The 144,179-nt window shown below is 49.9% G+C and overlaps 3 protein-coding genes across 3 annotated transcripts in view; 1 reads left to right on the top strand and 2 right to left on the bottom strand.

Annotated features, from left to right (window-relative positions):
- Nucleotides 1–3,525, bottom strand: part of LOC139248143 (tyrosinase-like) — a 4,849-nt gene extending 1,324 nt beyond the window's left edge. The window contains exon 1 of the mRNA XM_070871890.1: nucleotides 2,740–3,525. Within this exon, the coding sequence (XP_070727991.1) occupies nucleotides 2,740–3,525 (786 nt within the window). The remainder of the gene's footprint in view (nucleotides 1–2,739) is intronic.
- On the top strand, nucleotides 3,524–37,673 carry LOC139248142 (uncharacterized). Its single transcript, XM_070871889.1, has 6 exons — nucleotides 3,524–3,810; nucleotides 9,278–9,339; nucleotides 11,431–11,545; nucleotides 13,741–13,814; nucleotides 27,620–27,649; nucleotides 36,245–37,673. The coding sequence occupies exons 1-6, from the start codon at nucleotides 3,524–3,526 to the stop codon at nucleotides 36,277–36,279; spliced, it is 603 nt and encodes a 200-aa protein (XP_070727990.1). The 3' UTR covers nucleotides 36,280–37,673.
- Nucleotides 37,674–80,218: 42,545 nt separating this feature from the next.
- LOC139248239 (interferon-inducible GTPase 5-like) lies at nucleotides 80,219–131,387 on the bottom strand. Its single transcript, XM_070871987.1, has 2 exons — nucleotides 131,199–131,387; nucleotides 80,219–81,633 (listed from the first exon to the last, which is right to left on the bottom strand). The coding sequence occupies exon 2, from the start codon at nucleotides 81,624–81,626 to the stop codon at nucleotides 80,457–80,459; it is 1,170 nt and encodes a 389-aa protein (XP_070728088.1). The 5' UTR covers nucleotides 81,627–81,633; nucleotides 131,199–131,387; the 3' UTR covers nucleotides 80,219–80,456.
- Between the last annotated feature and the right edge of the window lie 12,792 nt (nucleotides 131,388–144,179).

Below are 144,179 nucleotides of genomic sequence, written 5' to 3'. Positions count from 1 at the left end.
CTTCGAGCATGAAATTCTCATCCTTGTTTTCAGATCTCTCCATGGCCCTTGCCTCCCTCCCTATCTCTGTAACCTCCTCCAGCCCTTACACTCCTCCCTATCTCTGTAACCTCCTCCAGCCCCTACACCCCTCCCTATCTCTGCAACCTCCTCCAGCCCTGCAACCCTCCCTATCTCTAACCTCCTCCAGCCCTTACACTCCTCCCTATCTCTGTAACCTCCTCCAGCCCTCCCTATCTCTAACCTCCTCCAGTCCTACACTCCTCCCTATCCCTGTAACCTCCTCCAGCCCTGCAACCCTCCCTATCTCTAACCTCCTCCAGCCCTTACACTCCTCCCTATCTCTGTATTCTCCTCCAGCCCCTACACCCCTCCCTATCTCTGTAACCTCCTCCAGGCCCTACACCCCTCCCTATCTCTGCAACCTCCTCCAGTCCCTACACCCCTCCCTATCTCTGTAAACTCCTCCAGCCCCTACACCCCTCCCTATCTCTGTAACCTCCTCCAGCCCCTGCAACCCTCCCTATCTCTGTAAACTCCTCCAGCCCCTACAACCGTGAGATCTCTGCGCTCCTCCAATTCTGAACTCTTGCACATCTCCCCGATTTCCATCGCTCCACCATCGGCGCCGGTGCCTTCAACTGGCTGGGCCCTAAGCTCTGGAACTCCCTCCCGAAACCTCCCCGCCTCCCTCTCCTTCTTTAAGACGTTCCTTAAAACCTCCCTCTTTGACCAAGCTCTTGGTCACCTGTCCCTAATATCTCCTTACGTGACTGGGTGTGGAATTTTTGTCTGAGTTATGCTCCTGTGAAGCACCTTGGGACTGAATAAGAATGTAAATTGTGATTGTTACTTGTCGATGTAGGAGTGATGAGAGAGGAAGAGAGGGTCTTTGGCTGAATACGTCACGCTTGACATTGTTCCACCGCAGTAATAGTGAACCATATTGTGCATACTTGGATAGAGTGTGTTGGGGTCAGTCGGCTTCAGATATCCTGAGAGTGGGAGGAAAGAGAGGAGAGGGTAAAGGGAATCCAAAATCTGTCAACTGCACAAACGCCAGCACCAGACAGGAACAGGAGGAAGCCATTCAGCCCCTCGAGCCTGTTACACAGGAACAGGAGGAGGCCGTTCAGCCCCTCGAGCTTGTTACACAAGAACAGGAGGAGGCCATTCAGCCCCTCGAGCTGTTACATTTGGAACAGGAGGAGGCCATTCAGCCCCTCGAGCCTGTTACACAGGAATAGGAGGAGGCCATTCAGCCCCTCGAACCTGCTACAGTGGAGAGTCAGTACTGAGGGAGCGTGCACTGTCGGAGGGGTAGTACTGAGGGAGGGCCGCACTGTCGGAGGGGCAGTACTGAGTGAGTGCCACACTGTCGGAGGGACAGTACTGAGGGAGGGCCGCACTGTCGGAGCTGCCGTCTTTCAGATGAGACACTAAACCTCTCAGGTGGATGTAAAAGATCCCAGGGCCAGTATTGAGAGAGGAGCAGGGGAGTTCTCCCCGGTGTCCTGGATTCAATATTTATCCCTCAACCAACTGTTTGCAGATTGACCGGGGCTTTGTCTCATTGATGGGACCTTGCTGTATGCAAAATAGGTAAGCATGGGATCTTGCTGTGCACGGAATGGGCAATGGTGGGATCTTGTTGTGTGTGTAAGGCCAATGGTGGGATCTTGCTGTGTGTGTAAGGCCAATGGTGGGATCTTGCTGTGTGGGTAAGGCCAATGGTGGGATCTTGCTGTGTGTGTAAGGCCAATGGTGGGATCTTGCTGTGTGGAGCGAGGCTGCCTACCTTCGAGAGCGTTGCGGAAGGATCCCAGGGCGCTCTGGTTGTACGGAGGAGAGTTGTAGGTGGGCAGGCGGAGGCAGGACCGGACATCCTCGAGGCTAGGCAGACCCCCCAGGTTGGGATCCCAGCCTGGGAGACGGCGGATTAAGCGGGCGGGCAAACCATGCTGAAATCCAGCTCATGGGCACCCTCGCCTGAACAGAACGTCTGAGTGAGACAGAGAGTGAGTGAGTGAGTGAGCGCGAGACCGGGGGGGAGCGCGAGGGGGGGGGGCAGTGAGCGCGAGATGGAGTGAGACACAGAGTGGGAAGCAAGGCAGGGTTGGCATAATTTAGGGTACGGGGGGAGTGGGGGGAGAGACGATGGGATATTAAAGGGTTCGGGGAGTGGGGGGGAGAGACGATGGATATTAAAGGGTACGGGGGGAGTGGGGGAGAGACGATGGGATATTAAAGGGTACGGGGAGTGGGGGAGAGACGATGGGATATTAAAGGGTACCGGGAGTGGGGGAGAGACGATGGGATATTAAAGGGTTCAGGGGGGAGTGGGGGGAGAGACGATGGGATATTAAAGGGTACGGGGAGCGGGGGAGAGACGATGGGATATTAAAGGGTACGGGGGGAGTGGGGGAGAGACGATGGGATATTAAAGGGTACGGGGGGAGTGGGGGAGAGACGATGGGATATTAAAGGGTACGGGGGTCGTGGGGGGGGGGGGGAGACGAGGGGATATTAAAGGGTACAGGGGGAGTGGGGGAGAGACGATGGGATATTAAAGGGTACGGGGGGAGTGGGGGGGGGGAGACGAGGGGATATTAAAGGTTACGGGGGGAGTGGGGGAGAGACGATGGGATATTAAAGGGTACGGGGGGAGTGGGGGAGAGACGATGGAGTATTAAAGGGTACGAGGGGAGCGGGGAAAGCAGACACATAAACGGATCTTACCGGCCAGCTGAAGAAGCGGGAGGACGGGTTCAGGAACCCTCGCGCGTTGCTGGAGCCGAAGATGTTGTCGGTGCAGACGTCGCAGGCCGCCTGTCCCGCCCAGGTCCAGTAGGGGACGGAGAAGTCGGGGTCGCCGGTCAGGTTGCGCATCTCGCGCTCGAAGGCCAGGAGGTAGAGCCGGTACCACAGAGGGAAAGCGGGGCCGCCGTGTGCATAGGCCCCGGGGGCCCCGTCTCCCCGCCGCTTGGCGCAGAGGTAGTGCGCCCAGGTGAAGACGTGGTAGAGGCTGGCGTGGCGGAAGCGGTGGGGCGCGCCAGGCCGTGGGCTGGCACTGGTGTAGATGAGATAGCGGGGGCTGCGTGCCCTCTTGGCCAGCACCAGCCGGTCCAGGAACAGCCCCAGCTCGGTCGGCAGAAGCTGCCGCAGGTCCCGACGCTCCACCAGGTGGCGGTGCTGGCAGCGGGGGCCACGGAGCCCGTGGGCACACTCGCCGCAGTCGAAGCCCCCGTAGCCCGGGGCGCAGGCGCACAGCCGGCCGAAGAAGTAGGCGGGCCAGCCCAGGCGGAAGTCGAGGGGCGGCGGGGAGGGGGAGGAGGGGTCACGCAGCCCCCTCGCGGACCCCAATCGGCGGCAGGCCCCGCGGCCCGAGGCCTTCCCACAGGGCGAGCTGTCGCCCCACCACAGCGGGCAGCAGTTGCGGCTGGCCAGGTGGTGCTCGGTGGCACACGGGCGGGGGATCTGCCCGTGGGCGCTCATCACCAGGGCCAAGGCCAGGAACAGCCGCATGGCGAGGGCAGCGGCTCGGGATTGGTGGGGTAACAGCTTCCCGCTGGGGTTTGTCACCAGCCCCTCCACCGCGGGGCCTTGTGATGCTCGAACCCACGGGGCACACGACCGGTGTTCGATGGTGGTCGCCGCTCCTCACGCCTCCGGCTCGCTCCCCCTCTCCGTCCCGCTCGCTCGCCGCCGGCTCCCACTCCCACTCCCACAAGTTCCCCGGCTCCCAGAATCCGCTCGGACCCGTCCGCGGCTGCTTAACACGGGTCAGGCTGTGGAGCAACAGGACGCAAGGTTAGAGGTGGAGCGGGGCCAAGGGAGGGTGTGAAGGGGGATCGGGGCCGAGGGAGGGTGTGGGAGGGGAGCGCGGGGCCGAGGGAGGGTGTGGGGCGAGGGGGGGGAGGAGAATGGGGCCGAGGGAGGGTGTGTGGGGGGGGAGAGCAGGGATAGAGGGAGGGTGTGGGGGGAGAGCGGGGATAGTGGGGGGAGAGCGGGGATAGAGGGAGAGTGTGGGGGGAGAGCGGGGCCGAGGGAGGATGTGGGGGGAGAACGGTATAGAGGGAGGGTGTGGGGGGAGAACGGGGATAGAGGGAGGGTGTGGGGAGAGAGCGGGGATAGAGGGAGGGTGTGGGGAGAGAGCGGGGATAGAGGGAGGGTGTGGGGAGAGAGCGGGGATAGAGGGAGGGTGTGGGGAGAGAGCGGGGATAGAGGGAGGGTGTGGGGGGAGAGCGGGGATAGAGGGAGGGTGTGGGGGGAGAGCGGGGATAGAGGGAGGGTGTGGGGGGAGAGCGGGGATAGAGGGAGGGTGTGGGGGGAGAGCGGGGATAGAGGGAGGGTGTGGGGGGAGAGCGGGGATAGAGGGAGGGTGTGGGGGGAGAACGGGGATAGAGGGAGGGTGTGGGGGGAGAGCGGGGATAGAGGGAGGGTGTGGGGGGAGAGCGGGGATAGAGGGAGGGTGTGGGGGGAGAGCGGGGATAGAGGGAGGGTGTGGGGGGAGAGCGGGTATAGAGGGAGGGTGTGGGGGGAGAGCGGGGATAGAGGGAGGATGTGGGGGGAGAACGGGGATGGAGGGAGGGTGTGGGGGGAGAGCGGGCCGAGGGAGGATGTGGGGGGGAGAGCGGGGATAGAGGGAGGGTGTGGGGGGAGAGCGGGGCCGAGGGAGGGTGTGGGGGAGGGGGGGGTGAGCGGGACCGAGGGAGGGTGTGTGGGGGAAGAGCGGGGATAGAGGGAGGGTGTGGGGGGAGAGCGGGCCGAAGGAGGATGTGGGGGGGAGAACGGGACCGAGGGAGGGTGTGGGGGGGGGGGGGGTGAGCGGGACCGAGGGAGGGTGTGTGGTGGGGGGGGTGAGCGGGACCGAGGGAGGGTGTCGGGGGGGGGGGTGAGCGGGACCGAGGGAGGGTGTGGGGGGACGGTGAGCGGGACCGAGGGAGGGTGTGGGGGGGGGGGTGAGCGGGACCGAGGGAGGGTGTGGGGGGCGGTGAGCGGGACCGAGGGAGGGTGTGTGGGGGGGGGGGGGAGAGAGGGGATAGAGGGAGGGAGTGGGGTGGAGAGCGGGGATAGAGGGAGGGAGTGGGGTGGAGAGCGGGGATAGAGGGAGGGAGTGGGGTGGAGAGCGGGGATAGAGGGAGGGAGTGGGGAGAGAGCGGGGCCGAGGGAGGATGTGGGAGGGGGGAGAACGGGACCGAGGGAGGATGTGGGGGGGAGAGCGGGGATAGAGGGAGGGAGTGGGGTGGAGAGCGGGGATAGAGTGAGGGTGTGGGGGGAGAGCGGGGCCGAGGGAGGATGTGGGGGGGGTGGTGGGGAGAACGGGACCGAGGGAGGGTGTGGGGGGGAGAGCGGGGATAGGGGGAGGGTGTGGGGGGGGGGGGGGTGAGCGGGACCAAGGGAGGGTGTGGGGGGGCGGTGAGCGGGACCGAGGGAGGGTGTGGGGGGGGGGGAGAGCGGGGATAGAGGGAGGGAGTGGGGGGAGAGCGGGGATAGAGGGAGGGAATGGGGGGAGAGCGGGGATAGAGTGAGGGAGTGGGGGGAGAGCGGGGATAGAGGGAGGGAGTGGGGGGAGAGCGGGGATAGAGTGAGGGAGTGGGGGGAGAGCGGGGATAGAGGGAGGGAGTGGGGGGAGAGCGGGGATAGAGGGAGGGAGTGGGGTGGAGAGCGGGGATAGAGTGAGGGTGTGGGGGGAGAGCGGGGATAGAGGGAGGGAGTGGGGTGGAGAGCGGGGATAGAGTGAGGGTGTGGGGGGAGAGCGGGGCCGAGGGAGGATGTGGGGGGGGTGGTGGGGAGAACGGGACCGAGGGAGGGTGTGTGGGGGGGGCGAACGGGACCGAGGGAGGGTGTGGGGGGGAGAGCGGGGATAGAGGGAGGGAGTGGGGTGGAGAGCGGGGATAGAGGGAGGGTGTGGGAGGAGAGCGGGGCCGAGGGAGGATGTAGGGGATGGAGAGCGGAGATGGAGGGACTTACACTACACACACCCACACTCTCACGCGCTCTCGCATACACACACACAAACACACACAAACAAACACACAATCGCACCCTTAAAAACAGAAACAGGCGCGTTCTCACACACACACACTTTCATACACACCTAGAGAGACACTCACACACACAGACAGACAGACAAACACATCCAGCAAAGCAGACACACACACACACACACACACACACACACACAGATAGTAACACACACATACATAGGCAGTACTGAGGGAGCGCTGCACTGTCGGAGGGGCAGTACTGAGGGAGCGCTGCACTGTCGGAGGGGCAGTACTGAGGGAGCGCTGCACTGTCGGAGGGGCAGTACTGAGGGAGCGCTGCACTGTCGGAGGGGCAGTACTGAGGGAGCGCTGCACTGTCGGAGGGGCAGTACTGAGGGAGCGCTGCACTGTCGGAGGGGCAGTACTGAGGGAGCGCTGCACTGTCGGAGGGGCAGTACTGAGGGAGTGCCGCACTGTTAGAGGGGCAGTTATGTGGGAGTGCCGCACTGTCGGAGATCAATACTGAGGGTCTGGAGACAGGGAATGGGTTCCTACCTTATCTCTGCAGTCGCTCCTTGCCTGACTCCCCCTCCAGCCTATAGATGTGTCACGTCAATCCTGGTTAGGGAGGCCCTATACTCTCTCTCCACTCCATAAAACCTCCTGCGATGGCGACCTCCCGATCTCCTGGTACACCTGGGCTAGTCCCTGTATCATCGTCCGCCCCCCGCAACCATCCAAGGATGGTCTCTGGACTCCCACCGGCCAATCAGAGGCCTCAAAGGGCTGATGAATATTCAACAACCCAAGGGCTGAGCCAAGCAATGGGCTGGATTGGCTGCCCGACCCGTTGGACCAATCGGAGGAGGGCACCTGACACGACCTCAGGGCTTTGTGGGCGGCTGCGGGCTCATTCTGGGCTGCCCAGGTGTGCGGCGATGCTGCGATCGCCAGGGGTGATGAGTGATGGGGAAATCGGCTGAGCCGCTCTCAATGGCTGAGTCTCGAGCCAAACCCCAGGTTCTCCTTCATTGGATGCTTCCTATTGCAACCGGCTGGCTCAGCCAATGGGCCGCAGTCCAGACTTCGGTCAGCTGGTCGTCTCCACACGGGAACGGGCGGGGCAAGGTCATCTCGGTCCTGCCAAGCGGGCATCACATCATCGGCCAAGGGAACAATGGGCCAGAGAGAGAGACACACACACACACACACACACACAACACACACACGGGGAGAGAGAGAGAGAGAGAGAGAGACACTCACGGAGAGAGCAAGAGAGAGACACACACACGCGCGGAGGGAGAAATGGAGAGAGAGAGAGAGAGAGAGAGAGATACACACGCACAGAGAGAGAGAGAGAGAGAGAGAGAGAGAGACACAGGGGGAGAGAGAGAGAGAGAGAGAGAGTGGGAGAGACACACACACAGGGAGAGAGAGAGAGAGACACACACGGAGAGAGCAAGAGAGAGACACACACACGCGCGGAGGGAGAAATGGAAAGAGAAAGAGAGAGAGAGATACACACGCGCGGAGAGCGAGAGAGAGAGAGAGACTCACACACGGAGAGGGAGAGACAGAAAAAAAGAGAGACACAGACAGGGAGAGAGAAAGAGAGACACAGGGAAAGGGAGAGAGAAGGAGAGGGAGAGAAGGTAAAGGAGATAGAGTTACAGAGAGAGGGGTGGGAAAGACACGGGGGGAGAGAAAGAAAGGGAGTGTGGGAGAGGGACACAGAGAGAGAGACATAGAGGGAGAGTGAGGGAGGGACAGAGCGAGGGAGAGACAGAGTGAGTTAGAGAGAGAGAGTGTGCAGGAGAGGGAGGGAGTGAGAGAGAGAGAGACAGACAGAGCGGGAGAGAGAGGCAGTGAGAAGGACACAGAGAGAAAGAGGGAGAGAGAGGGAGAGAAAGACAGACAGAGAGACACACAGGGAGAAGGAGCGAGACTTGCACAGGGAAGGAGGGAGCGAGAGAGACAGAGAGAGAGTGTGACACATGGTGACAGAGACAGAGGGAGACACGGAGAAAGGAACATAAGAAATAGGAGCAGGAGTCGGCCATAAGGCTCCTCGAGCCTACTCCTCCACTTAATAAGATCATGGCTGATCCAATCATGGACTCAGGTCCACTTCCCTGCCCACTCCCAATAACCCCTTATTCTCTAATCGGTTAAGAAACTGAATAAATTTAAGACAGAGATAGACAATGATCCAGCTTCCACAGCTCTCTGAGGCACCAAATTCCACAGATTTACAACCCTCAGAAGAAATTCCTCCTCATCCTAGTTTTAAATGGGCGGCCCCTTATTCTAATATTATGCCCCCTCCGACAGTGCAGCGCTCCCTCAGTACTGCCCCTCCGACAGTGCAGCGCCCCCTCAGCACTGCACCTCCGACAGTGCAGCACTCCCTCAGTACTGCCCCTCCGACAGTGCAGCGCTCCCTCAGTACTGCCCCTCCCACAGTGCAGCACTCCCTCAGTACTGCCCCTCCCACAGTGCAGTGCTCCCTCAGTACTGCCCCTCCCACAGTGCAGCGCTCCCTCAGTACTGCCCCTCCCACAGTGCAGCGCTCCCTCAGTACTGCCCCTCCCACAGTGCAGCGGGGCCCCCTCAGTACTGCCCCTCCCACAGTGCAGCGGGGCACCCTCAGTACTGCCCCTCCCATAGTGCAGCGCTCCCTCAGTACTGCCCCTCCCACAGTGCAGCACTCCCTCAGTACTGCCCCTCCGACAGTGCAGCACTCCATTAGTATTGCCCCTCTGAGAGACAGAGAGAGAAATAGAGACAGAGAAAAATAGAAACAGAGCGAGAGAGATAAAGAGAGAGAGAGACGGAGAGAGGGAGACACTGACAGAGAGACGGACGGCCGGAAATAAAGTGCAGACAAATACACAGTCTTTGATGGGACTGGGTAGGGCAAACTTTACTCTGTATCTAACCCCGTGCTGCACCTGCCCTGGGAGTGTTTGATGGGACTGGGTAGGGGAGACTTTACTCTGTATCTAACCCCATGCTGTACCTGCCCTGGGAGTGTTTGATGGGACTGGGTAGGGGAGACTTTACTCTGTATCTAACCCCGTGCTGTATCTGCCCTGGGAGTGTTTGATGGGACAGGGTAGAGACCTTTGGGTGACCCCGGGAATTTCAGCAGGGCACGGATCACGAGGAGGGGGCAGGAAACCACGAGCCCAGAGAACTGAGAAAGGAGGATGTGAGGAAATGAGGCCTCAAACCACAGCTAACTGAGGAAGTGAGTGGCTTTCTTCACTGTCTCCTTGGCTTTGTAGGTCGATGGCTGCTAAGCAGGGATTGAGGGGGGTGTTGGCTCTCATACTGTGCCTGTGCTGTGGTAAGTCAGGGCGAGGGGGCGAGGGGTGTGGGTCCTGAGGGAATGGCTGGGTGGGGTAAGTCAGGGCGAGAGGGGAGGGGGTGTGGGTCCTGAGGGAATGGCTGGGTGGGGTAAGTCAGGGCGAGGGGGGGAGGGGTGTGGGTCCTGAGGGAATGGCTGGGTGGGGTAAGTCAGGGCGAGGGGGGAGGGGTGTGGGCCCTGAGGGAATGGCTGGGTGGGGTAAGTCAGGGCGAGGGGGGGGAGGGGGTGTGGACCCTGAGGGAATGGCTGGGTGGGGTAAGTCGGGGCGAGGGGGGGGAGGGGGTGTGGACCCTGAGGGAATGGCTGGGTGGGGTAAGTCGGGGCGAGGGGGGAGGGGTGTGGGTCCTGAGGGAATGGCTCGGTGGGGTGAGGGGTGGAGGGGTGTAGGTCCTGAGGGAATGGCTGGGTGGGGGATGGAGAGGGCGAGGGGGGAGGGTCTGTGGATCCTGAGGGAATGGCTGGGTGGGGTAAGTCAGGATGAGGGGGTGTGGGTCCTGAGGGAATGGCTGGATGGGGTAAGTCAGGGCTGGGGGGGGAGGGGGTGTGGACCCTGAGGGAATGGCTGGGTGGGGTGAGGGGGGGAGGGGTGTGGGTCCTGAGGGAATGGCTGGGTGGGGGATGGAGAGGGCGAGGGGGGAGGGTCTGTGGATCCTGAGGGAATGGCTGGGTGGGGTAAGTCAGGGGGAGGGGTGTGTGCCCTGAGGGAATGTCTGACTGGGGGATGGAGAGGGCGAGGTGGAGGGTCTGTGGATCCTGAGGGAATGGCTGGCTGGGAGAAGGAGGGAGTCTGGGAGAGAGTTGAGCCTTACGTATGTATGAGTGGGAGACCGTTCGGCCCTTCATGACCATGCTAGCCCACTGTTAGCACAGTCCCAACCCAGTGTTGACTCTCTCTCAAACTAATCCCACTGCCCTGCTCTCTCCCCATAGCCCTGTGTCAATCTCAAACTAATCCCACTGCCCTGCTCTCTCCCCATAGCCCTGTGTCAATCACAAACTAATCCAGTGCCCCGCTCTCTCCCCATTGACCTGTGTCAATCTCAAACTAATCCCACTGCCCTGCCCTCTCCCCATAGCCCTGTGTCAATCCCAAATTAATCCCACTGTCCCGCTCTCCCAAGAGATTACATGCCTGCAAGGCGCTGGGAGTCAGTCTGCATGACCAAGACCACCTATTTCCACCTCCGTAACATCGCCCGTCTCCGCCCCTGCCTCAACACATCCTGTGCTGAAACCCCTCACCCTTGTCCCCCCAAGACTCGACTGTCCCAACGCTCTCCCAGCTTCCACCCTCCGTAACCGTCAGCTCATCGTAATCTCCTGCTTGCTGCCCCCGTGTCCTAACTCGCACCGAGTCCCGTTCACTCCTCACCCCCTGTGCTCACTGACCTTCATTGGCTCCCGGTCCGGCATTGCCTCGATTTTAAAATTCTCATTTTGGTTCAAATCCCTCCAGCCCTACACCTCTCCCTATCTCTGTAACCTCCTCCAGCCCTACACCTCTCCCTATCTCTGTAACCTCCTCCAGCCCTTCACCTCTCCCTATCTCTGTAACCTCCTCCAGCCCTACAACCCTCCCTATCTCTGTAATCTCCTCCAGCCCTATACCCCTCCCTATCTCTAACCACCTCCAACCCCTACACCCCTTCCTATCTCTGTAATCTCCTCCAGCCCCCCCCCCGCCCCGAGATCTCTGCGCTCCTCCAATGCTGCCCCCTTATGTAGCTCCCGACTTCCATCGCTCCAACATTGGCGGCTGTGACTTCAGCTGCCTGGGCCCTAAGCTCTGGAATTCCCTCCCTTAACCTCTCTGGCTCTCCCTCCTCCTTTCAGAAGCACTTTAAAACCTCCCTCATTGACTAAGCTTTTAGTCACCTGCCCGAATATCTCCTCGAGTCTCGGTGTCAAACCCTGACTGATTTATGCTGCTGTGAAGGACCTCGGGATGTTTTACTTCGTTAAAGGCGCTATATAAATGCACGTGATTGTTGCGAGATTATCGAAACCGATTAATTGACGGGACTCCCATACTTGTTGGTTTCTCCTCCCCCCTTGTTCTCCTTCGCGAAGCCATGGGGCCTTCAAGAAGCTTCAATATTGAGATTGAAAAACCAACTATCTTCAACAGGAGCCGAGAATCGCACTTCGGGCAAACAGTGGCTCAGTTTGAAAGCAGCGAGAAGTGGTGAGTGCGACTGACATACGATTTGGGAGAAGGGACGGAGAGACACCAATCAGTGTACAGATATCTCCCTGAGGGAGGGGACTGAGAGACACCAGTCAGTGTACAGATATCTCCCTGAGGGAGAGGGACTGAGAGACACCAGTCAGTGTACAGATATCTCCCTGAGGGAGAGGGGACTGAGAGACACCAGTCAGTGTACAGATATCTCGCTGAGGGAGAGGGACTGAGCGACACCAGTCAGTGTACAGATATCTCCCTGAGGGAGAGGGACTGAGAGACACCAGTCAGTGTACAGATATCTCCCTGAGGGAGGAGGGATGGAGAATTCAGTCAGTACGTTAACCTTTAATGGGTAGTTTGAGCTGTTGCAGCTGACTGCTCGAATGTCCGGTGTTTCAGGATGTGAGCATTGTTCCATTGCCTGCGACTAATTCCTGCAGAAAGGTAAATCACACGGAGCTGTAACATTGAGAGAAAGGAGGAAGGATTGCGAGTATGACCCACAGGTCAAGGACAGGGCTGGTCAGCCAATGTTTGGAGGGTGGGTCAGGAGTTCAAGGGGCTGTCATTTCTAGAATGTGTGAAGGATCGTGGGAGGGGGGTCAACGTAGGGGGAGGGGTGTTGGGCCAAGGGTGGAGAATGGGGTGAGGGGTAGAATTGGGCAAGGGAGCAAATGGGGTGAGTTGTGAGAAGGGTCCAGGGGAAGATGGGGCTTTCTCTCTGTCTCTCTCTCTCTGTCTCTCTGCACCCCACACTCTCTCCCCCAGCGATGCTCTAATCCACTCTCACACTCTCTCTCTCTCTCTCTCTCTCCCTCCCCTCCCCTCCCTCCCTCTCTCTCACCCCCAGCGATGCTCTAATATTCTCCCTCTCCCTCGCTCCCTCTCCCTCTCCCCCAGCGAAGCTCTAATCCTCCCTTTCTCTCTCTCTCTCTCTCCCAGCGATACTTTAACCCTCTCCCTCTCTCCCAGCGATGCCCTAACCCTCTCCCTCTCTCCCTCTCCCCCAGCGATGCTCTAACCCTCTCTCCCTCTCCCCCAGCGATGCTCTAACCCTCTCCCTCACCCCCAGCGATGCTCTAACCCTCTCCCTCTCCCCCAGCGATGCTCTAACCCTCTCCCTCTCCCCCAGCGAAGCTCTGACCCTCTCTCCCTCTCCCCCAGCGATGCTCTAACCCTCTCTCCCAGCGATGCTCTAACCCTCTCTCCCAGCGATGCTCTAACCCTCTCTCCCTCGCCCCCAGCGATGCTCTGACCCTCGCCCCCAGCGATGCTCTAACCCTCTCTCCCTCGCCCCCAGCGATGCTCTAACCCTCTCTCCCTCGCCCCCAGCGATGCTCTAACCCTCTCTCCCTCGTCCCCAGCGATGCTCTAACACTCTCGCCCTCGCCCCCAGCGATGCTCTAACCCTCTCTCCCTCTCCCCCAGCGATGCTCTAACCCTCTCCCTCTCCCCCAGCGATGCTCTAACCCTCTCCCTCTCCCCCAGCAATGCTCTAACCCTCTCTCCCTCTCCCCCAGCGATGCTCTAACCCTCTCCCTCTCCCCCAGCGATGCTCTAACCCTCTCCCTCTCCCCCAGCGATGCTCTAACCCTCTCTCTCTCCCTCAGCGATGCTCTAACCCGCTCCCTCTCCCCCAGCGATGCTCTAACCCTCTCTCCCTCTCCCCCAGCGAAGCTCTAACCCTCTCTCCCTCTCTCCCAGCGATGCTCTAACCCTCTCTCCCAGCGATGCTCTAACCCTCTCTCCCAGCGATGCTCTAACCCTCTCTCCCTCGCCCCCAGCGATGCTCTGACCCTCGCCCCCAGCGATGCTCTAACCCTCTCTCCCTCGCCCCCAGCGATGCTCTAACCCTCTCTCCCTCGCCCCCAGCGATGCTCTAACCCTCTCTCCCTCGCCCCCAGCGATGCTCTAACCCTCTCTCCCTCGCCCCCAGCGATGCTCTAACACTCTCGCCCTCGTCCCCAGCGATGCTCTAACACTCTCGCCCTCGCCCCCAGCGATGCTCTAACCCTCTCTCCCTCGCCCCCAGCAATGCTCTAACCCTCTGCCCTCCGACAGTGCAGCACTCCCTCAGTACTACCCCTCCGACAGTGCCTCCAGCCCCCAGTATGGAATGGTCGGCGACATGGAGATGATCGGATTTGGCGCGAACCTCCGTCAGTCTCTAATCTGCCTTCCATGTTTCTCCCCAGCACCTCCCGAAGCAGGAGGCATCTCTCTGGGACTGTCCCTGGTGTCACGGCGAAAGGGCAGTCCGCAGATTCTGGTGAGTCTGTGAGTCAATTGAGCCGGGCTCCGTGGGACTAGGCCTGGGGCGCACAATACTGCAAGGCCTGGGCTTTTCCTGCTGTGTGTGGAAGGGGGGGAGCTCTGCACCCACACTGTGTGTGTGTGTGTGTGTGTGTGTGTGTGTGGGTACCACACCGAGTGTGTGTGTGTGTGTGAGGGGGTGGGGGCTCGGCACCCACACCGGGTGTGAGAGTGTGTGGGGGGAAGGGGCTCGGTACCCACACCGGGTGTGAGAGTGTGTGGGGGGGAGGGGCTCAGTACCCACACCGGGTGTGAGAGTGTGTGGGGGGGAGGGGCTCAGTACCCACACCGGGTGTGTGGGGGGGGAGGGGCTCGGTACCCACACCGGGTGTGTGGGGGGGAGGGGCTCGGTACCCACACCGGGTGTGAGAGTGTGTGGGGGGGAGGGGCTCAGTACCCACACCGGGTGTGAGAGTGTGTGGGGGGGAGGGGCTCAGTACCCACACCGGGTGTGAGAGTGTGTGGGGGGGAGGGGCTCTGTACCCAAACCGGGTGTGAGAGTGTGTGGGGGAGAGGGGCTCGGTACCCACACCGGGTGTGAGTGTGTGGGGGGGAGGGGCTCGGTACCCACACCGGGTGTGAGAGTGTGTGGGGGGGGAGGGGCTCGGTACCCACACCGGGTGTGAGTGTGTGGGGGGGAGGGGCTCGGTACCCACACCGGGTGTGAGAGTGTGTGGAGGGGAGGGGCTCAGTACCCACACCGGGTGTGAGAGTGTGTGGAGGGGAGGGGCTCGGTACCCACACCGGGTGTGAGAGTGTGGGGGGGAGGGGCTCGGTACACACACCGGGTGTGAGAGTGTGTGGAGGGGAGGGGCTCGGTACCCACACCGGGTGTGAGTGTGTGTGGGGGGGAGGGGCTCGGTACACACACCGGGTGTGAGAGTGTGTGGGGGGAGGGCCTCAGTACCCACACCGGGTGTGAGAGTGTGTGGGGGGGAGGGGCTCGGTACCCACACCGGGTGTGAGAGTGTGTGGGGGGGAGGGGCTCTGTACCCACACCGGGTGTGAGAGTGTGTGGGGGGAGGGGCTCGGTACCCACACCGGGTGTGAGAGTGTGTGGGGGGGAGGGGCTCGGTACCCACACCGGGTGTGAGAGTGTGTGGGGGGAGGGGCTCGGTACCCACACCGGGTGTGAGAGTGTGTGGGGGTGGGGGGAAGGGGCTCGGTACCCACACCGGGTGTGAGAGTGTGTGGGGGTGGGGGGAAGGGGCTCGGTACCCACACCGGGTGTGAGAGTGTGTGGGGGTGGGGGCTCGGTACCCACACCGGGTGTGAGAGTGTGTGGGGGGTGGGGGCTCGGTACCCACACCGGGTGTGAGAGTGTGTGGGGGGGAGGGGCTCGGTACCCACACCGGGTGTGAGAGTGTGTGGGGGTGGGGGGAAGGGGCTCGGTACCCACACCGGGTGTGAGAGTGTGTGGGGGTGGGGGGAAGGGGCTCGGTACCCACACCGGGTGTGAGAGTGTGTGGGGGTGGGGGCTCGGTACCCACACCGGGTGTGAGAGTGTGTGGGGGGGAGGGGCTCGGTACCCACACCGGGTGTGAGAGTGTGTGGTGGGGAGGGGCTCGGTACCCATAGCGGGTGTGAGATCGGCAAACTCAACCCTAACAAGTTTTTTTTTAATCGTTCCTGGGATGTGGATGTCGTTGGCAAGGCCGGCATTTATTGCCCATTACTAATCACCCTTGAGAAGGTGATGGTGAGCTGCCTTCATGAACCGCTGCAGTCCGTGTGGTGAAGGTGCTCCCACAGTGCTGTCAGGGAGGGAATTCCAGGATTTTGACCCAGCGACGATGAAGGAACGGCCGATATATTTCCAAATCTGGATGGTGTGGAACGTGGAGGTGGTGGTGTTCCCATGCACCTGCTGCCTTTGTCCTTCTAGGTGATAGAGGTCGTGGGTTTGGGAGGTGCTGCCGAAGAAGCCTTGGCGAGTTGATGCAGTACATCTTGTAGATGGTACACACTGCAGCCACGGTGCGCCGGTGGTGGAGGGAGTGAATGTTTAAGGTGGCGGATGGGGTGCCGATCCAGCGGGCTGCTTTGTCCTGGAATATGTCGAGCTTCTTGAGTGTTGTTGGAGCTGCACTCATCCAAGTAAAAAAGTGGAGAGTGTTCCATCACAACCATGACTTGTGCCTTGTAGATGGTGGAAAGGCTTTGGGGAGTCAGGAGGTGAGACACCCACCGCAGAATACCCAGTCTCTGACCTGCTCTTGTTGCCACAGTATTTATGTGGCTGGTCCAGTTAAGTTTCTGGTCAATGGTGACCCCTCAGGATGTTGATGGTGAGGGATTCGGTGATGGTAATGCCGTTGAATGTCAAGAGGAGGTGGTTAGACTCTCAGTTGTTGGAGATAATCACTGCGGTGCTCCCTCAGGACTGACAACCTTGGAGTGTGGGCTTGGATTATGGGGCTCGAGTCTCTGGGGTGTGTGTGGGGCTCGAACCCACCACCTTCTGAGCCAGACTAACCACAGCCTTCTGGCTAAGGATATCTTCAGGCCATCTCCGGAGGCTGAATCCTCTTCAATTTGTGTCTTCCTGCTCTCTTAGGCTTGTGGTCCAACCCTCTCCCATGCCTGTGGGACCAACATGTGCCAGAACGGAGTCTGTTACCTCTTCAACAGCCAGCTCGAGCACGTGAACAGATTCCCTCCACAGACACAAGGTCACTACTCCACTTCATTAATACTGAGAGGTTGTTTCCCCTTACTAGGGAGTCCAGAACCAGGGGACACAGTCTCAGGAAAAGGGGTCGGCCATTTAGGACTGAGAGGAGCAGGAATTTCTTCACTCAGAGGGATGTGAATCTTTGGAATTCTCTGCCCCAGAGGACTGTGGATGCTGAATCGTTGAGTATATTCAAGGCGAGATAGATGGATTTTTGGACTCTGGGGCAATCAAGGGATCTGGCGATCGGGCGGGGAAATGGAGTTGAGGTCGAAGTTCAGCCATGATCTTATTGAATGGCGGAGTGGGCTCGAGGAGCAGTATGGACTATGTTCTGATGTTCTTAATCTGAATGTGAGCGGGCAATTTCTTGTCAAGGTTAGATACAGAGTAAAGCTCCCTCTACACTGTCCCATCAAACACTCCCAGGGCAGGTACAGCACAGGTTAGATACAGAGTAAAGCTCCCTCGACACTGTCCTATCAAACACTCCCAGGGCAGGTACAGCACGGGTTAGATACAGAGTAAAGCTCCCTCTACACTGTCCCATCAAACACTCCCAGGGCAGGTACAGCACGGGTTAGATACAGAGTAAAAAGCAATTCGGTGTTGCAGATAGGGTTGTGTCTTGCATCCGCCCCACCACCAGGATAGGGACAATTATCGAGCCTCACTCTCTCTCTCTCTCTCTCTCTTCCCCCCCCCCCCTCCCCCCCCGGGTTAGGGACAATTATCAAGCCTCTCTCTCTCTCTCTCTCTCTATCTCTATCTCTATCTCCCCTCCCCAGCCCCCCTGGGTTAGGGACAATTAACGAGCGTCTCTCTCTCTCTCTCACCCCCCTGGGTTAGGACAATTATCCTGCATCTCTCTCTCTCTCTCTATCTCCCCTCCCCAGCCCCCCTGGGTTAGGGACAATTATCGAGCGTCTCTCTCTCTCCCACCGGGTTAAGGACAATTATCGAGCGTCTCTCTCTCTTTCCCCCCCGGGTTAGGACAATTATCGAGCGTCTCTCTCTCTCTATCTATCTCCCCTCCCCAGCCCCCCTGGGTTGGGGACAATTATCGAGCGTCTTTCTCTCTCCCCCCGGGTTAGGACAATTATCGAGCCTCTCTCTCTCTCTCTCTCTCTCCCCCCCCATATCCTCCTTGTCTCGATCCCTTTCTCCCCCTCCCTCACTCTCACTCCGCACACCTCTCTCTCTCTCCCTCCCTCTTCCCACCTCCTTCCCCTCCCCCATTACCCCCTCTCTCCAAGCCACTCTCTTCCCTCCCTGCCCTCCCCCTCCCACTCCACACTTTCCCTCGCTTCTGCAGCTCTATCACCCACCCCTCCTCCCCTACCTCTCCTTAATTCCTTGGGTGTGATATTAAAGGGTACTGGGAGTGAGGGGGAGAGTGGGATCAGACTGGGTGGGGTATTAAAGGGTATGGGGAGTGAGAGGGAGAGTGGGATTAGACTGGGTGGGGTATTAAAGGGTATGGGGAGTGAGGGGGAGAGTGGGATTAGACTGGGTGGGGTATTAAAGGGTATGGGGAGTGAGGGGGAGAGTGGGATTAGACTGGGTGGGATATTAAAGGGTTATGGGGAGTGAAGGGGAGAGTGGGATTAGACTGGGTGGGATATTAAAGGGTATGGGGAGTGAGGGGGAGAGTGGGATTAGACTGGGTGGGGTATTAAAGGGTATGGGGAGTGTGGGGTGAGTGGGATTAGACTGGTTGGGATATTAAAGGGTATGGGGAGTGAGGGGGAGAGTGGGATTAGACTGGGTGGGATATTAAAGGGTATGGGGAGTGAAGGGGAGAGTGGGATTAGACTGGTTGGGATATTAAAGGGTATGGGGAGTGAGGGGGAGAGTGGGATTAGACTGGGTGGGGTATTAAAGGGTATGGGGAGTGTGGGGTGAGTGGGATTTGACTGGGTGGGGTATTAAAGGCAAGTGCGCATACGGTAACCTATTTCACAAGCTGTGTACAGGGAAAGATTTGGAAATTCTCATTGCCTGCATGAACTGACTATTCACTTCCCCCTCGCGCACGTTGCTGAGGAAGTTAGACGAGAATTATAGTCTCACTCCCAATTTCACAACGGATTACTAACAGAGAAGGCAGACTTGCAACTCTATAGCGCCTTTCACCCCCTCAGGAGGTCCCGCAGCCAATGAAGGAGTTTTTGAAGTGTAGTCACTGTTGTAATGTAGGAAACGTGGGAAATTTGCGCACAGCAAGCTCCCACAGACAGCAAACCAGATCATCTGATGTTGATTGGGGACAAATATTGTCCCCAGGATACCAAGGAGAATGCCCCTGTCCATGGGATTTTATGTCCACTTGTGAGGGCAAACAGGGCCTCAGTTTAACGACTCGTCCGAAAGACGGCACCATCCACAGTGCAATACTCCCTCAGTACTGCCCCTCCGACAGAGCAGCACTCCCTCAGTACTGCTCGTCCGACTGTGCAGCTCTCCCTCAGTACTGCCCCTCCGACGGAGCAGCACTCCCTCAGTACTGCCCCTCCGACAGTACAGCTCTCCCTCAGTACTGCCCGTCCGACTGTGCAGCACTCCCTCAGTACTGCCCCTCCGACAGTGCAGCACTCCCTCAGTATTGAGAGGTTTAGGGAGGGAATTCCAGGGCTTGGGGCCCAGCCAGCTGAAGGCACGGCCGCCAATGGTGGAGCGATGGAAATCTGAGGGGATGCGCAAGAGGCCAGAATTGGAGGAGCGCAGAGAATCAGTGGGTTTTAGCGGCTGGAGAAGGTTACAGAGAAAGGGGAGAGAGGCGTTGCTAGCAGCATGGAGGGATTCACAAAACAAGAGAAGTAGTGCTTGGAAAGAAACTGCAAATGGAGGAGGTTACAGAGATAGGGAGGGTTGTAGGGCTGGAAGAGGTTTCAGAGATAGAGAGGGGTGTAGGAGCTGGAGGAGGTTACAGAGATAAGGAGAGATGTAGTAGCTGGAGGAGGTTACAGAGATAGGGAGGGATGTAGGGGCTGGAGGTTGTTACAGAGATAGGGAGTGATGTAGGAGCTGGAGGAGGTTACAGAGATAGGGAGGGATGTAGGAACTGGAGGAGGTTACAGAGATAGGGAGGGATGTAGGAGTGGAGGAAGTTACAGAGATAGGGAGGGGTGTAGAGGCTGAAGGAGGTTACAGAGTTAGGGAGGGATGTAGGAGCTGGAGGAGGTTACAGAGATAGGGAGGGGTTTAGGGGCTGGAGGAGGTTACAGAGATAGGGAGGGATGTGGGAGCTGGAGGAGGTTACAGAGATAGGGAGGGGTGTAGGGGCTGGAGGAGGTTACAGAGATGGGGAGGGGTGTTGGAGGTTACAGAGATAGGGAGGTGGTGATGAGGGTGATGGAGGAATTTAAGAATCTGTAACTGGAGGCGTTGGATGAGTGGGAGTTCGTGTGGGTCAGTGAGCAACAGGCGGGTGATTGGGACTCGGGGAGTTTGGACACGGTGGGAGCAGACGGTGGGGTGGGACCACAACTGTTTACAATATACATAGATGACCTGGAGGAGGGGACAGAGTGTATTGTTACAAAATTTGCAGATGACACAAAGATTAGTGGGAAAGCGGGTTGTGTAGAGGACACAGAGAGGCTGCAAAGAGATTTAGATAGGTTAAGCGAATGGGCTAAGGTTTGGCAGATGGCATACAATGTCGGAAAGTGTTAGGTCATCCACCTTGGGAAAAAAAAACAGTAAAAGGGTATATTATTTGAATGGGGAGAAATTACAACATGCTGCGGTGCAGAGGGACCTGGGGGTCCTTGTGCATGAATCCCAAAAAGTTAGTTTGCAGGTGCAGCAGGTAATCAGGAAGGCGAATGGAATGTTGGCCTTCATTGCGAGAGGGATGGAGTACAAAAGCAGGGAGGTCCTGCTGCAACTGTACAGGGTATTGGTGAGGCCGCACCTGGAGTACTGCATGCAGTTTTGGTCACCTTACTTAAGGAAGGATATACTAGCTTTGGAGGGTATCCAGAGACGATTCACTAGGCTGATTCCGGAGATGAGGGGGTTACCTTATGATGATAGATTGAGTAGACTGGGTCTTTACTCGTTGGAGTTCAGAAGGAAGAGGGGTGATCTTATAGAAACATTTAAAATAATGAAAGGGATAGACAAGATAGAGGCAGAGAGGTTGTTTCCACTGGTCGGGGAGACTAGAACTAGGGGTCACAGCCTCAAAATACGGGGAGCCAATTTAAAACCGAGTTGAGAAGGAATTTCATCTCCCAGAAGGTTGTGAATCTGTGGAATTCTCTGCCCAAGGAAGCAGTTGAGACTAGCTCATTGAATGTATTCAAATCACAGATAGATAAATTTTTAACCAATAAGGGAATTAAGGGTTATTGGGAGCGGACGGGTAAGTGGAGCTGAGTCCACAGCCAGATCAGCCATGATCTTTTTGAGTGGCGGAGCAGGCTCGAGGGGCTAGATGGCCTACTCCTGTTCCTAATTCTTATGTTCTTATGTTCACCAACGTGCCCCTTTTCTACAGAATCCAGCCCCTGGAGGGACGGGGTAGATACCATCTTCCTGCTGTCACTGCCTGCCTCCGGCCCCCCACCCTAACAGACTGTCTGCACCACTTTCTGTATTCAGTGAGGACCACAAGCCTGCCTGTCCAAAAGACCTATTTTACAATTTTATCTTCTGATTTTTTATATTATTAATTCACAGGATGTGGGCATCACTGACAAGGCCGACATTTATTGCCCATCCCTAATTGACCTTGAGAAGGTGGTGGTGAGCCGCCTTCTTGAACCGCTGCAGTCCGTGTGGTGAAGGTTCTCCCACAGTGCTGTCAGGGAGGGAGTTCCAGGATTTTGACCCAACGACGATGAAGGAACGGCCGATATATTTCCACGTCAGGATGGTGTGTGATTGGAGGGGAACGTGGAGGTGGTGATGTTCCCATGCGCCTGCTGCCCTGGGCCTTCTAGGTGGTAGAGGTGGAGGGTTTGGCTGCCTGAGAAGCCTTGGCGAGTTGCTGCAGTGCATCTTGTAGATGGTACACACTGCAGCCACGGTGCCGGTGGTGGAGGGGGTGAATGTTTAAGGTGGCGGATGGGGGGCCAATCAAGTGGACTGCTTTGTCCTGGATTGTGTTTAGAAAGTATGGTCACCCTAATTTAATCTGGGGATTTGTGGACACTCAGCAGTTGAGGGCCTGTGCATTGTCCACACAGACAGGCAGTGAGCTGTTGGCTCCTGTTCAGGGACAATTCATCACTGGCAGATTCTCGCACCTTGTTCAAGGATAGCAGACAGGACGGCAACTGGTGACGGGCCAGTTCCATTTCAGAGGCAAATATTTAACAGACCAACAAACTGCTTAAAGTTAGAGATATTTAACCAGCTGGGGAGAAGGATAAAGCAGGGTGAGAGAGACACGAAGACATAGCATGATCGAAAGATGGAGAAGGTGGGGGAGGAAGTAGGGGACATAAATGATGAGAGAGTGGAATAGAGCGAGATAGAGCAAGTGATAGAAATCGGGTCATGGACAGTGGGAGGGAGTGAGAGAGGAGGGGTAGTGAGAGAGGAGGGGTAGTGAGAGAGGAGGGGGAGTGAGAGAGGAGGGGGAGTGAGAAAGGGGGCCCAGAGAAGCAGCTGTACAAAGCCCGAGTTAGACCACACCTGGAGTACTGATAGGGGAGATAGAGAGAAACTATTGCCGCTGGTTGGGGAGTTCAGCACTAAGGGGCATAGTCTGAAAATTAGAACCAGGCTTTTCAGGAGTGAAGTTACGAAACACTTCTACTCCCAAAGGATTACTCAGGGTATACGGCACAGGAACTGGTCATTCGGCCCAACCAGTCCGTACCGACGTTTATGCTCCACTCGAGCCGCCTCCCATCTTTCTTCATCGAAATCTATCAGCATAACCCTCTATTCCCTTCTCCCTCATATACTTGTCTATCCTCCCCTTAAATACTATTCACTTCAACGACTCCCTGTGGCAGCGAGTTTCACATTCTCACCGCTCTCTGGGTAAAGAAGTTTCACCTGAATTCCCGATTGGATTTCTTGGTGCCTATCTTATATTGATGGCCTCTAGTATTGCTCTTCCCCACAAGTAGAAACATTCTCTCTGTATCCACTCGATCAAAACCTTTCATAATTTTAAAGACCTCTATTAAGTCACCCCTCAGCCTTCTTTTTTTAGAGGCAAGAGACCCAGCCTGTTCATCCTTTGTTGATATGGGTGGTAGAAGTTTGAAACAAACGGTCATTGATGCTGGGTGAATGTTAATTTTAAATCTGAGATTGGTAGATTTTTGTTATCAAAGGTATTAAGGGATTATGGGGCAAAGACGGGTATATGGAGTTAGGTCACAGATCAGCTATGATCTCATTCATAGAATCATAGAAACAGAAATTTACAGCACGGGAGGAGGCCATTTCAGCCCATCGTGTCCGCGCGAGCCGACAAAGAGCTACCCAGCCTAATCCCACTTTAAGAACATAATAAATCAGAGCAGGAGTCGGCCATTTGGCCCCTCGAGCCTGCTCCGCCATTTAATAAGATCATGGCTGATCAGATCATGGACTCAGCTCCACTTCCCTGCCCGTTCCCCATAACCCTTTATTCCCCTATCGCTCAAAAATCTGTCGATCTCTGCCTTAAATATATTTCCAGCTCTTGGTCCGTAGCCTTGTAGGTTATGGCACTTCAAATGCATATCCAGATACTTTTTAAATATGGTGAGGGTTTCTGCCTTTCAGGCAGTGAGTTCCAGACCCACACCACCCTCTGGGTGAAGAAATTTCCCCTCAAATCCCCTCTAAACCTCCTACCAATCACTTTAAATCTATGCCCCCTGGTTATTGACCCCCTCTGCTAAGGGAAACGGGTCCTTCCTATCCACTCTATCTAGGCCCCTCATAATTTTATACACCTCTATAAGGTCTCCTCTCAGCCTCCTCTTTTCCAAAGAAAACAACCCCAGCCTATCCAATTTTTCTTCATAGCTAAAATTCTCCAGTCCAGGCAACATCCTCGTAACTCTCCTCTTTACCCTCTCTAGTGCAATCACGTCTTTTCTGTAATGCAGTGACAGAACTACACACAGCTCTCCAGCTGTGGCCTAACCAGTGTTTTATACAGTTCGAGCATAACCTTCCTGCTCTTGTATTCTCTGCCTCGGCTAATAAAGGTAGGTATTCCGTATGACTTGTTAACCACATTATCTACCTGGTTTGCTAACTTCAGGAATCTGCGGACATGTACTCGCAGGTCCCTTTGTTCCTCTACATTTCTCAGTATCCTACCATTTAATGTGTATTCCTTGTTATCCCTCCCCAAATGCATTATCTCACACTTCTCTGGATTAAATTCCATTTGCCACTGCTCTGCCCAACTAACCAGTTGATCAATGTCTTCCTGCAGTCCGCAGCTTTCTTCTTCATTATCAACCACATGGCCTGTTACCACGGGTAAATAACTGACAAACTGAGCCAGGAGAAATGTAACTTAACTTAACTGTGCTTTTATACAACCCAAAATGGTGTCCCCAAACCAGCATGAACCAGCATGAGCACAAAACTGAGAATAGCTCCCGCAATGTCCTAATGCTTATCCTGTGAACTTTAACAATATAAATAGAGTATGAACACAACATATATCGCCTTTTTAAAACCAGTCTATGTTCAGACAAAGTCCTTGAGATAGCCAGGTCATGTTCTGATATGCTGAGACCGGCTTGGAGCTTGCGTTGTTTGCTCTAGGTTTTGGTTGGTAAACTGAACGGTGCCTCTGTTCCATCCTGCTGGTCTCTTCACACTCGGTTTGGCTGGGGGTTTGAGAATGTCCAGTAGCCAGCGAAGATTCCGTCCAATCATGAGCTCAGAGGGTGTCTTCCCCGTTAGCGAGTGCTTTGTCGAACGGCATGTGCGGAGAATGGTTTGAACCACTTCGCCGAATGTTTGGCCTGCTGTGAGGTTGGCTTTTGAACCCTCTTTGATGATGCGGTTAAATCGCTCAACACCTCCGTTGCTTTGAGGATTGTACCGAGCAGTAAGGCGATGCTCGATAGCATGAAGAGTGAGGAAATCTGCAAACTGGTCGGACACAAACTGTGGTCCATTGTCAGTGATTATGACCTCTGGGAGGTCCCACTTTGTGAACATACGCTGGAGAATAGTGACGATCGTTGATGAGGTCACTGAGCGATTTCTGGCCATTTGGAATGCAGGTCATGAACTACAACAAGGAACCGCTGGTTCTGTGGAGCTGCGTCAATTGGATCGAAGATATCCCACTGAAGTTGTTGCCATGGTCTTTGTGGCCATGGAATGGGCTTCGTTGGCTCTGGTCGGATGTTTGTGGCCTTTTCGCTCAGACTGCACGCTTCGCAGTGTGAGACAAACTCCTCGATGCGAGTGTCAATCCCAGGCCACCATACTGAATCGCGACATCTCTGCTTCATGCAGACAATGCCAGTGGTGATCATCGTGTGCCAATGAGAGAACACGCTGTTGAAGTGACGTGCGATTACTGCTCTATCACCACGAGCTAGGCAGCCGTCGTTCCAAATGGAAAATTCATCACAAACTCTGTGGAATGTTTTCAGCTCTTCCGGAATTTGCTTAGGCCACTCAGTCTAGAGGAAGTGGTACATGTGCTGGAGCTTAGCATCACTCTGTGATTCGGTTTTGAGTTCAACACAGGAGACAAGGTTTCTGATGGACTGAGTGATGATCGACGTGACATATGTGTCGTCATCTATGAACAAGTTAGTACCAGAGTCCGAAACAGGTGTGGAGTGGCTGAGCATGTCAGCTACATGCTTGCGACTGCCAGCGATGTACTGAACATCAAAGTTATACTGATGAAGGTGATCTGACCATCGGCTGATTCGTAGTGGTCTGTGCCCAGATCCAGTTATAGCGAGTAGCATAGTTAGCGCTTGGTGATCTGTACAGAGGGTAAATTTCATGCCATAGAGCTAGATGTGCCAGTGTTCACATGCGTAGATGCAAGCGAGTGCTTCGCGTTCCCCTGTAGAGTATTTACGTTCTGCAGATGAGAGCCTACGAGAGGCGAAGGTAACTGGGCGTTCCAGGCCGTCAATCCATTGTGAGAGCACAGCACCCTTGGCGGTGCCTGATGCATCTGTGGTGACGTACATAGTGGCATTCGGATCAAAGTGCGCGAGGATAGAAGGGGATGTGATTTTCTCCTTGAGCATGGTGAATGCCTGAGCCTGGGAATCTGTCCGTTCCCAAGGGACGTCCTTGTGCAACAACTTGTGAAGTGGTTCGGCAATGTGCGCGCAGTGCGGGATGAACGTCATATAGAAGTTGCAAGTGCTGAGGAATGATGAAAGTTCTTTGATGTTGGTAGCCTCCTGCATTCGCTGGATCGTGTCAATGTCATCTTCTGCTGCGACTCTGTAACCCAGAAAGTTTATTTCTCCAGCAGCGAATGTACACTTATCAGCATTAAGTGTAATTTTATGTGTAGCAAGACTAGCCATAACTGCTTGAAGTCGCTGGTCATGTTCTTCCATTGTCAGATGAGGGAATTTTTTTCCGCAGGGAGTTGTTGTGATCTGGAACGCACTGCCTGACAGGGCGGTGGAAGCAGTTTCAATAGTGACTTTCTAAAGGGGATTCGGACAAATACTTGACAAGGAAAATTCTGCAGGGCTCTGGGGAAAGAACAGGGGGGAGTGGGGCGAATTGGGTCGTTCTTTCAAAGATCCGGCACATATACGATGGGCCGAATGGCCTCCCTCTCTGCTGTATGATTCTTACATCAGTTGCAGCAAAGAATTCCTTCAAACCTTCACCAGCTCAATCATAACTCAGATTGGTGGTCCATTTATTAATATAAAACTGCATGGGAGACACATTAACAGCTTGATTCCAATTACTGTTGGTATTTGTTTGCGGACTGCCCCTTTAGAATGGCCAAGGTGGAGCCAATCCACACCTGCCCCGTGAGTGTGTGTGTGTGTGTGATTATTAAGTGCAGAATACTCTCCGGGTCTATATAAAGAGCTCCTGCACTCTAGCCCTCTCATGATTCTGAGGGGCAGTGGAGGATGATGAAGGCACTGCTCTTGTTGCTTGGTGTCCTGCTGTTGGTGCAGCCCACCACTGCCGAAGAGCGACATGGACTACTGAATGCAGAAGAAGGTCAGTACATCTCTCAGTAGCCCATCTGTAGCAGCATTGATAGGAACAGGAGGAGCCCATTCAGCTCCTCGAGCCTGTTCCGCCTTTCAATTAGATCATGGCTGATCTGTATCTTAACTCCATCTACCCGCCTTGGTTCCTTAATCATTAATAGAAAAAAGAAGACTGAGGGTGTAACTTAATTAAGGTCTTTAAAATTATGAAAGGTTTTGATAGATTGGATACAGAGAAAATGTTTCCGCTTGTGAGGAAGAGCATAACTAGAGGCCATCAATATAAGATAGTCACCAAGAAAACCAATAGGTAATACTAAATATAATCTAGAGCTCAAGTAATTCCTTTATATCTAGAATTAAATTATTAACAAATAAATCAATGAATAAAAGTAGAAGTAGCAGTGCAGAGTGTGGTGTCTGTAGAGTGAGAGTTTGTAGACAGTGAGACTGTCCCCGATTACCACATCTGCAATAAATGTCTCCAACTTGAGACACTCCGGCTCAGAGTCCGTGAGCTGGCGGTGAGTTAGAAAGATTCCGACACGTAAGGGAGTGGGGAGGGATTTCTGGATGCTTTTAACGGCTTCGGTTTAATGCCTCATCGGGAAAGACAGCATCCACAGCCCTCTGGGGTCGAGAACGCCAAAGATTCACAATCCATTGAGTGAAGACGTTCCTCCTCATCTCTGTCCTAAATGGCCGAGCGTTTATCCTGAGACTATGACCCCTAGTTCTCGACTCCCAGCCAGGGGAAACAGCCTCCCAACACCAAAGCTGAATTATCGAGAATTTACAGCGCTGTTACTTCTATACAACACTCTGTAAAACCCCCCCGTGACTGCAACACTGACAGACTCGGTTTGGTATGTTTACTGCTGTTCTCCCTCTTCCCCCGCAGACCTGTGGATTAATGAACTCTTCCTTTCTGGATTTCAGACTTCGACCAGATGTGCAAGAACATTCGAGGTTCGTGCCAACGTTCTCGTTGTCAGTTGGAGGAGAGCGAAATAAAAGGGCTGTGTTGCTTCAAACCAAGGCGATTCAAAATGAATGAACTGCCATCGATCCCCCTGCCGGACCCGACCGAGGTTCCCGATAGAAGCTAACTTTAATTCAGGCCCCGTTTGAGGTTCCTGATAGAAGCTAACTTTAATTCAGGCCCCATTTTCCAATAGTCTATCGACTCCGGTTCAGTTCCTATGGACTGGAGGGTAGCTAATGTAACCCCACTTTTTAAAAAAGGAGGGAGAGAAAACAGGGAAATATAGACTGGTTAGCCTGACATCGGTAGTGGGGAAAATGTTGGAATCAATTATTAAAGATGAATTAACAGCGCATTTGGAAAGCAGTGACAGGATCGGTCCAAGTCAGCATGGATTTATGAAAGGGAAATCATGCTTGACAAATCTTCCAGAATTTTTTGAGGATGTAACTAGTAGAGTGAACAAGGGAGAACCAGTGGATGTGGTGTATTTGGATTTTTAAAAGGCATTTGACAAGTTCCCACACAAGAGATTGGTGTGCAACATTAAAGCACATTGTATTGGGGGTAATGTATTGACATGGATAGAGAGCTGGTTGGCAGACAGGAAGCAGAGAATTGGGATAAACGGGTCATTTTCAGAATGGCAGGCAGTGACTAGTGGGGTGCCGCAGGGCTCAGTGCTGGGACCCCAGCTATTTACAATATACATCAATGATTTAGATGAAGGAATTCAGTGTAATATCTCAAAGTTTGCAGATGACACTAAGCTGGGTGACGGTGTGAGCTGTGAGGAGGATGCTAAGAGGCTGCAGAGTGACTTGGACAGGTTAGGTGAGTGGGCAAATGCATGGCAGATGCAGTATAATGTGGATAAATGTGAGGTTATCCACTTTGGTGACAAAAACAGGAAGGCAGAATATTATCTGAATGGCGAGAGATTAGGAAAAGGGGAGGTGCAGCAAGACCTGGGTGTCATGGTACATCAGTCATTGAAAGTTGGCATGCAGGTATAGCAGGCGGTGAAGAAGGCAAATGGCATGTTGGCCTTCATAGCAAGGGGATTTGAGTATAGGAGCAGGGATGTCTTACTGCAGTTGTACAGTGCCTTGATGAGGCCTCACCTGGAATATTGTGTCCAGTTTTGGTCTCCAAATCTGAGGAAGGACGTTCTTGCTATTGAGGGAGTGCAATGAGGGTTCACCAGACTGATTCGCCGGATAGCAGGACTGACATATGATGAGAGACTGGATCGACTGGGCCTGTATTCACTGGAGTTTAGAAGGATGAGAGGCAATGTCATAGAAACATATAAAATTCTGATGGGACTGGATAGGTTTGATGCAGGAAGAATGTTCCCGATGTTGGGAAAGTCCAGAACCAGGGGTTACAGTCTAAGAATAAGGGGTAAGCCATTTAGGACCAAGATGAGGAGAAACTTCGAGCTGTTAACCTGTGGAATGCTCTACTACAGAGAGTTGTTGATACCAGTTTGTTAGATATATTCAAGAGGGAGTTAGATGTGGCCCTTACGGCTAAAGGGATCAAGGGGTATAGAGAGAAAGCAAGAAAGGGGTACTGAGGTGAATGATCAGCCATGATCTTATTGAATGGTGATGCAGGATCGAAGGGCCAAATGGCCTACTCCTGCACCTATTTTCTATGTTTCTATGAAGTGTAGTCACAGTTGGAATGTAGGAAATATAGAGCCGGAGAGTGGGATTCGACTGGGTGGAACATTAAAGTGTACGGGGAGTGAGGGGGAGAATGGGATTAGACTGGGTGGGATATTAAAGGGTATGGGGAGTGAGGGGGAGCGTGGGATTAGACTGGGTGGGATATTAAAGGGTATGGGGAGTGAGGGGGAGAGTGGGATTAGACTGTGTGGGATATTAAACGGTGTGAGGGGGTGAGTGGGATTAGACTGGGTGGGATATTAAAGGGTACGGGAAGTGAGGGGGAGAGTGGGATTAGACTGGGTGGGATATTAAAGGGTACGGGGATTGAGGGGGAGAGTGGGATTAGACTGGGTGGGATATTAAAGGGTACGGGGAGTGAGGGGGAGAGTGGGATTAGACTGGGTGGGATATTAAAGGGTACGGGGAGTGAGGGGGAGAGTGGGATTAGACTGGGTGGGATATTAATGGGTACGGGAAGTGAGGGTGAGAGTGGGATTAGACTTGGTGGGATATTAAAGGGTACGGGGAGAGTGGGATTAGACTTGGTGGGATATTAAAGGGTACGGGGAGTGAGGGGGAGAGTGGGATTAGACTGGGTGGGATATTAAAGGGTACGGGGAGTGAGGGGGAGAGTGGGATTAGACTGGGTGGGATATTAAAGGGTATGGGGTTGTGGATATCTGAACGGAATATATGGAATTAAGGATAGTAAAGTAAACGGGATATATGAAAATGTATAAGCCATGGAAGAATAGCTGGGAGAATGTCAGATTGCAAATAGTGCAACATCAGCATAGCTAACAGTCTGTCTCAAGGTTTCAAGTCACTAATCCTGCCAATAATATATAATTGTAACATGAAATACATCTGCAGAATTGCAAGGTCTCAGTAAATAGTCACACCATTAGATTGAAACATTTGGAGGCAATACTTGAGCTTTCAAGAAGAACATCTCATATAGATTGACTAATGAGTGTCTGAGTTAGACTGTCAATCCATTTGTATTTTGTTATCTGATTTCAAAACTGTATAACGGTTAACGCTTTACGATGTAACTTCACCTATCCGTAGGGAGTGTGTACGCTCTATCCAGAGAGTATATCTTCTGTCTGATAGGTCTTACTGGCCGGTAATAAAGACTGCTTTGTTCAAAGCACAAGAGGTATTCGACTCAGTAATTTTACTGAACCAGATTGAGGTAAAAGAATCCGGGAATTAACATTTGGTGTCAGAAGTGGGATCTCAACGGACGACTGCCGAAAACTTGCGAATTAAGAGCCAGACTAGCCTTGGACGAGACGAGGGGAAAATGGCCACTGGAGTGAGTATGATTTCAATACTGCTCCAGTTTCCCCCGGTTTCAAAAGTCTGAGGAAAGTTTAGCCACTCGCTGGTTCTCAGGTAGTGTCTGAACGAGATCCAGGACAATCTGGTGAATACCTTTCAAACTTAGAATAGGGATAGAGATAGGGAAATTGTGCGATGACACAAACCAAGCGGCGACTTGGAAAGATAGTTAGAGCTAGATAGGGATAGATGATCAATCATGGATCCAAAAAAATTAATAGGAAAGAAAAGAGACTCTTGTGAATGTCTGTTTAAATGAGAAATGCTTCTGTGACTTTTACTGTAAAAAAAAAAGCCGGGGAGTTGTGGTTTGTTTTATCTCAAACAGAATGAAAGTTTGTTTTAACCCTTCGTAGTGTTGTCCTGTATGTGGGAAGTTTAAGAGTGTGAACCTTATTGAATTACGTATATTCGGATGATAAGTTGCGGAGCCAGGAAATGCCCAAAGGATAGATTTGTTAAAAAAAGAAAAAATTACATGGTCCCGGTGGTTAAAAAAAAAAAGAAAAAAACTTGTTGAAAGCAAACATTCAGAGAAGGCACAGCAAAACAACTGAGATGGATTCAAAAGGATTTTAAAAAAAAATTATATTAAATAACACGACCTTGAGGCTGGAACAATTGAGATAACGAAAAGCAGTCCACAGCCTACGTGCCAGACTTCTCTCTAGTTATAAAAAAAGTAACGTACTAAATAGGTGCTGAAAGAAAAAAATGTTCTGAGATTTTAAATTATGAAAAATATAAAATCACTCTTGTCCAATTGGCAGAAAAACTCCATTAAATTAGGGCTTTCATTGACTGATTGAATTTAAACTGCGCAGTAACGCGAAAGGATAGGGAAATTTGGAGACTGAAAGAAATTAATTGAGGCTCATAAGAAATCAAAATTAGAAAATTAGGCTCACAGGGAATAAAATGGGGATTTAAATAGAAGATAGGTGTTCAACTCAGGTACGACGTCGACCTTGTATATCACTTGGCCCGTCTAGGCTCTGATTGAATTTAAAAAAAAAAACCCCCGCAGCAACTCGGAAGGTAGGGCCAAAGCGAACACGTAAACGCGCAGTGAAGCGAACGCGCAGTGACGTCAACGCGCAGTGACGTAGACGCGCAGTGACGTAAACGCGCAGTGACGCCGACGCGTAGTGACGCAGAGGCGCAGCAACGCGAATCGCGAAAGTCAGTGCTAATGGCAGTAAGTCTGTAAGTCTTAAAGTGTTTAGAGTTTTAAGTAAAGTTAAAGTATCTTAACTCGCGCGGCGACGCGAGCCACGGGTCGACGCGGATCGCGCGGCGACGTGAACTGCGAGGCGACGTGGTAGTTTAGTATTGAGATCGTGTGGCGACGCGGACCGTGCGGCGATGCGGGTAAGTGTTAGAAGTCTTTGTCTATTTTGTAAATCGCGCGGCGACGCGAACCGCGCGGCGACACGGGTACGTGTTAGAAGTCCTTGTTTACCTTTTAAAGTTAAAGTATCTTAACTCGCGCGGCGACGCGAGCCACGGGTCAACGCGGATCGCACGGCGACGTGAACTGCGAGGCGACGTGGTAGTTTAGTATTGAGATCGTGCGGCGACGCGGACCGTGCGGCGATGCGGGTAAGTGTTAGCATTAGTAAAGTTTGGTTATTTGGAGTTAGTTAAAGTCCGTGTTAGTTCTGTAAAGTCTGTGTCTATTTTTAAGTTTGTTTAAATTGCATGACGACACGAACACGTAGCGACACAGTAATACGAGGGGCAGTGTGAAAATGGGTAATCAGTTAGATAAACCACGGATGCGGATAATCCGCTACAAAAGCTATGTGAGGAATTCCCTGAAAGAGCTGAAGACTTTAGAAAATTATCAGGAGCCCTGAACAAATTATTAGGGGATGACCAGTGGCCTCTAAGTGACACTAGAAGCGTAGAGGGAAAAACAAAAGCACAGGGATTAATTTGGAGAAGGGGACGAGGAAAAGGGGATAAAAAAATTTAATTGCAACCTGGCGACATTATTGTCAGAAATTAAAAGATGCATCACTTCTATCGAGTTGGCAAACAAATGCTATTAAATTAGGACTTGCATTGACAGAGGGAACGCATGTTAAAACTGTAGACGTCTTTAAAAAAAAAAAGAAGAATGAATGTGCGCACGAGAAACTTGCTAAGAGATCCTCTGGGACCTCTGAGAAAGGTATTGATCAACTACAAGTTAAAATGGATGGCTTTGTGTTAACCGAGGCTGATGATGAAATTGATGAGTGGCCACTGACTCAGCGCCCAACGGCGCCTCCCGCACCCCCTGGCCTCTTGCTCCAGTCCTCTTCCCAACACCCTCCACCTAACACTCCGGTAAAAAGAGTTAGGAACAACCACATATCACCAAAGCAACAAACCCAAACTGACTCCTCATCCTCTGATAGCGAATCGGATCCCCAGTTTACAAGCAATATAGCCGAAAGGACCAGATCTCACACTCGAAAGGGCAGAACTATATCTCGACATCACAAACAGTCCCGTAAATCTTCTAGTCAACCTACCAGTCCAAGTTGTGAAAGACATAGCAAACACCCCCGCCGATCGAGACGCAGAACTGTCAAGCAGTCAGACAGCTCTGAAACATCCTCCGGCCTAGAAATGATTTCCAAGATCCCAAAGTCCCGACACCAATTCCCTGTCAGACCAATGCCAAACCCTGATGCACAACAAGCTGCAGACCACCTCTCTATAGATGTCTGTGATCTTCAAACAACTATTTGATTGCTCACGCTATCCGGACAGATGGAAAGGGCAGTTAGATATTATTGGCAGAAAAAGAAAGGGGAGGGGGGAGGTGCGCCCCCAACCCGGGTCAAGACTAAATACGTGACTAGAAAGGAAGAGCCATCTCGGGAGGAAGGATCAATAGAACCGTAGTGTGGCATACAGGATTGGATGGATAAGCAAGGATACGGTTATACTAAACAACCAAACGGCCCGAGCCCTGCTAATAAACCTCCCTATTGTCCCCGGCATGGTATGGGAAGAGGCCGGGACTGGGTAAGAGGAATTGACTGTTTTAATTGTGGGCAGGAAGGACATTGGAATAAAAATTGCCCCTACCGTCAGCATGGAAAAGGAAGAGGAGGGGGGCAAGGGGGGAGAGGAGGATCTTACACTAACTTCTCCCAGAACAACCCCTTTGGTCAATTGTCCCCCGATTGACTACGCAGCTTGATTGTGCAGGGATCCTCCCCGGACGACGAACCCATTCTGAATGAGTGGCAACCCTTTTTGATAGATACGGGAGCCTTCATGTCTTCTGTACAATCAAAGCTTAAACTCCCTGCTTCTACTGAAACACAGGAACTTTCAGGATTCCTGGGACAAATCTCGACATTCCCAGTGTCAGAACCGGTTAAAATGGGTTACCAGGAAGAATCGGTGGAACATCGAGTTGTTATCACAACCAATCTGGACTGTAACTTGATGGCTAGAGACCTCCTTTGCAAATTCCAGTTGCATTTGGAGTGTGGAGATAATGGGATTATTGTAAAACAGGAAACCCTTAAGCGGCAGTATTATACCACTAGAACCCCTCAGTGGTGGTCTCTGGACCTGCCGCAGGCACCCTATCACGTGACCCTAGCATACGATCCCAGTGGAAAGAATCAGGACCTGCAGAACTTTTATCAGGATCACGAAGGGGAAGTGAAGGGAATTCTATTAAGGGCTAGAGTGACTGGACTGGAAAGAGAGGCAGATTTTGTGGAAGTGGATAAGAATCTGTGGAAACAGCCCCTAACAATGGCACCGCATATTGCTCGTGAAGTATTAGCCCCTCACCATGCTAAAGATTTGGGAGTTATGGTACGTAAGGCCATAGATGAGGCTGACCCTACCATCCGGGATGTGCAAATCGTAAAACATGGCCGAACAGTCCAATTTCATGGGGACCCCGAGAAGGTCTTAACGACTCTACAGCATCATACTGGCTCGGACATACCTGACTATGTGGATCCTCATGTGTGGGCAGAGGACCCCTCCCAAGTGGGTTATACTCCCATTAATTGAGATCCCAGTGCAGGGCAATGTGGACTGGCCCTCAATCCGACAGAACCCACTGAAATCACAGGCAATCCTAAACTGACTTTTCGGCACTGTACTGCAAATAATCCAGCCTGTTTTCTTACTGAGCCACCCCAAGATGAGGAAGAACCCAGTCATGATTGCTTATCTTTAATTTAAGAGGCCACATCAGTCAGGGAAGATTTAGTTGATGGAAGATCCAGACTGTATTCTTACTGAGCCACCCCAAGATGAGGAAGAACCCAGTCATGATTGTTTATGTATGTTGACGGAAGTACTTCTATTAATCCAGAAGATACACGAATCTCAGGATACGCCATAGTAAACCAGGAGAATCAAGTCTTGGAATTCTGCTCAACAATTCGCCCTCACCCAAGCCTGTATCTTGGCCAAAGATCTCAAAGTCAATATCTATACCGACTCTAGGTATGCCTTTGGGGTGGCGCATGATTTCGGACAATTATGGAAAAATAGGGGATTCCTAACCTCACAGGGGAATGAGATATCTCAGAAACAGCTAGTATCTGATTTGTTGCAAGCCCTCATGTTCCCCAAACGCATTGCCATTGTACCAAGAGGCCAAACAGGCCTCTCGTGACCAACAGATGGTAGTGCCCAAAATTATGAGTCAGATTAAAAATCCTGCGAAGGATAAGTTAGCCTCGGAAAAACCAATGCCAACCATCCAAGATGTTATAAAAGCACAGGGGGACGCTCCTGAAAAAGATAAACTGTTGTGGAAATATTATGCATGTACTTATGACAATGTTTCTAAACTCTGGACCAGTCCCGCGGAACAGACTTGCATGTCTGACGAGTTGGCCTCATGGGTTATAGAATGTCTGCATATTGCTACTCTTTGTGGAGCAAGGACCACGAGTGACACACTTTTGGCTACTTGGTGGCACCCTAAACTCCAGGCGCTCACCCAGAACATCAGTAGTCGTTGCCTGGTTGGCCAGCAACATAATCCAGGGAAGGGAGTCCCCTGTGATTGGGGGAAAACGCCCCTACCCGAAGGTCCCTTTGAGACATTTCAGTTGGACTACATTGAGTTGCAAAAAGTTCAGTGTTACAGATATGTGTTAGTAATAGTAGATGTGTTTAGCAGATGGATTGAAGCCTACCCTAACCTGGACAATAAGACTCAGACTGTTGTTAAGGTGTTAATGAGGGAAATTGTTCCTAGATATGAGATCTCAGCTAGACTGATGACCACCTATGTTCTTTCTCTGACTCAGGCTCTGCGACTAGTTCACAACCAGGTTCAAGATGCTCACCTCGACCTCCCAGTTTTACCCGAATTGTCCCTCGTGGCACCAGGGAAGTATGGATTCGGAAGGGATTAGAGCCACAATAGGAGGGGCCTTTTTAGGTGTCACTCACTACCCCCACTGCAGCCAAGGTTGAGGGGAAAAGTGCCTGGGTTCACCTGCACCACTGCAAGCTCATCACCATTTAAACAAATTTTGCTGGTTAGTCTAATTCCTGTTTCTGTTCCAGATCTCCTCCTCCCTATAGCTGAACAAGGCAGATGAAGGAGGATCAGTTTGAACTCTTACCTGTCAGACAGCCAAATACACTGACGGAGACCTGAAGGGAAACGTGAAAACAGAACTCTTTTTATCAGCTAAATAATTGGACTATTTATAAGATGAGACTGTGTCTGTATGCTACTGTCTGCATAATAGTGTTGATATATGACAGTTTTGGTGCACGGGAAGGAAGACAAAGGCGAGAGCTCCATGTAAACACCTTTTTGTTTATGTCTTACGTTTATGCGGAAAAAGGGCACTTCACTAGATGCTGGGTGTGTTCACATATCCCTATACATTCCAAAGGGGGAATTCCTTTGCGCACCGTTCCCCTGACCCTAACTGAGACTGTTAGATGGATTCAAAGAAACGATATTGGAACAGGTAGCTAACCGCACTGCTGAGGCTCTGGAGGGCATCACAGCTGAAATGGTAGTGATAAGGACCGTAGCATTACAAAACCGAATGGCCCTCGATTACCTGTTAGCTGAGAAAGGGGGAACGTGTGCCCTGATAGGATCTGAATGTTGCACTTACATTCCTGATAGTTCAGAAAACATAACCCACCTTGCCGATCACATAAGGAGGGAGGTGAAAAAGTTATCCACACCAGCAAAAGAACTTAGCAGGTTTGATTGGTTTCTGGGTGGATCTTGGAGATCCTATCTAATACATGGGGCAATTGTTCTCATCGTAATTACCTGCTGTTTGATTGTTGGTTGCCTTAACCTCTGCTGTAAAGCAATGACAAGGTTAGCAGACCCTCTTGTGGTCAAGGGTTCCCGGGTTATGATCCAACAAACTAGAGAACTACTCAACAATGCAATACTCATAGCATGATCCTAAATGTTATCATAGAATGATAAAAGGGGGGATGTGGATATCTGAACGGAATATATGGAATTAAGGATAGTAAAGTAAACGGGATATATGAAAATGTATAAGCCATGGAAGAATAGCTGGGAGAATGTCAGATTGCAAATAGTGCAACATCAGCATAGCTAACAATCTGTCTCAAGGTTTCAAGTCACTAATCCTGCCAATAATATATAATTGTAACATGAAATACATCTGCAGAATTGCAAGGTCTCAGTAAATAGTCACACCATTAGATTGAAACATTTGGAGGCAATACTTGAGCTTTCAAGAAGAACATCTCATATAGATTGACTAATGAGTGTCTGAGTTAGACTGTCAATCCATTTGTATTTTGTTATCTGATTTCAAAACTGTATAACTGTTAACGCTTTACGATGTAACTTCACCTATCCGTAGGGAGTGTGTACGCTCTATCCAGAGAGTATATCTTCTGTCTGATAGGTCTTACTGGCCGGTAATAAAGACTGCTTTGTTCAAAGCACAAGAGGTATTCGACTCAGTAATTTTACTGAACCAGATTGAGGTAAAAGAATCCGGGAATTAACAGGGTGTGAGGGGGTGAGTGGGATTAGACTGGGTGGGATATTAAAGGGTACGGGGATTGAGGGGGAGAGTGGGATTAGACTGGGTGGGATATTAAAGGGTACGAGGAGTGAGGGGGAGAGTGGGATTAGACTGGGTGGGATATTAAAGGGTACGGGGAGAGTGGGATTAGACTGGGTGGGATATTAATGGGTACGGGAAGTGAGGGTGAGAGTGGGATTAGACTCGGTGGGATATTAAAGGGTACGGGGAGAGTGGGATTAGACTGGGTGGGATATTAAAGGGTACGGGGAATGAGGGGGAGAGTGGGATTAGACTGGGTGGGATATTAAAGGGTACGGGGAGTGAGGGGGAGAGTGGGATTAGACTGGGTGGGATATTAAAGGGTACGAGGAGTGAGGGGGAGAGTGGGATTAGACTGGGTGGGATATTAAAGGGTACGGGGAGTGAGGGGGAGAGTGGGATTAGACTGGGTGGGATATTAAAGGGTACAGGAAGTGACGGGGAGAGTGGGATTAGACTGGGTGGGATATTAAAGGGTACAGGGAGTGAGGGGGGAGAGTGGGATTAGACTGGGTGGTGTAAAGTGTCCGTACTCTGGGTGTTGGATGATGAATGATTGACCTGATTGTATACATGAACATTCTGTGTGCCAGGATCAGACGCTGAGTGCTGGGTTTGTCCACCCAGTGTCTTGCCTCCTGAGTGAACTGCCAATGGTGACTGACCTGGACAGAGGATATTTTGCCAGGGCAGGAGCCAGTCCTTGTCTCGGTGAGTATAGATTGCAGCTAACTCTCTGTGACTAAACACACAGCCTATCGAGACGGTGAAAACGCTGGCCCTGGTTCTTGTGCTCCTGCTGCTGGCGCAGGACCTGTGGTCCGTGGCTGAGTAAATTCCTCCCAGATCTCGGCCTCCCTTCGGGAGGAGGTTCTGTTCAAACCAAACAATGTTATTGTCTGTCTGGTTGTAAGAGAGGCTGAGGAACTGAATGTAAACCACTTCCACCTTCCAGTTCCCCCCCCATTGTTTTGTGGGTACCTGAGTGGGCCGTGTGCATGCTGGGTGTTGCCATCGAATGGCGGACTAATGCGGCACAGAAGGAGGCCTCTCGGCCCATCCAGACTGCCGGCTCTTTCGAAGAGCAATCCAGTTGGTCCAACTCCTCCCCGCTCTTTCCCCATATCCCTGCAATTGTTTCTCCTTCAAATATTTATCCCATTCCCTTTTGAAGGTTACTGTTGAATCTGCTTCCACCGCCCTTTCAGGCCGTGCCTTCCAGATCCTAACCACTCGCTGCGTAAGAAAGCTTTTGCTCATGTCGCTGCTGGTTCTTTGGCCAATCGCCTTCTATCTGAGTCCTCTGGTTATCAACTCTTTAGCCACTGGAAACAGTTTCTCCTTATTTACTCGATCAAAACCCTTCTACCACATCTCCCCTTAACCTTCTCTGCTCTAAGGAGAACAATCCCAGCTTCTCTCATCCCTGCACGGAACTGAAGTCCCCCGTCCCCAGTACCATCCTCATAACTCTTTCCTGCACCCTCTCCAAGACCTTCATATCCTTTCTAAAGTGTGGTGCCCAGAATTGGACACAATACTCCAGTTGGGGCCACACCAGAGTTTTATACAGGTTCATCATAACTCCCTTGCTTTTGTACGCGATACATCTGTTTTTTAAGATCCGGGGCTGTGGGTAGGGGGCGGGGCTGAGTGTGGAGGTAGGGCTGAGTGTAGGGTGGGGCTGATTGAAGGGGGTGGGGCTGGGTGTAGGGGCCGAGGCTGATTGAAGGAGTGTGTCATGTATCCTACACGGCTACTGTTGGTACTATCTCAAGGTGTACCACCAGAGGGCACAGCAGTGGGAGACACGTAGGTTACCTGTACAGGTGTGCCTGGCCTAGTATAAAAGGCAGGCCACCATGTGTGATCCTCACTCTGGAGTTAACTAATAAAGGACGAAGGTCACTACAGTTCAAGTACAACACACTGCCTCGTGGAGTCATTGTTCGAGCATCTAAGGACAGAACAACTGGCGACGAGATTACGAACTTTCACGCGGAAATGGCTACCCTTGGTACATTGCAGCAGTTCGCCAATGGTGATGATTGGGACGCATTTGTGGAGAGGCTCGAACATTTCTTCACAGCAAACGACCTGGCAGGAGACAACCCGGCCGCACTGACTGATAAGCGCCGCGCTATCCTGCTAACCAGTTGTGGGCCCAACGTCTATGGCCTCATCAGAGATTTGCTGGCACCAGCTAAGACAATGAACAAGTCGTACAAGGCGCTCATAACCCTGATCCAGGAGCAACTCAAGCCCAAGGAGAGCATCCTCACAGCCAGACACCAATTCTCTACCCACCGACGGCCCGAAGACCAGGAAGTCACGAAGTACGCCGCAGACCTCAGGAGGCTGACGGCACTGTGCGAGTTTGGCAGCCATCTCAATGAAGTGCTTTGGGACATTTTTGTCATTGGAATTGGCCATGAGGGCCTTCTTCACAAGTCGGCGGATACCACAGTCACACTACAGAAGGCCATCTCTGTGAACCAGTCATTTATGACCTCGACCTGCGGCTCCAGGCAGGTGTCTCACCCTCAGGACTCAAACCGGCAGGTACTGTGCACAGTGGCGCCATTCAAGAGCTGGACTGTAGAGCGTGAATCCTCTCAGGGAAGAGAGAACAGGCCCCCGAGTCCCTTAACTCAGAGTCCGCCCAGGGGGGCTAATCGAGTAGCACCATGCTGACGTTGCAGATGGAATCACAGGGCTCACCAGTGCCGTTTTAAGGATTATGTTAGCAAAAGCTGCAGCACAAAGGGCCACCTCCAGCAAATGTGTAAGAGAAATAGGACTCACTGTGTCGATGAGGAGTCCACAGATGGCCATGAATCCAGTGTGGATTATGAATTGTTAGACAGAGAGGCAGCCCAGTCCCACGGGAAGGTACACAGCATGTTTACCTGCAGCACCGAGTGCTCCCCGCTGAAGATGGAAGTCAAGACAGAGGGAAGTCCAGTCTTCATGGAAGTGGACATGGGGGTGAGCCAGTCAGTGATGAATCAAGGAGCCTTTGAGAGGCTATGGGACATCCGGCTGAACGACCCGTTGACCCCGATTCAGGCAAAGCTGCACACCTACACCAATGAAATCATCCCAGTCATTGCTAGTGTGAATGTGAAGGTACTCCATGATGGCACAATGGACAAGTTACCTCTGTGGATTGTTGCAGGTGATGGACCAACACTGCTCGGCAGAAGTTGGATGGAGAAGGTCCATTGGAAGTGGGAAAACTTCACACCTCCAGCGATCGAAGCCCTCTGCGCTCAGAGGCAAAGTAAGCCCTCACCTGAGGGTGGACCCAGCGCCGGAGAACAGACCAGCACGGCACCCGAGACACAGGCCACTCAGCACAACTGTGTGGAGATGATCCAGCTGAGATGACCCAAACGCACCTTCCAGGCTCCAGTGGCAGGACTCCGGAGGGAGACAATCGAATCCAGAAGCGACTTCCTAACTGCGGAGGCAGAACCCGAGGAGAAGAGGATTACCGCAGTCGACATCATGGATGGAAGAAAATATGACGCCCAAACCACAAGGTGAGGGGCTGAAGACAAAGATGGCCGCGGCCAAACCACAAGGTGCAGCACTGATGGAGCGACAAGTGGCACCAATCGGAGAAGCGGATTGGGGTAAAGCAAGCAAGGCTCTCTTAAAGGAGGCCTGCAACCCACTACAATTAAAGGGACAGTTCCATACATCTAAGCAATGTAACAGTAATTGTAAGTTAGAGACTAAAGGTGTAACGGTTCATGTAAAGTGTGTAACTGACCAGGTAAAATGTGTAACCAATAATCGGAATTGTATACATGCAACCATCAAGGAAAAGTTACGGTATTATGTACAATGTGTGATTGATGATTTGAACTGTGTATATATAACCAGCGAGGAAAAGTCGCGCGATTCTGATTGGATCCCTAGAATATTCATCATAAGTAAGGAACCAGAGTCATGCACCATGAAGTATGGCCACAAGCAGCCAACACACATGAGCTGCGAAGCAGTGACCTCAGCAGGGCAACAGCAACGGTAGTGATACCATGCCCTGGGTCGGCTCCACTTCTCAGGCAACCAATGGCACCAATTGCCACGAACCTAAAGGAGCAGACTGCACCAAGGCCATACCCCTAGATGTAGGGTCACCTGCTACTGTTCCCCCAGAGGAAACAAGCACCAGTCAGGATTACGAACCAAGCGACGCTCAGGCCAGCGAGTCAGCAGTTCCCTGTGCATTGCTAGACGACAGCTCCTCAGGGAGCAGCTGGGACTTAGGGCATAAAGAAAGGACGGGGGTTGGTCACAGACACCTGTCAACCTGCCTGACACTAGGGGCCACGGCAACAGCCCCGAGAGCAGGCTAAGCGAGCCAACCGGGTTCCCACTGCCAGCAGCGGGACTGAGCCACCACCAGACAGCAGGGACACCACCCAGCAGCTTCGGAACTAGCTTGTCCTCACGCACTGGTCACTGCATCGATAAGGCATCTAACGCACTTGTCGCACAATGGAACTCCACAAAAGAAAATGCAAAACCCACTTACCTCAACTTGAATGTACATGAATGTCAGGAGCCCCCACCACACCAATGTGGGAGGGGGTGAATGGAGTGGTCAGGAACATACACACGCAAGCAGCAACCACCAGCACGCTACTGCACCAACTACCCACCCAAGGTTGAGCTGACCCGCCAGAGGTCAACCAGACAAAACCCACATAGAGCTAAGCCCAAAGCACAGTCAATGCAGAGGAGATTTACACTGAAGGTTCAGGGGGGAGTGATGTCATGTATCATACACGGCTACTGTTGGTACTATCTCAAGGTGTGCCACCAGAGGGCACAGCAGTGGGAAACTCATAGGTTACCTGTACAGGTGTGCCTGGCCTAGTATAAAAGGCAGGCCACCAGGTGTGATCCTCACTCTGGAGTTAACGAATAAAGGACTAAGGTCACTACAGTTCAAGTACAACACACTGCCTCGTGGAATCATTGTTCGAGCATCTTAGGACACAACAGAGTGGGGCTGACTGTGGAGGTGGGGCTGTGTCGGGGCAGAGCTGAGTGCAGTGGGCGGGGCTAAGTGTGGAGGCGTGGCTGTGCAGTGGGTGGGGCTGTGTAGGGGCGGAGTTGAGTGTGGAGACGGGGCTGAGTGTGGACGGAGCTGAGTGTAGTGGGCGGGGCTGAGTGTGGAGGTGGGGCTGTGTAGGGGCGGAGCTGAGTGTAGTGGGTGGGGCTGTGTAGGGGCGGAGCTGAGTGGAGGTGGGTCTATGTAGGGGCGGAGCTGAGTGTAGTGGGCTGCTGAGTGTGGAGACGGGGCAGGGTATAGGGGCGGAGCTGAGTGTGGAGACAGGGTTGAGTTTCTGGACAGGGCTGAGTGTGGAGGTAGGGCTGAGTGTGGAGGCGGGGCAGAGTTTAGGGACAGGGCTGAGTTTGAAGGCAGGGCTGTGTAGGGGCGGTGCTGAGTGTTGTGGTGGGCTCTTATTCCAGCCCCTTTCTCAATGCGACATCAAGCACGTTCAGGCCAGCTCCTCTCATTTCCCCCTCACCGTGATCCCCACATCTTCTCCCAGGGTCAATCCCCCACGTCCCGCCCTCCCCATGGAACACCCCATCCCGGGACACCCGCACACAGACAATCATAATATCATAGAAATTTACAGCACGGAAGGAGGCCATTCAGCCCATCGTGCGTGCCGGCTGACAAAGAGCTATCCAGCCAAATCCCACTTTCCAGCTCTTGTCCGTAGCCTGTCGGTTACAGCACTTCAAGTGGACATCCAAGTACTTTATATGTGGTGAGGGTTTCTGCAGTGAGTTCCAGACCCTCACCACCTTCTGGGTGAGGAGATTTACCCTCACATCCCCTCTAAACCTTCAACGAGTACTTTATATCTATGTCCCCTGGTTATTGACCCCTCTGCTAAGGGAAATAGGTCTTTCCTATCCACTCTTATTTCGGCCCCTCATAATTTTATACACCTCAATAAGTTCTCTCCTCAGCTTCCTCTGTTCCAAGGAAAACAAACCCAGCCTATCCAATCTTTTCTCGTAATTAAAATTCTCTAGTCCAGGCAACATTATTGTAAAACTTCTCTGTACCCTCTCTAGTGTAATCACATATTTCCTGTAATAAGGTGACCAGAACTGCACGCAGTACTCTCGCTGCCAGAGAGGATTGGAAAATGCTGGTCAAAGAATGTGCATTCCCTTGTATTCTTAGCCCTCTCCCTCTGGTGTTCCCCCAAGGATCTATCCTCGCCCCCTCCTCCTATTTCTCACCGACATGCTGCCCCTTGGCGACATCATCCGACAACACCGCCATTGCCCAATTGACTCTTGACGTTGGGTTTCAGACGCTGACACGGCACAGTGCGAGAAAGCTTTGGTGAGATGTGTTGCTTGTCCCGAAGATGTATCGTGCTGTGAGGTCTGTGGTATGGATGACTTTGTCGACAAAGTTCTCTGTGACGTGGGCTCCGCCTGTTGCCTCCCGAAATGGCCGTAGATCCCTGGACTGAGCTCTGGCCCAAGCTCTTCAAGGCCCCGCGGAAAGAAGCCTTCATCCGTGAAGAGAAGGTTCAATGGCGGGTGGCGGGGCAGGGTGGGCATATCCCGCTGAAATTCTATCGCCGCTGTTTGAATAATGGGCCGATCTCCGAAATAAAACTCATTGCATTTGTTCCCTTGTTTCTCTGTCTGTATGTGTGGAGTGTCTCGGGATGGGGTTTTCCTTGGTGGGGGGAGGGGGACGTGGGGAGTTGTGTGTGTGGCGGGATTGACCCTCACAAAGAAAGACAAAAAAAGACTTGGATTTATACAGGGCCATTCACGACCAGCGGACGTCTCAAAGCGCTTTACAACAAATGAAATACCTTCGAAGGGTAGTCACTGTGGGATACACGGCAGCCAATTTGCACATAGCAAGCTCCCACAAACAGCGATCTGATAATGACCAGCTCATCTGTTTTTTTGTTATGTTGATTGAGGGATAAATTTTGGCCCCTGGACACTGGAGGTAACTCCCCTGCTCTTCTTTGAAATAGTGCCATGGGATCTTTTATGTCCACCTTAGAGCGTGAACAGGGCCTCAGTTAAATGTCTCATCCGAAAGACGGCACCTCCGACAGTGCAGCACTCCCTCAGTACTGCCCCTCCAACAGTGCAGCACTCCCTCAGTATTGCCCCTCCAACAGTGCAGCACTCCCTCAGTACTGTCCTTCCAACAGTGCAACGCTCCCTCAGTACCGCCCCTCCAACAGTGCGGCATTCCCTCAGTACTGCCCTTCTGACAATGCAGCATTCCCTCAGTACTGCCCCTCCGACAGTGCGGCGCTCCCTCGGTAGTGCCCCTCCAACAGGGCAATTCTCCCTCAGTACTGCCCCTCCAACAGTGCAGCACTCCCTCAGTATTGCTCCTCCAACAGTGTGGCGCTCCCTCAGCACTGCCCCTCCAGGAGTGCAGCGCTCCCTCAGTACTGCCCCTCCGACAGTGCAGCGCTCCCTCAGTACTGCCCCTCCGACAGTGCGGCGCTCCCTCGGTACTGCCCCTCCAACAGTACAGCTCTCCCTCAGTACTGCCCCTCTGACAATACAGCGTTCCTTCAGTACTGCCCCTCCAACAGTGCAGCCCTCCCTCAGTACTGCCCCGCCGACAGTGCAGCACTCTCTCAGTACTGGCCCACCGACAGTGCAGCGTTCCCTCAGTACTGCCCCTCCGACAGTGCGGTGCTCCCTCGGTACTGCCCCTCCAACAGTGCAGCACTCACTCAGTACTGTCCCTCCGGTAATGCAGCGTTCCCTCAGTACTGCTCCTCCGACAGTGCAGCCCTCCCTCAGTACTGCCCAACCGACAGTGCAATGTTCCCTCAGTACTACCCCTCTGACTATGCGGCACTCCCTTAGTACTACCACTCTGACAGTGCTGCACTCCCTCAGTACTGGCCCTCCGACAATGCGGCGCTTCTTCAGTACTGCCCCTCCGACAGTACGCCGCTCCCTCAGTATTGTCCCTCCAACAGTGCGGTGCTCCCTCAGTATTGCCCCTCCAACAGTGCGGTGCTCCCTCTGTACTGCCCCTCCAACAGTGCGGTGCTCCCCAGCACTGCTCCTCCGACAGTGCGGCACTCCCCCAACACTGCAGTGGGAGTGTCAGCCGAGGTTTCTTTGTGCTCAAGTCCCTGGAGTGGGATTTGAACCCACAACTTTCTGACTCAGGGCAAGAGTGCTGCCCACTGAGCCACAGCTGACAGTATGGGGATCAAGGGGAGGAGGGAAATGGGATGAGCAGATCGCTCGGGGAAATGTCTGAATGTGTGTGTTGGCGCATTCAGATAGGGGCTGGAATAATACGCTGGTGTTACTTGACCAGCCATGATGTTACTGAATGGACGAGCAGGCTCGAGAGGCCGAGTGACCCAGTTCGACAACCAGCCCCTACCACTCTCTCGTCATACTCTTTAATATCCCACACAGTCTAATCTCACAGACACACATATATCACAGACATATATCACTCATACAGGCAGAGACATACCCCAAACACACACACAGCCCATACACAGACATATATCACACACACAGGTAAAGACAGCCCCCAAACACACACACACAGCCTGTTGTGAATCTGTAAAGCATGCACTCGCATGTTCTGCCACCAGGGAGCGTATCCCCTGAAGTACCAAGGGATCCCAGCATCACTTGGGAGCACTGTATATAAGCTGGCCCCTAAGGCCTGTTCCTCAATCTGGAGTGTCTTATTAAAGACTAAGGTCACTGTTACTTTAACCTCCCTGTGTGCAGGCTCATCTGTGTTGGGAACACAACAACTGGCCACGAGTATACGAATCCAACGCAAAGATGCAGCAAACTGTGGGCATCCTGGAGAAGTTCTCGGAGGGTGAGGACTGGGAAGCCTATGTCGAACGGCGACACCAGTACTGTGTAGCCAATGAGCTGGACGGAGAAGGAAGCGCTGCAAAAAGGAGAGCGGTCCTCCTCACGGTCTGCGGAGCACCGACCTGCAGCCTCATGAAGAATCTTGTGGCTCCGGTGAAACCCACAGATAAGTCATATGAGGAGCTGTGTGCACTGGTTCAGGAGCATCTTAACCCGAGGGAGAGCATGCTGATGGCGAGGTATCGGTTCTACACGTGCCAGCGATCTGAAGGTCAGGAAGTGGCGAGCTACGTCGCCGAGCTAAGACGACTTGCAGGACAATGTGCGTTTGATAGCTAGAGCAAATAATCAGAGACTTTTTTGTACTGGGCATTGGCCACGAGACCATCCTACGAAAACTTTTGACTGTAGAGACACCGACCCTCAGTAAGGCCATTGTGATAGCACAGTCGTTTATGTCCACCAGTGATAACACCAAACAAATCTCTCAGCACACAAGTGCTAGCAATGTTCATAAATTAACTGGAACTGTGTTTGCAAGCAGAAATGTACAGGGCAGAAACCATGAGTCTGCAGCTGCCAGCAGGCCTCAGGTGACCCAGATGACTCAGAGTCCGCAACAAAGGATGAATGCAAGGCAAGTCACACCTTGTTGGCGTTGTGGAGGCTTCCATTCAGCCTATTCATGCCGCTTCAAAGGGTATGTTTGCAAGAGCTGTGGAACAACAGGGCACCTCCAACGAGCTTGCAGACGAGCTGCAAGCTCTGCAAAACCTGCTAACCATCACATGGCAGAGGAAGATCAGTCCATGGTGGATCAAAGCAATTTCGAGCCTCAGAGAGAGGAGGCAGATGCTGAAGTACATGGGGTGCACACATTTTCGATGAAATGTCCACCTATAATGCTAAACGTAAAATTGAATGGCTTACCCGTAGCCATGGAACTGGACACTGGCGCTAGCCAATCCATCATGAGTAAAAAGATGTTTGAGAGATAGTATTGCAACAAGGCACTCAGACCAGCCCTGAGCCCCATCCACACGAAACTGAGAACGTACACCAAAGAGTTTATCAATGTCCTGGGCAGCACCATTGTCAAGGTTGCCTACAAGGGCACGATGCATGAACTGCCACTCTGGATTGTCCTGGGCGATGGCCCCACACTGCTTGGAAGGAGCTGGCTGGGCAAAATCCGCTGGAACTGGGATGACATCCGAGCACTATCACATGTCGATGAGGCCTCATATACCCAGGTTCTGAACAAATTTCTTTCCCTTTTTGAGGCAGGCATTGGAAACTTTTCCGGGGTGAAGGTGCAGATCCACTTGGTCCCAGAGGCATGACCCATTCACCACAAGGCGCAAGCTGGACAGGCTGCAACGCAAGGGCATCATCTCCCCAGTGAAATTCAGCGAATGGGTCACCCGATTGTTCCAGTACTCAAAAGTGATGGCACGGTCAGGATTTGCGGCGATTATAAAGTAACTATTAATTGTTTCTCGCTACAGGACCAATACCCGCTACCTAAGGCGGACGACCTATTTGCGACACTAGCAGGAGGCAAGACGTTCACCAAGCTCGACCTGACTTCGGCCTGCATGATGCAGGAGCTGGAGGAGTCTTCGAAGGGCCTCACCTGCATCAACACGCACAAGGGACTGTTCATCTACAACAGATGCCCATTTGGAATTCGGTCGGCTGCAGCGATCTTCCAGCAAAACATGGAGAGCCTACTCAAGTCGGTACCACGCACAGTGGTTTTTCAGGATGACATATTGGTCAGGGGTCGGGACACCATCGAGCACCTACAAAACCTGGAGGAGGTCCTCCAGCGACTGGATCACGTAGGGCTGCGGCTGAAGAGGTCGAAATGCGCCTTCATGGCAAAGGAAGTGCAGTTTTTGGGGAGAAAAATCGCAGCGGACGGCATTCGGCCCACAGAGGCCAAGACAGAGGCTATCAGGAACGCGCCCAGGCCACAGAACATCACGGCGTTGCGGTCATTCCTGGGACTCCTCAATTATTTTGATAACTTCCTACCGAGGTTAAGCACCCTCTTAGAGCCCCTACATGTATTATTGCGTAAAGGTGAGAACTGGGTATGGGGAAAAAAATGAGTAATTGCTTTTGAGAAAGCCAGAAACATTTTATGCTCCATAAACAAGCTGCTTCTATTGTATAACCCATGTAAAAGACTTGTGCTCGCATGTGATGCGTCATCGTACGGAGTCGGGTGTGTATTACAACAAGCTAACGTTGCGGGGAAGTTGCAAACTGTAGCCTATGCTTCCAGGAGCTTGTCTAAGGCCGAGAGGGCCTACAGCATGATTGAGAAAGAGGCATTGGCGTGTGTGTTCGGCGTAAAGAAAATGCATCAGTACCTGTTTGGCCTCAAATTTGAGCTGGAAACCGATCACAAGCCCCTCATATCCCCGTTCGCTGAAAACAAGGGGATAAATACCAATGCCTCAGCCCGCATACAAAGGTGGGCACTCGTGCTGTCAGCGTATAACTATACCATTCACCACAGGCCAGGCACCGAGAACGGTGCGGATGCTCTCAGTCGGCTACCATTGCCCACCACGGGGGTGGAAATGGCGCAGCTGTAAACTTGTTGATGGTGGCGCAGCCCGCAGACTTGTTGATGGTCATGGAAGAGTTTGAAAATGATAAATCACCTGTCACGGCCCGCCAGATTAGGACTTGGACCAGCCAAGATCCTCTGCTGTCCCTAGTAAAAAACTGTGTACTGCATGGGAGCTGGGCCAGCATCCCCATTGAAATGCAAGAGCTAATCAAGCCATTCCAATGGCGAAAGGATGAGCTGTCCATTCAGGCAGACTGCCTGTTGTGGGGTAACCGTGTAGTGCTACCCAAAAAGGGCAGGGAGATGTTCATCTCAGATCTCCACAGCACACACCCGGGTATAGTAATGATGAAAGCGATAGCCAGATCCCACGTGTGATGGCCCGGTATCGACTCTGACTTAGAGTCCTGTGTACGGCAATGCTCAGTTGAGCAATGCACCCAGAAGGCACCACTAAGGTTTGTGGTCCTGGCCCTCCAGACCATGGTCAAGGATCCATATCAACCATGAGGGCCCGTTTCTCGGTAAAATGTTCCTGGTGGTGGTGGATGCTTTTTCAAAATGGATTGAATGTGAAATAATGTTGGGACGCACCGCCACCGCCACCATTGAAAGCCTGAGGACCATGTCTGTTCCCATGGCCTGCCTGACATACTGGTCAGTGACAATGGGCCATGTTTCACCAGTGCCGAGTTTAAAGAATTCATGACCCGCAATGGGATCAAACATGTCACCTCGGCCCCGTTTAAACCAGACTCCAATGGGCAGGCAGAGCGGGCAGTACAAACAATCAAACAGAGCCTTAAACAAGTCACAGAAGGCTCACTCCAAACCCGCTTGTCCTGAGTACTGCTCAGCTACCGCACGAGACCCCACTCACTCACAGGGGTGCCCCCGGCTGAGCTACTCATGAAAAGGACACTTAAAACCAGACTCTCGCTGGTTCACCCCAACCTGCATGATCAGCTGGAGAGCAGGCGGCAGCAACAAAATGTAAACGATGGTCGCACCACTGTGTCACGGGAAATTGATCTGAATGACCCTGTGTATGTGCTAAACTACGGACATGGTCCCAAGTGGATCGCGGGCACGGTGATAGCTAAAGAAGGAAATAGGGTGTTTGTAGTCAAACTAGACAATGGACAAATTTGCAGAAAGTACCTGAACCAAACGAGGTTGCGGTTCACAGACTGCCCTGAACAACCCACAGCAGACACCACCTTTTTCGAGCCAACAACACACACCCAACACGACACCACGCCAGACCAGGAAATCGAACCCATCATGCCCAACAGCCCAGCAAGGCCAGGCTCACCTAGCAGCCCTGCCGGGCCAACAACACGCCAGCCCAGCGAGGGCACAGCCAACACACCAGAACAGACATTTGTACTCAGGCGGTCCACCAAGGAAAGAAAGGCTCCCGACCGACTCACCTTGTAAATAGTTTTCACTTTGACTGTCGCGGGGGAGTGATGTTGTGTATCTGTAAAGCATGCACTCCCATATTCCGCCACCAGGGAGCTCATCCCCTGAAGTCCCAAGGGATCCCAGCATCCCTTGGGGGCACTGTATATAGGCCTGTTTCTCACTCTGGAGTGTCTTATTAAAGACTGAGGTCACTGTTACTTTAACCTCCCTGTGTGCAGTCTCATCTGTGTTCGGAACACAATACTGTCCATCATCAAATGGGTCCTGAGCAGTGATTTACAGAGGATGGAAGCATACTTCCCTTGATGGCGACTCTGGCCAAACCCGCAAAAGGCAGCCACCTCAACATTACCAATCTTTGAAAGTCTCCTTTTGCGGCGCAGAGGTAAACCATGCCAAAAAAATCCCTCCTATTTAGGAGTCACACTTGATCGTACCCTGTCATATATACAACATCTCCAGAACCTTTGGAAGAAACTAAAGAGTAAGGTCAACTTGATCCAGAAAGTCGCCGGATCCACATGGAGAGCAGATGCTCAAACCCTCCATATGTCAGCACCTCTACACCAGCAAAGACATGTCGATCCAGACCGACTTGAACAACCTACCACCAGCCCGTCTCACATCTAGAGGCCATTTTGGATCGTCACTGAAGCCCTTCAGTGATCTCCCCACAGCCTTGCTGACTGATGGTGAAATGCCCTCATGCTCCCCAAGCACATTGCCATTGTTAAATGTACCGCCCACACCACCGGAAAATCCCCGGTTGATATAGGGAACCACTGTGCTGACAAAGAGGCTAAACAAGCCTCTCGTGACCAACAGATGGGAGTGCCCAAAATGATGAGTCAGACTAAAAATCCTGTGAAGGATAAGTTAGCCTCGGAAAAACCAATGCCAACCATCCAAGATGTTATTAAAGCACAGGAGGACGCTCCTGAAAATGAAAAACTGTTGTGGAAAAATTATGGATGTACTTATGACAATGTTTCTAAACTCTGGACCACTCCCGCGGAACAGGCTTGCATGTCTGACGAGTTGGCTCTATGGGTTATTGAATGTATGCATTTTGCTACTCATTGTGGAGCAAAGACCACGAGTGACACACTTTTGGCTACTTGGTGGCACCCTAGACTCCAGGCGCTCGCCCAGAACATCAGTAGTCGTTGCCTGGTTTGCCAGCAACATAATCCAGGGAAGGGAGTCCCCTGTGATTGGGATAAAATGCCCCTACCCGAAGGTCCCTTTGAGACATTTCAGTTGGACTACATTGAGTTGCAAAAAAGTTCAGTGTTACAAATATGTGTTAGTAATAGTAGATGTGTTTAGCAGATGGATTGAAGCCTACCCTACCCTGGACAATAAGGCTCAAACTGTTGTTAAGGTGTTAATGAGGGAAATTGTTCCTAGATATGGTATCTCAGCTCGACTGATGACCACCTGTTCTTTCTCTGACTCAGGCTCTGCGACTAGCTCACAACCAGGTTCGAGAGGCTCACCTCGACCTCCCAGTTTTACCCGAATTGTCCCTCGTGGTACCTGGGAAGTATGTTCTGATTAAGAGGTGGATTCGGAAGTGGTTGGAGCCACGATGGGAGGGGCCTTTTCAGGTGTTACTCGCTACCCCCACTGCAGCCAAGGTTGAGGGGAGGGGTGCCTGGGTTCACCTGCACCACTGCAAGCTCACCACCCTCTAACGAACCTATTTTACTGGTTATTCTAATTCCTGTTTCTGTTCCAGACTTCCTCTTCTCCATAGCTGAACAAGGCCGTTGACATACGTGGACCAGTTTGAACTTTTACCCATAGTGATAGACAGCCAGCTACACCGACAGTGACCTGAGAAGAGAGACGGGAGAACCGAACTCTTTTAATCAGCAAAATAATTGGACTATTTATCTGAATCCTGAGCCATAAGATGAAACTGTGTCTGTATGCCACAATCTGTATAATATGACAGTTTCGGCGCATGGGAGGGGAGACAGAGATGAGAGTTCCATGTAAACACCTTTTTGTACATGTCTTATGTTTATGCGCAAAATGGGAACTTTTCTAGATGTTCGGTGTGTTCACATATCCCTATACATTCCAAAGGGGGAATTCCTTTGCACCCCGTTCCACTAACCCTAACTGAGACTGTCAGATGGATCCAGAGCCAAACTATCACGAGAGGAGGGGAGCCAATACAATTAGTCAGACGTTCCAGGGATGGTACCAACCAACCTACAACCGTGGAAAGGAACCCCCATTCTTAGCCCTGACCAATACCTCGGGGATTGGGTGGCCAACCGGGGACATATGTCTAACCCAAAATGACACCAGTAACAAGGGACATATCATAGGGTACAGCAAATGGCCAAACAGTCTCAACATCACCACAGGTGCACGAGTCACCATCCTCTCTCACCTTCCAAATAAAACAGGTGGAGGTTTGTGGGCCCAGTCCTGGGACCCGGAAGATGGACAGGGTCCTGTTATCTGGGATATGTGGTGCCATTTGTGCGGCAAGTACGTACCCTGGCGGAAGCACATGCCTCCAGCCGATACAAGCGAGCCATCACCCCCGCCGACAAGTTCTTTGGGGTCATGATGTTCCCAATCAGGATAGGACGTCTCATGGATGAAGTACAGAACCTAGAGACGATATTGGAACAGATAGCTAACAATACTGCTGAAGCTCTGGAGGGCATCACAGCTGAAATGGTAGCAATAAGGACCGTAGCATTACAAAACCGAATGGCCCTCGATTACCTGTTAGCTGAGAAAAGGGGAACGTGTGCCCTGATAGAATCTGAATGTTGCACTTACATTCCTGATAGTTCAGAAAACATAACCAATCTCGCTGATCACATAAGAAGGGAGGTGAAGAAGTTATCCACACCAGCAGAAGGATCTCCTAACTTGAGGAAGGACATTCTTGCTATTGAGGGAGTGCAGCGAAGATTCACCAGACTGATTCCCGGGATCGTGGGACTGACCTATCAAGAAAGACTGGATCAACTGGGCTTGTATTCACTGGAGTTCAGAAGAGTGAGAGGGGACCTCATAGAAACGTTTAAAATTCTGACGGGTTTGGACAGGTTGGATGCAGGAAGAATGTTCCCAATGTTGGGGAAGTCCAGAACCAGGGGTCACAATCTAAGGATAAGGGGTAAGCCATTTAGGACCGAGATAAGGAGAAACTTCTTCACCCAGAGGGTGGTGAACCTGTGGAATTCTCTACCACAGGAAGTAGTTGAGGCCAATTCACTAAATATATTCAAAAGGGAGTTAGATGAAGTCCTTACTACTCGGGGGATCAAGGGGTATGGCGTGAAAGCAGGAAGTGGGTACTGAAGTTTCATGTTCAGCCATGAACTCATTGAATGGCGGTGAAGGCTAGAAGGGCTGAATGGCCTGCTCCTGCACCTATTTTCTATGTTTCTATGATCTAGCTGGGTTGATGGGCTATCAGATGGATCTTGGAGATCCTATCTAATGCATGGGGCAATTATTCTCATCGTAGTAATAATTACCTGTTGTTTAATTGTTGGTTGCCTTAACCTTTGTTGTAAAGTAATGATGGCAAGGTTAGCAAACCCTCTTGTGGTCAAGGGCTCCCGAGTTATGATCCAACAAACCAAAGAACTACTCGACACTAACAACAATATGATTCAGGAAATAGAGTGTGAACGGATGAATGCAATATTCCTAGAATGATCCTAAGTGTTATCATGGAATGATAAAAGGGAGGAATGTGAATGTTTAAAAATGTATAAAGTCGAGAAGTTGAGAACGTGGGAATTATATATGGACAGTATAAGCTAACAAAGAATTCATGGAGGAATAGCCATGACATCTCAGACTCGAGACTGCAAAATGTTACAACACTAACACATATTGAAACAAAACCCACAGCTTGCAGAAAAACCTCAAGGTCTTATTAAATCATGTTATTAACCTGAAACATTAACAGAAGGTCTTTGTTTAAAATCAGACCATACTTAGGTCGGCTTATGAGTGGACAAAGGGAAAGAGGGATCAAAAGGGATAGGCTGAACTAGGATGTCACTCTAGCCCTATCTTGTTATCTTTCGCCGAAAATGTATAACCGTCGTCCCTTTACAATGTAACGTCACTTTGTCCGTAGGAAGTGGGTGCGTTCTATCAGAGTTGCATTCTTTCTGTCTGATAAGGTCCCCGATCGGGATTTGCTTTTTAAATAAAAGCTTGCTTTGTTTAAAGCACAAACAGTATTTGTTTCAGTAATTTTGCTGAACCAGATTGAGGTAAAAGAATCCAGAAATCAACAGAGTGTAAACAGTGGGGCCCCAGCACTGATCCCTGCAGCACCCCACTAGTTAGTGGCTGCCAACCCGAGAATGAACCATTTATCCTGACTCTCTAGTTAGCCAATCCTCTAACCATGCTAATATATTATCCCCAACCCAGTGAACTTTTATCTTGTGCAGTAACCTTTTATGTGGCACCTTATCAGATGACTTCTGGAAGTCCAAATACACCACATCCACTGGTTCCCCTTTACCACCCTGTTCGTTACATCCTCAAAGAATGCCAGCAAATTTGTCAAACATGAATTCCTCTTCATATATCCTGTCTGACTGAATTATGCGTTTTCAAATGTCCTGCTATTGCTTCTTTAATAATGGACTCCAACATTTTCCCAACCACAGATGTTGGGCTAACTGGTCTATAGTTTCCTGCTTTTTGTCTGCCTCCTTTTTTTAAATAGGGGCATTACATTTGCAGTTTTCCAATCTGCTGGGACCGCCCCAGAATCCAGGGAATTTTGTCAAATAACAACCAATGCATTCCACTATCCATGTCGCTACTCTTAAGACTCAGTACCTGTCAGTTTCTGGTAGATAAGTGTGGTGGTGCTCAATATGTACCTGTCAGTATCTGGTTTGTGAGTGTGGATTAAAGTTGTCCGTTGTCCGTTGTCCCATGTCCCGTGTCCTGTGTCCGAGTCCGAGTCCGACCCCGGGATACTCACCCTCAGCCTCCAGCCACGCTCCCTTCGCTCACTTTCCGCCATTTTGATCTTTCCTTCACCAACCGTCAACATCCGGGAATCCGGGACATGCGCAGAGCGCGCTCAGCGTGTTAAACGTGATCCCTCGCGACTAATGGGTGCAAGCAGCTGATGGACAGCTCGCCGCACCAATCGCGGCCCGACACAGCTGGACAAGCGCCCCACCCACTCCTACAGTCGGAGGCGGGGCCGCTCCCAGTCACGTGACTCATGATTTGAATCCGCGCCGAACTTTATCGGTCTGACCGCAAGTGACGTCCATAACCCAGCAACGCAAGCTGTGTGACATAGAAACATAGAAACATAGAAAATAGGTGCAGGAGTAGGCCATTCGGCCCTTCTAGCCTGCACCGCCATTCAATGAGTTCATGGCTGAACATTCAACTTCAGTACCCCCTTCCTGCTTTCTCGCCATACCCCTTGATCCCCCGAGTAGTAAGGACCTCATCTAGCTCCTTTTTGAATATATTTAGTGAATTGGCCTCAACAACTTTCTGTGGTAGAGAATTCCACAGGTTCACCACTCTCTGGGTGAAGAAGTTTCTCCTCATCGCGGTCCTAAATGGCTTACCCCTTATCCTTAGACTGTGACCCCTGGTTCTGGACTTCCCCAACATTGGGAACATTCTTCCTGCATCTAACCTGTCTAAACCCGTCAGAATTTTAAATGTTTCGATGAGGTCCCCTCTCATTCTTCTGAACTCCAGTGAATACAAGCCCAGTTGATCCAGTCTTTCTTGATAGGTCAGTCCCGCCATCCCGGGAATCAGTCTGGTGAACCTTCGCTGCACTCCCTCAATAGCAAGAATGTCCTTCCTCAGGTTAGGAGACCAAAACTGTACACAATACTCTAGGTGTGGCCTCACCAATGCCCTGTACAACTGTAGCAACACCTCCCTGCCCCTGTACTCAAATCCCCTCGCTATGAAGGCCAACATGCCATTTGCTTTCTTAACCGCCTGCTGCACCTGCATGCCAACCTTCAATGACTGATGTACCACGACACCCAGGTCTCTTTGCACCTCCCCTTTTCCTAATCTGTCACCATTCAGTTAATAGTCTGTCTCTCTGTTTTTACCACCAAAGTGGATAACCTCACATTTATCCACATTATACTTCATCTGCCATGCATTTCCCCACTCACCTAACCTATCCAAGTCGCTCTGCAGCCTCACAGCATCCTCCTCGCAGCTCACACTGCCACCCAACTTAGTGTCATCCGCAAATTTGGAGATACTACATTTAATCCCCTCATCTAAATCATTAATGTACAGTGTAAACAGCTGGGGCCCCAGCACAGAACCTTACGGTACCCCACTAGTCACTGCCTGCCATTCTGAAAAGTACCCATTTACTCCTACTCTTTGCTTCCTGTCTGACAACCAGTTCTCAATCCATGTCAGCACACTACCCCCAATCCCATGTGCTCTAACTTTGCACATCAATCTCTTGTGTGGGACCTTGTCGAACGCCTTCTGAAAGTCCAAATATACCACATCAACTGGTTCTCCCTTGTCCACTCTACTGGAAACATCCTCAAAAAATTCCAGAAGATTTGTCAAGCATGATTTCCCTTTCACAAATCCATGCTGACTTGGACCTATCAGGTCACCTCTTTCCAAATGCACTGCTATGACATCCTTAATAATTGATTCCATCATTTTACCCACTACCGATGTTAGGCTGACCGGTCTATAATTCCCTGTTTTCTCTCTCCCTCCTTTTTTAAAAAGTGGGGCTACATTGGCTACCCTCCACTCTATAGGAACTGATCCAGAGTCAATGGATTGTTGGAAAATGACTGTCAATGCATCCACTATTTCCAAGGCCACCTCCTTAAGTACTCTGGGATGCAGTCCATCAGGCCCTGGGGATTTATCGGCCTTCAATCCCATCAATTTCCCCAACACAATTTCCCGGCTAATAAGGATTTCCCTCAGTTCCTCCTCCTTACTAGACCCCCCGACCCCTTTTATAACCGGAAGGTTGTTTGTGTCCTCCTTCGTGAATACCGAACCAAAGTACTTGTTCAATTGGTCCGCCATTTCTTTGTTCCCCGTTATGACTTCCCCTGATTCCGACTGCAGGGGACCTACGTTTGTCTTTACTAATCTTTTTCTCTTTACATATCTATAGAAAGTTTTGCAATCCGTCTTAATGTTCCCTGCAAGCTTCTTCTCATACTCCATTTTCCCTGCCCTAATCAAACCTTTTGTCCTCCTCTGCTGAGTTCTAAATTTCTCCCAGTCCCCAGGTTCGCTGCTATTTCTGGCCAATTTGTATGCCACTTCCTTGGCTTTAATACTATCCCTGCTTTCCCTAGATAGCCACGGTTGAGCCACCTTCCCTTTTTTATTTTTATGCCAGACAGGAATGTACAATTGTTGTAGTTCATCCATGCGGTCTCTAAATGTCTGCCATTGCCCATCCACAGTCAACCCCTTAAGTATCATTCGCCAATCCATCCCAGCCAATTCACACCTCATACCTTCAAAGTTAGCCTTCTTTAAGTTCTGGACCATGGTCTCTGAATTAACTGTTTCATTCTCCATCCTAATGCAGAATTCCACCATATTATGGTCACTCTTCCCCAAGGGGCCTCGCACAACGAGATTGCTAATTAATCCTCTCTCATTACATAACAGCCAGTCTAAGATGGCCTCCCCCCTAGTTGGTTCCTCGACATATTGGTCTAAAAAACCATCCCTTATGCACTCCAGGAAATCCTCCTCCACCGTATTGCTTCCAGTTTGGTTAGCCCAATCTATGTGCATATTAAAGTCTACCATTATAACTGCTGCACCTTTATTGCATGCACCCCTAATTTCCTGTTTGATGCCCTCCCGAACATCACTACTACTGTTTGGAGGTCTGTACACAACTCCCACTAACGTTTTTTGCCCTTTGGTGTTCTGTAGCTCTACCCATATAGATTCCACATCATCCAAGCTAATGTCCTTCCTAACTATTGCCTTAATCTCCTCCTTAACCAGCAATGCTACCCCACCTCCTTTTCCTTTTATTCTAGCCTTCCTGAATGTTGAATATCCCTGGATGTTGAGTTCCCAGCCCTGATCATCCTGGAGCCACGTCTCCGTAATCCCAATCACATCATATTTGTTAACATCTATTTGCACAGTTAATTCATCCACCTTATTGCGGATACTCCTTGCATTAAGACACAAAGCCTTCAGGCTTGTATTTTTAACACCCTCTGTCCTTTTAGAATTTTGCTGTACAATGGTCCTTTTTGTTCTTTGCCTTGGGTTTCTCTGCCCTCCACTTTTCCTCATCTCCTTTCTGTCTTATGCTTTTGCCTCCTTTTTGTTTCCCTCTATCTCCCTGCATTGGTTCCCATCCCCCTGCCATATTAGTTTAACTCCTCCCCAACAGCACTAGCAAACACTCCCCCGAGGACATTGGTTCCGATTCTGCCCAGGTGCAGACCGTCCGGTTTGTACTGGTCCCACCTCCCCCAGAACCAGTTCCAATGCCCCAGGAATTTGAATCCCTCCCTGCTGCACCATTGCTCAAGCCACGTATTCATCTGAGCTATCCTGCGATTCCTACTCTGACTAGCACGTGGCACTGGTAGCAATCCCGAGATTACTACTTTTGAGGTCCTACTTTTTAATTTAGCTCCTAGCTCCTTAAATTCATTTCGTAGGACCTCATCCCTTTTTTTACCTATGTCGTTGGTACCAACGTGCACCACGACAACTGGCTGTTCTCCCTCCCTTTTTAGAATGTCCTGCACCCGCTCCGAGACATCCTTGACCCTTGCACCAGGGAGGCAACATACCATCCTGGAGTCTCGGTTGCGGCCGCAGAAACGCCTATCTATTCCCCTTACAATTGAATCCGCTATCACTATCGCTCCCCCACTCTTTTTCCTGCCCTCCTGTGCAACAGAGCCAGCCACGGTGCCATGAACTTGGCTGCTGCTGCCCTCTCCTGATGAGTCATCCCCCTCAACAGTACTCAAAGCAGTGTATCTGTTTTGCAGTGGGATGACCACAGGGGACCCCTGCACTACCTTCCTTGCACTACTCTTCCTGCTGGTCTTCCATTCCCTATCTGGCTGTGGACCCTTCTCCTGTGGTAAGACCAACTCACTACACGTGCTACTCACATCATTCTCAGCATCGTGGATGCTCCAGAGTGAATCCACCCTCAGCTCCAACTCCGCAACGCGGACCGTCAGGAGCCGGAGGTGGATACACTTCCCGCACATGTAGTCGTCAGGGACACTGGTGTTGTCCCCGAGTTCCCACATGGTACAGGAGGAGCATATCACATGACCGAGCTCTCCTGCCATAACTTAACCCTTAGATACACTTAAATTGGCGACAACAATGTTAAAAGTTACTGACTAATAAAGAAAAAGAAAAACTACTCACCAATCAGCAGCCAATCACTTACCACGTTGGCTGTGACGTCACCTTTTGATTTCTTTCTACTTCTTTTTTGCCTTCTCTCTCAGCTGGAGCTGCACAGATACATCTCTCTCCCCGGACTGCTGAGCCTTTTATAGGCCGCTGCCTCTCTCGACTCTCCCCGGACTGCTGAGCCTTTTATAGGCCGCTGCCTCTCTCGACTCTCCCCGGACTGCTGAGCCTTTTATAGGCCGCTGCCTCTCTCGACTCCCGCCTCTCTCGACGCTCCCCGGAATGCTGAGCCTTTTATAGGCCGCTGCCTCTCTCGACTCCCGCCTCTCTCGACGCTCCCCGGACTACTGAGCCTTTTATAGGCCGCTGCCTCTCTCGACGCTCCCCGGACTGCTGAGCCTTTTATAGGCCGCTGCCTCTCTCGACTCCCGCCTCTCTCGACTCTCCCCGGACTGCTGAGCCTTTTATAGGCCGCTGCCTCTCTCGACGCTCCCCGGACTGCTGAGACTTTTATAGGCCACTGCCTCTCTCGACTCCCACCTCTCTCTTGGCAACCAGTCTGTGTGACGTCACGTAAGCTGGCACCAGGGGCGGGGATGGCCGTGAGCCCACAGGATGGCGGTTGGTGCGTTTACCTGTGTGTGTGATATATGTCTGTGTACGGGCTGTGTGTGTGTTTGGGGGATGTCTCTACCTGTGCGTGTAATAGTAAGGAGGGACATTAGCTTGGATGATGTGGAATCTGTAAGGATACAGCTGCGGAACACCAAAGGGCAGAAAGCGCTAGTGGGTGTTGTGTACAGACCACCCAACAGTAGTAGTGAGGTTGGGGACAGCATCAAACAGGAAATTAGGGATGCGTGCAATAAAGGTACAACAGTTATCATGGGTGACTTTAATCTACATATATATTGGGCTAACCAAAAGGCTTTTGACAAGATCCCACACAAGAGATTAATGGAGGACGATTTCCTGGAGTGTATAAGGGATGGTTTTCTTGACCAATATGTCGACAAATGAACTGGAGAGCTGGCCATCCTAGATTGGGTGTTGTGTAATGAGAGAGGATTAATTAGCAATCTTTTCGTGTGAGGCCCCTTGGGGAAGAGTGACCATAATATGGTAAATTCTTCATTAAGATGGAGAGTGACACAATTAATTCAGAGACTATGGTCCTGAACTTAAAGAAAGGTAACTTCAATGGTATGAGATGTGAAATGGCTAGGATAGACTGGCGAATGATACTTAAAGGGTTGACGATGGATAGGCAATGGCAGACATTTAAAGATCACATGGATGAACTTCAACAATTGTACATCCCTGTCTGGCGAAAAATAAAACGGGGAAGATGCTCAACCGTGGCTAACAAGGGAAATTAGGGATAGTGTTAAATCCAAGGAAGAGGCATATAAATTGGCCAGAAAAAGTAGCAAACCCGAGGACTGGAGAGAATTCAACAGAGGAGGACAAAGGGTTTAATTAGGAGGGGGAAAATAGAGTATGAGAGGAAGCTTGCTGGCAACATAAAAACTGACTGAAAAAACGTCTATCGATATGTGAAGAGAAAAAGATTACTGGAGACAAATGTAGGTCCCTTGCAGTCAGAATCAAGTGAATTTATAATGGGGATCAAAGAAATGGCAGACCAATTGAACAAATACTTTGGTTCTGTCTTCACAAAGGAACACAGAAATAACCTTCCGGAAATACTAGTGGACTGAGGGTCTAGTGAGAAGGAGGAACTGAAGGAAATCCTTATTAGTCAGGAAATTGTGTTAGGGAAATTGATAGGATTGAAGACCGATAAATCCCTAGGGCCTGACAGTCTGCATCCCAAAGTACTTAAGGAAGTGGCCCTAGAAATAGTGGATGCATTGGTAGTCATTTTCCAACATTCTATAGACTCTGGATCAGTTCCTATGGATTGGCGGGTAGCTAATGTAACCCCACTTTTTAAACAAGGAGGGAGAGAGAAAACAGGGAATTATAGACCGGTTAGCCTGACATCGGTAGTGGGGAAAATGTTGGAATCATTTATTAAATATGTAATAGCAGCACATTTGGAAAGCAGTGACAGGATCAGTCCAAGTCAGCATTGATTTATGAAAGGGAAATCATGCTTGACAAATCTTCTAGAATTTTTTGAGGATGTAACTAGTAGAGTGGACAAGGGAGAACCAATGGATGTGGTGTATTTGGACTTTCAAAAGGCTTTTGACAAGGTACCACACAAGAGATTAGTGTGCAAAATTAAAGCACATGGTATTGGGGGTAAGGTATTGACGTGGATAGAAAACTGGTTGGCAGACAGGAAGCAAAGAGTAGGAATAAACGGGTCCTTTTCAGAATGGCAGGCAGTGACTAGTGGGGTACCGCAAGGTTCAGTGCTGGGACACCATCTATTTACAATATACATTAATGGTTTAGATGAAGGCATCGAATGTAATATCTCCAAGTTTGCAGATGACACTAAGCTGGGTAGCAGTGTGAGCTGTGAGGAGGATGCTAAGAGGCTGCAGGGTGACTTGAACAGGTTAGGTGAGTGGGCAAATGCATGGCAGATGCAGTATAATGTAGATAAATGTGAAATTCTCCACTTTGGTGGCAAAAACAGAAAGGCAGAATATTATCTGAATGGTGACAGATTAGGAAAAGGGGAGGTACAACGAGACCTGGGTGTCACGGTACATCAGTCATTGAAAGTTGGCATGCAGGTACAGCAGGCGGTGAAGAAGGCAAATGGCATGTTGGCCTTCATAGCGAGAAGTTTGAGTATAGGAGCAGGGAGGTCTTACTGCAGTTGTACAGGGCCTTGGTGAGGCCATACATTGAACATTGTGTACAGTTTTGGACTCTTAATCTGAGGAAGGACATTCTTGCTATTGAGGGAGTGCAGACTGATTCCCGGGATGGCGGGACTGACATATGAAGAAAGACTGGATTGAATAGGCTTATATTCACTGGAATTTAGAAGAATGAGAGGGGATCTCATAGAAACATATAAAATTCTGACGGGACTGGACAGGTTAGATGCAGGAAGAATGTTCACGATGTTGGGGAAGTCCAGAACCAGGGGTCACAGTCTAAGGATAAGGAGTAAGCCATTTAGGACCGAGACGAGGAGAAACTTCTTCACCCAGAGAGTGGTGAACCTGTGGAATTCTCACCCACAGAAAGTTGTTGAGGCCAATTCACTAAATATATTCAAAAAGGAATTAGATGTAGTCCTTACTACTAGGGGGATCAAGGGGTATGGCGAGAAAGCAGGAATGGGTTACTGAAGTTGCATGTTCAGCCATGAACTCATTGAATGGCGGTGCAGGCTCCAAGGGCCGAATGGCCTACTCCTGCACCTATTTTCTCTGTTTCTATGTTTCTATGTCTCTGATATATATATATATATATATATATGTTTGAGGGGATGGCCTATGTGATATATGTCTGTGATATATGTATATGTGTTAGAGGTTGTTGTCTCTGCCTGTGTGTGCGTGTGTGAAGCAGCTCCTCCAGGAGTCACAGTGCGAATTTCGTCCCCGACGGGGCACAACAGACATGATCTTTGCAGCGCAAAAGCTGCAGGAAAAATGCAGGGAACAGCGTCAACCCTGAGACATGGCCTTCTTCGACCTTACAATTGCGTTGACACTGTCAACCATAAGGGTCTATGCAGCGTCCTCCTCCATTTCGGATGCCCCCAAAAGTTCGTCACCATCCTCCACCTGCTCCAGGACGATATGCAGGCCATGATCCTTACCAATGGATCCATCACAGACCCAATCCCCGTCTGGACCGGGGTCAAACAGGGCTGCACCATCGCCCCAACCCTCTTCTCCATCTTCCTCGCTGCCATGTTCCACGTCACTGTCAACCGGCTCCCCGCTGAAGTGGAACTAAACTACAGAACCAGTGGGAAGCTGTTTAACCTACGCCGTCTCCGGGCCAGGTCCAAGACCTCCCCAACCTCAGTCATTGAGCCACAGTACACGGACGATGCCGGCGTCTGTGCACATACAGAGGCTGAACTCAAGGACATAGTCAACATATTTACTGAGGCTTATGAAAGCATGGACCTTATGTTAAACATAAGACAAAGGTCCTCTACCAGCCTGTCCTCACCACACAGCACTGCCCCCCAGTCATCAAGATCCACGGCGCGGCCCTGGGCAACGTGGACCATTTCCCAAACCTCGAGAGCCTCTTATCAACAAGAGCAGACATTGACGACGAGATCCAACACTGCCTCCAGTGCACCAGTGCAGCTTTCGGCTGTCTGAGGAAAAGAGTGTTTGAAGACCGGGCCCTCAAATCCACCACCAAGCTCATGGTCTACAGGGCTGTAGTAATACCCGCCCTCCTGTATGGCTCAGAGACATGGACCATGTATAGTAGACACCTCAAATCGCTGGAGAAATACCACCAACAATGTCTCTGCAAGATCCTACAAATCCACTGGGAGGACAGACTCACCAACATTAGCATCCTTGACTAGGCCACCATCCCCAGCATTGAAGTACTGACCACGCTTGATCAGCTCCGCTGGGCAGGCCACATTGTTCGCATGCCAGACACGAGAGTCCCAAAGCAAGCGTTCTACTCAGAACTCGTCCACGGCAAACGAGCCAAAGGTGGGCAGCGGAAACGTTACAAGGACACCCTCGAAGCCTCCCTGATAAAGTGCAACATCCCCACTGACAATCAGGAGTCCCTGGCCAAAGACTGCCCTAACTGGAGGAAGTGCATCCGGGAGGACGCTGAGCACCTCGAGTCTCATCGCCGAGAGTGCTGAGATCAAGCGCAGGCAGCGGAAAGAGTGGAGGCAAACCTGTCCCACCCACCCTTTCCCTCAACGACTATCTGTCCCACCTGTGGCTGGGACTGTGGTTCTCGGACTGTTCAGCTGCCTAAGGACTCATTTTAAGAATGGAACCAAGTCTTCCTCGATTCCGAGGGACTGCCTGTGATGATGGTCTTGAGGCCACACGGACAGTCAAACATCTCCCAAATCATAGCAGCACGAGGAGAGACCCCCAAACAACAGCCCAATGCATCTCGGAATGGTAACTTCACTTTTCAGTTTTCTGCTGCCATTTCAAGATGATTCGTACAGAGAAAAGAAGAATTTACGTTTATAATGTGTCTTTCACGCCAATTTACACACAGCAAGGTCCCGCAAACAGCACTGAGATAAATGACCAGAGAATCTGTTTCAGGTGTTGCTTGAGGGATAAATATTGTCCCCAGGGCACCCATCTCCTAGTGTCAGCTAGTGGCTCAGTGGCAACACCCACGCCTCTGTGTCAGAAGTTTGTGGGTTCAAGTCCCACTCCAGTGAATTAAATGCAATAATCTAGACTGACACTACAATGCAGTACGGAGGGAACGCTGCACTGTCAGAGGGGCAGTACTGAGGGAGTGTTTCACTGTTGGAGGGGCAGTACTGAGGGAGTGTTTCACTGTTGGAGGGGCAGTACTGAGGGAGCGCCGCAATATCGGAGGAGCAATACTGAGGGAGTGTCACACTGTCGGATGGGCATTACTGAGGGAGCTCTGCTCTGTCAGAGAGGCAGTACTGAGGGAACGCTGCACTGTCAGAGGGGCAATACTGAGGGAGCACCACACTATCAGAGGGGCAGTACTGAAGTAGCGCCGCACAGTGGGAGCAGCACTACTGAGGGAGTGCCGCACTCTCCGAGGGGCAATACTGAGGGAGCGCCACACTGTCAGAGGAGCAGTACTGAGGGAGCACTGCACTGTCGGAGGGGCAGTACTGAGGGAGCGCTGCACTGTCGGAGGTGCAGTACTGAGGGAGCGCCGCACTGTCGGAGGGGCAGTACTGAGGGAGCGCCGCACTGTCGGAGGGGCAGTACTGAGGGAGTGCTGCACTGTCAGAGGGTCAGTACTGAGGGAGCGCCACATTGTCAGAGGGGCAGTACTGAGGGAGCGCTGCAGGGTCGGACGGACAGTACTGAGGGAGTGTTGCACTGTCGGAGGGGCAGTACTGAGGGAGCGCTGCACTGTCGGAGGGGCAGTACTGAGGGAGTGGAGGGCAATATCTGCTGCGGGACGGAAAGGGGTCGCCGCGCAGCGCTACTGTGGCAGAGACTCTGCTGAGTCCTGCGCAATTTTGCAGGAGCCGGTAGCCCCCCCCCCCCACCCCGGCTGAAGGCATTTTGCATCCAATTAGTGCACCCCGGAGGCGCTAATAGCCGTCGCAAAAAGGGGAATTTGAGTCCTCAGCCCTTTGATGGAATCTGTTTGTGTCGCAGTGGAAGCTCTAGAATCTGTGCCGTGTCAGTCACTGAGCATGTGGCTGCGAATGTAGGATTGAGTGATGGAGTCTCCACTGACTGGGCAGCTTCCAGTTCCTGGGTGTGTGAAATGAGAAAGGGAGAAGGGTTGGGTTGGGTGAGGGGACAAGAGACAGTAAGAAGTGCTGCTTACAACCTCTGCAGCCTCTCACTCAGAAGAGATTGAGGGAATAGGGTGAAGTGAGATGAGAGAAGGAGGATTAGGTCTGCTGATCCCTGCAGCCCCATCACTGGGCACAGTATCAGCGGGACCCCTTCCCATGAAGGCCAGCACTGTCTCTTCCAAGAGGCGTAAACCATGCAGGTGTGCTTGTCCTCCTCCACATCTTTCCTGCTGCCTGTTGTTATTTGCCATGTTCTGCAAGAAAGATTGTGTCAGTGAGTGTCGTGCAATATGTTGGTGTGGTGTGGCTTCATTGTTGAATAGCTACCAGTGTGTGCGAACTGTGAATTGTGGGAGCAAGGCTTGCAGCAGTGCTAATTGTGTGAGGGTGAGGTAAAGCATATGAATGTTGGTGTTGAGCACGGATTGATGGAGATTATTGGGAGGAGGGTGATGGGGGTGTAGTGGATGGAGTGGTGGATGAGGCTAGTGGTGTAGTTGGTCGGATTTATCATTTGATGATGAACTCACTCACCTTGACTACTCATGTGAGATCATTGAATTTCTTCTTGCACTGCATCCAGATTCCAGGAGCAACATTCCTGGCATTGACCTCCCCACTGCTTCTTCCCACTGCCTCCTGATCATGTGTCTGGAGGGCCTCCTGCCCATCCCTCCTGTGGAAAGTATTTTTATCTAAGCTGATACCATACGGTATTTGTGTGCCTTTTGATTAAAATGGAGTCCTGGCCCTTCCAGAACTTTCTGCATTTTAGCAGTCAGCTTGCATAAACAGCTAAACCTGCTGTTAGATGGCTGATGGCCATCAGACAGCTAGGAGACAAGTCATGCTGAGACAAGTAACCCCCCATGGTGCTCTCCTATTGTCTACACTACAGGAGTTCCATGTCACCCCACCCTTATCTTCTAGCCATTATCTCTTTCCTTTACCTCATCCATTTGATGCAAATAGATAAACTGACCAGGAAATTGAAACAATCCTGACACAATACAAGACAGGTGATAGCCCATTACCTATGACTCATGGAGTAATGGCCGTTTGGCTTTCTGATAACCCTGACAAAAGGAAATATCGGGACACCATGTCAGGATCAGGATATAGTAATTAACTCTTTATCTGTATTCACTGACTGTGAGACAGAGCAATACACAGGGAGAGGCCAGAACTTTGGTTTTACTGTATAAATATCTTGTTAAACTGAACCATTTTGGAGGTGTTCATTTAGCCCTTGACTGAGTGAAACCTACCCCTTGCGATCAAGTAAATTAAAAAGGAAACTTCTACCGGAGCTGTAAGTGTCGGAGTCATTCTTTTCGGAGGTCGAGATTTCAACAGTTATTGGAGGTTCCACCGAGATGCATACTCTCTGTTCTGTGAGTAAAACGGATACAGGCATAGTGCCTCTCCAGTGAAAGGCTTCGGTGGCCAAACAAGGTGAGCCTTTGCTCACAAGAGGTTTCTTCACTGTTGAATCGCAGATTTAATCTGTTGTCCACAGCTGAGGTACTGCATCTACAAGACTCGGCATTTAAAAGTTAAAGGTATTTTTTTTATAACCATTTCTTTCTCAGCTCGCCAGCAGAAGAGAACAGGTTCTGAAAAAAAACCTCGAGACAGCCCGGGGAAGGTTTCAGTAGGTAAGGGAGCGCTAGTCGATCGAAAAGGGTTCCAGGTTCTTATGTGATAAGATTTTTATTGTTTTTAATTCGGAAGGGGTTCTTATGTGATAAGACTATTAAAAAAAAAGAAAAAAGAAAGCGCTAATCGATCGAAGGTTCTTATGTGATAAGATTTTTATTGTTTTTAATTCGGAAGGGGTTCTTATGTGATAAGACTATAAAAAAAAAGAGCGCAATCGATCAAAGAGTTTGGGTACGGAACCTTAAGTTTTAGCAGCTGTTATTAGGATAAGTTAAGGACTCGGTCTGTAGTGGCGTACAACGCAGACTGAGAATTTGTTTAGAGGTTATGATTTGTGTACTCACGGGAATATTGTTTGTTGTCCTTGTATTACTGTTGGGTGCAATACCTTTATGAGTCATTGCCATTAGAGAAACGGGAAGAGTCACTAGGGAAAGTTGTGATTTGAAAAAAAAACACAAGGATTGATTAAGAAAGAAACAGTAACTGATTGATCAACTACGATTGGTTCGTGCCAACATATCTCACACACCCAGACTGAGCCCGAATTAAGAGCCTTTTCAGGCCACGTAACGGCCAGGAGAAGTGGGCGTAGAGAACTCGGTTGGCCGAAAGGATTGTGAGATCAGAAACTGTGGAAAATCTTAAATCATCCAGAATAGGTGCCGGAGCAAATTAAAACACCACAAAAGGCACACCAGCCTATGTCATGCTCCAGAATTGTGGTCAGTCTTCAATTGACCACCTAAGAGAATGGGTAAAATGGACTAAGGGTGAAAACAGGCCATTTCCACCTGATAGTTCATTCAATTTAGAGAGAATAACCTGTCTAGAAGAATGCCTTATAGACAGAGACCCAGGTAGAAGAGGGGAAAAAAAAGTGAATTGGTCCAAAATTATGGAAACTACACAAAGAAAGGAGGAGGATGTTGAGGATTATGTCGAAAGAGTGCGAGAGATCATGAACCAATGTTCAGGCATGAAAATGGAGGAGGTAGAAGCTCCTATGATCAGCGCCGTGGTAAATGGGCTACGGCCCGAACTCAGAGATCCCTTTAAACTAGTTTGTCTCGGATGGCGACAGGAATCGCTATCCAAGGTTGTATCTATGTTAAAGGACATACAAGAGCGAAATAGAGAATCTAGAAGCAAGGTCACCATGTTTGTAGGACAAGCAGCTCCAATAACACCCACCCCGGTGACACCGTCCTACGCCCCCCCCCCAGGGTAGAGGAAGAGGGCGAGCCAGAGGAGGATATTACAGGGGAAGAGGGAGAGGAGGTGCAGGGCAGGAACAATATGATACCTGTCACAATTGTGGTCAGATTGGACACTGGGCTAGAACTTGCCGGGCAAAACAGCAACAACCAAATCATGATTGGACTCAACAGGCAGGTAATAGAGCACACCCTCCCCCTTCAGAACCCAACCCGTATGCGACCCAAGTCCAGGTACATGCTAGACCTCAGACTAATTTCTCTGTGCAAGATCCATTTGGATCACAGAATCAAAAGCAATTCGGCCAACCACCAAATTGCCCGTATAATGATCAATGACGCCCAATCCCTGACCCGAGTGCTGCGAACAACCAGCTACCCGTCGTTTCGTTAAATGCCATAGGAGAACCTGAAGTAAAAATACGAATACAAGGAAAGGATATCCCATTCCTAGTGGATACTGGTGCCACCTATTCGGTCCTTTCAAGGGAGGATACGAGGGGAATTCCCACTTCCACTAATCAAACCTCAGTGATTGGACTATCTGGACACGCACAGCAAATGTTTTTCTCCAACCCTATCAATGTACAATTAGAGGATTACGAAGATAATCATTCATTCCTACTGTCTAAGGAGGTTCCAGTGAACCTGTGTGGACGTGACCTGTTATGTAAAATGAATTTGGACCCCACACTAAGCAAAACCCTATCCTATTTGGTTGGTTCATATTTGGTGTGTAACAAGGTTAATCACAGACTACCTCAAATCTCAAACCTTGGGCAAGTGGTACGAAACATTACACTGCACAGCATATTGTGACAAAACGGGATCAGACGCTACAGCACAAATCTTTTATCAACCATTCCTGCACCAGAAACATCAATTGATGATCGAAAAAATCTTTATCGGACCCGAAGGGATAGCGGCAGGGGTTGAATTATCCTCCCACAGTCAGAGCTTGTTTAGGGTTAAAGGGAGCGTTCCACACTGCACCCTTGCGGTTGCAGGCACACATAAACCCCAGGATTTAGGACGAATGGTTAAAAGAATGCAAGGATCCTCAGTACAAGAGGAATGGCACACACGTAATGGAACTTTGGGGCAACATGAAAGGGGGGGGGAGGCTATTCTGTCAAGTTGAATGGAAAATATACTTCGATGCTGTTTTAGAAGAAAGGATGCTCTCAGCCACTAGCTTCCCAGTACGACAAAGCACAGCAGAGCTTCTTGCTAAAGTTCCAGAACAACTATGGTCTACACACGCTAATGAAGTAGGAAGGATGCTCACCGCACAACCCTATAAGGTAGCGATCAATTCAACCGCCCCGCTCCCCAAGAAGCCTCAATACTCCTTGTCCCCAGCCGCAGAACAAGGTATTGAGCCAGTCATTAAGTCCCTGCTGGCCCAGGGAGTAATCGTTCCAACTAGAAGTCCATGTAACACACCGATCTTTCCGGTGCAGAAGCCCAATAGTGACAAATGGAGATTTGTCCAAGACCTACGAGCCGTGAATCATTCGGTATTCCCAACTTATCCAGTGGTACCCAACCCGGCAATTATACTTGCCAGTATTCCGGCATCCTCAACGTATTACACAGTAGTTGATCTGTGTTCAACATTTTTCTCAATACCCATTCACCCAGAGTCTCAATTCCTGTTTGCCTTCACGTATAAAGGACGCCAATATACGTGGACAAGACTCCCGCAGGGATTTACCGAGAGCCCTACCATATTCTCACAATGCCTAAAGAGGGATCTGGAAGATGTAATTTTACCAGCAGGTTCTACACTTGTGCAGTATGTTGATGACTTATTGCTCGCCTCACCCTCCAAATTGGCCTGCGAAACGGACTCCCTTGTGTTATTAAAAGCTCTGGCCTCGAAAGGACACAAGGTGTCAAAGACAAAGTTACAATTTGTCTCAGAAAAGGTTCGGTATCTAGGGCACGAATTGGTCAGAGATACGAGACAATTGACACAAGACCGAGTAAAAGCAATCTGCTCTGCCCCACTACCAGTAACCAAGAGAGAAATGAAACACCTCCTCGGCATGAAAGGATACTGCCGGCAATGGGTTACGAGTTATTCCGAGATTGTTAGACCACTGTTAGACATGTCCATGCCCGCACTACCAGAGAAGTTGATTTGGAATGAGGTATCCCGGAATGCTTTTCAGAACCTTAAACAGTCCCTCACTTCAGCACCCGCCTTGGGATTACCAGATTACACTAAGCTATTCAACTTATTTGTGCATCACAAGTTGGGTTTTGCACAATCTGTTTTGACTCAGTTACATGGGGACAGGCAGCGACCGGTAGCGTATTTCAGTACCTAACTAGACCCAGTGGCACGCGGACTACCAGGATGTCTTCCTTCGTTGGCAGCAGCTTATTATGCTATGCAACAGGCTCAGACAATCAAAAATGCAGAACAAGTGGAAAATCTCCTGCGAGCCATTCAATGCCCTTTGAAACTTGCCATTATCAAATGCCAAGCACATACAGGCCAGTCGAATGAGGTGGCACTTGGGAATGCCAGAGCTGATAATGCAGCTAAGTCAGCAGCTCTGTCGAAAGGGGGGATGCAGGTGTCATTGTTCCCACTAAGGAAAAATAATTGCTCAGACCCGCCACCCACTATTAATGACGTGCTGGCCTTTCAGACACAGGCCAGTACAGAGGAGGTGGTGACCTGGACAAAGGATCAATGTTATAAAATCCAGAAGGAATATGGGTTCACCATGACGGCCGCGTGGTGGCCCCTAGATCCTTACTTCCATGGATTGCCCGATGTGTACATACATTCATACATGCAGGCAAAGGGGGATTGGCAGATTATATTTTGGCAACTTGGTATGCACCAGGTATTTCGGCAATTGCAAAACAAATCTGTGAAAATTGTGTTACCTGTCAGACAATGAATCCGGGTAAGACGGAAAAAGTAGAATCTGCCTCCCACCCAAATCCAGTCGGACCTTTTGTACATTTACAAATGGATTTTATTGAATTACCTATGTGTATGGGATTCAAGTATGTATTAGTTATTGTAGATGTGTTCTCTAGATGGATTGAAGCCTTTCCATGTAAAAAGGCCGATGCCACTACTGTTGCTAAATGTTTGTTAAAAGAAATTGTACCGCGCTTCGGAATCCCTGCTAAGCTTTCCAGTGATAACGGGTCACATTTCACGGGAACTGTTATAAGAGAAATGTGTAAAGCTTTACAGATTAATCAACATTTTCATTGCAGTTATCATCCACAATCAGCTGGACTTGTTGAAAGATATAATGGAATGCTTAAAAATAAGCTGGCAAAACTATGCAATGACACTGGACTGAAATGGACAGAACTGCTGCCCTTAGCTTTGATGGTAATGCGATCTGCAACCAACAGAACAACAGGCCTGTCACCGCATGAGATAGTTATGGGACGTCCCCAACGACTACCTTTTACAGCACCATTTACTGCAAAACAGATGGACATCCACAAAATGGAGGAAAATATGTTGAATTATTGTATTGCACTAACCAAATGTATTTCCAGCTTTCATTCACAGGTAAAGGAAGCCCAAGTCAAGCCAGCGGAAGGGAAGTGTCATAACCTGGAGCCAGGGGAATTCGTTTACATCAAGATTTTTAAAAGAAAAACCAGTCTACAGCCAAGATTCGAAGGACCATACCAGGTCTTGCTGGCGACCAATACTGCAATCAAGGTAAAGGAAAGACCAACATGGATCCACGCATCCCATTGCAAACGGGCACCCGACCAGGAAGAAGGGACGAAGGAATCAGAGGAACAGAAAAAGGAAGACTGAATAAGGAACTGTATGGACTATGGGGACTGACAGGGTTTGACAGGGTTTTACTTCACATTATTGATTACACCAGGGGTACAGACCCACTACCGAAGGGAATTGCACGTAAACGTATTTATGGCACTGAGTCATAGGTATGCTCAAGAAAGAAACTTGTCGAGTTGTTGGATATGTTCCCATGTACCTGTCCACTCCAGGGGGGTATTCCCCTGAGATCTGTCCCCTTTAACGAATCAGAAATGGTAGAATGGTTGACAGTGCAAAACAGGACAAAACTAACTAAGGGGCCAGAAACGAAGGAGCAAACAGAATGGAGGTCGGCAGGGTATAAACTCACAGCGTTCCAGGGATGGTACCAGCCCAATTATGATAATAACCATCAGCCTCCCTTCCTAAGCATTACTCCCAGAATAAGAAATCTTGAAGGTATAATATGCCTAGTGAGTAATGAAACTAAAGAAAATGGAAATGGAGAGACTGTACAAGATCAGAATGGATTGAGTTGTCCTTGTGAAGGACAAAATGGGGGAATGTGGAAAGTATTTTTATCTAAGCTGATACCATACGGTATTTGTGTGCCTTTTGATTAAAATGGAGTCCTGGCCCTTCCAGAACTTTCTGCATTTTAGCAGTCAGCTTGCATAAACAGCTAAACCTGCTGTTAGATGGCTGATGGCCATCAGACAGCTAGGAGACAAGTCATGCTGAGACAATAACCCCCCATGGTGCTCTCCTATTGTCTACACTACAGGAGTTCCATGTCACCCCACCCTTATCTTCTAGCCATTATCTCTTTCCTTTACCTCATCCATTTGATGCAAACAGATAAACTGACCAGGAAATTGAAACAATCCTGACACAATACAAGACAGGTGATAGCCCATTACCTATGACTCATGGAGTAATGGTCGTTTGGCTTTCTGATAACCCTGACAAAAGGAAATATCGGGACACCATGTCAGGATCAGGATATAGTAATTAACTCTTTATCTGTATTCACTGACTGTGAGACAGAGCAATACACAGGGAGAGGCCAGAACTTTGGTTTTACTGTATAAATATCTTGTTAAACTGAACCATTTCGGAGGTGTTCACTTAGCCCTTGACTGAGTGAAACCTACCCCTTGCGAGCAAGTAAATTAAAAAGGAAACTTCTACCGGAGCTGTAAGTGTCGGAGTCATTCTTTTCGGAGGTCGAGATTTCGATACTCCCCCTCTGTGGATAGAGTCAACTCTCCTCCATTCCTCCATTCCACCTCCTCCAGCAAGGCCTGCAGTGTGGTGTCAGGAACCCTTGGTACACGCTCTCTCGCATGGTCAGCCATTCTTCACTCTTTCACAGCACAGATTCACTTCTGAAATGCCTCCCACCACTTCCTGCAGCCACAATGCACCTCCCCTTTAACAGGTGCAGGCTACCTTTGAGTAGCGCCAGGCACTTGCAATATCGGGGCCCCTGCTGATGAGCGCAGCCAATAAACAGTGCGGAGAGCGCTTGCTGCCCACTGCAATCATTTCAAACTGCAGGCAGCACCAATTTACCAGCAATAAAGGAAACGGGTGTAGATTAATCATCCAAGGCGATCCCACACCCGTTTTCGGGGGTTATCCATCTCCTTGAGTACCATGTTCAGTATGCCAATATGTAAGCTTTATCCTTACTCGACCACTCGGTATCGATTAAATGAATAGTTCTGTCACTCGACTCGATGGAGAAAGTTTTATTGACCTACTTAAATATAAATGTTGCTACCAATTAAACGCAGTGTATTAACCATAAATGTTACTACCAAATACAAGCCATGCATTAAACATATTATTTTAATTTGTTCCTGGGATATGGACCTCGCTGGCAAGGCCAGCATTTATTGGCCATCCCTAATCACCGTTGAGAAGGTGGTGGTGAGCCGCCTTCTTGAACCGCTGCAGTCCGTATGGTGAAGGTGCTCCCACATTGCTGTCAGGAAGGGAGTTCCAGGATTCTGACCCACAGAAAATGAGGGAACTGCCGATATATTTCCAAGTCAGGATGGTGTGTGACTCAGAGGGGAACGTGGAGGTGATGGTGTTCCCATGCGCCTGCTGCCTTTGTCCTTCTAGGTGGTAGAGGTCCCGGATTTGAGAGATGCTGTCGAAGAAGCCTTGGCGAGTTGCTGCAGTGCATCTTGTAGATGGTGCACACTGCAGCCACGGTGCACTGGTGGTGGAGGGAGTGCATGTTTAAGGTGGTGGATGGGGGGGCCAATCAAGTGGGCTGCTTTGTCCTGGATGATTTTCAGCTTCTTGAGTGTTGTTGGAGCTGCACTCATCCAGGCAAGTGGAGAGTGTTCTATCACACTCCTGACATGTGTCTTGTAGATGATGGAAAGGCTTTGGAGAGTCAGGAGGTGAGACATTCACCACAGAATATCCAGCCTCTGACCTGCTCTTGTAGCCACCGTATTTATGTGACTGGTCCAGTTACGTTTCTGGTCAATAATCCCACCTTGCAGCCCTCGACAGTATGATTCTATGCTCGATAGATGTTTGTCCTAATGTCTTATATCGGACATTGTATATACTGGGTGTACAGTTATGATGATCCGACCCACCAGGGCAAGGGATGTATCCAGTCCCAAGGCCTTCACATGATGTTGAACTTGTAGAGCAGACCTTGAGGCAGAGAACATAAACCTCCCTTTCCCCCTGTAGGTTGCTGATGTGCTGGTCGTTTTAAGTCACGTCCCATGGACCTTTGCTGTGCAACTTAATCCATTTCCCAAAGCATGCTGGTTAAAGGTACTGGTTTTCTCACTCACAACTTCCCGTGTTTCAACATAAAGGGCTGAGGAGTAAAGCTTCGATACATTCAGCAACAGTCAAAGACAAGGAATGTCACGTTAGATAGTCTAAATTAGAGCTAAGGACTAACCTTCAGCTTGGAGTCGTATTGATGCCAGTTATCTGCACTTCTCTTCCCCCTCCCCAATCATGGGCACTTTTATCTTAAATATCCAGAGAATGCAGACATTGAACCCCTTCTCCCCACACACAGTCTGATCATTCACAGCTCAGCACTCTTGTGGGGCCCAGATAGTGAGTAATCTATCCTGGGTAAAACCATTTCTCTCTCCCTCTGTGTCTCATTCCCTCTCTCCCTCAGTGTCTCATTCCCTCTCTCCCTCAGTGTCTCATTTGCTCTCTCCCTCCGTGTCCAAGTCCCTCTCTCCCTCTGCGTCTCATTCCCTCTCTCCCTCAGTGCCCCATAACCTCTCTCCCACTGTGCCCCAGTCTCTCGCTCGTTGAGTCTCATTCTCCCTGCTTCTCATTCTTTCCCTCAGCTGGCTCCGCTCTGATACACCAAAATGATTGTAGAATTTTAATTACAGAGATATTGAAACCTGTTAATCTTAACAACATGATGTGTATGTGCATATGTCAGTGTGTGCGTGCATTTGTTTCTCTGAGTGTCTGTGCATAAGTGCGTGATTATCAAAGTAAATGAGTATGAGTATGTATGAGAGGGTGAATATTTCTGGGAGTGTGAGTATCAGTGTGTGAGTGAGGTGTGTGTATGAGTGTGTGAGCGTGTGTGTCTATGTGTAGAATTTAGTGTGAGGTGTGTGAGTATGGATTGTGTGAGTTTTTGAGTATGATTGTGTGTTTGTGTGAGTGACTGAGTGAGAGTATAAGTATTAGATTTTTGAGTATGGAGGTATGTGAGTGTGAGTTTGTCTATGTATGATTGTGACAGTGAGTGAATGTGTGTGTTTTGTGAGTGAGTTTGTGTGTGAGAATGTATTATTGAATGAGTGTGTGTGAGAGTGTATGTGTGAGTTTGTGAGTCTGTGAGTGAGTGTGTGCATGTGTGCATGTGAGAGTGTGTGAGTGTGTGAAACATAGAAAATAGGTGCCGGAGTACGCCATTCAGCCCTTTGAGCCTGCACCACCATTCAATATCATGGCTGATCATTCACCTCAGTACCTCTTTCCTGCTTTGTCTCCATACCCCTTGATCTCTTTAGCCGTAAGGGCCATATCTAACTCCCCCTTGAATATATCTAACAAACTGGCCTCATCAACTTTCTGCGATAGAGAATTCCATAGCTTAACATCTCTCTGAGTGAAGAAGTTTCTCCTCATCTCGGTCCTAACTGGCTTACCCCTTATCCTTAGACTGTGACTCCTGGTTCTGGCCTTCCCCAGTATCGGGAACATTCTTCCTGCCTCTAACCTGTCCAGTCCCGTCAGAATTTTGTATGTTTCTATGAGATCCCCTCTCATTCTTCTAAACTCCAGTGAATACAGGCCCAGTCGATCTAGTCTCTCCTCATATGTCAGTTCTGCCCTCCTGGGAATCAGTCTGGTGAACCTTCGCTGCACTTCCTCAATAGCAAGAATGTTCTTCCTCAGATTAGGAGACCAAAACTGAACACAATATTCCAGGTGAGGCCTCACCAAGGCCCTGTACAACTGCAGTAAGAACTCCCTGTTCCTATACTCAAATCCCCTAGCTATGAAGGTCAACATGCCATTTGCCTTCTTCACCGCCTGTTGTACCTGCATGCCAACTTTCAATGACTGATTTAACATGACACCCAGGTCTTGTTGCACCTCCCCCTTTCCTAATCTGTCGCCATTCAGATAATATTCTTCCCTCCTGTTTTTGCCACCAAAGTGGATAACCTCACATTTATCCACATTATACTGCATCTGCCATGCATTTGCCCATTCACCTATCCAAGTCACCCTGCAGCCTCTTAGCATCCTGCTCACAGCTCGCACCACCACCCAGTTTAATGTCATCTGCAAACTTGGAGATATTACATTCAATTCCTTCACCTAAATCATTGATGTATATTGTAATAGCTGGGATCCCAGCACTGAGCCCTGCGGCACCCCACTAGTCACTGCCTACCATTCTGAAAAGGACCCGTTTATCTAGACTCTCTGCTTCCTATCTGCCAACCAGTTCTCTATCCACGTGAGTACATTACCCCCAATACCACGTGCTTTAATTTTACACGCTAATCTCTTGTGTGGGACCTTGTCAAAAGCCTTTTGAAAGTCCAAATACACCACATCCACTGGTTCTCCTTTGTACATTCTACTAGTTACATCCTCAAAATTCGAGAAGATTTGTCAAGCATGATTTCCCTTTCATAAATCCATGCTGACTTGGACCGATCCTGTCACTGTTTTCCAAATGCGCTGCTATTACATCTTTAATAATTGATTCCAACATTTTTCCCACTACCGATGGTCAGGCTAACCAGTCTATTATTCCCCGTTTTCTCTCCCTCCTTTTTAAAAAAGTGGTGTTACATTAGCTATCCTCCAGTCCATAGGAACTGATCTAGAGTTGATAGACTGTTGGAAAATTATCACGAATGCATCCACTATTTCTAGGGCCACTTCCTTAAGTACTCTGGGATACAGACTATCAGGCCCTGGGGATTTATCGGTCTTCAATCTCATCAATTTCCCGAACACAATTTCCTGACTAATAAGGATTTCCTTCAGTTCCTCCTTGCTAGACCCTCGGTCCCCTCGTATTTCCAGAAGGTTATTTGTGTCTTCGTTCGTGAAGACAGAACCAAAGTATTTGTTCAATTGGTCTGCCTTTTCTTTGTTCCCCATTATAAATTCACCTGATTCCGACTGCAAGGGACCTACGTTTTTTCTTCACTAATCTTTTTCTCTTCACATATCTGTAGAAGCTTTTGCAGTCAGTTTTTATGTTCCCAGCAAGCTTTCTCTCGTACTCTTATTTTCCTCCTCCTAATTAAACCCTTTGTCCTCCTCTGCTGAATTATAAATTTCTCCCGGTCCTCAGGTTTCCTGCTTTTTCTAGCCAATTATTTGCCTCTTCCTTGGATTTAACACTATCTCTAATTTCCCTTGTTAGCCTTGGTTGAGCCACCTTCCCAGTTTTATTTTTACTCCAGACAGGGAAGTACAATTGTTGAAGTTCAATCCATGTGATCTTTAAATATTTGTCATTGCCTATCCACTGTCAACCCTTTCAGTATCATTCTCCAGTCTATTCCAGCCAATTCACACCTCATACCATCGAAGTTACCTTTCCTTAAGTTCAGCATCCTAGTCTCTGAATTAACTGTGGCACTCTTCATCTTAATAAAGAATTCTACCATATTATGCTCACTCTTCCCCAAGGGGCCTTGCACAACAAGATTGCTAATTAGTCCTTTCTCATTACACATCACCCAGTCTAGGATGGCTAGCCCTCTAGTTGTTTCCATGACATATTGGTCTAGAAAACCATCCCTAATACACTCCAGGAAATCCTCTACCACCGTATTGCTATCAGTTTGGTTAGCCCAATCTATATGTAGATTAAAGTCACCCATGATAACTGCTGTACCTTTATTGCACGCATCCCTAATTTCCTGTTTGATGCTGTCCCCAACCTTCCTACTACTGTTTGGTGGTCTGTACACAACTCCCACTAGCGTTTTCTGCCCTTTGATATTCCGCAGCTCTACCCATACAGATTCCACATCATCCAAGCGAATGTCCTTCATTACTATTGCGTTAATTTCCTCTTTAACCAGCAACGCTACTCTACCTCCTTTCCCTTTCTGTCTGTCCTTCCTGAATGTTGAATATCCCTGGATGTTGCGTTCCCAGCCTTGGTCACCCTGGAGCCATGTCTCTGTAATTATATCAGATTCGTTAATTGCTGCCTGTGCAGTTAATTCATCCATCTTATTACGAATACTCCTCGCATTGAGGCACAGAGCCTTCAGGCTTGTCTTTTTAACACATTTTTTCCCTTTAGATTTTTGCTGTAATGTGGCCCTTTTTGATTTTTGCCTGGGGTTTCTCTGCCCTCCATTTTTACTTTTCTTCTTTCTATCTTTTGCTACTGCCCCCATTTTACTTCTCTCTGTCTTCCTGCATAGGTTCCCATCCCCCTGCCATATTAGTTTAACCCCTCCCCGACAGCACTAGCAAACATTTCCCCTCGGACATTGGTTCCGGTGTTGCCCAGGTGCAGACCGTCCGGTTTGTACTGGTCCCACCTCCCCCAGAACCGGTTCCAATGTCCCAGGAATTTGAATCCCTGCACCACTCCTCAAGCCATGTATTCATGTGTGTGTGTGTATGTGTGAGTGAGTGCATGAGTGTGTGAGTGTGTGTGTGTGACCGTGCGAGTGAGTGTGTGTGTGTGTGTGTGTCAGGTGTGAGTGTGAGTATTCCTGTATTCTGGACAATCAGGAGCTGGGAAGTGGATCAGCTCCGTTTCCTCTAGTCCGACAAGGGGAAGGCCTTCTCCAGCACCCTCTTGCTATCCTCCGCCATCTCCCACACAGCCGTCTCCAGCAGGGTGTATCGGGAGGTCTTGGAGATTTTGGCGCCGATGGGAGCTCCAAGGAATGGCACATATTTTAAAAATCTGAATATCACGTACTCCTTGTTTTCAATCTCTTCCAGCCCCTTCTCGACGTCCTTCTCTGACACCTTCAGCCCAAACGTGGACGTTACTGCGGATCTTATCTGCACCCTTGTTTTCCCTGCACTCTCCGCTATTTTCCAGAGGGAATCATCATCCAAACTGAAGTGTGTGCGGCAGGAGGTGAGAAAATCGACCAACCGAATAATATTAATCCCATTAAAGAGTCTTACGATCGGCCATGCGGAAACAGCCGACTCGTGGGCAACCTTCTCAATTTCACCCATCTTGGCTTCTTTCATCTTGTCTATGATGGATAAGATGATGTTGGAGAGAGACAACAACAAGACTCGTCTCTTCAGAGCAGGAAGATCCTCTTTCAGAACCTCCTGCAGTTTCTCAAAGTCAAACTTCTCCAGGTTCCAACCAGAAATGAGGAAGACTTGTGGAGATTCTATCCCCCCCTTCTTCAAACTCTCCACGCTGGCGTTCCGGAATTTCTCCAGAGTTTTGTTCTCATCGTAATGGGACTTCTCACGATAATTGCCTGATCCCAGCTCCTGGTCTATTTTGCTACGGACAAAATAAAATTTCTTCTTCCTCTGCTGAATTTCCTTGGCCAGAAACAAATCATTCTCTGTAAAGCGAGGCGCACTGAGGATAATGAAGAAATCGTATCGCTCAAACTGAACGTGCTTGAAATAGTTACTGGCTTGAAAGTTTGGGGTTCCAATCCCAGGGAGGTCCCAGATTTTGATTGTGTCTTTGTTCGGGTATTGATACATTGTCGGTTCCATTGTTGTTTCTGTTTCCCCTGTTGGAGCTGCCCCTGGTTCACCATCACCAATACCCCGTAAAGCATTGACCAAGGTTGATTTACCAGTAGCAGATCCTCCTGTCACTGCGATATCAAGGGTGATACGCTCGGATTTTCCCAAGTATGACTGTAGTTGCTGAATGACCGCGCCCAGCCCACCTCTGTCGTACAGAGCCTTTAATTCCTGTTCTTCAGTGACACCGGCCATTGTGGATCTGTAAGTGGAGACAGAAGGTCAGAGTGGCACAAAATGCCTTGAATTCTTACACTTGTATTTTTGCATTGCTAGAATCAGCACGTAATTCCATAACTCCCAAAGCTCAAACACCAAGCCACCAGCCTGAGCTGGCCTGTTTGCCGACCATGGGGGTAAATTCCCTCGGGGTGTCTCCCACTCCATCGCCGGATCAAAGCCCCGTTTACCACAGCGGTGCAGGAAAAGCCTGAGGAAATTTGGCCCCCTGTTTCCGTCAACCTGTCTGTTTGTGTGGCCCACACCATCATTCATTGGTTGGCCACCCCAGAAGACTATGGAGGGTTGGGCGGATGGGAGGGGTAAAATTCATCTCAGACTTTGGGTGGCCTCAATGGAAGCGAATATCATTCAGGGGATAAAATGGGCTGCTGATTGGTCATTGCCTGTTTTCTGTGCTGCAGCCCACAAGGAATACAGCCCGTGTGGAATCCCAAACATCTTACGCTATAGTCAGACATTTATATAGCGCTTTTAACAACCTCAGCACGTCTCAAAGCGCTTTACAGCCAATGAAGTACTTTTGGAGTGTAGTCACTATTGTCATGTGGAAACCCGGCAACAAAGCTGCACACAGTAAGATCCCACAAACAGCAATGTTTGGAACAGAGGAGGCTGAGGGGAGATTTGAGGTGTATAAAATTATGGGGGGACCTAGATAGAGAGGACCAATTTCCCTTAGCACAGGGGTCAATAACCAGGGGGCATAAATTTGAAGTAACTGGGCGGAGGTTTAGAGGGGATTTGAGGGGACATTTCTTCACCCAGAGGGTGTTGGGGGTCTGGAACTCACTGCCTGAAAGGGTGGTAGAGGCAGAAACCCTCACCACATTTAAAAAGTACTTGGACGTGCACTTAAAGTGCCGTAACTTACAGGGCTACGGACCAAGAGCTGGAAAGTGGGATTAGGCTGGATAGTTTTTGGTCAGCCAGCGAGGACACGATGGGCCGAATGGCCTTCTTCTTGAACATAAATTTTTCTAATTCAATGAAAATGGCCAGGTCATCTGTTTTTAGTGATGATGGTCGAGGGATAAATATTGAACATAAGAACATAAGATGATAAGAAATAGGAGCAGAAGTAGCCCATCTGGCCCCTCTAGCCTGCTCCGCCATTTAATACAATCATGGCTGATTTGATCATGGACTCAGGTCCACTTCCCTGCCACTCCCCATAACCCCTTATTCCCTTATCGGTTAAGAAACTGTCTATCTCGGTCTTAAATTTATTCAATGTCCCGGCTTCCACTACTCTCTGAGGCAGCGAATTCCACAGATTTACAATCCTCAGAGAAAAAATTCCTCCTCATCTCAGTTTTAAATGGGTGGCCCCTTATTCTAAGATTATGTTCCTAGTTCTAATCTCCCCTATCAGTGGAGACATCCTCTCTGCATCCACCTTATCAAGACCCCTCATAATCTTATATATTTTGATAAGATCACCTCTCATTCTTCTGAATTCCAATGAGTAGAGGCATGACCTACTCAACCTTTCCTCATAAGTCAACCCCCTCATCTCCGGAATCAACCTAGTGAACCTTATCTGAACAGCCTCCAAAGCAAGTAAATCCTTTCTTAAATATGGAAACCAAATGTACGCAGTATTCCAGGTTTGGCCTCACCAATACCCTGTAAAAGCAAGTCTTTTCTGCTTTTATACTCCATCCCTTTGCAATAAAGGCCAAGATACCATTGGCCTCCCTGATTACGTGCTGTACATGTACACTAACCTTTTGTGTTTCATGCACCAGGACCCCCAGGTCCCGCTGTACTGCAGCACTTTGCAATTTTTCTCCATTTAAATAATAACTTGCTCTTCGATACTTTTCTGCCAAAGTGCAGTTCAGAGTGGGAAAACAGAGTTTGGTAAGTGGGAGAGTCTTAAGGGTTAATCCCTTTTATACCATTTGGAGGCTGGTGGCAATTGCTAGTAGCCTCTCAGTAAAATAATAGTTAAATATTTAGTATTCTTTCAGGCTGAAGTAGCTCAACAGCAGTTTGCTAAATAGCCAGTTAGTTAAAACTAGTTAAAATCGGTTCTTTGAAAAGCTGACCAGTGGTGACTTATCTGAGCCACAAGCAGGTTAAAAACCAAAGGTTGGGTGCTGGTAGCTCGAACTGCAACAGCTCAGAGTGAGAAAACAAGAGTTTGGTAAGTGAGAGAGTTCGGTGAAGTGGGGGCGGGATGTGTTACTTTGCCTTGTTTTTTCTAACTTTTTCCGCAGAGCGGCAATGTACCTGAGCGGGAGCAGACCGAGGCCCGAGTGTGGAGATAAAAGCCAAAGCAGGCCATAGCATATGGCCAGTGTGATCGCCTGGACTAGTTTAGATTGTCTGGTTGGGTCGGAGAGGAATTTCCCAGATTTTTTCCCAAATTGGCCTGGGTTTTTATCTGTTTTTTTTGCCTCTCCCAGGGGATCGCATGGCTCCGGCTGAGGAGAACTCTGCTGTGTGACATCACAGGTAAGGCAGGTAAGTGATCGGTAGTGATTGTGGGCTAAGTTTTTCTTTTAAATTAACATATAGCATATAACTAAAAACTAACCTTTATTTGTTTAACTAATTTAATAAACTATATAGGGTAAATACTTGATTAACGCTAAACTAATTAATTAAATAATATAATGGGAAAACAGGAGAAGTGTTGCTGCTGCAATATGTGGGAGCTTCTGGACGTTTTGCTCCAGGGTGACTAGATCTGCGGTAAGTGTCTGTGGCTTGACTAACTTCGGCTCCGAGTTGAGGAGCTGGAGTCCGAGCTGCAGACATTGCGAGACATCAGGGAAGGAGAAAGTTATCTGGACCTTTTGCTCCAGGAAGCAGCCACATCCTCTAGATTAAATACTTTAGAATTGACATATGGTCAGGGACAGGAGGGTGTGACTGTGAGTGAAGCAGGTAAGGGGATCCAGGAGCTAGTATTGTAGGAACCTCAGTCCCTACACTTGTCCAATAGATTTGAGGTCCTTGCAACCCTTGTGGACAAGTGTGCAGACTGTGGGGTGGGTGAGCAGAGGTACCAAGGCACCGTGGTGCAGAAAGCCATTCAAGTGGGGGAGTAAAGAGGTAGGTGGTTGTAGTGGGGCGCAGTACAGTTAGGGGGATAGATAGGGTTCTCTGCAGCTGAGAGTGTGCATTTCAAAGGCTGTGTTGCAGGGTAAAGAACATTTCCTCCGGGCTGGAGAAGAACTTTGAGTGGGAGGGGGAGGATCCAGTTGTTGTGGTACACATAGGTACCAATGACATAGGTAGGACGAAGAAAGAGGTTCCGCTGAGAGAGTTTGAACAGCTAGGGACTAAATTGAAAAGCAGAACCACAAAGGTAATAATCTCTGCATTATTACCTTAGCCACAAGCAAATTGTCATAGCGTCAATAGAAACAGGGAGATGAATGCGTGGCTCAGAGGTTGGTGTGGGAGAAGTGGGTTTCGATTCGTGGGGCATTGGCACCAATACTTGGGAAAGAGAGAGCTGTTCCGTGGGGACGGACTACACCTGAACTATACTGGGACCAGAGATCTAGCGAACTGAATAACTAGGGAGGTAGACAGAGCTTCAAACTAAATAAGGCGGAGGGGGTGGGGGGGGGGGGGGGCGGGGGGCGTGGGGGAGAGGACGGATGCAGTAGCGAGCAATCTAGAATGCTAAAGAGAAAAGAAAAGGAAGCAATTTAGGAAAGTGATTGTGGTAAGGATAACCAGATTATGTCAGGAAGGGACAGAGCATACAAACAAAAGGATGCACAAACAAATAGGGTCCAGGTAAGAAAAAATAGCGATCAGACAAATAGGGCTATAGTACAAAATAATGTTAAGATGTCTAATAATGTTAAAAAGACAAATTTAAAAGCATTGTATCTCAATGCACGAAGCATCTGTAATAAGGTAGACGAATTAACAGCGCAAATAGATGTAAATGGATATGATATAGTTGAAATTACGGAAACATGGTTGCAGGATGACCAGGGTTGGCAACTGAATATCCAAGGATATTCGATATTTAGGAAGGACAGGCAAAAAGGAAGAGGGGGTGGTGTGGTGTTGTTAGTATAGGATGAAATCAGAGCAATAGTGAGAAAGGATATTGGCTCAGAAAATCAAGATGCAGAATCAGTCTGGTTGGAGCTAAGGAGCACCAAGGGACAGAAAACATTGGTAGGAGTTGTCTTTAGGCTTCCAAATAGTAGTGATAGTGTAGGGGACGGCATCAAACAGGAAATTAGAGATGCATGTAACAAGGATATTACAGTAATCATAGGTGACTTTAATCTACATAGAGACTGGCCAAACCAAATGAGTAATAATATTGTGGCAGATGAATTCTTCGAGTATGTATGATGAGATAGTTTTTTAGACCAGAATGTTGAGGAGCCTACTAGGGAACAGGCTATCCTAGATTGGGTATTGTGTAATGAGAAGGGGTTAATTAACAGTCTTGTTGTGCAGGGTCCTTTAGGGAAGAGTGACCATAACATGATTGGATTTTTTATTAAGATAGAAAGTGAAGTAGTCCAATCCGAAACTAGGGTCCTAAATCTAAACAAAGGAAACTACAAAGGTATGAGGAATTAATTTGCTATGGTAGATTGGGAAGATTCATTAAAAGGCATGACAGTGGATGGGCAATGACTAACATTTAAGGAACAAATGCATGAATTGCAACAGTTATACATTCCTTTCTGGTGTAAAAACACAAAAGGAAAAGTGGAACAACCATGGCTAACAAAAGGAATTAAGGATAGTATTAGATCCAAAGAGGAGTTACACAAAGTTGCCAGAAAAAGTAGCAAGCCTGAGGATTGGGAGCAGTTTAGAATTCAGCAAAAAAGGACCAAGAGATTGATTAAGAGGGGAAAAATAGAGTATGAGAGTAAAAACCGACCACAAAAGTTTCCACTAGTATGTAAAAAGAAAAAGATTAGTGAAGGCAAATGTAGGTCCTTTACAGACAGAAACGGGAGAATTTGTAATGGGGAACAAGGAAATGGCAGAACAATTAAATAAATATTTTAGTTCTGTCTTCACAGAAGAGGACACAAATAACGTCCCAAAGATCTAGTGAGCAAGAGGAATTAAAGAAAATGATTATGAGTAAGAAAATAGTGCTGGAGAAATTAATGGGACTGAAGGCCGATAAATCCCCAGGGCCTGATGATCTGCATCCCAGAGTACTAAAAGAGGCAGCCATGGAAATAGTAGATGCATTGTTTGGCATCTTCCAAAATTCTATAGATTATGGAACAGTTCCTGCAAATTGGAGGGCGGCAAATGTAACTCCACTATTTAAAAAAGGAGGGAGAGAGAATACGGGGAACTACAGACCGGTTAGACTAACATCACTAGTAGGGAAAATGCTAGTATATTATAAAGGATGTGATAACGGCACACTTAGGTAATATCAATGGGATTAGACAAAGTCAACATGGATTTATGAAAGGAAAATCATGTTTGACAAACCTACTGGAGTTTTTTGAGGATGTAACTGATAGAATATATAAGGGAGAACTAGTGGATGTTGAGTGTTTGGATTTTCAGAAGGCCTTTGATAAAGTCCCACGTAAGAGGTTAGTGTGCAAAATTAAAGCACATAGGATTGGGGGTAATGTATTGGCATGGATTGAAAATTGGTTAATGGACAGGAAACAGAGTAGGAATAAACTGGTCTTTTTCAGGGTGATGGGCAGTGACGAGTGGAGTACCACAGGGATCAGTGCTTGGGCCCCAGCCATTCACACTATATATAAATGATGGGGCGATGACGCAGCCCTGCTTGACCCCGGTCCGGAAGTGGATTGGGTCTGTGATGGATCTGTTGGTAAGGATTACGGCCTGCATGTCATCGTGGAGCAAGCAGAGGATGGTGACCTACTTTTGGGAGCATTCGAAATGAGAAGGATGCTCCATAGGCTCTCACAGTTGACAGTGTCAAAGGCCTTTGTAAGATCGAAGAAGGCGATATATCCTGCATTCCCTGCATTTTTCCTGCAGCTGTCGCGCTGCAAAAATCATGTCCGTTGTGCCCCGTAGCAGACGAAATCTGCACTGCGACTCCAGGAGGGGCTCCTCTTCCACAGGGAGAAGACAGTTGAGGAGGACTTTCCCATGGCTTTCCCAGTGGCTGATAGCAAGGAGATTCCTCTGTAGTTGCCGCAGTCGGACTTGTCCCCTTTTTTAAAGATGGTCACGATAACTGCATCGCTAAGATCTCCCGGCATGCTCTCCTCCCTCCAGATGAGAGATAAGGTCATGTATTCACGCCAGCAGTGCCTCTCCGCCATACTTCAGTGCCTCAGCAGGGATTCCATCCGCTCCTGTAGCATTGCTTTTTAGCTGTCTTATGGCTTTTTCTAATTCGTGCAGTGTTGGGGTCTCACCAGGACATAGTTGACGTATTTACTGAGGTGTACGAAAACATGGGCCTTACATTAAATGTCAGTCAGACAAAGGTCCTCAACCAGCCTGTCCTCATCGCACAGCACTTCCCCCCCAGTGATCAAGATCCACAGCGCGGCCCTGGGCAACGTGGACCACTTCCCTTATCTCGGGAGCCTCCTATCAACAAGAGCAGGCATTGACGACGAGATCCAACATCGCCTCCAGTGCGGCTGTACAGCCTTCGGCCACCTGAGGAAAAGAGTGTTTGAAGACCGCCCCTCAAAACTGTCACCAAGCTCATGGTCTACAGGGCTGTAGTAATACTCGCCCTCCTGTATGGCTTAGAAACATGGACCATGTACGGCAGACACCTCAAGTTGCTGGAGAAATACCACCAATGATGTCTCCGCAAGATCCTACAAATTCCCTGGGAGGACAGCGTCCTCGACCAGGCCAACATCCCCAGCATTGAAGCACTGACCACACTTGATCAGCTCCGCTGGGCAGGCCACATAGTTCGCATGCCAGACATGAGACTCCCAAAGCAAGCGCTCGACTCGGAACTCCTTCACTGCAAATGAGCCAAAGGTGGGAAGCGGAAACGTTACAAGGACACCCTCAAAGCCTCCCTGATAAAGTGCGACATCCCCACTGACACTTGGGAGTCCTTGGCCAAAGACCGCCCTAAGTGGAGAAAGTGTATCCGGGAGGACGTTGAGCACCTCGAGTCTCGTTGCCAATAGCATGCAGAAATCAAGCGCAGGCAGCGGAAAGAGTGTATGGCAAACCAGACCCACCCACCCCTTCTCTCAACGACTATTTGTCACACCTGTCACAGAGACAGTGGTTCTCGTATTGGACTGTACAGCCACCTAAGAACTCTTGTTATGAGTGGAAGCAAGTCTTCCTCGATTCTGATGATGACGATGATATAAATGATTTGCATGAGGGAACCAAATTTTATGTATGCAACCCTATGTAACCAGTATTATCCCACCACCAGAGGACATACCCTGTTGGAGTCCCAAGGGATCCCAGCATCCCTTGGGAGCACTGTATATAAACAGGCCTCCCATGCTGTATGAGCACTCTGGAGTTAGAATAAAGGAACTAAGGTCAGACTTACTCATGTCTACAGTAATCAGTTACATTACTCTATTACGAACATAACAAATGGTGATGAGACAACGAACCATCACGCGAAAATGCAGAGAAATGTTGGTATCCTAGAGAAATTCTCAGAAAGGGATGATTGGGAGGCCTTCATGGAGCGACTTGACCAATACTTCGTGGCCAACGAGCTGGAAGGGGATGAGAACGCTGCCAAGTGAAGGGCGATCCTCCTCACCGTCTGCGGGGCAACAACCTTTGGCCTCATGAAGAATCTTCTCGATCCGGTGAAACCGACAGCCAAATCGTATGAAGAACTGTGTACGCTGGTCCGGGAGCACCTAAATCCGAAGGAGAGCATTCTGATGGCAAGGTATCGATTTTACACATGTCGACGGTCTGAAGGCCAGGAAGTGGTGAGCTACATCGCCGAACTAAGGCGCCTTGCAGGACATTGCAAATTCGATGGATTCCTGGAGCAAATGTGTCATGTATCTCACATTACTGTATATAACTGTATCTTGCCATGCTATATATGACTGTAACTGGATATGACCTGTAACAATAAGCATACCTTACCACCAGGGGTGCACTTGCAGGAGACACTCCATACCTGTCCCACTGAGGTATATAAAGGGAGGTCTCAGGCAAGTGCAGGACTTGAGAGCTGGAATTAAAGGTGCAGGTCCTGAGTGACCTTGACTTCAGCATGTGTCTCGTGTAAGTCAGTACATTAGAGTCAGGACTTAACAGTGGCGACGAGTTACGGGATCACAGAATCCACAGAATGGCTACCAACAGCTCAGATGAGAAATACAATGCTGGAGACAATTGGGATGACTTTATAGAAAGGCTCCAGCAAAGCTTTGTGACCAAAGACTGGCTGGGTGACGATAAGGCAGACAAGAGAAGAGCCCATCTCTTGACCAGCTGTGGCTCGAAAACATACGCTCTAATGAAAGACCTGCTGGCACCCGAGAAACCAGCAAGCAAGTCGTTTGAGGAGTTGAGCACACTGGTGAGAGACCACCTGAAGCCAGCGAGTAGCCTATACATGGCCAGACACAGGTTCTACAACAACAGATGCTGTGTGGGCCAAAGCATACCCGACTTCATAGAAACATAGAAACATAGAAAATAGGTGCAGGAGTAGGCCATTCGGCCCTTCTAGCCTGCACCGCCATTCAATGAGTTCATGGCTGAACATTCAACTTCAGTACCCCATTCCAGCTTTCTCGCCATACCCCTTGATCCCCCTAGCAGTAAGGACCTCATCTAACTCCTTTTTGAATGTATTTAGTGAATTGGCCTCAACAACTTTCTGTGGTAGAGAATTCCACAGGTTCACCACTCTCTGGGTGAAGAAGTTCCTCCGCATCTCGGTCCTAAATGGCTTACCCCTTATCCTTAGACTGTGACCCCTGGTTCTGGACTTCCCCAACATTGGGAACATTCTTCCTGCATCTAACCTGTCTAACCCCGTCAGAATTTTATATGTTTCTATGAGGTCCCCTCTCATTCTTCTGAACTCCAGTGAATACAAGCCCAGTTGATCCAGTCTTTCTTGATAGGTCAGTCCCGCCATCCCGGGAATCAGTCTGGTGAACCTTCGCTGCACTCCCTCAATAGCAAGAATGTCTTTCCTCAGGTTAGGAGACCAAAACTGTACACAATACTCCAGGTGTGGCCTCACCAATGCCCTGTACAACTGTAGCAACACCTCCCTGCCCCTGTACTCAAATCCCCTTGCTATGAAGGCCAACATGCCATTTGCTTTCTTAACCGCCTGCTGCACCTGCATGCCAACCTTCAATGACTGATGTACCATGACACCCAGGTCTCTTTGCACCTCCCCTTTTCCTAATCTGTCACCATTCAGATAATAGTCTGTCTCTCTGTTTTTACCACCAAAGTGGATAACCTCACATTTATCCACATTATACTTCATCTGCCATGCATTTGCCCACTCACCTAACCTATCCAAGTCGCTCTGCAGCCTCACAGCATCCTCCTCGCAGCTCACACTGCCACCCAACTTAGTGTCATCCGCAAATTTGGAGATACTACATTTAATCCCCTCATCTAAATCATTAATGTACAGTGTAAACAGCTGGGGCCCCAGCACAGAACCTTGCGGTACCCCACTAGTCACTGCCTGCCATTCTGAAAAGTACCCATTTACTCCTACTCTTTGCTTCCTGTCTGACAACCAGTTCTCAATCCATGTCAGTACACTACCCCCAATCCCATGTGCTCTAACTTTGCACATCAATCTCTTGTGTGGGACCTTGTCGAACGCCTTCTGAAAGTCCAAATATACCACATCAACTGGTTCTCCCTTATCCACTCTACTGGAAACATCCTCAAAAAATTCCAGAAGATTTGTCAAGCATGATTTCCCTTTCACAAATCCATGCTGACTTGGACCTATCATGTCACCTCTTTCCAAATGCACTGCTATGACATCCTTAATAATTGATTCCATCATTTTACCCACTACCGATGTCAGGCTGACCGGTCTATAATTCCCTGTTTTCTCTCTCCCTCCTTTTTTAAAAAGTGGGGTTACATTGGCTACCCTCCACTCCATAGGAACTGATCCAGAGTCAATGGAATGTTGGAAAATGACTGTCAACGCATCCACTATTTCCAAGGCCACCTCCTTAAGTACTCTGGGATGCAGTCCATCAGGCCCTGGGGATTTATCGGCCTTCAATCCCATCAATTTCCCCAACACAATTTCCCGGCTAATAAGGATTTCCCTCAGTTCCTCCTCCTTACTAGACCCCCCGACCCCTTTTATAACCGGAAGGTTGTTCGTGTCCTCCTTCGTGAATACCGAACCAAAGTACTTGTTCAATTGGTCCGCCATTTCTTTGTTCCCCGTTATGACTTCCCCTGATTCTGACTGCAGGGGACCTACATTTGTCTTTACTAACCTTTTTCTCTTTACATATCTATAGAAACTTTTGCAATCCGTCTTAATGTTCCCTGCAAGCTTCTTCTCATACTCAATTTTCCCTGCCTTCGTGGCGGAACTTCGGAGGCTGGCTAGTTCATGTGAGTTCCCCGATGAACTGAGGAGAGAAGTACTGAGAGACTTTGTTATTGAAGGAATAGGCCAAGCAGGCATATTCAGAAAGCTTATAGAGACCAAGAACTTGACTCTCGAGGCAGCAGCACTAGTCGCACAGACGTTCTTGGCAGGCGAAGAAGAAACGAGGCTGATCTATACTTCGGGTACGACAACCAACGAGGCATCGGAACAAGGGGTTCACATTGTGAAACAAACCGCTACCCCCACACACAGACAAAGGTAGGAGAGCAGGCCTTCAACAGCAGACAGTGGCACCAGAAGCCATCAAAATCAAGGGCCACATGAACGGCCGATCACACCTCATCAACCCACAATGCGAGCAATCAACAACAGATTAAGAGAAGCTCAAGAGAGATCAGCCAGATGCAGCTCATCCTTCGGAAACAATGGAAACTGTCTGTGTTGGAGATGTGGGAGAAGGCACTCAACCAGGGTGTGTCGATTTCAGCATGCCGTTTGCAGAAGGAACAGGGCATGTGCAGAAAAACAGCATCTCGGCTGGTATACGAATCGGAAGGGTCGGAAAGCAGACCAGAAGATGGTAGGAACAGTGCATGGGACACCGAGGTACAGCGGGTTAACACGATCAATGTCCACTGTTCTTACACCAAGACGCCTCCAATTATGATGAGGGTTCTACTCAACGGGATAACCGTCAACATGGAACTGGACACGGGGGTCAGTCAATCCCTCATGAGCGTTCAACAATTTGAACAGCTGTGGCCGCACAAAAGCAACAGACCAAAACTCACAAAGATCGACACCAAACTAAGGATCTATATTAAAGAAATCGTCCCAGTCCTTGGCAGCGCCATGCTGTCAGTCACACACAAAGGAATGGTGAACCGACTTTCCCTGTGGATTGTCCCCGGGGATCTCCCAGCCCTGTTGGAAATGGGATGATGTTCACGCCATGTCGTCAGAGGAACGGACCTCCTGCTCAACAGTTCTAAGCCGTTTTGAACATCTCTTTCAGCCAGGTGTGGGCACCTTCAAAGGGGATAAAGTTAGAATCTACATCACACAGAATGCCAGACCGGTCCATCACAAGGCTAGAACTGTGCCTTATGTGATGAGGGAAAAGATCGAAAACGAACTGGACCGGCTTCTGCAGGAAGGCATAATTTCTCCTGTGGAATTCAGCGACTGGGCAAGCCCCATCATCCACATCATGAAGCCTGATGGATCCGTGCGAATCTGTGGGGATTACAAGTCTACCATAAACAGAGTCTCCCGACAGGACCAATACCCACTGCCCAGAGCGGAGGACCTATTTGCCATGTTGGTTGGAGGAAAACTTTTCTCGAAACTTGACCTCACATCTGTGTATATGACACAAGAACTGACCGAAGAATCTAAGCTACTCACCACCATCAACACACATCGAGGCCTTTTTCTGTGCAATCGATGCCCATTCGGCATCAGGTCGGCAGCTGCTATATTCCAACGCAACATGGAGAGTCTGCTCAAGTCCATCCCGGGGATGGGTGTGTTTCAAGATGACATACTCATCACGGGCAGGGACACCGACTCTCATCTCCGCAATCTTGAGGAAGTACTGAGTCGATTGGATCGGGTAGGCCTAAGAGTTAAGAAATCCAAGTGTCTGTCACGCCTGAGGTTGAATTTTTGGGCAGAAGGATTGCCGCTGATGGAATCCGCCCAACCGAATCCAAAACCGAAGCGATTCACCTGGCACCCAGGCACCGGAATGTCTCGGAACTGCGCGCCTTTCTCGGGCTGCTCAATTACTTTGGGAACTTTATGCAGAACTTGAGCACGCTGCTGGAGCCTCTCCACATGCGCAACAAAAATATATTCCAGTGAAAAAGAAGGGCGGCAAGAGAAGAGATAACCAGCCGTGGATAACCAAGGAAATAAAGGAAAGTATCAAATCAAAGACCAATGCGTATAAGGTGGGCAAGGTTAGTGGGAAACTAGAGGATTGGGAAGATTTTAAGCAACAGCAAAGAATGATTAAAAAAGTAATAAAGAAAGGGAAGATAGATTACGAAGGTAAACTTGCGCAAAACATAAAAACAGATAGTAAAAGCTTTTACAGATATATAAAACGGAAAAGAGTGACTAAAGTAAATGTTGGTCCCTTAGAAGATGAAAAGGGGGATTTAATAATAGGAAATGTGGAAATGGCTGAGACCGTAAACAATTATTTTGCTTCCGTCTTCACAGTGGAAGACACAAAAACCATGCCAAAAATTGCTGGTCATAGGAATGTGGGAAGGGAGGACCTTGAGATGATCACTATCACTAGGCAGGTAGTGCTGGACAGACTAATGGGATTGAAGGTAGACAAGTCCCGTGGTCCTGATGAAATGCATCCCAGGGTATTAAAAGAGATGGCGGAAGTTATAGCAGATGCATTTGTTATAATCTACCAAAATTCTCTGGACTCTGGGGAGGTACCAGTGGATTGGAGAGCAGCTAATGTAACGCCTCTGTTTAAAAAAGGGGGCAGGCAAAAGGCAGGTAACTATAGGCCGGTTAGTTTAACATCTGTAGTGGGGAAAATGCTTGAAACTATCATTAAGGAAGAAATATCGGGACATCTGGATAGGAATAGTGCAATCAAGCAGACGTAGCATGGATTCATGAAATAGAAATCATGTTTAACTAATTTACTGGAATTCTTTGAGGATATAACGAGCATGGTGGATAGAGGTGTACTGATGGATGTGGTGTATTTAGATTTCCATAAGGCATTCGATAAGGTGCCACACAAAAGGTTACTGCAGAAGATAAAGTTACGCGGAGTCAGAGGAAATGTATTAGCATGGATAGAGAATTGGCTGGCTAACAGAAAGCAGAGAGTCGGGATAAATGGGTCCTTTTCCGGTTGGAAATCAGTGGTTAGTGGTGTGCCACAGGGATCAGTGCTGGGACCACAACTGTTTACAATATACATAGATGACCTAGAGGAGGGGACAGAGTGTAATGCAACAAAATTTGCAGATGACACTAAGATTAGTGGGAAAGCGGGTTGTGTAGAGGACTCAGAGAGGCTACAAGGAGATTTGGATAGGTTAAGCGAATGGGCTAAGGCTTGGCAGATGGAATACAATGTCGGAAAGTGTGAGGTCATCCACCTTGGGAAAAAAAACAGTAAAAGGGAATATTATTTGAATGGGGAGAAATTACAACATGCTGAGGTGCAGAGGGACCTGGGGGTCCTTGTGCATGAATCCCAAAAAGTTAGTTTGCAGGTGCAGCAGGTAATCGGGAAGGCGAATGGAATGTTGGCCTTCATTGCGAGAGGGATGGAGTACAAAAGCAGGGAGGTCTTGCTGCAACTGTATAAGGTATTGGTAAGGCCGCACCTGGAGTACTGCGTGCAGTTTTGGTCACCTTACTTAAGGAAGGATATACTGGCTTTGGAAGGGGTACAGAGACGATTCACTGGGCTGATTCGAGAAATGAGGGGGTTAACTTATGATGATAGATTGAGTAGACTGGGTCTTTACTCGTTGGAGTTCAGAAGGATGAGGGATGAGCTTATAGAAACATTTAAAATCATGAAAGGGATAGACAAGATAGAGGCAGAGAGGTTGTTTCCATTGGTGGGGGAGACTAGAACTAGAGGGCACAGCCTCAAAATACGGAGGAGCCAATTTAAAACCGAGTTGAGAAAGAATTTCTTCTCCCAGAGGGTTGTGAATCTGTGGAATTCTCTGCCCAGGGAAGCAGTTGAGGCTAGCTCATTGAATGTATTCAAATCACAGATAGATAGATTTTTAAGCAATAAGGGAATTAAGGGTTATGGGGAGAGGGCGGGTAAGTGGAGCTGAGTCCACGACCAGATCAGCCATGATCTTATTGAATGGCGGAGCAGGCTCGAGGGGCTAGATGGCCTACTCCTGTTCCTAATTCTTATGTTCTTATGTACTCAGAAAGGGGTGCGATTGTTTTTGGGGGGACGCCCAAGAACGCGCCTTCAATAAGGCATGCAACCTTCTATGTTTCAAGAGTGTTTTAGCCTTTTTCAACCCAGGTCCTTATGTGTTGATGCGTCAGCGTGTTACAGCACGTCAATGATGCGGGTAAATTGCAGCCCGTTGCTTATGCCTCCAGGTCACTTTCGCGGGCGGAGGGCGGGTACGGTGTGGTTGAGAAGGAGGCACTCGCGTGCGTGTATGGTGTCACAAAGATGCACCAATACCTTTTCGGGGCCAAGTTTGCGTTAGAAACTGACCGCAAACCCCTCACGTCCCTACTTTCCGAGTGCACATTCAGCGGTGGGCACGCATGCTGGCAGCTTATGACTACACGATAAGGCACAGACCAGGCACAAACAACTGTGCCGAGGCGCTTAGCAGGCTACCCCTGGCGACCACAGAAGGGTCCGACGAACAAGACTGTGAGATGGTCATGACAATCAATGCCTTTGAATCCACAGGTTCGCCAAATCAGAAACTGGACGACCAGCGACCCCACGTTATCTCTAGTTAAAAGATGCGTTTTAACTGGTGACTGGGCAGAGGCTCGCGATGCCTGCCCCGAGGAGGTCAAACCCTTCCATAGGTGCATGCATCAACTCTCACTACAGGCAGAGTGCCTGATGTGGGGCAGTCGAGTAGTTATGTCCTTACGAGGCAGGGAGGCATTTGTCCAGGAGCTCCATCGCGAGCACCCGGGGATCGTCCTTATGAATGCCATAGCCAGATCTCATGTCTGGTGGCCTGGCATTGACGCGGACTTGGAGCTCTGCATCAGTCGGTGCACCATTTGTGCCCAACTCAGTAATGCCCCCAGGGAGGACCCCTAAGCCCCTGGCCCTGGCCCACCAAACCTTGGTCGTGGGTGCATGTAGACTATGCAGCCCCATTCATGGGAAAAATGTTCCTCGTAGTCGTTGATGCATTTTCAAAATGGATCGAGTGCACCATTTTAAACTCGAGCACCACCTCCATCACTGTGGAGAGCCTTTGAACCATGTTTGCAATGCACGGCATTCCTGACATATTGGTCAGTGATAATGGTCCGTGCTTCACCAGTGCAGAATTTCACGATTTCATAGTTGACCACGGTATAAATCATGTTAAGACGGCATCTTTCAAGCCGGCCTCCAATGGCCAGGCGGAGCGAGCAGTGCAGCTTATTAAACAAGGCATGCTCAGAATCCAAGGTCCCACGCTGCAGAGCTGCCTGTCGCAACTGCTGCTGGCATACAGATCTCGTCCGCATTCATTGACTGGGGTTCCCCTCGCACAACTATTGATGAAACGAACCTTAAAGACCAGGCTCTCGTTAATCCTCCCAGACATGCATGAAATTGTTGAGGCTAAGCGTCAAAAGCTAACTGAGTACCATGACCGAAATTCGAGGGGGAGGTGGAATGAGATAGGGGACAAAGTACTTGTGCTAAACTATGGCCGGGGTCCCAAATGGCTTGCAAGGACAGTAACAGACAAAGAGGGAAACAGGCTACTGGTTGTACAAGTGGACAATGGCCAAACCTGCTGGAATTATGTAGACCAAGTAAAAAGTAGATTCACTGATAACACTGAAGAACCTGAGGCAGACTACAATGTGGAACTCACACCACACCTGGTGGACAGACAGGTGGAACAATCTGAGGAAAGGGCAGTCTCAACAGACAGCCCAGGCACGATACCAGCAATCACACCGAATGAAACAGACAGCCCAGGCGAGATACCAGCAATCACACCGAACGAAAAACAGGCACCAAGGCAAACAACTGAACCACAACTAAGATGCTCCACGTGAGAGCGCAGACCACCTGAGAGACTGAATCTATAAAGGCAATAAGACCTTGGGGGAGGGTGATGTCATGTATCTCTCATTATTGTATATAACTGTATCTTACCATGCTATACATGACTGTAATTGGATATGACCTGTAACAATAAGCATACCTTGCCACCAGGGGTGCACTTGCAGGAGACACTCCATACCTGTCCCACTGAGGTATATAAAGGGAGGTCTCAAGCAAGTGCAGGAATTGAGAGCTGGAATTAAAGGTGCAGGTCCTGAGTGACCTTGACTTCAGCATGTGTCTCGTGTAAGTCAGTACATTAGAGTCAGGACTCAACAAAATGCTAAGAGACTTTTTTGTGCTTGGCATTGGCCATGAGGTTATCCTTCGCAAACTATTAACTGTTGAAACACCGAACCTGAGCAAAGCCATAACGATAGCCCAGGCATTTATGTCCACCAGCGACAACATCAAACAAATTTCACAACATAAAGAGGTTTTGGCAAGTACTGTACACAAAGTAACATCATTTTCAGGCAGGAATGTATATGGCAGAACATACACGCCTGCAGCTGCATGACCTCAGATGACCCAGAGTCCACCATCAAGCGTTAATGTGAGGCAATTGACACCTTGTTGGTGCTGCGGAGGCGATCATTGAGTCCATCAATGCCGCTTCAAATGCTATGCATGCAAAGGCTTTGGAACAATGGGACACCTCCAACGAGTGTGCAGACGAGCTGCAAACCCTGCAAACCACCACGTTGCAGAGGAAGATCGATCCATGGTGGATCAAACTGAACTAGAGACTCAAACTAAGGAGGCAGAAGTGTATGGGGTACACACCTTCACCACGAAATGTCCACCGATCATGTTAAAAGTCAAACTGAATGGAAATCCATTATCCATGGAACTGGACACAGGTGCGAGTCAGTCTATCATGAGCAAAAAGGCCTTCGACAGGCTGTGGTGCAACAAGGCACACAGGCCCAAGCTGAGCCCTATTCACACCAAGCTGAGAACTTATACTAAAGAGCTAATCCCTGTAATTGGCAGCGCAGCAGTAAAAGTCTCCTATGATGGAACAGTGCACAAACTCCCATGATGGATTATAGCAGGAGATGGCCCCACACTGTTCGGCAGAAGCTGGCTGGGAAACATCCGCTGGAACTGGGATGACATCCGAGTGCTCTCGTCCATCGACGACGCCTCATATGCCCAGGTTGTGAGCAAGTTTCTGTTGTTATTTGAGCTAGGTGTTTCTTGGGGTGAAGGTGCAGATCTGCCTGGTTCCTGGTACATGACCCATCCACAACAAGACACGGGCGGTGCCATATATGATGCGAGAGAAAGTAGAGATCGAGCTGGACAGGCTGCAATGAGAAGGCATCATCGCGCCGGTGGAGTTCAACGAGTGGGCCAGTCTGATTGTTCCGGTCCTCAAGGGTGATGGCACAAAGAGAATTTGTGGGGACTATAAAGTAATGATTAACCATTTTTCGCTGCAGGACCAGTACCCACTACCCAAGGCAGATGACCTATTTGCGACGCTGGCAGGAGGGAAGATGTTTACCAAGTTGGAGCTGACCGCGGCTTACATGACGCAGGAGCTGGCGGAATCTTCGAATGGCCTCACCTGTATCAACATACACAAAGGTCTGTTCATCAACAATAGATGCCCATTTTGGATTCGATCGGCCATGGCTATTTTTCAAAGGATCATGGAGAGCCTGCTAAAGTCGGTCCCACACACTGTGGTTTTCCAGGACGACATATTGATCACAGGTCAGGACACCATCGAACACTTCAAGAACCTGAAAGAGTTTCTAAGTCGGCTAGATCGCATGGGACTCAGGTTAAAAAGCTCGAAGTGTATTTTCCTGGCACCAGAGGTTGTGTTCTTAGGGAGAAGAATGCGGCAGACGGCATCAGACCCAACGACGCCAAGACGGAGGCCATCAAGAATGAGCCGAGACCACAGAACGTGATGGAGCTGCGGTCGTTCCTGGGACTCCTCAATTATTTTGCTAATTTCCTACCCGGGTTAAGCATCTTGCTAGAACCTCTATATGTGTTGCTATGCAAGGGAGATGACTGGGTATGGGGGAAATCACAAGAGGCTGCTTTTGAGAAAGCCAGAAATCTGTTATGTTCCAACAAACTGCTTGTTCTGTATGATTCATGTAAACATTTAGTGGTAGCTTGCGATGCATCTTAATACTGGGTTGGGTGTGTGTTACAACAAGCAAACGAATTGGGAACATTGCAACCGGTCGCCTATGCGTCCAGGAGTTTGTCCAAGGCCGAAAGGGCCCACAGCATGACTGAAAAAGAAGCTCTGGCATGCGTTTACGGGGTAAAAAAAAATGCACCAGTTATCTGTTTGGTCTTAAGTTTGAGTAAGAAACTGACCATAAGCCGCTCATATCGCTATTCTCAGAGAGCAAAGGGATTAATACCAATGCCTCTGCTCGCATCCAAAGGTGGGCGCTCACGCTGTCTGCAATAACTGTGTAATCCGCCACAGACCAGGCACAGAGAACTGCGCTGATGCTCTCAGTCGGCTACCATTGCCCACCACCTGGGTAGAAATGGCAAAGCCTGCAGACTTGCTCTTGGTGATGGACACATTTGAAAACGAAAACTCACCTTTTACGGCCCGCCAGATCAGGACCTGGACCAGCCAGGATCCTTTACTGTACCTTGTCAAAAACTGTGTCCTCCATGAGAGCTGGTCCAGCGTCCCAGCGGAGATGCATGAAGAAATCAAGCCGTTCCAGCAGCGCAAAGAGGAAATGTCCATACAGGCGGACTGTCTTTTGCGTGGTTTTGCCGAAGAAAGGCAGGGAAACTTTCATACATGACCTACACAGTACCTAACCATAGTAATGATGAAAGCTATAGCCAGATCCCATGTGTGGTGGCCCAGCATTGACTCAGATTTGGAGTGTTGCATGCGCCAATGCACCACTTGCTCTCAACTGAGCAATGCACCCAGGGAGGCACTGCTAAGTTTGTGGTTATAGCCCTCCAAACCGTGGTCTAGGATCCACGTTGACTTTACTGGCCCATTTCTAGGTAAAATGTTTTGGTTGTTGTGGATGCTTATTCAAAATGGATTGAGTGTGTAATAATGTCTGTGAGCATGTCCACTGCCACCATCGAAAGCCTACGACCCATGTTTGCCATGCACGGGCTGCCTGATGTCCCTCTCAGCGACAATGGGCCATGCTTCACCAGTGCTGAATTCAAGGAATTTATGACCCGCAATGGGATCAAGCACGCCACATCTGACCCGTTCAAGCCCGCATCCAACAGCCAGGCAGAACAGGCAGTCCAAACCATCAAGCAAAGCTTGAAAGGCGTGTCGGAATGCTCCCTGCAGACCCGCCGTCCCGAGTCCTGCTCAGCTACCGCACCAGACCCCACTCGCTCACCGAGGTTCCCCCAGCTGAGCTGCTCATGAAAAGGGCGCTAAAAACAAGGCTCTCTCTTGTCCACCTTGATCTCCATGATCACGACGAGGACAGGTGGCATCAACAAAGCAAGTACCATGATCGCGCAAATTTGTCACGTGAGACTGAAGTCAATGACCCTGTATTTGTATTCAACTATGGACATGGTCCCAAATGGCTTGCTGACACTTTCATAGTCAAAGAAGGGAGTAGGGTGTTTCAGGTCAAACTCGCAAATGGACTAACATCCAGAAAGCATTTGAACCAAACCAAACTGCAATTCACAGACAGCCATGAGCAACCCGAAGAGAACACCACCAACTTCAACCCTCCAACACACACACAAGTGGCAACCGACATCATGGTTGACCACAAAGCTGAATTCACCATCGCCAGCAGCCTGGCAAGGCCAGCTTGCACAGCAGCCCAGCGAAGAACCAACCAACTCACCTACACCTGCATTTGTACCGAGACGATCGACTAGGGAGCGAAAGGCCTCAGATCATCTCACCCTGTAAATAAGTGTACTATTGACTTTGGGAGCGAGTGATGTTATGTATGCAACCATATGTAACCAGTATTATACTGCCACCAGAGGGCGTACCTGTTGGAGTCCCAAGGGATCCCAGCATCCCTTGGGAGCACTGTATATAAGCAGGCCTCCCATGCTATACGAGCACTCTAGAGTTAGAATAAAAGAACTAAGGTCACACTTACTCACATCTACAGTACTCAGTTACATTACTTTATTATGAACATAACACCAAATGTAATATTTCCAAGTTTGCTGACAACACAAAACTAGGTGGGATTGTGAATTGTGAGGAGGATGCAAAAATGCTGAAAGGCGATTTAGAAACGATGAGTGAGTGGGCAAACACATGGCAGATGCATTATAATGTGGATAAATGTGAAGTTATCCAATTTGGTAGGAAAAACATAAGGACGAAGTATTATTTAAATGGTGATGGCTTAGGAAGTGTCGCTATACAGAGGGACCTGGGTGTCCTTGTACACCACTCCTTACCTAAGAAAGGATATACTTGCCATAGAGTGAGTGCAGCAAAGGTTCATCAGACTGATTCCTGGGATGACAGGACTGTCATATGAGGAGAGATTGGGTCGACTAGCCCTGTATTCACTAGAGTTTAGAAGACTGAGAGGGGATCTCATTGAAACGTATAAAATTCTGTCTGGGTTGGATAGACTGGATGCGGGGAGGATGTTTGCCCTGGCTCGGAAGTCTAGAACAAGGGGTTACAGTCTCAGGATACGGGGTAGGAAATTTAGGACCGAGATGAGGAGAAATTTTTTCACTCACAGGGTGGTGAACCTGTGGAATTCTCTACCACAGAAGGCTGTGGAGGCCAAGTCACTGAATATATTTAAGAGGGAGATAGATTTATATGAAAACAAAAGACATCAAGGGGCATGGGGAAAAAGTGGGAATATGGTGTTGAGATAGAGGATCAACCATGTTGAATGGCAGTGCAGACTCGAAGAGCCGAATGGCCTACTACTGCTCCTATTTTATATGTTTCTATGTTTCTATAATCTTACACTTTCCAACATTATACTCCATCTGCCAAATTTTTGCCCACTTATTCAGCCTGTCTATGTCCTTTTGCAGGTTTGTTGTGTCCTCCTCACACATTGCTTTTCCTCCCATCTTTGTATCGTCAGCAAACTTGGCTACATTACACTCGGTTCCTTCTTCCAAGTCGTTAATATGGATGGTAAATAGTTTGGGTCCCAGCACTAATCCCTGCAGCACCCCACTAGTAACTGCCAACCCGAGAATGAACCATTTATCCCGACTCTCTGTTTTCTGTTAGTTACCAATCCTCTATTCATGCTAATATATTACCCCCAACCCTGTGAACTTTTATCTTGTGCAGTAACCTTTTATGTGGCACCTTGTCAAGTGCCTTCTGGAAGTCCAAATACACCACATCCACTTCTTCCACTTTATCCACCCTGTTCATTACATCCTCAAAGAATTCCAGAAAATGTGTCAAACATGATTTCCCCTTCATAAATCCATGCTGATTCTGCCTGACTGAATTATGCTTTTCCAATTGTCCGGTTACTGCTTCTTTAATAATGGACTCCAACATTTTCCCAACCACAGATGTTAGGCTAACTGGTCTATAGTTTCCTGCGTTCTGTCTGCCTCCCTTTTTAAATAGGGGTGTTACATTTGCAGTTTTCCAATCTGCTGGGACCGCCACAGACTCCAGGGTATTTTGGTAAATTATAACCAATGCATTCACCATCCCTGTCGTTACTTTTCTTAAGACCCTAGGATACAAGCCATCAAATCCAGGGGATTTATCTGCCTTTAGTCCCATTATCTTACTGAGTACCACCTCCTTAGTGATTGTGATTGTGTTAAGTTCCTCCCCGCTATAGCCCCTTGACTATCCACTGTTGGGATATTTTTAGTGTCCTCTGCCATAAAGACTGATACAAAATATTTGGTAAGAGTTTACACCATCTCCATGTTCTCCATCACTAATTCCCCAGTCTCGTCCTCGAAGGCACCAACATTTACTTTAGACACTCTTTTCCTTTTTCTATACCTGTAGAAACTCTTGCTGTCTGTTTTTATATTTGATGCTAGTTTACTTTCTTCCCTTTTTTAATCATTTTTTTAGTCATTCTTTGCTGGCTTTTAGATCCAACTTGCTCGCCATCCATCTGCATTTGAAATTCTACCATGCTATGATCACTCATTCCAAGGGGATCCTTTTCTAGGAGATTGTTTATTAATCCTGTCTCATTACATACGACCAGATCTAAGATAGCCTGCCTGTTGGTTGGTTGGTTCCGTTACATACTGCTCAAGGAACTGCCGAGAATTCCACTGGTCTTCTTCCAAAAGTGTTGTGAGTGAGCAAACAGAGCCATCGGTTTAATGATTCACAGGAAAGGTGGCCCCTCCATCAGTGCAGCGTGCCCTCAGTACTGCTCCTCCGACAGTGAAGTGCTCCCTCAGTACTGCCCCTCCTACAGTGTGGTGCTCCCTCAGTACTGCCCCTCCGACAGTGAAGTGCTCCCTCAGTACTGCCCCTCCTACAGTGTGGTGCTCCCTCAGTACTGCCCCTCCCACAGCGCAGTGCTCCCTCAGTATCGCCCCTCTGACAGTACTCCTCACACTCTGCAGGTTTACCCGGAGCTGGTGGGAATGGGGCAGTAAGGTGGACCCGGACAGACCCAACTGTAAACCCTCCTCACACTCTGCCCGAACTCTCACCAGTAGTGAGAACGTCCCAGGCAGTGCCGAGCGACACAGTGCCGTGCCAAGGGAAGGAAGCCACACTGTGCTCTGCTCACTCACCTCTTTCACTTTCACTTTCACATGCTCAGAATTCACTCCCTGACCCACAGTTTCGGGGAAAACAAGAAACGCCGCCCTGCATTCTCAGTGCAGATGCATCACCTTATAGGTCTGCTGGCCTTCGTTCATGGGGCCCTTTAACCATTCCTACACGGTCCCATGCCCCCTATACCCAACATACAGGTTCCTGTGCCCTATACCTACCCGTTTAGGGTCCCCTGCCCCTGTACCCAACCTACAGGTTCCTGTGCCCTATACCACCCCGTTTAGGGTCCCGTGCCCTTATACCCACCCTATAGGATGCTGTGCCCCAAAACTCACCTCCATGGGGTCCCGTGACCCATACCCTCCCCTATAAGCTCCTGTGTCCCTATACCCACAACTATAGGGTCCTGTGCCCCTATACCCACTCTTTAGTGCCCCGTGCCCCTTGTACCCATTCCTATATGGTGCTGTGCATGCTATACCCATCCTATTGGGTCCCATTCCCCTATACACACTGTACAGGGTCCTATGTGCCTATGCCCACCCCATAGAATCTTGTGCCCCCTATACACATACGATAGGGTATCATGCCCCTATAATCCACCGCTACAGTGTCCTGTGCCTCCTATACCCATCCTATAGGCTCCCATTCACAATATATCCATCCCTATAAGATCCTAAGCCCCTATACCCACCCTTTAGGGTCCCGTGCACTGTGTGTCCACTCCTATAGAGTGCCGTAATCCCTATACCCACCCTATAGGGTCCCGTTCCCGATATACCCACCCCTTTAAGGTCCTGTGCCACTATGCACACCCTATAGGATCCTGTGCCCCAATACCCACCCCTATGGGGTGTCGGGCCCATATATCCACCCCTTTAGGATTCCGTGCCCCTATACCCACCCTCTAGTGCCCAGTGCCCCTATACCAATCCTCTGGTGTCCAATGCTCCTATACCAATCCTCTAGGGTGGGTCCCGTGTCCCTATATCCACCCTCTAGTGTCCAGTGCCCCAATACCAATCCTCGAGGGTCCAGTGCCCCTATACCCACCCCATTGCATCCCGTGCCCGTATACCCACCCTATAGAGTCCTGTGGCCCTAAATCCACCATTTAGGGTCTCGTGCCCCCAAATCCACCATTTAGGGTCTCATGCCCCCATATCCACCCGAGGGTGCCGTGCCTCATTACCCCAACTACATGGTCCTGTGCCCCTATACTCACCCTTTCGGGTCTTGTACCCCTTTACCCACCCCTATAGGGTCCCTTGCCCCTATAGCTATCCCCATAGGGTTCCGTACCCCTATACCCACCCCTATCAGACCATGTGCCCTATACCCACCCGTATATGGTCCTGCGCCCATATACCCACCTCTAAAGAGTCCTGTTCGCCTATACCGATCTCCATATTGTCCCATATCTCCTATGCCTTCTCTATAGGCTCCTGTGCCCCATACCCACTACTATAGAGTCCAGTGCCCCCTATAAGCACCCTATAGGGTCCCGTGCCCCCTATACATGACCCTATAGCGTCTTGTGACCATATACCAACCCATTAGGGTCCCGTGCCCCTATACCCACTCCTATAGGGTGAAATGCCCCTATACCCACCCCCTGTAGGGTCCTGCGCCTGTAAACCCACCCCTATAGGGTCCCGTGCCCCTATATCCACCCTACAGATCATGGACTCAGCGCCACTTCCGCGACCGTTCCCCATAACTCCTTATCCCACTATAGAGTCCTGTGCTCCTACACCCACCCCTATAGGGTCCCATTCCCCCTATACCATCCTCTGTAGGCTCATGTGCCCCTATACCCACTACTTTAGCATCCTGTGCCCCATTACCCATCCCTATAGGGTCGTGTGCCCCCTATACTCGGCCCTATATGGTCCTGTGCCTCTATACCCACCCGTATATGGTCATGTGCCGCCTATACCACCCCTATAGGGCCCTGTGCTCCTATACCCACCTCTATAGGGTCCCGTACCAGCCATACCTTCCCTATAGGCTCCAGTACCCCATATCCACCACGATAGGGTCCAATGCCCCCTATACATAAGAAAATAAGAAATAGGAGCAGGAGTAGGCCAAATGGCCCTTCAAGCCTGCTCCGCCATTTAATAAGATCATGGCTGATCTGATCATGGACTCAGCACCACATCCCACGCACTCCCCATAACTCCTTATCCCCTTATCATTAAACAAACTGTCTATTTCTGTCTTAAAGTTTTTCAATGTCCCAGCTTCCACAGCTCTCAGAGGCAGCAAATTCGCCAGATTAACAACCTTCTGAAAGAAGAAATTTCTCCTCAACTCTGTTTTAAATGGGCGATCCCTTATTCTAAGACCATGCCCTCTAGTTCTAGTCTGCCCCATCAGTGGAAACATTCTCTCTGCATCCACCTTGTCAAGCTCCCTCATAATCTTATACGTTTGGATAAGATCACCTCTCATTCTTCTGAATTCCAATGAGTAGAGGCACAACCTACTCAACCTTGCCTCATAAATCAACTCCCTCATCCTCGGAATCAACCTAGTGAACCTTCTCTGAACGGCCTCCAAAGCAAGTATATCCTTTCATAAATATGGAAACCAAAACTGCACGCAATGTTCCAGGTGTGGCCTCACTAATGCCTTACATAGCTGTAGCAAGACTTCTCTGTTTTTATACTCCATCCCCTTTGCAATAAAGACCAAGATATCATTGGCCTTCGTGATCACTTGCTGCACCTGCACACTATCATTTTGTGTTTCATGCACAAGTACCCCGGCACTTTGCAATCTTTCTCCATTTAAATAATACCCACCCTATAGTGTGCTGTGCCCTAATACCCATTCGTATAGGGTCCTGAGCCCCCTATAGGGTTAAGTGCCTCTATACCAGCCCCTATAGGGTCCCGTGCCCCTATACCCACTATTGTAGGCCCATGTGCCCCTATACCCACCACTATAGGGTCCCCGCCCCATAAACCCACCCTATAGAATACCGTGCCCCTATACCTACCCCTATAGGATTCCATGTCCCTATACCTACTCTATAGATCCTCTGCCCCCATACCCACCACTATAGGTTCCCGTGCCCCTATAGCGCTCCTGTAAGCACTGGTGACCCTATACACATCTCAAAAGAGTCCCGTTCCCATATACACACCCCGTGCCCTAATACCCATCCGTATAGGGTCCTGAGCCCCTTATAGGGGACCCTATAGGTCATGTGCCTCTATACCGACCCCTATAGGGTCCCGTGCCCCTATACCCACTGCCGTGCCGCTATGCGTACCCCAATAGATTCCCGTGCCTCTATATCCACCCCTCTAGGGTCCTGTGCCCATATAACCACCCCATACGGTCCTGCCCCTATACCCACCCTACACATTCCTGTACCGTGTACCCACCCAAATAGGGTCCCATTCCCGATATACCCATCCCATAGGGTCCTATGCCCCTATACCCACCCTTTAGTGTCCCGTACACACTGTACCCAATCTGAGAGGGTCCAGTGCCCCTATACCCACCATTTAGGGTCTCGTGCCCCTATAGCCACCACTATAGAGTCCCGTGCCCCATTACCCACCTCTATATGGTCCTGTGCCTCTATACTCACCCTTTCGGGTCCCGTGCCCCTTTACCCGCCCCTATAGGGTTCTGTGCCCCCTATACCCGCCCCTACATTGTCCCGGGCCCCCATCTTATATGGTGCTGGGTCCCTATACACAAACCTATATTGTCCTGTGCCCCAATACCTACACCAGTGCCATAGGGGCGGCTATAGGGGCACGGGAACCTATAGGGGTGGGCATGGGGGCAGAGGATCTATAGAGTGAATATATGGGCACAACATCCTAAATGGCTGCTTTTATGGTACAGGACCCACTTTTTAAAAAAGGAGGGAGAGAAAAAACAGGGAATTATAGACCGGTTAGCCTGGCATTGGTGGTAGGGAAAATGTTGGAATCAATTATTAAAGATGAAATAGCAGCGGATTTGGAAAGCAGTGACAGGATCGGTCCAAGTCAGTATGGATTTATGAAAGTGAAATCATGCTTGACAAATCTTCTAGAATTTTTTGAGGATGTAACTAGTAGAGTGGACAGGGGAGAACCAGTGGATGTGGTGTATTTGGACTTTCAAAAGGCTTTTGACAAGGTCCTACACAAGAGGTTAGTGTGCAAAATTACACATGGTATTGGGGGTAATGTATTGATGTGGATAGAGAACTGGTTGGCAGTCAGGAAGTAAAGAGTGGGAATAAACGGGTCCTTTTCAGAATGGCAGGCAGTGACTTGTGGGGTGCCACAAGGTTCAGTGCTGGGACCTCAGCTATTTGCAATATATATTAATGATCTAGACGAAGGAATTGAATGTAATATCTCCAAGTTTGCAGATGGCATTAAGCTTGGTGGCAGTGTGAGCTGTGAGGAGGGTGCTAAGAGGCTGCAGGGTGAATTGGACAGGTTAGGTGATTGGGCAAATGCATGGCAAATGCAGTATAATGTTGATAAATGTGAGGTTATCCACTTTGGTGGCAAAAACAGGAAGGCAGATTATTATCTGAAAGGTGACAGATTAGTAAAAGGGGAGGTGCAACGAGACCTCGGTGTCATGGTACATTAGTCATTGAAAGTAGGCATGCAGATACAGCAGGCAGTAAAGAAAGCAAATGGCATGTTGGCCTTCATAGCGAGAGGATTTGAGTATAGGAGCAGGGAGGGCTTACTGCAGTTGTACAGGGCTTTGGTGAGACCACACCTTGGGTATTGTGTGCAGTTTTGGTCTCCTAATCTGAGGAAGGACATTTTGCTATTGAGGGGGTGCAGTGAAGGTTCACCAGATTGATTTCCGGGATGGCAGGTCTGATGTGTGAAGAAATATTGGATTGGCTAGGCTTATATTCAGTGGAATTTAGAAGAATGAGAGGGGAGCTCAAAGAAACATATAAAATTCTGACGGGATTGGACAGGTTAGATGAAGGAAAAATGTTCCCGATGCTCGGGAAGTCCAGAACCAGGGGTCACAGTCGAAGGATAAGGGGTGAGGATCTAGGACCAAGATGAGGAGAAACTTTTTCACTCAGAGAATTGTGAACCTGTGGAATTCTCTACCACAGAAAGTTGTTGAGTCCAGTTCATTAGATATATTCAAAAGGGAGTTAGATGTGGCCCTTACGGCGAAAGGGATCAAGGGGTATGGAGAGAAGGTAGGAGTGGGGTTCTGAAGTTGCATGATCAGCCATGATCATATTGAATGGTGCTGCAGGCTCGAAGGGCCGAATGGCCTACTCCTGCACTTATTTTCTATGTTTATATGACTGATCCCCCCCCCCCATATGATCCTGTGCCCCCATACCCATCCCTATAGGTCCTGTGCCCCTATACCCACCCCTATAGGGTCTTGTGCCCCATTACACACCCCTATAGGTTTGCGTGCCCCCTATACCCGCCCCTATATGGTCCTGTGCCCCTATATCCACCCCTATAAGGTCCTGTGCCCCTATACCCACCCGTATATGGACCTGTGCCCCCTATACCCACCCCTATAGGATGCAGTGCCCCCTATAACCACCCTATACGGTCCCGTGCCCCCTATACCCAACCCAATAGATTCCTGTGCACTATACCCACAGGTTTGGGGTCCCGTGCCCCTACACACACCCTAAAGTATCCTGTGCCCCAATACCCACCCCTATTGGGTGTCAGGCCCCTATACCCACACCTATAGGATCCTGTACCCCCTATACCCTCTCCTTAAGGTTCCCGTGCCCCTACATCTACCCTTATAGGCTCATGTGCCCTATACCCACCCGGTTAGGGTGGCGCGCCCCTAAACACAGCCCTATAGGATCTCATGTCCTTATACCCACCCCGATAGGTTCCTGAGCCACTATAGCCACCCCTATTGGCACTGGTCTCCCTATACACACCCTTATAGGGTCCCGTTCCCATATACCCACTCTATAGGGTCATGTGCCGCTATAGCGATCCCTATAGGGTCCTGTGCCCCGATACCCACTACTGTAGGCTCCCGTGCCCCTATTTCCACCCTTATATGTACCCGTAACTCTATACCCACCCCAATAGGGTCCCGTGCCTAGAGCGTCCTGTGCCCCCTATACTCACCTATAGGGTCGCGTGCCTCCTATTTCCACCCCATCGGACCATGCGTGCCTATACCCATCTCTATAGGGTCCCGTGCACCCTTTACTCTCCTTTGTAGGCTCATGTGCCCCTTTACCCACCACTATAGTGTACTGTGCCCCATATACCCATTCTATAGGGTCCTGTGCCCCTATATCAGCCCCTATAGGGTCCTGTGCCCCTATACTCACCGTTATGGGTCCCGTGCACCATATACCTTTCCTATAGGCTCCTATGCCCCAATACCCACCACTATAGGGTGTTCGGCCCCTATATACACCCCAATAGGGTCCCGTGCCCCTACACCCACCCTATAGGCTCCTGTGCCCCAATCCCCACCCCTATAGGGTGTTCGGCCCCTATACCCACTCCTTTAGGGTCTTGTACCCCATATATCCTCTCCTATAGGCCCATGTGCCCCAGTACCCACCACTATAGGGTCCTCTGCCCCATATACCAACCACTATATGATGCCGTGCCCCCTGTGCCCTATATCCATCCGTTTACGATACCGTGCGCCGATACCCACTGTATAGATCCTGTGCCTGTATACCCACCCCTATAGGTCCCCGTGTCTCGACACCCACCCCTATAAGCAATGGTGCCCCTATACACATCTTTATAGGGTCCCGTTCTCATATAATCACCCATTAGTGGCCCGTGCCCCTATACCCACCATTATAGGCTCCCATGCCAAATACCCACACCATAGGCTTCTGTCTCTATACCCACCCTACATGGTCCTGTACCCTATACCCATCCCAATAGGGTCCCATTCCTGATATACTCACCCCTATAGGGTCCTGTGCCCCTATATCCACCCTTTAGGGTCCCGTGCACCCTGTACCTACTCCTATACGATGCCGTGCCACCTATACCCGTGAACCTATACCCAAACTATAGTGTCCTGTGCCCCCATACCCACCCTATAGCGTCCGGTGCCCTATACACAACCTATAGGGTTATGTGCCCCTATACCCACCCCTATTGCGTCCGGTGCCCATAACACCACCCGAACTGGTCCCGTGCCCCTATACCCACATTCGAGTGTCCAGTGCCCCTATACCAGTCCTCTAGGGTTTAGTGCCCCTATATCCATCTTAATGTGCCCCGTGCCCCTTTACCCAACTCTTTAGGACCCCGTGCCCCCTATACCCGCATCTATAGTGTCCCGGGCCCCTATACCCACTCCTATATGATCCTGGATCCCGATACGCACCCCTACATGGTCCTGGGTCCCTATACCCACACCGTATTGTCCTGTGCCCCTATACCCACCCTGTAGCATCCTGTGCCCCATTGCCCACCACTATATGGTCGCTTGCCCTCTATACCCGACCCTATATGGTCCTGTGCCCCTATTCCCACCGTATTTGGTCATGTGCCACCTATATGACCCCTATAGAGCCCTGTGCCCCTATACACACCCTTATAGGGTCCCATGCCCCCATACCTTCCCGATAGGCACCTGTGTCCCATAGCCACAACTATAGGGTTCAGTGCCCCCTTTAACCATTCTATAGCGTCCTGTGCCCTCTATACACAACGCTATAGAGTACTGTGACTCTATACCCACCCTTTAGGTTCCCGTGCCACCTATACCAACTCCTATAGAGTGCTGTGCCCCTATACCCACCCTACAGAGCCTTGTGCCCATTTACCCACCCCTATAGGGTCCTATGCCCCTATACCCACCCTAAAGATTCCTGTGCCCTATACTCACCCGTTTAGGATTCCGTGCCCCTACGCACACCTAATAGGGTGGGTATAGGGGCACAGGATCTATAGAGTGGGAATAGGGGCACGGGACCCTATAGTGGTGGATAAATGGAGCAGGGTACCCTATAGTGGCACATGGGCCTAAAGGAGAGGGTATAGCATGCACAGGACCCTATAGGGGTGGGTATAGGGGCCCGAAACCCAAATACGGGTGGGTCCTGAGCCCACTATGTCCACCCTATAGAGTCTTGTGCCGCTATACCGACCTCTATAGGGTGACATGCCATTATACCAACCACTGTAGGCTCCCGTGCGCCTATACCCACACCTATAGTGCCCTGCCCCTATACCCACACTACAGTGTCCTGTACCCTATACCCAACACATTAGGGTCCCGTCCCACTATACACATCCCTATAGCGTGCTGTGTCCCCTATCTCCACCCCGATAGGGTGCCGTGCCCCCTATGTCCACCCCTATAGGGTCATATGCCCCTATACCCACCCCAGAGGGTCCTGTGATTCTATACCCATCCTATAGCGTCCTGTGCCCGTATTCCCATCCAACAAGGATCCTGTGCCCTATACCCACCCCGAAAGGGTCCTGTGCCCCTATACCCACCCTATAGAGTCCCGTGCCCCCTATACCCACCACTATAGCGTTATCTGACTATATACCTATAGGATCCTGTTCCCCCTATAACCAGCCCTATAGTGTCCTGTGCCTCTATAGCCACCCTTATAAGGTCCCGTGCCCCTAACCCACCCTACAGGGTGGTGTGCCTTATACCCACCCATTTAAGGTGCCATGCCCCTCTACCCACTCTATAGGATGCTGGGCTCTAAAACCCACCGCTATAGGGTCCCATGCCTGATACCCACTCCTATAGGGTCCGGTGCCCCAATACCCACCCTTATAGGTCTCGTGTCCTTATACCCACATCTATAGGTTCCCGTGCCACCATAGTCACCCCTATTGGCACTGGTGCCCCTATACACACCCTTATAGGGTTCCGTTCCCATATACCCACTCTATAGGGTCCCGTGTCCCTATACCGATCCCTATAGGGTCCTGTGTCCCGATACCTACTGCTTTAGGTTCCCGTGTCCCTATCCCCACCCTTATAGGTACCCATAACTTTATACCCAGCCCTATAGGGTCCCGTGCACATATACCCACCCCCATAGGGACCTGCCCCTATAACCACCCTACAGGGTCCTGTACGCTATACCCACCCCAATAGGATCCCGTGCCCCTATAGCCACCCCTATAGCGTCCTGTGCCCTCTATACTCACCTATAGAGTCGCGCGCCTCCTATTTCCACTTTATATAGTCATGTGCGCCTATACCCACCTCTATAGGGTGCCGTGCACCCTATACTCTCCTCTGTAGGCTCATGTGCCCCTATACCCAGCACTATATGGTCCTTTACCCCATATATCCATCCTATAGGGTTCCGTGCCCCTATACCCAGCATACAAGGGCCATGTGCCCTATACGTACCCCATAGGGTCCGGTGCCCCGATTCCCACACCTATAGGGTCCCATGCCCCTATACCCATCCCATAGGGTCCGTACCCAATACCCACCCTTATGGGTCCTGTGCCCCTATACCCACTCCTTTAGGGTCCCGTGCCCCTATACTCACCCCTATAGGGTCCCGTGCCCCTATACCCACTCCTGTGGTGTCCCGTGCCCCATATACCTTCCCTATCGGCTCCTGTGCCCCATATCCACCACTGGTGTCCGGTCCCCCCTGTAACCATTCTAAAGGGTCCTGTGCCCATATACCCATCCCTATTGGCCCCTTGTACCTGTACCCACCCCTATAAGTTCCCGTTCCCCTATACCCACCCCTATTGGCCGCCTGCCCCTATACCCACCCCCATGCCCCTATACCCACCCAGAGCGTAATGTGCCCTATACAACCTGTTTAGGATCCGTGCCCAATTCCCACCCTATAGGATCCCGTGGCCCTATACCCACCCCTACAGCGTCCTGTGCCCTATAACTACCCGTTTAGGATGCTGTGCCCTCTACCTTCCCCTATAGGGTCCTATGCCTCTATTCTACCTTTTAGGGTTCCGTGCACTCTGTACCCACTCCTATAGCGTGCCGTGCCCCTATATCAACCCTATAGGGTCTTGTGCTCCTATACCGACCTCTATAGGGTTCCCTGCCCTTATACCCAGCACTGTAGGCTCCCGTGCCCCTATACTCACCCCTATAGGTTCCCGTGCCTCTATACCCATCCCTATAGGGTCCTGTGCCCATATACCCACCATATTAGGGTCCAATGCCCATATATCCACATCTATAGTGCCCTGCCCCTATACCCACCACATTAGGGTCCTGTGCCACTATACCCACCCCTATAGCGTCCTGTGCCCCTTATGTCCACCTCTATAGGGTCATATGCCCCTATACCCACCCCTATAGGGTCCTCTGATCCTACACCCATCCTATAGCGTCCTGTGCCCCTATTCCCACAAAACAAGGATCCGATGTCCTATCCCCATCCCTATAGGGTCCTGCCCCAAGTCCACACCAATATCTTCCCGTGCTCCCTATGTCCACCACTATAGGGTCCTGCCCCTATACCCATCCCAATAGGGTCCCGTGATCCTATACCCGCCCCTATAGGTTCCTGTGCCCCTTTACCCTATAGAGTCCCGTTCCCCCTATGCCCGGCCCTATAGGTTCCCGTACCCCTATACCCACCCCTATATATTACTGGCCCCTATACTCACCCATATGGGGTCCTGTGCCCCGATACCCACCCCATATGGTCCTGTGTCCCTATTCTCACCCCTATACCCACCCCTATATATTCATGGCCCCTGTACACACCCCTATAGGGTTCTGTGCCCCCTATATCCACTCTACAGGGTCGCGTGCCGCCTATTCCCAACCTATAGCATCCTGTGCCTCTATAACCAACCTATAGGGCCATGTGCTCCTTTACCCACCATACAGGGTACTGTGCCCTATACCCACCCCGTAGGATCCCGTGCCCCTATACCCACCCCTATAGGGTCCTGTGCCCCCTATACACACCCCTATAGGATCCCGTGCCCCTATACCCAACCCTATAGTGTCCTGTGCCCCTATACCCACCCCTATAGGGTCCTGTGCCCACCTATATCCATCCTACAGGGTCCCGTGCCTCCTATACCCAACCTACAGGGTCCTGTGCCCTATACCCAACCTATGGGGTTATGTGCTCCTATACCCACCATACAGGGTCCTGTGCCCTATACCCACCCCTATAGGGTCCCATGCCCCTATACCCACCCTACACAGTCCTGTGGCCTATACCCACCCGTTTGGGATTCCGTGACCCTACATCCACCTAATAGGGTCCTGTGCCCCAATACCCACCCGTATTGGGTTTCGGGCCCCTATACCCACCCCTATAGGGTCCTGTGCCCGCTATACCCTCTCCTTTAGGCCCATGTGCCACTATACCCACCACTATAGGGTCCCGTGTCCCTATACCCACACGATAGGATCCCGTGTCCCTATACCTACCCTACAGCGTCCTGTGCCCTACACACACCCGTTTAGCATGCTGAGCCCCTATACCTACTCTACAGATCCTGTGCCCCTATACCCACCCCTACAGGTTCCTGTGCCCCTATAGCCGCCGCTATAGGCACTGGTGCCCCTATACACATTCCTATAGTGTCCTGTTCCCATATACCCACCCTATAGGGTTCCATGCCCCTATACCCAACCTACAGCGTCGTGTATCCTATACACCGTTTAGGGTGCCGTGCCCAATACCCACCCTATAGGGTCCCGTGCCCCTATACCTATCCTTACAGCGTCCTGTGCCCTATACCTACCCATTTAGGGTGCTGTGCCCTAATCCAACTCTACAGGGTCCTGTGCCCCTATGCCCACACCCATAGGGTATTGTTCCCCCTATAACCACAGTATAGGGTCCTGTGCCCCCTATTTCCACCATTATAGTGTCCTGTGCCCCCTAAACCCACCCTATAGGGTCTCGTACCCACTCCTATAGCGTGCCGTGCCCCTATATCCACCCTATAGGCTCCCGTGTCCCTATACTCACCCCTATAGGCTCCTGTGCCTCTATACCCACCCCTATAGGGTCCTGTGCCCTTATACACTCCATATTAGGGTCCCGTGCCCATATATCCACACCTATAGTGCCCAGCCCCTATTCCCACACTACAGGGTCCTGTACCCTATACCCACCACCTTAGGGTCAAGTGCCACTATACCCACCCCTATAGCGTCCTATGCCACCTATGTCCACCTCTATAGGGTCATATGCCCCTATACCCACCCCTATAGGGTACTGTGATCCTATACCCATCCGATAGCGTCCCATGCCCCTATTCCCACCCAACAAGGATCCTATGCCCTATACCCACTCCGTTAGGGTCCCGTGCCCCTATACTCACCCCTATAGGGTCCCGTGCCCCTATACCCACTCCTATTGTGTCCCGTGCCCCATATACCTTCCCTATCGGCTCCTGTGCCCCATATCCACCACTGGTGTCCGGTCCCCCCTGTAACCACTCTAAAGGGTCCTGTGCCCATATACCCATCCCTATTGGCCCCCTGTACCTGTACCCACCCCTATAAGTTCCCGTTCCCTTATACCCACCCCTATTGGCCGCCTGCCCCTATACCCACCCTATAGGGCCCCATGCCCCTATACCCACCCAGAGCGTAATGTGCCCTATACAACCTGTTTAGGGTCCGTGCCCAATTCCCACCCTATAGGATCTCGTGGCCCTATACCCACCCCTACAGCGTCCTGTGCCCTATAACTACCCGTTTATGATGCTGTGCCCTCTACGTTCCCCTATAGGGTCCTTTGCCTCTATTCCCACCTTTTAGGGTTCCGTGCACCCTGTACCCACTCCTATAGCGTGCCGTGCCCCTATATCCACCCTATAGGGTCTTGTGCTCCTATACCGACCTCTATAGGGTTCCGTGCCCTTATACCCACCACTGTAGGCTCCCGTGCCCCTATACTCACCCCTATAGGTTCCCGTGCCTCTATAACCATCCCTATAGGGTCCTGTGCCCATATACCCACCATATTAGGGTCCCGTGCCCATATATCCACATCTATAGTGTCCTGCCCCTATACCCACCACATTAGGGTCCTGTGCCACTATACCCACCCCTATATGGTCCTCTGATCCTATACCCATCCTATAGCGTCCTGTGCCCCTATTCCCACCCAACAAGGATCCTATGCCCTATCCCCATCCCTATAGGGTCCTGCCCCTATGTCCACCCCAATATCTTCCCGTGCTCCCTATGTCCACCACTATAGGGTCCTGCCCCTATACCCATCCCAATAGGGTCCCGTGATCCTATACCCGCCCCTATAGGTTCCTGTGCCCCTTTATCCTATAGAGTCCCGTTCCCCCTATGCCCGGCCCTATAGGTTCCCGTACCCCTATACCCACCCCTATATATTACTGGCCCCTATACTCACCCATATGGGGTCCTGTGCCCCGATACCCACCCCATATGGTCCTGTGTCCCTATTCTTACCCCTATACCCACCCCTATTTATTCATGGCCCCTGTACACACCCCTATAGGGTTCTGTGCCCCCTATATCCATTCTACAGGGTCCCGTGCCGCCGATTCCCAACCTATAGCATCCTGTGCCTCTATAACCAACCTATAGGGCCATGTGCTCCTATACCCACCATACAGGGTACTGTGCCCCCTATACACACCCCTATAGGATCCCGTGCCCCTATACCCAACCCTATAGTGTCCTGTGCCCCTATACCCACCCCTATAGGGTCCTGTGCCCACCTATATCCATCCTACAGGGTCCCGTGCCTCCTATACCCAACCTACAGGGTCCTGTGCCCTATACCCAACCTATAGGGTTATGTGCTCCTATACCCACCATACAGGGTCCTGTGCCCTATACCCACCCCTTTAGGGTCCCATGCCCCTATACCCACCCTACACAGTCCTGTGGCCTATACCCACCCGTTTGGGATTCCGTGACCCTACATCCACCTAATAGGGTCCTGTGCCCCAATACCCACCCGTATTGGGTTTCGGGCCCCTATACCCACCCCTATAGGGTCCTGTGCCCGCTATACCCTCTCCTTTCGGCCCATGTGCCACTATACCCACCACTATAGGGTCCCGTGTCCCTATACCCACACGATATGATCCCGTGTCCCTATACCTACCCTACAGCGTCCTGTGCCCTACACACACCCGTTTAGCATGCTGAGCCCCTATACCTACTCTATAGATCCTGTGCCCCTATACCCACCCCTACAGGTTCCCGTGCCCCTATAACCGCCGCTATAGGCACTGGTGCCCCTATACACATTCCTATAGTGTCCTGTTCCCATATACCCACCCTATAGGGTCCCATGCCCCTATACCCAACCTACAGCGTCGTGTATCCTATACACCGTTTAGGGTGCCGTGCCCAATACCCACCCTATAGGGTCCCGTGCCCCTATACCTATCCCTACAGCGTCCTGTGCCCTATACCTACCCATTTAGGGTGCTGTGCCCTAATCCAACTCTACAGGGTCCTGTGTCCCTATGCCCACACCCATAGGGTATTGTGCCCCCTATAACCACAGTATAGGGTCCTGTGCCCCCTATTTCCACCATTATAGTGTCCTGTGCCCCCTAAACCCACCCTATAGGGTCTCGTACCCACTCCTATAGCGTGCCGTGCCCCTATATCCACCCTATAGGCTCCCGTGTCCCTATACTCACCCCTATAGGCTCCTGTGCCTCTATACCCACCCCTATAGGGTCCTGTGCCCTTATACACTCCATATTAGGGTCCCGTGCCCATATATCCACACCTATAGTGCCCAGCCCCTATTCCCACACTACAGGATCCTGTACCCTATACCCACCACCTTAGGGTCCAGTGCCACTATACCCACCCCTATAGCGTCCTATGCCCCCTATGTCCAACTCTATAGGGTCATATGCCCCTATACCCACCCCTATAGGGTACTGTGATCCTATACCCATCCGATAGCGTCCCATGCCCCTATTCCCACCCAACAAGGATCCTATGCCCTATACCCTCTCCTATAGGGTCTTGCCCCTATGTCCACCCCTATAGCTTCCCGTGCTCCTTGTGTCCACCCCTATAGGGTCCTGCCCCTATACTCACCCCAATAGGGTCCCGTGATCCTATACCTGCCCCTATAGGTTCCTGTGCCCCTTTACCCTATAGAGTCCCGTTCCCCCTATACCCGGCCCTATAGAGTCCCGTACCCCTATAGCCACCCCTATATATTCCTGGCCCCTATACGCACCCATATGGGATCCTGTGCCCCGATACCCATTCCATGTGGTCCTGTGTCCCTATACTCACCCCTATAGGGTCCGGTGCCCCTATATGCATCCCTATATATTCCTGGCCCCTATACACAACCATATAGGGTCCTGTGCCCCCTATATCCACCCTACAGGGTCCCGTGCCGTCTATACCCAACCTATAGCATCCTATGACCCTATACCCAACCTATAGGGTCATGTGTTCCTATATTCACCATACATGGTCCTGTGCCCGAAACCCACACCTATAGGATCCCGTGCCCCTATACCCACCTCTATAGGGTCCTGCGCCCCCAATACCCACCCCTATAGGATCCCGTGCCCCTATACCCAACCCTATAGGGTCCTGTGCCCCCAATACCCAGCCCTATAGGATCCCGTGCCCCTATACCCAACCCATAGGGTCTTGTGCCCCTCTACCCACGCAATAGGGTCCTATGCCCCCCTATATCCACTCTACAGGGTCCCGTGCCCCCTATACCCAACCTACAGGATCCCGTGCCCCTATACCCACCCCTATATAATTCTGCGCCCACTATATCCACCCTACAGGGACCCGTGCCCCCTATACCCAACCTACTGGGTCCTGTGCCCTATACCCAGCCCTATAGTTTCCTGTACCCTATACCCACCCCAATAGGGTCATATTCCCGATATACCCAGCTCTATAGGGTCCTGTGCCCTATACCCACACCTATAGAGTTATCTGTCCCTATACCCATCCTGATAGGGCCCTGTGCCCCTATCCCCACCCCTGCAAGATCCTGTGCCCCTATAGCCACCCCCTATAGGTTCCCGTTCCCCTATACCCATGTACAGGATCCTGTGCCCTATACCCACCCATTTGGGATCCCGTGCCCATACCACACCTACAGAGTCCTGTGCCGCTATACCAACCCTATAGGTTCCCATGCGCCTATACCCAACCTATAGCATCCTGTGCCCCTATACCCAACCTATAGTGTCATGTGCTCCTATACCCACCATACAGGGTCCTACACCCACCCCTATAGGATCTTGTGCCCCCATACCCACACCTATAGTGTCCTGTGCCCCCGATACCCACCCCTATAGGATCCCTTGCCCCTATACCCAACCCTATATGGTCCTGTGCCCCCTATTTCCCCCCTACAGGGTTCTGTGTTGCCTATACCCAACCTATAACATCCTGTGCCCCTATACCCAACCTATAGGGTCATGTGCTCCTATACCCACCCCTATAGGATCCTGTGCCCCTATACCCACTCCTATAGGATCCAGTGCCCCTATATTCAACCCTATAGGAGGATTTCCTGGAGTGCATAAGGGTTGGCTATAGGTTGAGTGCATAAGAGATGGTTTTCTAGACCAATATGTCGAGGAACCAAATAGGGGGGAGGCCATCTTAGACTGGGTGTTGCGGAATGAGAGAGGATTAATTAGCAATCTCGTTGTGCGAGGCCCCTTGGGGAAGAGTGACCATAATATTGTGGAATTCTGCATTAGGATGGAGAAAGAAACAGTTAATTCAGAGACCATGGTCCAGAACTTAAAGAGGGGTAACTTTGAAGGTATGAGGCGTGAATTGGCTAGGATAGATTGGCGAATGATACTTAAGGGGTTGACTGTGGATGGGCAATGGCAGACATTTAGAGACCGCATGGATGAACTATAACAATTGTACATTGCTGTCTGGTGTAAAAATAAAAAAGGGAAGGTGGCTCAACCGTGGCTATCAAGGGAAATCAAGGATAGTATTAAATCCAAGGAAGTGGCATACAAATTGGCCAGAAATAGCAGCGAACCCGGGGACTGGGAGAAATTTAGAACTCAGCAGAGGAGGACAAAGGGTTTGATTAGGGCAGGGAAAATGGAGTACGAGAAGAAGCTTGCAGGGAACATTAAGACGGATTGCAAAAGTTTCTCTAGATATGTAAAGAGAAAAAGGTTAGTAAAGACAAACGTAGGTCCCCTGCAGTCAGAATCAGGGGAAGTCATAACGGGGAACAAAGAAATGGCAGACCAATTGAACAAGTACTTTGGTTCGGTATTCACGAAGGAGGACACAAACAACCTTCCGGATATAAAAAGGGTCAGAGGGTCTCGTAAGGAGGAGGAACTGAGGGAAATCCTTATTAGTCGGGAAATTGTGTTGGGGAAATTGATGGGATTGAAGGCCGATAAATCCCCAGGGCCTGATGGTCTGCATCCCAGAGTACTTAAGGAGGTGGCCTTGGAAATAGCGGATGCATTGACAGTCATTTTCCAACATTCCATTGACTCTGGATCAGTTCCTATCGAGTGGAGGGTAGCCAATGTAACCCCACTTTTAAAAAAAGGAGGGAGAGAGAAAACAGGGAATTATACACCGGTCAGCCTGACCTCAGTAATGGGTAAAATGATGGAATCAATTATTAAGGATGTCATAGCAGCGCATTTGGAAAGAGGTGACATGATAGGTCCAAGTCAGCATGGATTTGTGAAAGGGAAATCATGCTTGACAAATCTTCTGGAATTTTTTGAGGATGTTTCCAGTAGAGTGGACAAGGGAGAACCAGTTGATGTGGTATATTTGGACTTTCAGAAGGCTTTCGACAAGGTCCCACACAAGAGATTAATGTGCAAAGTTAAAGCACATGGGATTGGGGGTAGTGTGCTGACATGGATTGAGGACTGGTTGTCAGACAGGAAGCAAAGAGTAGGAGTAAATGGGTACTTTTCAGAATGGCAGGCAGTGACTAGTGGGGTACCGCAAGGTTCTGTGCTGGGGCCCCAGCTGTTTACAATGTACATTAATGATTTAGACGAGGGGATTAAATGTAGTATCTCCAAATTTGCGGATGACACTAAGTTGGGTGGCAGTGTAAGCTGTGAGGAGGATGCTATGAGGCTGCAGAGTGACTTGGATAGGTTAGGTGAATGGGCAAATGCATGGCATATGAAGTATAATGTGGATAAATGTGAGGTTATCCACTTTGGTGGTAAAAACAGAGAGACAGACTATTATCTGAATGGTGACAGATCAGGAAAAGGGGAGGTGCAACGAGACCTGGATGTCATGGTACATCAGTCATTGAAGGTTGGCATGCAGGTACAGCAGGCAGTTAAGAAAGCAAATGGCATGTTGGCCTTCATAGCGAGGGGATTTGAGTACAGGGGCAGGGAGGTGTTGCTACAGTTGTACAGGGCCTTGGTGAGGCCACACCTGGAGTATTGTGTACAGTTTTGGTCTCCTAACTTGAGGAAGGACATTCTTGCTATTGAGGGAGTGCAGCGAATGTTCACCAGACTGATTCCCGGGATGGCGGGACTGACCTATCAAGAAAAACTGGATCAACTGGGCTTGTATTCACTGGAGTTCAGAAGAATGAGAGGGGACCTCATAGAAACTTTTAAAATTCTGATGGGTTCAGACAGGTTAGATGCAGAAAGAATGTTCCCAATGTTGGGGAAGTCCAGAACAGGGGTCACAGTCTAAGGATAAGGGGTAAGCCATCTAGGACTGAGATGAGGAGAAACTTCTTCATCCAGAGAGTGGTGAATCTGTGGAATTCTCTACCACAGAAAGTTGTTGAGGCCAATTCACTAAATATATTCAAAAAGGAGTTAGATGAAGTCCTTACTACTCGGGAGATCAAGGGGTATGGCGAGAAAGCAGGAATGGGGTACTGAAGTTGCATGTTCAGCTATGAACTCATTGAATGGCGGTGCAGGCTAGAAGGGCCGAATGGCCTACTTCTGCACCTATTTTCTATGTTTCTATGTTTCTATAGGGTCCTGTGCCCACTATATCCGCCCTATAGGGTCCCGTGCCCCTTATACCCAACCTACAGGGTCCTGTGCGCTATATCCACTCCTATAGGGTCCTGTACCCTATATCCATCCCAATAGGGCCCCATTCCCGATATACCCACCCCTATAGGGTACTGTGCCCTATACCTACCCCTATAGGGTTATATGCCCCTATACTGACCCCGAGAGGGTCCTGTGCCTCTATCCCCACCCCTACAAGGTCCTGTGCCCCAAAAACCACCCCCTATAGGTTCCCGTTCCCCTACACCCTCTTACAGGATCCTGTGCTCTATACCCACCCGTTTGGTATCCCGTGCCGATACCACACCTACAGAATCCTGTGCCCCTATACCCATCCTATAGGATCCCGTGCGGCTATACCCTCCCCCATAAGGTCCCGTGCCCCACTACCCACCTTACAGGGTCGTGTGTCCTATACCCACTCGTTTAGGGTGCCGTGCCCCTCTACCCACTCTATACCCACCTCTGTAGGTTCTCATGCTCTATACCCAACCTTATAGGGTCATGTGCCCCATACCCACTCCATGGGGCCCTGTGCCCTATACCAACCCTACAGGGTCCTGTGCCCTATGCCTATCCTTTTAGGGTGCCGTGCCCCTAAACCCACTCTATAGGGCCCTGTACGCCTATAGCCAGCACTATAGGTTCTCGTGCCCTATACCCACCTCTATAGGGTCCTGTGCGCAAATACCCAGCCTCCAGTGTCCAGTGCCCCCTATACCCATCCTATTGGGTCCTGTGCCCCTATACCCACCCTACAGAGGTCCTGTGCCCTATACCCTCCTTGTGCCCGCTATAGCGACAAAATAGGGTCTCGTGCCCTCTGTATACAATCCAAGAGGGTCCTGTGCCCCTATAGCCACCCATATATGATCACCTGCCACTAATACCCTCCGCTATAGCCTCCTGTGCGCCTATAATCACCACTATAGTGTCCTGTGCCCCCTATACCCACCCTATAGGGTCCCGTTCTCTCTATGCCCAACCCTATAGCTTCCTATGCACGTATACCCACCCTTTAGGGACTCGTGCCCCTTGTACCCACTCCTGTAAGGTGCCGTGCCCCCTATACCCACCCTATAGGGTCCAATGCCCCTATACCCGCCCTCTAGTGTCCAGTGCACCTATACTCATCCCTATAGGGTCCGCTGCACCTTTACCCACTCCTATAAGTTCCCGTGCACGCTATACCCACCCCTATAGGGTCCCGTTCCCTTATACTCACCCTAATATAGTCCTCTGCCACTATACCCACCCCGATATCGTGCTGTACCTCATTACCCACTCCTATAAGGTCCTATGCCCCTTATATCCACCCCTATATGGTCCTATGACTCTATACACACCCCTATAGGGTCCTGTGCACCTATACTCACCCTATTGGGTCCTGTGCCTCTATAGCCATCCTTTAGCATCCTGGGTCCCGTGCCCCTATACCCACCTCGTAAGGTCCTGTGCCCTTGCCACCCCTACAGGGTCCTGTACAGGGGGAGAGAGACAGGCAGGGGGAGAGAGTCAGGCATGGGAAAGAGAGACAGGCAGGGGGAGAGAGTCAGGCATGGGAAAGAGAGACAGGCAGGGGAAAGAGAGACAGGCATGGGGAGAGAGACAGGCAGGGGAGAGAATCAGGCAGTGGGAGAGGGGGAGAAGGGACAGAGAGAGACAGGTGGGGTGGGTGTAGGGGAGAAGGGACAGAGAGAGGGAGGCAGTGAAGCCTGCTCCTTGAGAGCTCAGATGTCTGTACCTGGCCCACAATTACCTTCAGGAGCAGCAACAGGAACGCAGCAGGTTTACCCGGAGCTGGTGGGAATGGGGCAGTAAGGTGGACCCGGACAGACCCAGCTGTGAACCTTCCTCACACTCTGCCCGAACTCTCACCAGTAGTGAGAAAGTCCCAGGCAGTGCCGAGCGACACAGTGCCGTGCCAAGGGAAGGAAGCTGTACTGTGCTGTGCTGACTCACCTCTTTCACTTTCACGTTCACATGCTCAGAATTCACTCCCTGACCCACAGTTTCGGGGAAAACAAGAAGCGCCGCCCTGCATTCTCAGTGCAGATACATCACCTTATAGGCCTGTTGGCCCTCGTTCATGGGGCCCTTTAACCACTCCTATAGGGTATCGTGCCCCCTTTACCTACCCCTACAGGATCCCGTGTCCCCTATACCCATCCTCTCGGGTGCAGTGCCCCTTTACCGACCCCTATAGGGTCTTGTGTCGCTATGCCTGAGGACTGGGAGAAATTTAGAATTCAGCAGAGGAGGACAAAGGGTTTAATTAGGAGAGGGAAAATAGAGTATGAGAGTAATCGTGCTGGGAACATAAAAACTGACTGCAAAGGCTTCTATAGATATGTGAAGAGAAAAAGATTAGTGAAGACAAACATAGGTCCCTTGCAGTCAGAATCAAGTGAATTTATAATGGGGAACAAAGAAATGGCAGACCAATTGAACAAATACTTTGGTTCTGTCTTCACAAAGGAAAACACAAATAACCTTCCGGAAACACTAGGGGACAGAGGGTCTAGTGAGAAGGAGGAACTGAAGGAAATCCTTATTAGTCAGGAAATTGTATTAGGGAAATTGATGGGATTGAAGGCTGATAAATCCCCAGGGCCTGATAGTCTGCATCCCAGAGTACTTATGGAAGTGGCCTTAGAAATAGTGGATGCACTGGTAATCATTTTTCAGCAGTCTATCGACTCTGGATCAGTTCCTATGGATTGGAGGATAGCTAATGTAACACCACTTTTTAAGAAAAGAGGGAGAGAGAAAATGGGGTATTATAGACCAGTTAGCCTGATATCAGTGGTGGGGAAAATGTTGGAATCAATTATTAAAGATGAAATAGCAGCGGATTTGGAAAGCAGTGACAGGATTGGTCCAAGTCAGCATGGATTTATGAAAGGGAAATCATGCTTGACAAATCTTCTAGAATTTTTTGAGGATGTAACTAGTAGAGTGGACAGGGGAGAACCAGTGGATGTGGTGTACTTGGATTACAAAAGGCTTTTGACAGGGTCACACACAAGAGATTAGTTTGCAAAATTAAAGCACATAGTATTTGGGGTAATGTATTAGCATGGATAGAGAACTGGTTGGCAGACAGGAAGCAAAGAGTCTGGATAAACGGGTCCTTTTCAGAATGGCAGGCAGTGACTAGTGGGGTGCCACAGGGCTCTGCGCTGTGACCTCAGCTATTTACAATATACATCAATGATTTAAATGAAGGAATTGTGTGTAATATCTCCAAGTTTGCAGATGACACTAAGCTGGGTGGCGGTGTGAGCTGTGAGAAGAATGCTAAGAGGCTGCAAGGTGACTTGGACAGGTTAGGTGAGTGGACAAATGCATGGCAGAGGCATGTATAATATGGATAAATGTGAGGTTATCCACTGTGGTGGCAAAAATACAAGGGCAGTATATTATTTGAATGGTGGCAGATTAGGAAAAGGGGAGGTGCAATGAAGACCTGGGTGTCATGGTACATCAGTCATTGAAAGTTGGCATGCAGGTACAGCAGGCAGTGAAGAAGGCAAATGGCATGTTGGCCTTCATAACTAGAGGATTTGAGTATAGGAGCAGGGAGGTTTTACTGCAGTTGTACAGGGCCTTGGTGGGGCCTCACCTGGAATATTGTGTTCAGTTTTGGTCTTCTAATCTGAAGAAGGACGTCCTTGCTATTGAGGGAGTGCAGCGAAGGTTCACCAAACTGATTCCTGAGATGGCAGGACTGACATATGATGAGAGACTGGATCGATTGGGCCTGTATTCACTGGAGTTTAGAAGAATGAGAGGGGATCTCATAGAAACATATAAAATACTGACGGGACTGGACAGGTTAGATGCGGGAAGAATGTTCCCGATGTTGGCAAAGTCCAGAACCAGGGGACACAGTCTAAGGATAAGGGGTAAGCCATTTAGGACCGAGGTGAGGAGAAACTTCTTCACTCAGAGAATTGTTAACCTGTGGAATTCTCTACCGCAGAGGGTTGTTGATGCCAGTTCGTTAGATATATTCAAGAGGGAGTTAGATATGGCCCTTACGGCTAAAGGGATCAAGATGTATGGAGAGAAAGCAGGAAAGGCGTACTGAGGTGATGATCAGCCACGATCTTATTGAATGGCGATGCAGGCTCGAAGGGCCAAATGGCTTACTCCTGCAGCTATTTTCTATGTTTCTATGTTACCCACCCTATAGTGTCCTTTGGTCCTGTACCCTTACTTCTAGAGTCCTGTGCCCCTCCACCAACACCTATAGGGCCATGTGCCCCTCTACCCACTCCTATAAGGTGATGTGCCCCTATACCGACCCCTAAAGGGTCCCATGCCCCTATACCCGCCACTATAGGGTCCCGTGCTATTATCCCCCCCCCCATAGGGTCGTGTGCCCCTAAACTCATCCCTATAGGGTCCCGTGCCACTATAGCCACCCCTATAGTGTCCCGTGCCCTTATACCCACCCCTAGAGTGTCATGTGCTCCTATACCCACCCCTATAGGGTCTCTTACCCCTATTCTCACCATTTAGGGTCCCATTTGTCAAAGTCAGAAAGCCAGGTGGTGAAGGATAGAATACCGGAGCCTAATCTTCAGACACACACTTTTTATGTTGAATTCGGTCATCACTAACAAAGCAGTAGCAAGTGTCCCCTTTAATAGGGCTCAACCAATAACCCGCAAGTTAAATAAAATGAAACCCAATTTAAATGAAACTTAACAAATCAAATCAGAATTTTGTTTCTGGGGGTGATGAAGTCCACCGGTCATGGAATGCCTCGAGCGTGTCGGTGGACACCGTGTGCTCCATCTCCAGGGACACCCGGGCGTGAATGTAACCGCGGGGAAGAGAAGGGCGGGGGAGAGAGACAGGTGGAGGGCGGGTGTCGGGGAGAAGGGACAGAGACAGGGAGACAGTGAAGCCTGCTCCTTGAGAGCTCAGATGCCTGTGCCTGACCCACGATTACCCACAGGAGCAGCAACAGGAAAGTAGAAGGTTTATCCGGAGCTGGTGGGAATGGGGCAGTAAGGTGGACCCGGACAGACCCAGCTGTGAACCCTCCTCACACTCTGCCCGAACTCTCACCAGTAGTGAGAACGTCCCAGGCAGTGCCGAGCGACACAGTGCCGTGCCAAGTGAAGGAAGCTGTACTGTGCTGTGCTGACTCACCTCTTTCACTTTCACTTTCACATGCTCAGAATTCACTCCCTGACCCAGTTTCGGGGAAAACAAGAAGCGCCGCCCTGCATTCTCAGTGCAGAGATATCACCTTATAGGTCTGCTGGCCCTCGTTCATGGGGCCCTTTACCCACTGCTATAGGGTATCGTGCCCCCTTTACTCACTCCTATAGGCTCCTGTGCCCCCTATGCCCGCCCCCAAAGCGTCCTGCCCGCTATACACACCCTATGGAGTCCTGTGCCCCTAATCCCACCCTATAGGGTCCCTTGGACATGTATCCTCCCGTCTAGGATCCTGTGCCCTTCTACCCACCCCTATAGTGTGATGTGCCCCTATACTCACCCCTATTGGGTCCCGTGCCCCTATTTCCACCCCTATAGGATCTCACGCCTTTCTTCCCTCCCCTCTAGGGTCCTGGGGCCTTATAACCAACTCCTATATGTTCCTGTTCCCCCGTACCCATCCCTATAGGGTTCTGTGCCCCTGTACCCACCCCAATGGGGTACCGTGCCCCTATACCCACCTCTATAGGGTTCCGTGCCCTTACACCCACCCCTGCCCCTATACGCACCCCATAGGGTCCTGTGCACCAATACTCACCCCTATAGGATCCCACGCCCCTCTTCCCTCCCCTCTAGGGTCCTGTGCCCCTATACACACCGCTATATGGTCCTATTCCCAATACCCGCCCCTATAGGGTGCTGTGCCCCTATATCCACCACTATAGGGTCCCGTGCCCCTATAGCCACCCCTGTAGGGTCCCGTGCCCCTATACCCACCCCTGTAGGGTCCCGTGCCCCTATACCCACCCCTGTAGGGTCCCGTGCCCCTATGCTCACCCCTGTAGGGTCTTGTGCCCCTATGCTCACCCCTATAGGGTCACGTGCCCCTATACCCACCCCTATAGGATCCTCTATGCTCACCCCTATAGGGTCCCGTGCCCCTATACCCATCCCTGTAGGATCCCCTGCCCCTATGCCCATCCCTATATGGCCCTGTTCCCCGTACCCGCCCCTATAGGGTGCTCTGCCCCTGTAGGGTTCTGTGCCCCTATACCCTGTGCCCCTGAAGGGTCCCGTGCCCCTATAAACCCTCCCATATAGGGTTCCGTGCCCTTACACCCACCCCTAGAGTGCCACCTGCCCCTATACGAACCCATAGGGTCCCGTGCCCCTATACTTACCCGTATTGGATACCGTGCCCCTATTTCAACCCCTATAAGATTCCGTGCCCCTCTTCCAAACCCTCTAGGGTCCTGTGCCCCTATACCCACCCCTATATGCTCCTGTTCCCCGTATCCACCCCAAAAGGGCGCTGTGCCCCTTAACTACCCTATAGGGTCCTGTGCCCCTATACCCATCCCTATAGGGTTCAGTGCCCCTATACCCACCGCAATAGGATTCCGTGCTGCTATATCCACCCCTATAGGGTCCAGTTCCTCCATATCCACCCCTATAGGGTCTCGTGCCCGTATACCCGCCCATATAGGTCCCGTGCCACTATACCCACCTCTATAGGGTCCCGTGCCCTGATACCCACCCCTGTAGGGTCCCGTGCCCCCATGATCACCCCTATAGGGTCCCGTGCCCCTATAACCACGCCAATAGGGTTGCATGCCCCTATATCCACCCCTAAAAGTTCCAGTGCCTCTGTATCCACCCCTATATGGTCTTGTGCCCTATACCCACCCCTATAGTGATCCGTGCCCCTTTACCTACCCTATAAGGTCCCGTGTCCCTATACCCACCCCTATGGGTTCTGTGCCCCTATATCCTCCCCTATATTTTCCCGTGCCCCTATACTCACCCTTTAGGGTCCCTCCTGTCAAAGTCAGAAAGCCAGGTGGTGAAGGATAGAATACCGGAGCCTAATCTTCAGACACACACTTTTTATGTTGAATTCGGTCATCACTAACAAACCAGTCAGCAAGTGTCCCCTTTAATAGGGTTCAACCAATAAACCGCAAGGTAAATGAAATTAAACCCAATTTAAATGAAACTTAAGAAATTAAATCAGAATTTTGTTTCTGGGGTGATAAAGCCCCTCCGGTGCCCACCGGTCACGGAACACCTCGAACGTGGAGGTGGACACCGTGTGCTCCATCTCCAGGGGCACCCGGGCGTGAACGTAACCGCGGGGAAGAGAAGGGCAGGGGAGAGAGACAGACAGAGGGATAGAGACAGGCAGAGGGAGAGAGACAGGCGGGTGTGGGGGAAAAGGGGCAGAGACAGGGAGACAGTGAAGCCTGCTCCTTGAGAGCTCAGATGTCTGTACCTGACCCATGATTACCCTCAGGAGCAGCAACAGGAACGCAGCAGGTTTACCCGGAGCTGGTGGGGATGGGGCAGTAAGGTGGACCCGGACAGACCCAGCTGTGAACCCTCCTCACACTCTGCCCGAACTCTCACCAGTAGTGAGAACGTCCCAGGCAGTGCCGAGCGACACAGTGCCGTGCCAAGGGAAGGAAGCTTTACTGTGCTGTTCTCACTCACCGCTTTCACTTTCACATGCTCAGAATTCACTCCCTGACCCAGTTTCGGGGAAAACAAGAAGCGCCGCCCTGCATTCTCACTGCAGATACATCACCTTATAGGTCTGCTGACCCTCGTTCATGGTGCCCTTTACCCACCCCTATAGGGTATCGTGCCCACTTTACCCACATCTTTAGGGTCCAATGTCCCTTTTCCCATCCCATAGGATCCCATGTCCCCTATGCCCGCCCCTATAGCGTACCGTGCCCGCTATACCCAACATATGGTATCCCGTGCCCCTATACCCACCCCTATAGGGTCCCGTGCACCTTTACCCACCCCTATAGAGTCCCGTGCCACTATATCGACCCTTATAGGGTCCCGTGCCCCTATACCCACCCCTATAGGGTCCCGTGCCCCTATACCCACCCCTATAGGGTCCCGTGCCACTATACCCACCCCTATAGGGTCCCGTGCCCCTATACCCACCCCTGTAGGGTCCCGTGCACCTTTACCCATCCCTATAGCGTCCCGTGCCCCTATACCCACCCCTGTAGGGTCCCGTGCACCTTTACCCACTCCTATAGAGTCCCGTGCCCCTATACCCACCCCTATAGAATCCCGTGCCCCTATACCCACTCCTATTGGGTTCCTCCTGTCAAAGTAAGAAAGCCAGGTGGTGTGGGATAGAATACCGGAGCCGAATCTTCAGACACACACTTTTTATGTTGAATTCGGTCATCACTAACAAACCAGTCAGCAAGTGTCCCCTTTAATAGGGTTCAACCAATAAACAGCAAGTTAAATGAAACTACACCCAATTTAAATGAAACTTAACAAATAAAATCAGAATTTTGTTTCTGGGGATGATAAAGCCCCTCCGGTGCCCACCGGTCACGGAAGGCCTCGAGCATGGCGGTGGACACCGTGTGCTCCATCTCTAGGGACACACGGGCGTGCACGTAACCGCGGGGAAGAAAAGGACAGGGGAGAGAGACAGGCAGAGGGAGAGAGACAGGGGAGAGAGACAGGCAGAGGGAGAGGGACAGGTGGGTGGCGGGTGTGGGAGAGAAGGGACAGAGAGAGGGAGACAGTGAAGCCTGCTCCTTGAGAGCTCAGATGTCTGTACCTGACCCACGATTACCCTCAGGAGCAGCAACAGGAACGCAGCAGGTTTACCCGGAGCTGGTGGGGATGGGGCAGTAAGGTGGACCCGGACAGACCCAGCTGTGAACCCTCCTCACACTCTGCCCGAACTCTCACCAGTAGTGAGAACGTTCCAGGCAGTGCCGAGCGACACACTGCCGTGCCAAGGGAAGGAAGCTGTACTGTGCTGTGCTGACTCGCCGCTTTCACTTTCACTTTCACATGCTCAGAATTCACTCCCTGACCCACAGTTTCGGGGAAAACAAGAAACGCCGCCCTGCATTCTCAGTGCAGTTACATCACCTTATAGGTCTGCTGGCCCTCGTTAATGGGGCCCTTTACCCACCCCTATAGGGTCCAGTGTCCCTTTACCCACCTCTATACGGTCCCGTGTCCCCTATGCCCGCCCCTATAACGTCCTGTGTCCCCTATACCCACCCTATAGGATCATGTGTACCTATACCCACACCAAAAGGGTGCTGTGCCCCTATATCCACCCCTATAGAATCCTGTGTACCTATACCCATCCCTATAAGGTCCTGTGTACCTATACCCACCCCTATAGGGTCCTGTGCCCCTATAGACGCCCCTTTAGGCTCATGTACCCCTATAGGTTCCTGTGCCCTTTTCCCTTTCCGATAGGGTCCCTTGTTAATATACGCACCCTTTAGGGTCCCATGCCCCTATACTCACTCACTACAGTCTCGCGACCCTATACCCATCCCTATAGGATCCCATGCGCCTATAGTCAACCCCACATGGACTGTTCCCGTATACTCACCCTTTAGGGTCCCTCCTGTCAAAGTCAGAAAGCCAGGTGGTGTAGGATAGAATACCGGAGCCTAATCTTCAGACACACACTTTGTATGTTGAATTCAGTCATCACAAACAAACCAGTAGCAAGTGTCCCCTTTAATAGGGCTCAACCAATAAACCGCAAGTTAAATCAAATTAAACTCAATTTAAATGAAACTTAACAAATAAAACCAGAATTTTGTTTCTGGGGGTGATGAAGTCCCTCCAGTGCCCACCGATCACAGAAGGCCTCGAGCGTGGCGGTGGACACCGTGTGCTGCATCTCCAGGGACACCCGGGCGTGAATGTAACCACAGAAGAGACGCAGTCAACCAGGTCCCTCAAACACCCGCTGCCTAGACCTGTAAATGGCTATCTTGGCCTAGCCCAGGAATAGTCCAACAAGGTGTCCCACCAACCTGCCTGGACCTGTTAATGGCCACCTTGGTCAGGTCCAGGAGCAATCCCACAAGGTGTCGCATGACCTGCCTGGACCTGTTAATGGCCACCTTGGTCAGGTCCAGGAGCAGTCCCATGAGGTGGCCAATTGACCTGCCCGGACCTGTTAATGGCCACCTTGGCCAAGCCCAGGAGCAGTCACATGAGGTGGCCAATTGACCTGCCCGGACCTGTTAATGGTCACCTTGGCCAGGTCCAGGAGCAGTCCCATGAGGTGACCAATTGACCTGCCCGGACCTGTTAATGGTCACCTTGGGCAGGTTCAGGAGCAGCCCCATGAGGTGGCCCTCCAACCTGCCCGCTTCCCTCTGTACCGGGTGAACAAGCATCGGGAGCAAGGGACTGAAGTACAACCAAGGATTGAGAAGCTGCCCCTTCAAAAATTGGAAGAGGGGCTACAACATCTCGCACTCAACATATGAATGGAACACGGACTCCTCCAGGCCGCAGAAATTGCAGGCAGCCTGGGAGTCCATGAACCTACTTAAAGATTTGTTGCACAGGACTGCTCCGTGCAAACCCCCCCCACGCCAAGTCCCCACTAGGAAAGGGGAGGACTCCCACGTGTGGAGACCTCCACTGGGGACCCCGCCTCCTCCGGTTGGCAAGATTGTATCCGGACAGCAGACGAGGATGACAAAGTGTAGAGTGTGTAAGAGCAGCCTGCACAGAACACCCCTCCGTGCAGAGCGGAAAGGCACGGCAGGGATCTCCGAGAGGCGGCTCATATCAAAGCATGGTTACAGCACAGAAGGAGGCCATTTGGCTCATTGAGCCTGTGCTGGCTCTCAGCAAGAGCACCTCAGCTAGTCCCACTCCCCCGCCCTTTCCCTGAAACCCTGCAAATATTTATCCTTTAGGTACTTAACCAACTCCCTTTTGAAAGCCACCATTGAATCTGCCTCCACCGCCCTTTCAGGCTGTGCATTCCAGATCCGAACCACTCGCTGCGTAAAACGTTTTTCCTTATGTCGCCTTTAGTTCTTCTGCTAATCACCTTTAATCTGTGTCCTCTGGTTCTTGAACCTTCCGCCAATGGGAACAGTTTCTCTCGATCTAGGCTGTCCAGACCCCTCAGGATTTTGAACACCTTTATCAAATCTCCTCTCAACCTTCTCTGCTCTAAGGAGAACAATCCCACCTTCTCCAGTCTCTCCATGTAACTGAAGTCCCCCATCCCTGGAACCATTCTGGTCAATCCTTTCAGCACCCTCTCCAAGGCCTTCACATCCTTCCTAAAGTGCGGTGCCCAGAATTGGACACAATACGCCAGCTGGGGTCTAACCAGTGTTTTATAAAGGTTCATCATAACTTCCTTGCTTTTGTAGTTTGCCTCTATTTAAGAAGCCCAGGATCCCCAAAACTTTTTTAACTGCTTTCTTAATCGGCCCTGCCACCTTCAACGATTTGTGCACATATATCGCAGTTCATGCACCGCTTCTAGAATTGTACCCTTTAGTTTATATTGCCTCTCCTCATTCTTCCAACCAAAATGTATCACTTCACACTTTTCTGCGTTAAATTCCAACAAATCCCCTTGAAGTCTATCACAATCCCGTTCGCAGTTCACTACACTTGGTCTATCACTATCCACATCACAGTTCACGACACTTGGTCGACCACTATCGCACTCACAGTTCACTACACTTGGTCTATCACTATCACCCTCACAGCTCTCAACACTTGGTCTATCACTATCCCTCACAGTTCACTACACTTGGTCGATCACTATCCCTCACAGCTCACAACACTTGGTCTATCACTATCTCCCTCACAGTTCACTACACTTGGTCTATCACTATCCCTCACAGTTCACTACACTTGGTCTATCACTATCCCCCTCACAGTTCACTATACTCGGTCTATCACTAGCCCCCTCACAGTTCACTACACTTGGTCTATCACTATCCCCCTCACAGTTCACTACACTCGGTCTATCACTAGCCCCCTCACAGTTCACTGTACTTGGTCTATCACTATCCCCCTCACAGTTCACTATACTTGGTCTATCACTATCCCTCACAGTTCACTGTACTTGGTCTATCACTATCCCCCTCACAGTTCACTGTACTTGGTCGATCACTATCCCTCACAGCTCACAACACTTGGTCTATCACTATCTCCCTCACAGTTCACTACACTTGGTCTATCACTATCCCTCACAGTTCACTACACTTGGTCTATCACTATCCCCCTCACAGTTCACTATACACTACACTTGGTCTATCACTATCCCCCTCACAGTTCACTACACTCGGTCTATCACTAGCCCCCTCACAGTTCACTGTACTTGGTCTATCACTATCCCCCTCACAGTTCACTATACTTGGTCTATCACTATCCCTCACAGTTCACTGTACTTGGTCTATCACTATCCCCCTCACAGTTCACTGTACTTGGTCTATCACTATCCCCCTCACAGTTCACTACACTTGGTCGATCACTATCCGTCACAGCTCACAACACTTGGTCTATCACTATCTCCCTCACAGTTCACTACACTTGGTCTATCACTATCCCTCACAGTTCACTACACTCGGTCTATCACTATCTCCTTCACAGTTCATTACATTTGGTCTATCACTATCCCCCTCACAGTTCACTACACTCGGTCTATCACTATCTCCCTCACAGTTCATTACACTTGGTCTATCAGTATCCCCTCACAGTTCACTACACTCGGTCTATCACTATCCCTCACAGTTCACTACACTTGGTCTATCACTATCTCCCTCACAGTTCACTACACTTGGTCTCTCACTATCCCCCTCACAGTTCACTACACTTGGTCTATCACTATCCCCCTCACAGTTGACTACACTCGGTCTATCACTATCTCCCTCACAGTTCACTACACTTGGTCTCTCACTATCCCCCTCACAGTTCACTACACTTGGTCTATCACTATCCCTCACAGTTCACTACACTTGGTCTATCACTATCCCTCACAGTTCACTACACTCGGTCTATCACTATATCCCTCACAGTTGACTACACTCGGTCTATCACTATCCCTCACAGTTCACTACACTCGGTCTATCACTATCCCTCACAGTTCACTACACTTGGTCTATCACTATCCCCCTCACAGTTCACTACACTTGGTCTATCACTATCTCCCTCACAGTTCACTACACTTGGTCTCTCACTATCCCCCTCACAGTTCACTCCACTTGGTCTCTCACTATCTCCCTCACAGTTCACTATACTTGGTCTCTCTCTATCTCACTCACAGTTCACTACACTTGGTCTATCACTATCCCTCACAGTTCACTCAACTTGGTCTATCACTATCCCTCACAGTTCACTCAACTTGGTCTGTCACTATCCCTCACAGTTCACTACACTTGGTCTATCACTATCCCTCACAGTTCACTACACTTGGTCTGTCACTATCCCTCACAGTTCACTACACTTGGTCTATCACTATCCCCCTCACATTTCAATAAACTTGGTCTCTCACTATCCCTCACAGTTCACTACACTTGGTCTATCACTATCCCCCTCACAGTTCACTACACTAGGTCTATCACTATCCCCGTCACAGTTCACTACACTTGGTCTATCACTATCTCCCTCACTGTTCACTACACTTGGTCTATCACTATCCCCCTCACAGTTCACTACACTTGGTCTATCACTATCCCCCTCACAGTTCACTACACTTGGTCTATCACTATAGAAACATAGAAACATAGAACATAGGTGCAGGAGTAGGCCATTCGGCCCTTCTAGCCTGCACCACCATTCAATGAGTTCATGGCTGAACATGCAACTTCAGTACCCCATTCCTGCTTTCTCACTATACCCCACAGTTCACCACAGTTGATCCATCACTATCCCTCACAGTTCATAAGAACAAAAGAACATAAGAATTTGGAACAGGAGTAGGACATCTAGCCCCTCGAGCCTGCTCCGCCATTCAACAAGATCATGGCTGATCTGGCTGTGGACTCAGCTCCACTTACCCGCCCACTCCCCATAACCCTTAATTCCCTTATTGGTTAAAAATCTATCTATCTGTGATTTGAATACATTCAATGAGCTCGCCTCAACTGCTTCCTTTGGCAGAGAATTCCACAGATTCACAACCCTCTGGGAGAAGAAATTCCTTCTCAACTCAGTTTTAAATTGGCTCCCCCGTATTTTGAGGCTGTGCCCCCTAGTTCTAGTCTCCCCGACCAGTGGAAACAACCTCTCTGCCTCTATCTTGTCTATCCCTTTCATTATTTTAAATGTTTCTATAAGATCACTCCTCATCCTTCTGAACTCCAACGAGTAAAGAGCCAGTCGACTCAATCTATCATCATAAGGTAACCCCCTTATCTCCGGAATCAGCCCAGTGAATCGTCTCTGGATCCCCTCCAAAGCTAGTATATCCTTCCTTAAGTAAAGTGACCAAAACTGCACGCAGTACTCCAGGTACGGCGTCACCAATACTCTGTACAGTTGCAGCAGGACCTCCCTGCTTTTGTACTCCATCCCTCTCGCAATGAAGGCCAACATTCCATTCGCCTTCCTGATTACCTGCTGCACCTGCAAACTAACTTTTTGGGATTCATGCACAAGGACCCCCAGGTCCCTCTGCACCACAGCATGTTGTAATTTCTCCCCATTCAAATCATATTCCCTTTCACTGTTTTTTTTCCAAGGTGGATGACCTCACACTTTCCGACATTGTATTCCATCTGCCAAACCCTTAGCCCATTCGCTTAACCTATCTAAATCTCTTTGCAGCCTCTCTGTGTCCTGTACACAACCTGCTTTCCCACTAATCTTTGTGTCATCTGCAAATTTTGTTACACTACACTGTCCCCTCTTCCAAGTCATCTATGTATATTGTAAACAGTTGTGGTCCCAGCACCGATCCCTGTGGCACACCACTAACCACCGATTTCCAACCCGAAAAGGACCCATTTATCCCGACTCTCTGCTTTCTGTTAGTCAGCCAATTTTCTATCCATGCTAATACATTTCCTCTGACTCTGCGTACCTTTATCTTCTGCAGTCACCTTTTGTGTGGCACCTTATCGAATGCCTTTTGGAAATCTAAATACACCACATCCATCGGCACACCTCTATCCACCATGCTCGTTATATCCTCAAAGAATTCCAATAGTTAAACATGATTTCCCCTTCATGAATCCATGTTGCATCTGCTTGATTGCACTATTCCTATCTAGATGTCCTGCTATTTCTTCCTCAAGGATAGCTTCAAGCATTTTTCCCACTACAGATGTTAAACTAACCGGCCTATAGTTACCTGCCTTTTGCCTGCCCCCTTTTTTAAACAGAGGCGTTACATTAGCTGCTCTCCAATCCGCTGGTACCTCCCCAGAGTCCAGAGAATTTTGGTAGATTATAATAAATACATCTGCGATAAATTCCGCCATCTCTTTTAATACCCTGGGATGCATTTCATCAGGACCAGTGGACTTGTCTACCTTCAGTCCCATTAGCCTGTCCAGCACAACCTCCCTAGTGATAGTGATCATCTCAAGGACCTCCCTTCCCACATTCCTATGACCAGCAATTTTTGGCATGGTTTTTGTGTCTTTCACTGTGAAGACCGAAGCAAAATAATTGTTTAAGGTCTCAGCCATTTCCACATTTCCCATTATTAAATCCCCCTTTTCATCTTCTAAGGGACCAACATTTACTTTAGTCACTCTTTTCCGTTTTTATATATCTGTAAAAGCTTTTACTATCTGTTTTTATGTTTTGCGCAAGTTTACCTTCGTAATCTATCTTCCATTTCTTTATTGCTTTTTTAGTCATTCTTTGCTGTTGCTTAAAATTTTCCCAATCCTCTAGTTTCCCACTAACCTTGGCCATCTTATACGCATTGGTCTTTGATTTGATACTTTCCTTTATTTCCTTGGTTATCCACGGCTGGTTATCCCTTCTCTTGCCGCCCTTCTTTTTCACTGGAATATATTTTTGTTGAGCGCGATGAAAGAGCTCCTTAAAAGTCCTCCACTGTTCCTCAATTGTGCCACTGTTTAGTCTGTGTTCCCAGTCTACTTTAGCCAACTCTGCCCTCATCCCACTGTAGTCCCCTTTGTTTAAGCATAGTACGCTCGTTTCTGACACAACTTCCTCATCCTCAATCTGTATTACAAATTCAACCATATTGTGATCACTCATTCCGAGAGGATCTTTCACGAGGAGATTGTTTATTTTTCCTGTCTCGTTACACAGGACCAGATCGAAGATCGCTTGCTCCCTTGTAGGTTCTGTAACATACTGTTCTAAGAAACAATCCCGTATGCATTCTATGAATTCCTCCTCAAGGCTACCCCGTGGAATTTGATTTGACCAATCGATATGTAGGTTAAAATTCCCCATGATTACTGCCGTTCCTTTTTCACATGCCTCCATTATTCCCTTGATTATTGTCCGCCCCACCATGAAGTTATTATTTGGGGGCCTATAAACTACGCCCACCAGTGACTTTTTCCAACTTAGTATCTCCAATCACCGTCCACAATGATTCAACATTTTGTTCATTAGAGCCAATATCGTCTCTCACAATTGCCCTGATATCTTTCTTTATTAACAGAGCTACCCCACCTCCTTTCCCTTCATGTCTATCTTTCCGAATTGTCAGATACCCCTGTATGTTTAATTCCCAGTCTTGGCCACCCTGCAACCACGTTTCTGTAATGGACATCAAATCATATCCATTTGTTATGATTTGTGCCGTCAACTGATTTACTTTATTTTGAATGCTGCGTGCGTTTAGGTAGAGTGTTTTAATACTAGTTTTTAAACCATGATTTTTAGTTTTGACCCCTCCTGCAGTCCCTTTATATTGATACATATTGTCCCTTCCTATCACCTTGTGGTTTACACTTACCCCAAGTGCTACTCTGCTCTGTTGCCTCCTGCCTTTTGCATTCTTTCTTGGGATCCTGTTCATCTGAGCTCTCACCCATTCTAACCAGCTCAGAGCCCTCTCCTGTGTTCCAAATATTCCTTGCATTGAGGCACCGAGCTTTCATGCTTGCCTTTTTATTACACTTTGATCCTTTAGAATTTTGCTGTACAGTGGCCCTTTTTGTTTTTTGCCTTGGGTTTCTCTGCCCTCCACTTTTACTCATCTCCTTTCTGTCTTTTGCTTTTGTCTCTTTTTTGTATCCCTCTATCTCCCTGCAATGGTTCCCATCCCCCTGCCATATTAGTTTAACTCCTCCCCAACAGCACTGCACTTGGTCTATCACTACCCCCTCACAGTTCACTACACTTGGTCTATCACAGACCCTCACAGTTCACTGCACTTGGTCAATCACACTCTCCCTCACAGATCACTACACTTGGTCTATCAATCTCTCCCTCACAGTTCACTACACTTGGTCGATCACTATCCCCCTCACAGTTCACTATACTTGGTCTATCACTATCCCCCACAGTTCACTACACTTGTTCTATCACTCTCCCTCACAGTTCACTACACTTGGTCTATCACTATCCCCCTCACAGTTCACTACACTTGGTCGATCACAATCCCTCACAGTTCACTACACTTGGTCTATCACTATCCCTCACAGTTCACTACACTTGGTCTATCACTATCCCTCACAGTTCACTACACTTGGTCTATCACTTTCCCCCTCATAGTTCACTAGACTTGGTCTATCACTATCCCTCACAGTTCACCACACTTGGTCTATCACTATCCCCCTCACAGTTCACTATACTTGGTCTATCACTATCCCCCTCACAGTTCACTACACTTGGTCTATCACTCTCCCTCACAGTTCATTACACTCGGTCTATCACTATCCCTCACAGTTCACTACACTCGGTCTATCACACTCTCCCTCACAGTTCACTACACTTGGTCTATCACGATCGCTCACAGTTCACTACACTTGGTCTATCACTATCTCTCACAGTTCACTACACTCCGTCTATCACACTCTCCCTCACAGTTCACTACACTGGCTCTATCACTATCGCTCACAGTTCACTACATTTGGTCTATCACTGTCCCTCACAGTTCACTACACTTGGTCTATCACTATCCCCCTCACAGTTCACTACACTCGGTCTATCACTCTCCCTCACAGTTTACTACACTTGGTCTATCAATATCCCTCACAGTTCACTACACTTGGTCTATCACTAACCCTCACAGTTCACTTCACTTGGTCTCTCACTATCCCTCACAGTTCACTTCACTTGGTCTCTCACTATCCCCCTCACAGTTCACTACATTTGGTCTATCACTATCCCTCACAGTTCACTACACTTGGTCTCTCACTATCCCCCTCACAGTTCACTACACTTGGTCTATCACTATCTCCCTCACAGTTCACTACACTTAGTCTATCACTAACCCCCTCACAGTTCACTACATTGGTCTATCACTATCCCCCTCACAGTTTACTACACTTGGTCTATCACTATCCCCCTCACAGTTTACTACACTTGGTCTATCACTATCCCCCTCACAGTTCACTACACTTGGTCTATCACTATCCCCTCACAGTTTACTACACTTGGTCTATCACTACCCCCTCACAGTTCACTGCAGTTGGACCATCGCTATCCCCCTCACAGTTCATAACAATTGGTCTATCACTATCTCCCTCACAGTTCACTACACTTGGTCTATCACTAACCCCTCACAGTTCACTACACTTGGTATATCACTATACCTCACAGTTCACTACACTTGGTCTATCACTATATCCCTCACAGTTCACTACACTTGGTCTATCACTATTCCCCTCACAATTCACTACACTTGGTCTATCACTATCTCCCTCACAGTTCACTACACTTGGTCTATCACTATCCCTCACAGTTCACTACACTCGGTCAAACACTATCCCTCACAGTTCACTACACTTGATGCATCACTATCCCTCACAGTTCACTATACTTGGTCTATCACTATCCCTCACAGTTCACTCCACTTGGTCTATCACTATCCCCCTCACAGTTCACTACACTTGGTCTATCACTAGCCCCCTTACAGTTCACTACACTTGGTCTATCACTATCCCCCTCACAGTTCACTACACTTGGTCTATCACTAGCCCCCTTACAGTTCACTACACTTGGTCGATCACTATCCCTCACAATTCACTACACTTGGTCTATCACTATCCTCACAGTTCACTACACTCGGTCAATCACTATCCCTCACAGTTCACTACACTTGATGCATCACTATCCCTCACAGTTCACTATACTTGGTCTATCACTATCCCTCACAGTTCACTCCACTTGGTCTATCACCATCCCCCTCAGAGTTCACTACACTCGGTCTATCACTAGCTCCATCACAGTTCTCTACACTTGGTCGATCACTATCCCTCACAGTTCACTACACTTGGTCTATCACTATCCCTCACAGTTCACTACACTTGGTCTATCACTATCCCTCACAGTTCACTACACTTGGTCGATCACTATCCCTCACAGTTCACTTCACTTCGTCTATCACTAGCCCCCTCACAGTTCACTACACTTGGTCGATCACTATCTCCCTCACAGTTCACTACACTTGGTCTATCACTATCACCCTCACAGTTCACTACACTTGGTCTATCACTATCCCTCACAGTTCACTACACTCGGTCTATCACTATCCCCCTCACAGTTCACTACACTTGGTCTATCACTATTCCCCTCACAGTTCAATACACTTGGTCAATCACTATCTCCCTCACAGTTAACTACACTTGTTCTATCACTATCCCTCACAGTTCACTACACTTGGTCTATCACTAGCCCCCTTACAATTCACTACACTTGGTCTATCACTAGCCCCCTTACAGTTCACTACACTTGGTCTATCACTAGCCCGCTTACAGTTCACTACACTTGGTCTATCACTATCCCTCACAGTTCACTACACTCGGTCTATCACTATCCCCCTCACAGTTCACTACACTTGGTCTATCACTATTCCCCTCACAGTTCAATACACTTGGTCAATCACTATCTCTCTCACAGTTAACTACACTTGTTTTATCACTCTCCCTCACAGTTCACTACACTTGGTCTATCACTATCCCGCTCACAGTTCACTAAACTTGGTCTATCACAATCCCTCACAGTTCACTACACTTGTTCTATCACTATCCCTCACAGTTCACTACACTTGGTCTATCACTAGCCCCCTTACAGTTCACTACACTTGTTTTATCACTCTCCCTCACAGTTCACTACACTTGGTCTATCACTATCCCCATCACAGTTCACTACACTCCGTCTATCACACTCTCCCTCACAGTTCACTACACTTGGTCTATCACTATCGCTCACAGTTCACTACATTTGGTCGATCACTGTCCCTCACAGTTCACTACACTTGGTCTATCACTATCCCCCTCACAGTTTACTACACTTGGTCTATCACTATCCCCTC

This window comes from Pristiophorus japonicus, unplaced genomic scaffold (genome assembly GCF_044704955.1).
Source record: "Pristiophorus japonicus isolate sPriJap1 unplaced genomic scaffold, sPriJap1.hap1 HAP1_SCAFFOLD_29, whole genome shotgun sequence".
Classification (NCBI taxonomy): domain Eukaryota; kingdom Metazoa; phylum Chordata; class Chondrichthyes; family Pristiophoridae; genus Pristiophorus; species Pristiophorus japonicus.
Note: the sequence above shows the minus strand (reverse complement) of the source record. Positions and strands in the feature narration are given on the sequence as shown.

Coding starts and splice junctions, on each gene's coding strand:
- LOC139248142 (XM_070871889.1), top strand. CDS start 3,524: ATGGCGAGGGCAGCGGCTCGGGATTGGTGGGGTAACAGCTTCCCGCTG. Junction 11,546..13,740: donor TTTGAAAGCAGCGAGAAGTG/GTGAGTGCGACT, acceptor GTTTCTCCCCAG/CACCTCCCGAAGCAGGAGGC. Junction 27,650..36,244: donor GATGTGCAAGAACATTCGAG/GTTCGTGCCAAC, acceptor TTTCTGTTCCAG/ATCTCCTCCTCCCTATAGCT.
- LOC139248239 (XM_070871987.1), bottom strand. CDS start 81,626: ATGGCCGGTGTCACTGAAGAACAGGAATTAAAGGCTCTGTACGACAGA.